The sequence below is a fragment of the Embiotoca jacksoni genome, unplaced genomic scaffold (assembly GCF_022577435.1).
Source record: "Embiotoca jacksoni isolate LCO1_2020_lvr unplaced genomic scaffold, fEmbJac1.0.p SCAF_54, whole genome shotgun sequence".
Classification (NCBI taxonomy): domain Eukaryota; kingdom Metazoa; phylum Chordata; class Actinopteri; family Embiotocidae; genus Embiotoca; species Embiotoca jacksoni.
The window spans coordinates 1,373,342-1,505,694 of record NW_027185408.1 but is presented as its reverse complement, the minus strand read 5'-3'; the positions used below and the strand labels follow the sequence as shown (position 1 = coordinate 1,505,694).

General features: G+C 46.5%; 13 protein-coding genes, 1 long non-coding RNA gene and 2 pseudogenes across 26 annotated transcripts in view; 8 read left to right on the top strand and 8 right to left on the bottom strand.

Moving 5' to 3' along the window:
* Nucleotides 1-3,612: 3,612 nt before the first annotated feature.
* On the bottom strand, nucleotides 3,613-9,294 carry LOC138212309 (protein NLRC3-like). The gene is made up of 5 exons (XM_069172621.1): nucleotides 7,573-9,294; nucleotides 7,311-7,484; nucleotides 7,017-7,190; nucleotides 5,884-5,930; nucleotides 3,613-4,151 (listed from the first exon to the last, which is right to left on the bottom strand). The coding sequence occupies exons 1-5, from the start codon at nucleotides 9,237-9,239 to the stop codon at nucleotides 3,613-3,615; spliced, it is 2,601 nt and encodes an 866-aa protein (XP_069028722.1). The 5' UTR covers nucleotides 9,240-9,294.
* Nucleotides 9,295-18,838: 9,544 nt separating this feature from the next.
* On the bottom strand, nucleotides 18,839-29,695 carry LOC138212329 (NLR family CARD domain-containing protein 3-like). The gene is made up of 9 exons (XM_069172654.1): nucleotides 29,607-29,695; nucleotides 28,360-28,473; nucleotides 27,425-27,479; nucleotides 27,055-27,280; nucleotides 25,026-26,799; nucleotides 24,764-24,937; nucleotides 24,467-24,640; nucleotides 23,507-23,553; nucleotides 18,839-20,364 (listed from the first exon to the last, which is right to left on the bottom strand). Exons 1-9 carry the CDS (start codon nucleotides 29,693-29,695, stop codon nucleotides 19,820-19,822), a joined length of 3,198 nt encoding a protein of 1,065 aa, XP_069028755.1. The 3' UTR covers nucleotides 18,839-19,819.
* Nucleotides 29,696-34,028: 4,333 nt separating this feature from the next.
* Nucleotides 34,029-35,464, bottom strand: LOC138212316 (serum amyloid P-component-like). Of its 2 annotated transcripts, none has more exons than XM_069172638.1 (3): nucleotides 35,349-35,464; nucleotides 35,095-35,188; nucleotides 34,029-34,839 (listed from the first exon to the last, which is right to left on the bottom strand). In XM_069172638.1, exons 2-3 carry the CDS (start codon nucleotides 35,156-35,158, stop codon nucleotides 34,205-34,207), a joined length of 699 nt encoding a protein of 232 aa, XP_069028739.1. In that variant the 5' UTR covers nucleotides 35,159-35,188; nucleotides 35,349-35,464; the 3' UTR covers nucleotides 34,029-34,204. The 2 variants fall into 2 exon arrangements, with proteins under 2 accessions (XP_069028739.1, XP_069028740.1); XM_069172639.1 differs by having other exon boundaries at nucleotides 35,427-35,462.
* Nucleotides 35,465-42,438: 6,974 nt separating this feature from the next.
* Nucleotides 42,439-55,763, bottom strand: LOC138212303 (NLR family CARD domain-containing protein 3-like). The gene is made up of 10 exons (XM_069172611.1): nucleotides 55,611-55,763; nucleotides 54,067-54,480; nucleotides 53,819-53,956; nucleotides 50,996-51,050; nucleotides 50,626-50,851; nucleotides 48,569-50,366; nucleotides 48,308-48,481; nucleotides 48,012-48,185; nucleotides 46,867-46,913; nucleotides 42,439-42,986 (listed from the first exon to the last, which is right to left on the bottom strand). Exons 2-10 carry the CDS (start codon nucleotides 54,210-54,212, stop codon nucleotides 42,439-42,441), a joined length of 3,306 nt encoding a protein of 1,101 aa, XP_069028712.1. The 5' UTR covers nucleotides 54,213-54,480; nucleotides 55,611-55,763.
* LOC138212215 (uncharacterized) lies at nucleotides 43,248-44,454 on the top strand (annotated as a pseudogene).
* Nucleotides 55,764-56,739: 976 nt separating the features above from the next.
* On the top strand, nucleotides 56,740-61,860 carry LOC138212315 (C-1-tetrahydrofolate synthase, cytoplasmic-like). 3 transcript variants are annotated; one of them, XM_069172636.1, is made up of 12 exons: nucleotides 56,740-56,975; nucleotides 58,112-58,216; nucleotides 58,331-58,415; nucleotides 58,532-58,591; nucleotides 58,695-58,715; nucleotides 58,839-58,975; nucleotides 59,570-59,670; nucleotides 60,380-60,516; nucleotides 60,600-60,711; nucleotides 61,236-61,363; nucleotides 61,637-61,702; nucleotides 61,776-61,860. In XM_069172636.1, exons 2-11 carry the CDS (start codon nucleotides 58,116-58,118, stop codon nucleotides 61,688-61,690), a joined length of 936 nt encoding a protein of 311 aa, XP_069028737.1. In that variant the 5' UTR covers nucleotides 56,740-56,975; nucleotides 58,112-58,115; the 3' UTR covers nucleotides 61,691-61,702; nucleotides 61,776-61,860. The 3 variants fall into 3 exon arrangements, with proteins under 3 accessions (XP_069028737.1, XP_069028736.1, XP_069028738.1); XM_069172635.1 differs by having other exon boundaries at nucleotides 58,695-58,748; XM_069172637.1 differs by lacking the exon at nucleotides 56,740-56,975 and having other exon boundaries at nucleotides 58,125-58,233; nucleotides 58,695-58,748.
* On the bottom strand, nucleotides 60,799-73,146 carry LOC138212314 (uncharacterized). 2 transcript variants are annotated; one of them, XM_069172633.1, is made up of 2 exons: nucleotides 73,078-73,146; nucleotides 60,799-64,835 (listed from the first exon to the last, which is right to left on the bottom strand). In XM_069172633.1, the coding sequence occupies exon 2, from the start codon at nucleotides 64,775-64,777 to the stop codon at nucleotides 63,512-63,514; it is 1,266 nt and encodes a 421-aa protein (XP_069028734.1). In that variant the 5' UTR covers nucleotides 64,778-64,835; nucleotides 73,078-73,146; the 3' UTR covers nucleotides 60,799-63,511. The 2 variants fall into 2 exon arrangements, with proteins under 2 accessions (XP_069028734.1, XP_069028735.1); XM_069172634.1 differs by lacking the exon at nucleotides 73,078-73,146 and adding an exon at nucleotides 65,688-66,295.
* zbtb25 (zinc finger and BTB domain containing 25) lies at nucleotides 68,291-72,921 on the bottom strand. The gene is made up of 2 exons (XM_069172632.1): nucleotides 71,395-72,921; nucleotides 68,291-71,266 (listed from the first exon to the last, which is right to left on the bottom strand). Exons 1-2 carry the CDS (start codon nucleotides 71,565-71,567, stop codon nucleotides 70,087-70,089), a joined length of 1,353 nt encoding a protein of 450 aa, XP_069028733.1. The 5' UTR covers nucleotides 71,568-72,921; the 3' UTR covers nucleotides 68,291-70,086.
* Nucleotides 73,147-74,338: 1,192 nt separating the features above from the next.
* On the top strand, nucleotides 74,339-81,310 carry zbtb1 (zinc finger and BTB domain containing 1). Of its 4 annotated transcripts, XR_011179426.1 has the most exons (3): nucleotides 74,579-75,360; nucleotides 75,722-80,619; nucleotides 80,789-81,310. XR_011179426.1 is itself a non-coding variant. In XM_069172625.1 (2 exons), the coding sequence occupies exon 2, from the start codon at nucleotides 75,726-75,728 to the stop codon at nucleotides 77,817-77,819; it is 2,094 nt and encodes a 697-aa protein (XP_069028726.1). In that variant the 5' UTR covers nucleotides 74,339-74,429; nucleotides 75,722-75,725; the 3' UTR covers nucleotides 77,820-80,690. The 4 variants fall into 4 exon arrangements, 3 of the variants coding, with proteins under 3 accessions (XP_069028726.1, XP_069028727.1, XP_069028723.1); XM_069172625.1 differs by lacking the exons at nucleotides 74,579-75,360; nucleotides 80,789-81,310 and adding an exon at nucleotides 74,339-74,429 and having other exon boundaries at nucleotides 75,722-80,690; XM_069172626.1 differs by lacking the exon at nucleotides 80,789-81,310 and having other exon boundaries at nucleotides 74,579-75,339; nucleotides 75,722-80,690.
* Nucleotides 81,311-81,954: 644 nt separating this feature from the next.
* LOC138212323 (complement C1q tumor necrosis factor-related protein 3-like) lies at nucleotides 81,955-83,463 on the top strand. Its single transcript, XM_069172649.1, has 3 exons — nucleotides 81,955-82,202; nucleotides 82,295-82,432; nucleotides 82,715-83,463. The coding sequence occupies exons 1-3, from the start codon at nucleotides 82,010-82,012 to the stop codon at nucleotides 82,984-82,986; spliced, it is 603 nt and encodes a 200-aa protein (XP_069028750.1). The 5' UTR covers nucleotides 81,955-82,009; the 3' UTR covers nucleotides 82,987-83,463.
* Nucleotides 83,464-85,622: 2,159 nt separating this feature from the next.
* LOC138212300 (myosin-6 pseudogene) lies at nucleotides 85,623-91,912 on the bottom strand (annotated as a pseudogene).
* A 1,569-nt stretch (nucleotides 91,913-93,481) lies between these two features.
* On the bottom strand, nucleotides 93,482-100,350 carry LOC138212311 (serine/threonine-protein kinase PAK 6-like). Of its 2 annotated transcripts, none has more exons than XM_069172627.1 (9): nucleotides 100,310-100,350; nucleotides 97,822-98,076; nucleotides 96,570-97,235; nucleotides 96,038-96,412; nucleotides 95,586-95,719; nucleotides 95,368-95,494; nucleotides 95,052-95,177; nucleotides 94,833-94,964; nucleotides 93,482-94,512 (listed from the first exon to the last, which is right to left on the bottom strand). In XM_069172627.1, the coding sequence occupies exons 2-9, from the start codon at nucleotides 98,032-98,034 to the stop codon at nucleotides 94,345-94,347; spliced, it is 1,941 nt and encodes a 646-aa protein (XP_069028728.1). In that variant the 5' UTR covers nucleotides 98,035-98,076; nucleotides 100,310-100,350; the 3' UTR covers nucleotides 93,482-94,344. The 2 variants fall into 2 exon arrangements, with proteins under 2 accessions (XP_069028728.1, XP_069028729.1); XM_069172628.1 differs by lacking the exon at nucleotides 100,310-100,350 and adding an exon at nucleotides 98,238-98,688.
* A 1,760-nt stretch (nucleotides 100,351-102,110) lies between these two features.
* On the top strand, nucleotides 102,111-107,496 carry LOC138212312 (kunitz-type protease inhibitor 1-like). Of its 2 annotated transcripts, none has more exons than XM_069172630.1 (10): nucleotides 102,111-102,594; nucleotides 103,204-103,364; nucleotides 103,768-103,909; nucleotides 104,722-104,892; nucleotides 104,985-105,020; nucleotides 105,129-105,257; nucleotides 105,413-105,463; nucleotides 105,560-105,730; nucleotides 106,566-106,631; nucleotides 106,721-107,496. In XM_069172630.1, exons 1-10 carry the CDS (start codon nucleotides 102,186-102,188, stop codon nucleotides 106,906-106,908), a joined length of 1,524 nt encoding a protein of 507 aa, XP_069028731.1. In that variant the 5' UTR covers nucleotides 102,111-102,185; the 3' UTR covers nucleotides 106,909-107,496. The 2 variants fall into 2 exon arrangements, with proteins under 2 accessions (XP_069028731.1, XP_069028730.1); XM_069172629.1 differs by having other exon boundaries at nucleotides 105,557-105,730.
* A 590-nt stretch (nucleotides 107,497-108,086) lies between these two features.
* On the top strand, nucleotides 108,087-126,151 carry plekhg3 (pleckstrin homology and RhoGEF domain containing G3). 4 transcript variants are annotated; one of them, XM_069172607.1, is made up of 19 exons: nucleotides 108,087-108,364; nucleotides 109,955-110,007; nucleotides 115,568-116,037; nucleotides 116,362-116,462; nucleotides 116,538-116,607; nucleotides 116,690-116,736; nucleotides 116,899-117,049; nucleotides 117,175-117,306; nucleotides 117,520-117,702; nucleotides 117,802-117,894; nucleotides 118,048-118,134; nucleotides 118,805-118,838; nucleotides 119,236-119,337; nucleotides 119,428-119,460; nucleotides 119,621-119,631; nucleotides 119,825-120,094; nucleotides 121,002-121,103; nucleotides 121,404-122,874; nucleotides 123,680-126,151. In XM_069172607.1, exons 1-19 carry the CDS (start codon nucleotides 108,354-108,356, stop codon nucleotides 124,555-124,557), a joined length of 4,299 nt encoding a protein of 1,432 aa, XP_069028708.1. In that variant the 5' UTR covers nucleotides 108,087-108,353; the 3' UTR covers nucleotides 124,558-126,151. The 4 variants fall into 4 exon arrangements, with proteins under 4 accessions (XP_069028708.1, XP_069028709.1, XP_069028707.1 ...); XM_069172608.1 differs by lacking the exon at nucleotides 108,087-108,364 and having other exon boundaries at nucleotides 108,379-110,007; XM_069172606.1 differs by lacking the exons at nucleotides 108,087-108,364; nucleotides 109,955-110,007 and adding an exon at nucleotides 113,696-114,207.
* A 1,195-nt stretch (nucleotides 126,152-127,346) lies between these two features.
* On the top strand, nucleotides 127,347-129,019 carry LOC138212337 (uncharacterized). The gene is made up of 3 exons (XR_011179432.1): nucleotides 127,347-127,500; nucleotides 128,606-128,647; nucleotides 128,917-129,019. It is a non-coding gene; the product is annotated as an uncharacterized lncRNA (long non-coding RNA).
* Nucleotides 129,020-130,443: 1,424 nt separating this feature from the next.
* The window catches only part of LOC138212308 (protein NLRC3-like), an 11,552-nt gene continuing 9,642 nt past the window's right edge, over nucleotides 130,444-132,353 (top strand). Inside the window, exons 1-3 of the mRNA XM_069172620.1 lie at nucleotides 130,444-130,532; nucleotides 130,677-130,896; nucleotides 131,165-132,353. The exon at nucleotides 131,165-132,353 is cut by the window's right edge and continues 615 nt beyond it. Of these exons, the coding sequence (XP_069028721.1) occupies nucleotides 130,692-130,896; nucleotides 131,165-132,353 (1,394 nt within the window). The 5' untranslated portion in view covers nucleotides 130,444-130,532; nucleotides 130,677-130,691. The remainder of the gene's footprint in view (nucleotides 130,533-130,676; nucleotides 130,897-131,164) is intronic.

Below are 132,353 nucleotides of genomic sequence, written 5' to 3'. Positions count from 1 at the left end.
TGGCCAAAGAACCCAGGCATAAAGTTGAAAAGTTCTCTCTCTCCAGATGATCTTGAAGTGAAAAGGGATGTGATTGTGAACACAGTGAAGGTGGAGGAAAAAAGTCCCACTAGTAAACTGATTGAGTACTACTCATATTGGAACAGCCTGAAAAAAGCTGTAGCATGGATACTGAAGTTGAAAAGCTTGCTCTTGGAGATCACGCAAAGAAAAACGGTGACAAATTCTGGATTGCTGCCCAGTGATGATAAATCACTGAAGGAACGCGCTATGAACCTAAAAGTGACATTCAGTACAGATCTGACGGTGGAAGATATGGAAAATGCAGAAAGGGCTATACTTGCATTTGAACAACAGCAACACTTTACACAGGACATTACCCTCCTTGAAAGAGGAGAACATTGCCGAAAAGACAGCCCTATATTAAAGATGGATCCAATCCTTAATCAAAATATCCTGAGAGTGGGGGGAAGGATCAACAGATCAGCGATGCCAGTAAGTGTTAAAAATCCCATAATCTTACCCAAAAGATCCCACGTATCAGAAGTCATTCAAAGACACATACACACCCAAATTGGACATTCTGGAAGAAATCACATGCTCTCAAAACGAGGAAAAAAACATTGGATGTCCTCTGCAAACTCTTCAGCATGAAAGATCATCAGAAACTGTGTTTTCTGTAGACGAATGCAGTCTAAAGTAGGAGAGCAAAAGATGCCAGATCTCCCACAGGATCGTGTGATGTCAGATTTGCCGCCTTTCACTTCAGTTGGCATGGATTATTTTCGACCTTTCGAAATAAGGCGAGGTCGGACCGATGTGAAATGGTGGGGTGTAATCTTCACTTGCCTTACTAGCCGTGCAATCCATCTTGAGGTGGCTAGTAGCCTGGACACTAACTCCTGCATTAATGCAATATGCAGATTTCTATGTCGTAGAGGTACTGTAAAAACCATCAGATCTGATCAAGGTACAAATTTTATTGGTGCACAAAAGGAGCTTGAACGATCATTAAAGGAACTAAATCATGATAAAATCCAAAGGAATCTACTCCAAGAAGGAATAAAGTGGATATTTAACCCGGCATCAGGTGCTCACCATGGAGGTGCATGGGAAAGACTCATTAAGTCACTCCAAAAAATTCTGTGCTCTGTGGTAAGAGAACAAGTTCTGGATGATGAGGCCTTGCAAACAGCCTTATGTGAGGTGTAAGCAATAATGAATGTTAGACCCATCACAACAATAACAAATGACTTGAATGATGTGGAACCACTGACACCGAATCATCTGCTTCTACTCAAAACTAACCCTGTCATGCCTTCTGGACTATTGAAGAAGGAGGACCTGTACTCTAGAAGAAGATGGAGGCAGGTACAATATCTGGCTGATCTTTTCTGGAGAAGATAGGTCCGAGAATACCTTCCAATCATGCAACAGCGAAACAAGTGGAACAGAGTTGAAAGGAACTTTCTACCCGGAGACCTTGTTGTTATTGCAGATGATTCAGCTCCCAGGAACTCCTGGGTTCTAGGACGGATTCTAAAGACCCTGCCTGGAAGTAAAGGACTAGTCCGCAGTGTCCTAGTTAAAACTAAAACAAGTGTTGTACAGAGACTTGTCAACAAACTCTGTCTGCTCCTGGAAACAGAAGAGTAGCTGGACAGATACTTGTAACAGTAGCCTGATACGTGAACTATAAGATGAACTTCATCTGTGGACACTTTATGTTGAAAAGGAATGAAATACACGATTGCGTTTTGTTTGCTGGTGTTTCTCTTTGGCTCCAGACCTCTATGCAGGTGAGCGTCATGACGTCACGTGTTGCGGACGGAGCGCGCTCATTTTCAGTCGGTCCCAAAGAATTCTCTGATTCATGTTCGTCGAGCAGAGAACAAGAAGTTAAATCGACGAATTGAAAAACAGAAGATGGAGATTCAACCACCTCTGAGGTAAAGTGAATTCTGTGTCACGTCAAATGCAGCTATTAAAAATAATTATTATCTTAAAGCTACTTTAGTTTAACCATGAATTGACTAACGCCAGTTTAAGCTATCTATCATTTGTCCTGAGCTCATGTTAGCCGCCCTGATGTCAGACAGTCACTGCTCTGCTGCTGATGGCTTGTTATCCAGTAAGCTGCTTACTTTACTAGACTAGTTTTAATACACTTATTTACTAAAAGTAGCTTTCTAGATAACATTAGCACACTCAAAACTGTTTGAATGACAGAAAACGTATTTCTACGACAGTTTATTATTCACGTAAAATGACATTATTATTATCTTAGAGATGAATTTCCTCTTTCTGGAACTCAAAGCATTCTTGGAGTGAAAGAGTCATTTATTTAACGTGTATTTCTCTGTCATAGATTGAATTTAGCATCATGTGTCTTTGATAATAAAGTTGAAGGTGTTTTGAAGTTTCTATTATCAGAGTATCATATTATGAGCTGCATAGTTTGGTGTTTCTTCTGAAAGCATTTCCTTTCCTTTCCCAGTCAGCCAGCAGGGATGTGAGGCTTCAGAGAGACTCAACAGTACCGTGGATGTTCCAGGCAGGTATGTTGAGGATCGGTGGTGTCCACCGTGTCTCCATCTGTCCTCACATCTCATCACTGTCCTGCACAGACACACGGCGTCTTTTACAAGTCAGTTGGAAAACATGAGTACGTGTAAAACAATAGTGTAAAGATGGTAATACTGGGGATCAGTCATGTTTTTTAAATAGTGGTTAAAATATCAAAAAATCAACTACTAAAAAGTAGACTTTTTACTTTTATTGATAACAAACCAACAGAAGCTCTTATAAACTTCTAATTTCACATATTTGGAGCTGATAAATTGTCAATAATTCTAAAAGCTGCATTTGTTTGATACAGACTTTAGTTTTCATTCATGAACAACTTCTTTCAGCTGGAAACAAACTGTAGATTCAGCAGAAACAGGTTAAGTTCAACAATTATTGTCAGCTGATAGAAATGTGAATTATTTACAGTGATATTACAGAGGGTTGGACATAGTTTGTTCAAACAACATCTTAAACAACCTCTGCAGCAAACAGACATTAAATGAGCCTTTCTTCAAATATCTAAGTATGGTCACGTTTCATTTCATCAACTGAAAGACAGAAAACATTTCAACAGGATTTATGAGGTGTAAAAGTTTTTCCCCCTCGAGTTCGGAGACATTTTCAGGCCATCTTGCAGCAGGTTTCAGATCTCCCCACAGATGTTCAGTGATGTTCAGGTCAGGGGCCCCTGAGGGCCACTCCAACAGCCTGAGCTGGTGTTTCTTCAAGCAGTTCATGGTGGATTGTGAGGTTTTGCTCTGATCGTTGTCCTGTTGTAGAATCCAGCCTCTTTTCACTGTCCTGACTGACTGCAGGACGTCTGCATCCAGAATCTGCTGATGCTTAGCAGCCAAAGAGCTCAGTTTGACCTTCATCTGTCCAGACGGAAGTGAAGGTCAAAGTTCAGAGGTGAGGACATCATTTCACTACTTCTGACACAAAACATATTCTGACATCACAATCAGTGATTCAACGGTGAACCAAAGAGAAACTTCATCCACCATCAACATTTAAAGCTGCTGCCACTTCCACAGACTCTTCCTCCTACAGAGAACACAGAGACGCTGAGGAACCATCTGACCAGAACCTAAATCCAGGATACAGAGGTTCAGTGAATGTGGTGTTGAAGGTGTGGAGGTGGATCAGAGTGTCAGAGGAGATTCTGTAGAAGGACAGAGTGCCAGCAGGACAGTCCACATACACTGCTACTCTGTTGTTGGAGGAGGACGAGGAGGAGGAGGAGGATGTTACTCTGTTATTGTGACAGACAGAGTAACGACCACCATCAGAGCAGAATAGACTCCAGGACTGATCGTTCCCTCCAAACCTGCAGTCATCACTGATTCCTCTCCTTCTGATTCTTCTGTAACTCACTGCTATATCAACCATTCCTCTCCACTCGACCTCCCAGTAACAGCGACCAGTCAGACCAATTCTACACAGCAGCTGAGGACACCTGTTAAATCTGTCTCGATGATCAGGATATGACTGATCTTCTTTCACCTTCGTCACCTTCCTGTTGTTGTCAGACAGTTTGAGGTTTCTGTTTACTGAGTTTGTGTCCAGTTCAAGTTCACAGAAATCTGATGGAAAGAAAAAGACACGACACAGCTGCAGTTTATCATCTGACACATCTGATGGCTTTTTTCTTTCTTTACTTCCTGACTTGTTGTTCGTTCTGAGAAAGTTTAATGATGATACTTTTTGTCAGGCTTTGACTTTTGGGGGACGACATACAGCTGGATCACTTGAACTAAGGCAAAGTAGAATCTTTAAATACGCTTCTCTGATCAAGTTTATTATTGCATCTGCTGTTTTAGGATATTTTGACTGCTAAAGCTTGGATGGTTTTTGGTAGCTGGAATTGTTTTTCTCTTTACCCACTTCCACTTCCTACCTCACTGTCTTTTGAGTTTCATGCTGTGACAGTTTCTCATCCGGTCCAATTAAACATTGTTGTCCTCTACTGTCCTCCAGGTTCTTTGGAAGATTTCTTGGATGAATTAGACGTCCTCCTGTCAAACTTCCCAGAAAATGGTCCTCCACTTGTCCTTCTGGGTGACTTTAACATCCAGACAGAGATGTCATCTGACCTTTTACTATTCCTGTCTTCTTTTGCTGTCTCACTCAGTCCTTCCCCTCCTCCTCACAAAGGTTGGAACCACCTGGACTATATTTCACCAGAAACTGCTCCACATCTAACCTCACTGTAACTCCACTTCATGTCTCCGACCACTTCTTTATCTCTGACTCTCTCAAACTGACAACCTGACCACATCAACAGACTCTGGACCTGTCAGTCACAACATTCACTCCCTCCTCTCTCCCCCCTCTCTCTATCCTCTCTCCCTCCTCTCTATCTCCCCCTCCTCTCTCCCTCCTCTCTACCTCCTCTTTCCCTGCTCCTCCTTTCCTCCTCCTCTCCCCCTCCTCTCTCCCTCTCTCCCTCCTCTCCCCCTCCTCTCTCCCTCCTCTCTCCCTCCTCTGTTTTATCTGCCCTCCCTTCAAATGACTCTTTCTCCCTCATGCATCCTAACTCAGCCACAGACACTCTCCTTTCTACTCTGTCTTCCTCTCTTGATTGTCTCTGTCCTCCTCCATGTCCTCCAGTCCTTCCCAGCTCCGTGGTTGTCTGAGAGCCGCTATGAGAGCAGCAGAAAGGAAATGTAGAAAATCTAACCACCCTGATGACCTGCTCACTTATCAATCTCTCCTCTGCTCTTCCTCTGCCTCTATTTCTGCAGCCAAAAGCTCTTTCTACCAAACCAGGATTCAATCCTCATTTTCCAATCCCAAAAAGCTCTTCTCCATGCTGATGACACCCAACTAATCCTCTCTTTTCCCCGATCTGAAACATCTGACTGACATCTCTCAGTGGATGTCCACACACCGCCTGAAAATCAACCTCGACAAGACTGAACTGCTCTTCCTACCAGGGAAAGACTCTCCCACCCTCGACCTGACTACTACCTTCAACAACTCTGTGTTGGTCCCAATCCTGACTGCTAAGAACCTCAGTGACACTCGACAGTCAACTCTCCCTTACAGCCAACATCACTGCAACAGCTGTCCTGGCTCCTAAATGGTGGAATGAGCTCCCCAACGACATCAGGACAGCAGAAACTCTTCAGACTTTACCTTGAATAGGAGAACTTTAGTAGCGCTTAAATTTACATTTACTTTTCGCACTTTGTAGGTCGATTTTCTTGAAGAAATTGTAGTTTCTTGATTCTTGTTGTTCTGGGTTTTGTACCCTCATGGTTGAAAAGTGTAAGCTAAATGAAATGTAATGCAATGTGTATCAATCAAACTTACACTTCCTCAGACCAGGTTTTAACCACTGCTCTCCACCATGGTCCACCCTGGAGGAAGAAACAGTCACAATGATTTTCTATCCAACAGGAGTCCTAACTGCTGTTTAACATGAAGCAGAGTTCCTCAGTTTGTCAGTGAGACACAGAAACAGGCTGAAACTCATCAGTGTCAACTGTCTCTGATGGTTTCACTGCTGTCTGTGAGGAAAACACCTGAAGAAGAAGAAGATATTTAGAAATAATCAGAGAGCTCATTCTCCACTGATCTGCTCCGTTTTTATTGATGTCCTCCCACATGTGAAATATTGGTCTCTGCATGTCGTCCCATAAAATGAACAGTTTGACTACCATTCACATGAACAGCTCAACTGTTTTCAGACTGTTCACAGATCAGTCCAACCACCACGTTCAGTTGGTTTGTGGAATTTACATGTTCAGAATCGAGGGTGTAATGATGGAGGGAGTCAGCTGTAGAGACTGAAGCTCTGGGAGGAAAAGTTGTAACTCTGGACTGAAAAATTAAACTGACTTGATTTTAGAACTTCATATAAAAACGACTGTATTTCAGAGTGAAGAATGAGGCCGAACTTTGAGTCCTGAACTTCTAAAATTTTAGCTGATGATGGAGAAAAATAAAAAGTCAGAGGATCAGTGAGTTCATTAAGTTTTATTCTCTCTGCACTGTGGATATCTGTTGCATGTTTTTATCGTAATCCATCAATCAATAGTTGATGGCAAAAATTAAAAGTGTAAAACTACTGGGTTCATCATCTGGGGATCATAAATGTCTGAACTGAAGTTCATCTCATGTTTATTAGTTGTTGAGATGAATCAGTTTGTACCAAAGTGGTGATTGACTGATGAACACTGTCGTCCCTACAGCCAGGCTGATAACATTGTTCAAGATGAGAAGGATTTGACACCAACTTCACAATGTTTCTAATGAACAGCTGTTTCCATTTGATAAAAGACTTCTGAGGATCCACATGTTTCCTAACTCAGACCTCCTCACTCCTCTGAACAGAAACAAGAGAAACAAGTCATCCTTCATGATGATGGACCTGAGCAACAACACATGAAGTCAAATCAATGAGACAAGCCTGCACTGTGTGAGCTCTGGTTGTCTGTCCATACCTGAGAGTGTCCAGTCTCCAGTGAAGAGCCTCCAGACCAGCAGACAGCAGCTTCATTCCTGAGTCTCCTGGATGATTGTAGCTCAGGTCCAGCTCTCTCAGATGGGAGGGGTTGGAGCTCAGAGCTGAGGCCAGAGAAGCACAGCCTTCCTCTGAGATCAGACAACCTGACAAACTGGAGTCGGAAAAATATCATCAAGTCCAGAAACAAGAAGGAAAATCCTACAGATGTTGACCATTTGCATCAACATGAACTTAAATAATTTAACTGATCAACAACCAGATGTTTCCCTACCTGAGAGTCTCCAGTTTAGAGTGAGGACTCTCCAGACCAGCAGACAGCAGCTTTACTCCTGAATCCTGCAGCTCGTTGTTACTCAGGTCCAGCTCTCTCAGACTGGAGAACTGGGAGCTGAGAACTGAGGACAGAGCTTCACAGCTTCTCTCTGACAGGTTACATCCAGTCAGCCTAGAGAAGAATTAACAATGAACAAAAACTGTTTTATTTGTCATTTACCAAATGAAACATGTTTGAAATGGTTCATAAATCCTCGTACAAAGCTTTGTTGGAGGCTTTGACCACTGGCAGCAGCCTCAGAAGACCCTCCTCTGAAGCAGAGTATTTCTTCAGGTCAAACACGTCCAGATGTTCTTCTGATGACAGTAAGATGAAGACCAGAGCTGACCACTGAGCAGGAGACAGTTTATCTGTGGAGAGACGTCCTGATCTCAGGGACTGTTGGATCTCCTCCACTAGAGAACCATCATTCAGTTCATTCAGACAGTGGAACAGATTGATGCTTCTCTCTGCAGAAAGATTGTCACTGATCTTCTTCTTGATGTACTGGACTGTTTCATGATTGGTCTGTGAGCTACTTCCTGTCTGTGTCAGCAGGCCTCGTAGGAGAGTCTGATTGGTCTGCAGTGAAAGACCCAGAAGGAAGCGGAGGAACAAGTCCAGGTGTCCATTTGGACTCTTTAAGGCCTCGTCCACAGCAGTCTGGTGGAAAAGTGTTGGATCAGGTTTCTCTTCTCTTTGTTCCATCAGCAGGTTGACAGCAGAGTTGATAAAGGTCAGATGGACGTGAAGAGCAGCCAGAAACTCCTGAACGCTCAGATGGATGAAGCAGAACACCTTGTCCTGGTACAGCCCGCTCTCCTCTTTAAAGATCTGGGTGAACACTCCTGAGTACACTGAGGCTGCTCTGATATCGATGCCACACTCTGTCAGGTCGGATTCATAGAAGATCAGGTTTCCTTTCTGCAGCTGATCAAAAGCCAGTTTTCCCAGAGACTCCATCATCTTCCTGCTCTTTTCATTCCAGTGTGGATCTGTCTCAGCTCCTCCATCATACTTGACCTGCTTCAGTTTGGCCTGAACCACCAGGAAGTAGATGAACATCTCCGTCAGGGTCTTGGGCAGCTCTCCTCTGTCTCTGCTTTTCAACACGTCCTCCAGAACTGTAGCAGTGATCCAGCAGAAGACCGGGATGTGGCACATGATGTGGAGGCTTCTGGATGTCTTGATGTGGGAGATGATGCTTCTGGCCTGCTCCTCATCTCTGAACCTCCTCCTGAAGTACTCGTCCTTCTGCGGGTCAGTGAACCCTCTGACCTCTGTCACCATGCCGACACACTCGGCAGGGATCTGATTGGCCGCTGCAGGTCGTGTGGTTATCCAGAGGCGAGCGGAGGGAAGCAGTTTCCCCCTGATGAGGTTGGTCAGCAGCACATCCACTGAGGTGGACTCTGTAACATCAGTCAGGATCTCATTGTTGTGGAAGTCCAGAGGAAGTCGACACTCATCCAGACCGTCAAAGATGAACATAACCTGGAAGTGTTCAAAGCTGCAGATTCCTGCTGCTTTGGTTTCAGTGAAGAAGAGATGAACCAGTTCCACCAAACTGAACTTTCTCTCTTTCAGCACATTCAGCTCTCTGAAAGTGAACGGAAACATGAACTGGATGTTCTGGTTGGTTTTGTCTTCAGCCCAGTCCAGAGTGAACTTCTGTGTTAACACTGTCTTCCCGATGCCAGCCACTCCCTTTGTCAGCACTGTTCTGATTGGTTGATGTCTTCCAGGTGAGCCTTTAAAGATGTCTTCTTGTCTGATGGTTGTTTCTGGTCTGTCTGGTTTCCTGGATGTTGTTTCAATCTGTCTGACCTCATGTTGATCATTGACCTCTGCAGTCCCTCCCTCTGTGATGTACAGCTCTGTGTACATCTCATTCAGAAGGGTTCGGTTTCCTGCTTTAGAAATCCCCTCAAACACACTCTGGAACTTCTTCCTCAGGTTTGATTGAAGATGTTGTTGACAATCTGAAACAACAGTTCCTAAATAAACAAACAAACAAAAACAAAAAACAAGTGAATGTCTCAGTAAACCTGAAGATAAACTTTTTAACAATTTAAATATTGTGTCTCCATGAAACAATTCTTCACTTCAGTTGTGGACAAACAGTTTCTGACTGTTTTCAGTCAAGAAGAATTCACAGATGTGATGAAGATATTTGCATCATATTAACAGCAGAGTTTGGAAATCTAAGTTTCTCCCATGTTTCCTCTTTCCATCATGTTCCAGCTGTTAAAATCCTCTTACTGCTCTGCAGACGGTCAGCCAGCTCCTCCTGCTTCAGTCTCCTCAGGAAGTGCAGTGTGATCTTCAGAAATGACTCTCTGCTCTTCCTCTGCTCTTCATCCTCACCCTCCAACACCTCCTCATCCTCACTCTGACTCTCTAAGCATTCTGGGTAATCTGGACTCAGAATTTTCTGCATCTTCTTCAGTTCGTTCTTTACAAAACTGATCATATTCTCCTTCAGCAGCTGAAACAGACAAATATATCAACTTTAAAACACAGAACGTATCAGATCATTTTAAATATGGACTGAAATCCTGCTGGTCTACAGAGTGCAGCAGGGAGAATGTGAGTTTTGGTAATTCACTTTTTAGTTTGTTTGTTTACACACCAGAAATATGGAGTCCAGGTTTGTTTCAGGAACGTCTGAGTCCTGCTGATCAACCCTGTAAAGTCAACATCAAAACAGATGATGTTTGGTCAGAATTAATCCAGAAACATAAAGTAAAGAGACTTCATGTTTTTAGTTACCAAGACAACCAACACCTGACAGAAGCTGAACAGGAAGACCAAACATCAATTTTAAATCACTAATCCAGTCAGACGCCAGTATTTCTCATTCTTACCTTTGATCTTCAGACTTTTATCAACCTTTGGATTCAGTGGGTTTAAACCCTGCAGGTGATGTGCAGGAGATTCTCTGTTGCTGCTTTATGATTAAAAAAAACTCACTCAAAGCTCGGTCTGTCAATAATGGTGATGTCTGGAGTTCAGTTATTGGAACGTCATCAACTCGGATAAGTCCTGAGATGCAAAAAGCTTTGAACATTCGTGGCTGTCTTGGCTGACACCGCTCTTCAATGTCGCATGGAGGTTGGGTTCAGCACCACTGGACCAGCAGACTGAGTTCAGACATTATGACATCAGGAGTGTTTGATACTAAATGACAAACATTTCACGTTATTACCTTTGTTCAACAGACTGGTGTCCATCTGTGAAGTGAATAAGTCCTCCCATAGACCGGTCACTCTTCATGGACACACAGCTGGGTTCAGGAGAATCTGGTTCCTGCTGAAGGATCCTGATGGAAACAGAGATGTGTAGCTTTCAGTTTTAACCCTGCAGATTGTGTGTTTTGTTGGACGCTAACAGAAACATGAATACATCGAGTGTGTTTCCATGAATCTGCAGTTCCAACAAACTGGCATTGCTGAACTAAAGAGACTAAATAATCTGAGTCTGACGTCCTTTGATACTTTGAGCTGATGTGATGGTGATGAGATCAGGAGGGTTTTGAACCAAATAACAAATATTTCACGTTATTACCTTTGTTCAACAGACTGGTGTCCATCTTTGAAGTGAATAAGTCCTCCCATAGACCGGTCACTCTTCATGGACACACAGCTGGGAACAGGTCCAGGTCCAGGTCCATGTCCAGGTCCAGGTCCAAGTCCATGTCCAGGTCCAGGTCCAGCAGGTCTGAGCTGCTGCTTTTTTCTTCAACAGAACACACAGAGCTCTGAATGAGAATAATGATGGTGCAGTGATGTGAGTGCTGAGCTGTGACGTGGAGAAGAGTCGTGGACAGTTAGAGACGGTCGTCTCACCTCTGAGCTTCGGTCCGGCTCTCATGTCCCCCACTCAGAGTGGTCTTCGAGGGACGCACTCCGTCCTCTCTGTCCTCCCACTGATCCATAGCAGAGCCCACAACTTCACACAAACACAACAACCTGCTCAGTACGTACGACAACATTCACACAACAACAGTGTCACTCTGGATTCCACCACCAGAGGGCGCCAAAGTAAATACAGTTCAGATCCTGTTCAGATTTCCACTGAGGATGGATGTTAGGAAACAACATGAACTCTCTTCATTTCTGTCCAGGTGTGTTTTTCTGATCTACCTGGTAAAAGTTATATTTCACTTGTTTAAAGGAGGTGATGTGATGAATTCAGGCAGAAGTGAATGAAATCCTCACCAGATGAATTCAGATCCCGTCACAGAGTCGTTCTACCTTCACCTGCAGAGGAAACACGGAGAGAAGCTGCTGATTCTGCTTCATCATCAGTCTGATGTCTTTGTCATCCTCTCAGAACCTCACTGTCAAAGTCTGGAACTTCAAATCCGATCACAGGAAAATAAAATACGTCAGTGTAAAATCTGTTTCAGTGTTTATCAGTCCAAAGATAAACGCCAATATTTCTTTCTGCTACATGAAAGAAGGAAAGAACAGAGAGTCTGTAAAAGTATTAAACCTAAACAGGCTGTAACTTTTCTATAAAAGTTCATATTTTCTTTGACTTGTAAAATCTGCTCCATTTGGAGGAGCTGAGGCTGTTTTTCAGCGACGCCTCCATCTGTGTTGAAGCTCAACAAAGAGCTGAGAGAGTCTGAACAGATCCATGAAAACATTCAACACAGCTGTAATTTCTAAGAGTCGCTGATGTTGAAATATGACGTCAGTGAAAAACATCTTTTTAAACTGTTTCTGTAGTCGTGTCGTATTTGATGTCTTTGCTGTTTAATCATTGATGGATGATAACGATGTTATCACAGAAGGTTTTATCATTTTATAGCTGCAATAAAAGAACTTTGAACGTTTCTGTTTTTTTATGAATACCACATCATCTACAGCAAAACATTCATCAGTGAGACAGTGAGAATGTGAAAAATGTTTCTGAACACATGATGCAGACATGATGTGAAAAACATGCTCCGTTATTCCAGAAAGAGAATTGAACGTGTTTCTGTTTCCTCCTCACTGTGAACATTTTCAAAGATCTCTGACTGACTGGCACATATTTGATGACTTTATTACCTGTTAATAACCAACTACTTCACCTGTGAACAAAATCAATCTGCTGGAGGAACCGGACAGTGAACGCTCCTCTCAACAAAGAAACAACTGCAAAGCAGCGCGACCTGCTGCAAGTGTATCAAATCCAGATTCATCGGCCACATTCAAAGTCTCTGCTTGTCTGCTTCAGTGACGTCTGTAAAGACTTGTGATCGCTTAGTTTGTTGTTTTGTTTCTTTGGTTACTGTGTACATTGTGTACTTTGAAAAGGAGTGTGTGTATTTTTTATCACAGCCGTATGGGCGGTTTTGATTGACAGTTTTAATGATCATAATCCAACCAAAGATCCCCAAAACTCTCCCTGACATCTGAAACATTGATCAACCATTTATCAATAACTGATCGGGTCTTTATGAATGTAGAATGTAAATTAGATTTGTAGTTTGAAATCTGGTCCGGGGACTGATGATGAGGGGACACTTGGACCCGGTCCAAGATGACCCGGTCCAACATGATCCGGTCCATGCATCGAAGGATCCGACTGTAAACAGTATTTAAGGCTTAACTGAACCAGATTTCTACTTGTTTATGATAAACAGATTAACTGACCTGTCAATCATCTGGTACAATATTTTTTTTTTACTTTTAACGTTCAACACTTGAAAGAACTAATCAGCATATTTTGATTATTTATTTATCTTGGTGTCGTTGTACCGAAACACTTTAACACCCGGTCGCTCTACGGGATCGACAGCAGAAACCTGAATCTGTGACCTGTGATCACTTTCAGAGTGTTGATGTACTGAACTGAATTTTATTGTACATTTATTATTTCAGTTCATTTAAATACATATCAAAGTAGAGACACGTCAGAGGCAAAGATAAAGTAAAGTCTTCAAATGAAACGTAGACTTTAGTTGACAGTCAAGCACTTAATATTTACATTAACACAGCACAGGTGTTCCTGTTTTTCTGGTCACTCAGTGTTACTGACCAACAGGCTGAATTTTATTTTTTATTTTTTATTTACAGCTGTGTGCTGCTCTCAGATCAGTTTAACAGACACAAAGAAGATTGAAGCAGTTTGTTACCTTCTGATGGAGGAAATAATCCGCAAGAAGCCAACGAGTGAAGAAGTTAATCAGCAGCTTCGAGCTGGAAACCGAGCAGAGAAAGAAGAAACGTGGCAGAACACAGCAGGACGAGTTCAGACGTCTCTCAGCTCTTCTTCCAGGAAATCTGATCATTCCGACCTTTGCAAGAAAGATTAAACATTAACAGAGATCATAACTCCTTATCAGCTGCATCATAAAGATCTGGTGGTTCAATATGACATTCATGTCACAACAAGGATATACAAAGTTTAGTTGAAAACTCAAGCACTAAAGCACTAAAGAAGATGATTAATTCGTATTTTGTTTTTGACCTTCCTTCATTAGTTCCAGACAAGTGCTAAACAAAATTAAAGACACAAAGAATATTGGATCTGCATCCTTTTTAGTGACCATGAATGTAGAATCACTATATACTAACATTGATCATGAGGAGGAACTCGAGGCTTTATCCGATTTCTTGAAAAAGAGACAACCAGAACAAACGCCCCCTGCTGCCTTCATCTTTCAACTTGCAGAATGGAATTTAAATAATAATGTGAAAATAATCAGCAATGGCAGCATGTTTTGCACCTAATTATTTCAATCTGTTTATGGGTCTTTGGGAAGAACGATTTGTGTATTTGGGCCTAAATACTTACCGAGATCAGATTATATGGTGGGGCAGATACAGATGAAATGTTTCTACTGTGGTCTGGGTCAGAGGCAGAACCTCTTCAGTTCCACTCATATTTAAACAAAACTAATAGCAACCTAAAGCTGAGTCTAGAGTTTTCTTTAACTGAAATTAATTTTCTTGAATTAAAGATTTCTAAAGATGACAATGGTCCAATGAAGAAGTGTCACTGAGCCACGTTTCTGCCACAGCAATACAGTTAAGCTGCAAATGCTGTGTACACGACACCAAATCAGATAAATGCAGTCAAATCTTCCACATTCATCAAAAATACATTAAAAGTATGTGTATTCAGTTGGTTCTTTAATCTATTTTCTAGCAAGAATTTAGGCATACTTGAAATTGCATTGTTAATGTCCTCTTTACAATATATGTATTTTTCATCAAACTCTTGAACAACTAAACCCGACAAACTTCTAACGCGACTTAAAGCAACATATGCCTGTCCAGGTGCAAAAACTTTTTCCAGACACACCACTGCACTATCTACAGTAAGCCCTTGTACCTTATGGACCGTACATGCCCACGCAAGTTTCAGTGGAAACTGTCGACGCAAACCTCCTTTACTACTCACCCTTTCTTCCTCTGCTTCAATAAAGGTAAAATCCACCAAGTCTACTGGACTACCTCACAGTTTTTCCTTCTCTGTGCACCGACACAAGCATCATCAAATGTGACATAAACTCTCAGAGGAAACTTATTTTTCTGGGCACTAACTATCCGCGTCACAGTACCACACACACCATTAACTCATCCATCCATCACATCTATGTTCTTACACAGCATAACACGGGCATTCTCCCCAACAACAACTGTTCAGCAAAACACGTTTTAGATATGTGAGCATGATGTCCTTTTATCCGCTCCAGTTTCCCTGTCTTCTTGCTGATTCTAAAATCCTGTGCCTCTATGGTAGCATATTCAACACAAGTGTTCAACAGCTGTTTAACGTTGTGCTCATTTACTTGTTTATTAGTCAGAAATATATGCAAGGTTGAGCTGACCTCACCAGTTTCACACCGCTTCAATACTCCCACATCGCTTTTCAACATGGGCGTGCCTCTACAACGAGTTCTAACTCTATTTAAAAGCTCTGCGAACACACCATCTTTTTGTCTAACTATGTCCTTTAATTCAACAACCCTAAAAAGACTCCACCACAAGTTAACTCCTACATCCTCCACATACAAAGCTTTCCCTTTCACTGGAGGCAACTGATAAAAATCCCCGACAGCTGTCACGCTAACGTTTCCAAATGGAGATAAGTCACCAGTCTGCTTGATTTGTCTTAATCTACCATGAATATATGCCAATAAATTGTGATCCACCATGGATGTTTCATCAATTATCACAATTGTATGCAGCGATCCCCGTAGGAGCAGTTAACAATACACAAATGTTGTCCGGATGACGACAAACTGGTGAAAATAACCTCATTGACTCGTACTGAATAGCTTTTATTAAATGAGTCTTTCTTGTCCCTGCACCACCTGTAATAAACACACAAAGGGGATCTGGATTACTCCCGTTCACCTTATCTAAACACCACTGCCGAATCTGATAAAAAACACCACTCTGTGTCTCATTCAAAGATCGAATTAAAGCTAAACCCTCACTTCTACCCAAAATGTTATTTTTCTTTTCTACATTTCTAATTTCCCTGCTACTTACAGCGAAATCTGGAATATGGTCCTCAGCTTCTTCCACTATCTGTTCCTTTCCTTGCACTTCCTCTCTACACTTCAACTGCTCCAACTCTTGCTGTGGACAGAGCTCGCACCAGGAATCCTCTCTAACACCCTCACAATTCCTCATTTGGATGACATGCTATAGTATGACTTTTGATAATATTTTTGACGACATGCTATAGTGTGACCTTTTTTCCATATTTAGGGCCAGAGCACCGAGCATCTACTTTGTCGAACTAGTCCGAGGGATTTTGTCGGACCGACTTGAATTTAGGTTCAATCGATAGAAAACATTTTTGGGATTAAAAGTTATCAAAATAATTTGTTTTCATCGATGCGTGTGCCCGTGAGAGGCGGCCATTTTGAGCGTCTCGCCATGAAACTAGGAGTTGCTTTAAATCTTATGTACATGGACCGACCTTCTCCAAAAAGCACAGGTATGATAACAGCCCCGCCCTGAAGACCCCTGTGTGGTAATATTCGCTCATAGTCATAGCGCCCCCTGTTGGCCACTGGAAATGACACTTTTCATACTTTCACATTCTACGTCAAGCTGGTTGATCTCATGAACCTAAAGTCGGGTCACAATAACCCAAACATGTAGTTGATGATATATTGAGACATTCGTTCGACTTTGTCAATGGGCGTCGCCGTGACAATGCGGCAAAGTTGGATGTCTCGCCGTGACACAGGAAGTTGATGTTTAAGGTCAAAGAATGCTTGAAACCTCACGAAACGTGTGACATACATCTGGCATGGTGAGACGATACATCTGATGTGTTTTGCGAGTGGGCGTGGCCAAACGGCTCGCCAGCGTACCCTGCTGGAGACAGGAAACAAAATAGAAACTTTAAGTGGGTACAATGGGTACGGAAAGTATTCAGACCCCTTTAAATTTTTCACTCTTTGTTTCATTGCAGCCATTTGCTAAAATCAAAAAAGTTCATTTTATTTCTCATTAATGTACACTCAGCACCCCATCTTGACAGAAAAAAACAGAAATGTAGAAATTTGTGCAAATTTCTTAAAAAAGAAAAACTGAAGTATCACATGGTCATAAGTATTCAGACCCTTTGCTGTGACACTCATATTTAACTCACATGCTGTCCATTTCTTCTGATCCTCCTTGAGATGGTTCTACTCCTTCATTGGAGTCCAGCTGTGTTTAATTAAACTGATTGGACTTGATTAGGAAAGGCACACACCTATCTATATAAGACCTTACAGCTCACAGTGCATGTCAGAGCAAATGAGAATCATGAGGTCGGAGGAACTGTCCAAGGAGCTCAGAGACAGAATTGTGGCAAGGCACAGATCTGGCCAAGGTTACAAAATAATTTCTGCAGCACTCAAGGTTCCTAAGAGCACAGTGGCCTCCATAATCCTTAAATGGAAGAAGTTTGGGACGACCAGAACTCTTCCTAGACCTGGCTGTCCAGCCAAACTGAGCAATCGTGGGAGAAGAGCCTTGGTGAGAGAGGTAAAGAAGAACCCAAAGATCACTGTGGCTGAGCTCCAGAGATGCAGTAGGGAGATGGGAGAAAGTTCCACAAAGTCAACTATCACTGCAGCCCTCCACCAGTTGGGGCTTTATGGCAGAGTGGCCCGACGGAAGCCTCTCCTCAGTGCAAGACATATGAAAGCCCGCATAGAGTTTGCCAAAAAACACATGAAGGACTCCCAGACTATGAGAAATAAGATTCTCTGGTCTGATGAGACCAAGATTGAACTTTTTGGCGTTAATTCTAAGCGGTATGTGTGGAGAAAACCAGGCACTGCTCATCACCTGCCCAATACAATCCCAACAGTGAAACATGGTGGTGGCAGCATCATGCTATGGGGGTGTTTTTCAGCTGCAGGGACAGGACGACTGTTTGCAATTGAAGGAAAGATGAATGCGGCCAAGTACAGAGATATCCTGGAAGAAAACCTCTTCCAGAGTGCTCTGGACCTCAGACTGGGCCGAAGTTTCACCTTCCAACAAGACAATGACCCTAAGCACACAGCTAAAATAACAAAGGAGTGGCTTCGGAACAACTCTGTGACCATTCTTGACTGGCCCAGCCAGAGCCCTGACCTAAACCCAGTTGAGCATCTCTGGAGAGACCTGAAAATGGCTGTCCATCAATGTTCACCATCCAACCTGACGGAACTGGAAAGGATCTGCAAGGAAGAATGGCAGAGGATCCCCAAATCCAGGTGTGAAAAGCTTGTTGCATCATTCCCAAGAAGACTCATGGCTGTACTAGCTCAAAAGGGTGCTTCTACTCAATACTGAGCAAAGGGTCTGAATACTTATGACCATGTGATATTTCAGTTTTTCTTTTTTAATAAATTTGCACAAATTTCTACATTTCTGTTTTTTTCTGTCAAGATGGGGTGCTGAGTGTACATTAATGAGAAATAAAATGAACTTTTTTGATTTTAGCAAATGGCTGCAATGAAACAAAGAGTGAAAAATTTAAAGGGGTCTGAATACTTTCCGTACCCACCATATATGCAGTCTGTTGCGCGCTGCACGTCGGGGAGATGGCTTCGGAGAGACGGCTTCGGGGAGGCGGTGCGCTGGAGTGCGAGGGCCCGTACATCACTGCTTGAAGTTTTAATCTTAGAGATGAATTTCCTCTTTCTGGAACTCAAAGCATTCTTGGAGTGAAAGAGTAATTTATTTAACGTGTATTTCTCTGTCATAGATTGAATTTAGCATCATGTGTGTTTGATAAGAAACTTTAACGTGTTTTGAAGTTTCTATTATCAGAGTATCATATTATGAGCTACATAGTTTGGTGTTTCTTCTGAAAGCATTTCCTTTCCATTCCCAGTCAGCCAGCAGGGATGTGAGACTTCAGAGAGACTCAACAGTACTGTGGATGTTCCAGGCAGGTATGTTGAGGAACGGTGGTGTCCACCGTGTCTCCATCTGTCCTCACATCTCATCACTGTCCTGCACAGACACACGGCGTCTTTTACAAGTCAGTTGGAAAACATGAGTACGTGTAAAACAATAGTGTAAAGATGGTAATACTGGGGATCAGTCATGTTTTTTAAATAGTGGTTAAAATATCAAAAAATCAACTACTAAAAAGTAGACTTTTTACTTTTATTGATAACAAACCAACAGAAGCTCTTATAAACTTCTAATTTCACATATTTGGAGCTGATAAATTGTCTATAATTCTAAAAACTGCATTAGTTTGATACAGACTTTAGTTTTCATTCATGAACAACTTCTTTCAGCTGGAAACAAACTGTAGATTCAGCAGAAACAGGTTAAGTTCAACAATTATTGTCAGCTGATAGAAATGTGAATTATTTACAATAATTTAACCTTTCAGTTATATTACAGAGGGTTGGACATAGTTGGTTCAAACATCTTAAACACAACCTCTATAGCAAACACACATTAAATGAGCCTTTCTTCAAATATCTAAGTATGGTCACGTTTCATTTCATCAACTGAAAGACAGAAAACATTTCAACAGGATTTATGAGGTGTAAAAGTTTGTCCCCCTCGAGTTCGGAGACATTTTCAGGCCATCTTGCAGCAGGTTTCAGATCTCCCCACAGATGTTCAGTGATGTTCAGGTCAGGGGCCCCTGAGGGCCACTCCAACAGCCTGAGCTGGTGTTTCTTCAAGCAGTTCATGGTGGATTGTGAGGTTTTGCGCTGATCGTTGTCCTGTTGTAGAATCCAGCCTCTTTTCACTGTCCTGACTGGCTGCAGGACGTCTGCATCCAGAACCTGCTGATGTTTAGCAGCCAAAGAGCTCAGTTTGACCTTCATATGTCCAGATGGAAGTGAAGGTCAAAGTTCAGAGGTGAGGACATCATTTCACTACTTCTGACACAAAACATATTCTGACATCACAATCAGTGATTCAACGGTGAACCAAAGAGAAACTTTATCCACCATCAACATTTAAAGCTGCTGTCACTTCCACAGACTCTTCCTCCTACAGAGAACAGAAAGACGCTGAGGAACCATCTGACCAGAACCAAAATCCAAATCCAGGATACAGAGGTTCAGTGAATGTGGTGTTGAAGGTGTGGAGGTGGATCAGAGTGTCAGAGGAGATTCTGTAGAAGGACAGAGTGCCAGCAGGACAGTCCACATACACTGCTACTCTGTTGGAGGAGGAGGAGGAGGAGGAGGAGAAGGATGTTACTCTTTTATTGTGACAGACAGAGTAATGACCATCATCATAGCAGAACAGACTCCAGGACTGATCGTTCCCTCCAAACCAGCAGTCATCAGTGTTTCCTCTCCTTCTGATTCCTCTGTAACTCACTGCTATATAAACATCTCCTCTCCTCTCGACCTCCCAGTAACAGCGACCAGTCAGACCAGTTCTACACAGCAGCTGAGGACACCTGTTAAATCTGTCTGGATGATCAGGATATGACTGATATTCATCCACCTTCGTCACCTTCCTGTTGTTGTCAGACAGTTTGAGTTTTCCGTTTACTGAGTTTGTGTCCAGTTCAAGTTCACAGAAATCTGATGGAGAGAAAAAGACACGACACAGCTGCAGTTTATCATCTGACACATCTGATGGCTTTTTTCTTTCTTTACTTCCTGACTTGTTGTTCGTTCATAGAAAGTTTAATGATGATACTTTTTGTCAGGCTTTGACTTTTGGGGGACGACATCCAGCTGGATCACTTGAACTAAGACAAAGTAGAATCTTTAAATACGCTTCTCTGATCAAGTTTATTATTGCATCTGCTGTTTTAGGATATCTTGACTGCTAAAGCTTGGATGGTTTTTGGTAGCTGGAATTGTTTTTCTCTTTACCAACTTCCACTTCCTACCTCACTGTCTTTTGAGTTTCATGCTGTGACAGTTTCTCATCCGGTCCAATTAAACATTGTTGTCCTCTACCGTCCTCCAGGTTCTTTGGGAGATTTCTTGGATGAACTGGACGTCCTCCTGTCAAACTTTCCAGAAAATGGTCCGCCACTTGTCCTTCTGGGTGACTTTAACATCCAGACAGAGAAGTCATCTGACCTTTTCCTTTTCCTGTCTTCCTTTGCTGTCTTACTCAGTCCTTCCCCTCCTCCTCACAAAGGTTGGAACCACCTGGACTATATTTCACCAGAAACTGCTCCACATCTAACCTCACTGTAACTCCACTTCATGTCTCCGACCACTTCTTTATCTCTGACTCTCTCAAACTGACAACCTGACCACATCAACAGACTCTGGACCTGTCAGTCACAACATTCACTCCCTCTCTCCCTCCTCTCCCCCTCCTCTCTCCCTCCTCTCTCCCTCCACCTCTCCCTCCTCTCTCCCTCCTCCCTTCCTCCTCTCCTGCTTCTCTCTCACTCCACTCCTCTTCTCCTCCTTGCTCCCTCTCTCCCCCCTCTCTCCTTCCTCTCCCCTTCCTCTCTCCCTCCCCCTCCTCTCCGCCTCCGCTCTTCCTCCTCTCTCACTCCTGTCTCCTTCCTCTCGCCCTCCTCTCTACTTCCTCTCCCTCTCCTCTCTTCCTCCTCTCTTCCTTCCTCTCCCCCTCCTCTCTATTTCCTCTTCCTCCTCTATCCCTCCTCTCCCCCTCCTCTCTTCCTCCTCTCTTCCTCCTCTGTTTTATCTGCCCTCCCTTCAACTGACTCTTTCTCCCTCCTGCATCCTAACTCAGCCACAGACACTCTCCTTTCTACTCTGTCTTCCTCTCTTGATTGTCTCTGTCCTCCTCCATGTCCTCCAGTCCTCCCCAGCTCCGTGGTTGTCTGAGAGACACTATGAGAGCAGCAGAAAGGAAATGTAGAAAATCTAACCACCCTGACGACCTGCTCACTTATCAATCTCTCCTCTCCTCTTTCTCTGCCTCTATTTCTGCAGCCAAAAGCTCTTTCTACCAAACCAGGATTCAAACCTCATTTTCCAATCCCAAAAAGCTCTTCTCCATCTTTTCCAATCTCCTTGAACCCCCCTCTCCTCCCTCCTCCCTTCTACCAAGCCACTTTGTCAACTACTTTGCCAAAAAGATAGATGATATATGCTCCTCATTTTCAAACCCATCTTCTGTAACTACATTTCCATCATCTTCATCCTCTTCACTTTCCTCTTTCACCCCCCCGTCTCCCAATCAAGTTCTCACCTTGGTAATCCCGACCCCCCCCCCCCCAAACACCTGCCCCCTTGACCCCATCCCATCTCACATTCTCCAGTCTATTGCTTCAGACCTTCTTCCTTTTCTCTCCCATCTCATCAACACTTCTCTGTCAACGGTCTGTTTCCTGAACTCTCTGAAGGAGAGAGTGAACCCTCTCCTGAAGAAACCCCCCCTCAACCCGTCTGAAGGAAACAACTACAGACCCGTCTCTCTTCTTCCCTTTCTTTCCAAAACAGTGGAGCGAGCTATCTTCAATCAACTCTCCTCCTATCTCCACCATAATAAACTTCTTGACCACCAGTCTGGTTTCAACAGACCACTCAACAGAGACGGTCCTCCTTCTGTCTCTGAGCAGCTTCACACTGCTAGAGCAGCCTCTCTGTCCTCTGTCCTGATCATTCTGGACCTTCTGCTGCATTTGACACAGTGAACCACCAGATCCTTCTTTCCTCCTTCAGGACCTCGGTGTCTCAGGCTCTGCTCTCTCCCTGTTCTCATCCTACCTCAACGACCTCACTTACCGGGTAACTTGGAGAGGATCTGTGTCTGAACCTTGTCCTCTCACTGCTGGTGTCCCTCAAGGCTCCGTCCTGGGTCCCCTCCTCTTCTCTCTGTACACCAACTCTCTCGGCTCTGTCATTCATTCGCATGGCTTTTCCTACCACAGCTATGCTGATGACACCCAACTAATTCTCGCTTTTCCCCGATCTGAAACACAGGTAGCAGCACAAATCTTTGCCTGTCTGACTGACATCTCTGAGTGGATGTCCTCACAACACCTGAAAATCAACCTCGACAAGACTGAACTGCTCTTCCTTCCAGGGAAAGACTCTCCCACCCTCGACCTGACTACTACCTTCAACAACTCTGTTAGTCCCAATCCTAACTGCTGGTCCAGGCTCTGGAGTTACGTCTGGACAACTGTAACTCCCTCCTGGCAGGTCTACCTGTTTGTGCCATTCGTCCTCTGCAGCTCATCCAGAATGCAGCAGCTCGACTCGTCTTTAATCTCCCGAAAATCACTCCTCCTCCGTTCCCTTCACTAGTTACCATTAGCTGCCGGCATCCATTTCCAAACATTGGTACTTTGTACCATGCTGTGAACAGATCAGTTCCAGTCAACATCCAGGACATGGTCCAACCTTACATCCCAGCCCGTTCACTCCGCTCTGCATCGGCCAATCAGCTTGTTGCTCCTCACTGAGCTAAACAATCAACAAAATCATGACTGTTTGCTGTCCTGGCTCCTAAATGGTGGAATGAGCTCCCCACCAACATCAGGACAGCAGAAAGTCTGTACATCTTCCGCCACAAACTAAAACCACACCTCTTCAGACTTTACCATGAATAGGAGAACTTTAGTAGCGCTAAAAATGACACTTACTTTTAGCACTTTGTAGTTCGGCTTTCTTGAAGAAATTGTATTTTCTTGATTCTTGTTGTTCTGGGTTTTGTACACTCATGGTTGAAAAGCGTCAGCTAAATGTAACGTAATGTAATGTAATGTGTATCAGTCAAACTTACACTTCCTCAAACCAGGTTTTAACCTCTGCTCTCCACCATAGTCCATCCTGGAGGAAGAAACAGTCACAATGATTTTCTATCCAACAGGAGTCCTAACTGTTGTTCAACATGTAGCAGAGTTCCTCAGTTTGTCAGTGAGACACAGAAAAAGGCTGAAACTCATCAGTGTCAACTGTCTCTGATGGTTCCAATGCTGGATGTGAGCAAAACACCTGAAGAAGGAGAAGTGATGTAGAAATAATCAGAGAGCTCAGTCTCCACTGATCTGCTCTGATTTTATTTTTGTCCTCCCACATGTGAAATATTGGTCTCTGCATGTTGTCCCTTAAAATGAACAGTTTGACCAACATTCACGTGAACAGCTGAACTGTTTTCAGACTGTTCACGGATCAGTCCAACCACCACATTCAGTTGGTTTGTGTAATTTACATGTTCAGAATTGAGGGTGTAATGATGGAGGGAGTCAGCTGTAGAGAATGAAGCTCTGGGAGGAAAAGTTGTAACTCTGGGCTGAAAAATAAAACTGACTTGATTTTAGAACTTCATATAAAAATGACTGTATTTCAGAGTGAAGACTGAGGCCGAACTTTGAGTCCCGAACATCTCAAATTTGTGTGAACAGAAGTTCATCTCATTATGTTTATTTGTTGTTGAGATGAATCAGTTTGGACCAAAGTGGTGATCAACTGATGAACACTGTTGACCCTACCGCCAGGCTGATAACATGGTTCAACATGAGAAGGATTTGACACCAACTTCACAATGTTTCTAACGAACAGCTGTTTCCATTTTCTAAAAGACTTCTGAGGATCCACATGTTTCCTAACTCAGACCTCACTCCTCTGAACAGAAACAAGAGAAACAAGTCACCCTTCATGATGATGGACCTGAGCAACAACACATGATGTCAAATCAATTAGACAAACCTGTACTGCGTAAGCTCTGGTTGTCTGTCCATACCTGAGAGTGTCCAGTCTCCAGTGAGGATCCTCCAGACCAGCAGACAGCAGCTTCACTCCTGAGTCTCCTGGATGATTGTAGCTCAGGTCCAGCTCTCTCAGATGGGAAGGGTTGGAGCTCAGAGCTGAGGCCAGAGAAGCACAGCCTTCCTCTGAGATCAGACAACCTGACAAACTGGAGTCAGAAAAATAGCATCAACTCCAGAAACAGGAAGGAAAGTCCTACAGATGTTGAACATCTGCACCAACATGAACTTAAAGAATGATTTGACTGATCAAACACCAGCTGTTTCCTGACCTGAGAGTCTCCAGTTTACAGTGAGGACTCCTCAGACCAGCAGACAGCAGCTTCACTCCTGAATCCTGCAGGTCGTTGTTACTCAGGTCCAGGTCTCTCAAACTGGAGGACTGGGAGCTGAGAACTGAGGACAGAGCTTCACAGCTTCTCTTTGATAGGTTACATCCAGTCAGCCTAGAAAAGAATTAACAATGAACACAAACTGTTTTATTTGTAATTTACAAAATTAAACATGTTTAAAATGGTTGATAAATCCTCATACAGAGCTTTGTTGGAGGCTTTGACCACTGGCAGCAGCCTCAGAAGAGCCTGCTCTGAAGCAGAGTATTTCTTCAGGTCAAACACATCCAGCTGTTTTTCTGATGACAGTAAGATGAAGACCAGAGCTGACCACTGAGCAGGAGACAGTTTATCTGTAGAGAGACATCCTGATCTCAGGGACTGTTGGATCTCCTTCACTAGAGAATGATCATTCAGTTCATTCAGACAGTGGAACAGATTGATGCTTCTCTCTGCAGACAGATTCTCACTGATCTTCTTCCTGATGTACTGGACTGTTTCCTGATTGGTCTGTGAGCCACTTCTTGTTTGTGTAATCAGGCCTCGTAGGAGAGTCTGATTGGTCGGCAGTGAAAGACCCAGAAGGAAACGGAGGAACAAGTCCAGGTGTCCATTTGGACTTCTTAAAGCTTCGTCCACAGCAGTCTGGTAGAAAAGTGTTGGATCAGGTTTCTCTTCTCTTTGTTCCTTCAGCAGGTTGACAGCAGAGTTGATGAAGGTCAGATGGACGTGAAGAGAAGCCAGAAACTCTTGAACACTCAGATGGACGAAGCAGAACACCTTGTCCTGGTACAGCCCGCTCTCCTCTTTAGAGATCTGGGTGAACACTCCTGAGTACACTGAGGCTGCTCTGATATCGATGCCACACTCTGTCAGGTCGGATTCATAGAAGATCAGGTTTCCTTTCTGCAGCTGATCAAAAGCCAGTTTTCCCAGAGACTCCATCATCTTCCTGCTCTTTTCATTCCAGTGTGGATCTGTCTCAGCTCCTCCATCATACTTGACCTGCTTCACTTTGGCGTGAACCACCAGGAAGTGGATGAACATCTCCGTCAGGGTCTTGGGCAGCTCTCCTCCATCTCTGCTTTTCAACACGTCCTCCAGAACTGTAGCAGTGATCCAGCAGAAGACCGGGATGTGGCACATGATGTGGAGGCTTCTGGATGTCTTGATGTGGGAGATGATGCTGCTGGCCTGCTCCTCATCTCTGAACCTCCTCCTGAAGTACTCCTCCTTCTGCGGGTCAGTGAACCCTCTGACCTCTGTCACCATGCCGATACACTCAGCAGGGATCTGATTGGCCGCTGCAGGTCGTGTGGTTATCCAGAGGCGAGCGGAGGGAAGCAGTTTCCCTCTGATGAGGTTGGTCAGCAGCACATCCACTGAGGTGGACTCTGTAATATCAGTCAGGATCTCATTGTTGTGGAAGTCCAGAGGAAGTCGACACTCATCCAGACCGTCAAAGATGAACACAACCTGGAAGTATTCAAAGATGCAGATTCCTGCTGCTTTGGTTTCAGTGAAGAAGAGATGAACCAGTTCCACCAAACTGAACTTTTTCTCTTTCAGCACATTCAGCTCTCTGAAAGTGAACGGAAACATGAACTGGATGTTCTGGTTGGTTTTGTCTTCAGCCCAGTCCAGAGTGAACTTCTGTGTTAACACTGTCTTCCCGATGCCAGCCACTCCCTTTGTCAGCACTGTTCTGATTGGTTGATGTCTTCCAGGTGAGCCTTTAAAGATGTCTTCTTGTCTGATGGTTGTTTCTGGTCTGTCTGGTTTCCTGGATGTTGTTTCAATCTGTCTGACCTCATGTTGATCATTGACCTCTGCAGTCCCTCCCTCTGTGATGTACAGCTCTGTGTACATCTCATTCAGAAGGGTTCGGTTTCCTGCTTTAGAAATCCCCTCAAACACACTCTGGAACTTCTTCCTCAGGTTTGACTTGAGTTGTCGACGCACTGCAGCAACAGTTCCTAAACAAACAAACAACAAGTGAATGTCTCAGTAATCCTGAAGATAAACATTTTAACATTTTAAAATATTTCGCGTCTCCATGAAATCAATTCTTCACATCAGTTGTGGACAAACAGTTTCTGATTGTTTTCAGTCCAGAAGAATTCACAGATGTGATGAAGATGTTTGCATCATATTAACAGCAGAGTTTGGAAATCTAAGTTTCTCCCATGTTTCCTCTTTCCATCATGTTCCAGCTGTTAAAATCCTCTTACTGCTCTGCAGACGTTCAGCCAGCTCCTCCTGCTTCAGTCTCCTCAGGAAGTGCAGTGTGATCTTCAGAAATGACTCTCTGCTCCTCCTCTGCTCTTCATCCTCACCCTCCAACACCTCCTCATCCTCACTCTGACTCTCTAAGCATTCTGGGTAATCTGGACTCAGAATTTTCTGCATCTTCTTCAGCTCATTCTTTACAAAACTGATCATGTTCTCCTCCAGCAGCTGAAACAGAGAAATATATCAACTTTAATACACAGAACGTATCAGATCATTTTAAATATGGACTGAAATCCTGCTGGTCTACAGAGTGCAGCAGGGAGAATGTGAGTTTTGGTAATTCACTATTTAGTTTGTGTGTTTACACACCAGAAATATGGAGTCCAGGTTTGTTTCAGGAACGTCTGAGTCCTGCTGATCAACTCTGTAAAGTCAACATCAAAACAGAAGATGTTTGGTCAGAATTAATCCAGAAACATAAAGTAAATAGACTTCATGTTTTTAGTTACCAAGACAACCAACACCTGACAGAAGCTGAACAGGAAGACAAAACATCCATTTTAAATCACTAATCCAGTCAGACGCCAGTATTTCTCATTCTTACCTTTGATCATCAGACTTTTATCAACCTTTGGATTCAGTGGGTTTAAACCCTGCAGGTGATGTGCAGGAGATTCTCTGTTGCTGCTTTATAATTCAAGAAAACTCACTCAAAGCTCGGCCTGTCAATAATGGTGATGTCTGGAGTTTAGTTATTGGAACGTCATCGACTCGGATCAGTCCTGAGATGCAAAAGGCTTTGAACATTCGTGGCTGTTTTGGCTGACATCTCTCTTCAATGTTGCATGGAGGTTGGGTTCATCGCCACTGGACCAGCAGACTGAGTTCAGACATTATGACATCAGGAGGGTTTGATACTAAATGACAAACATTTCACATTATTACCTTTGTTCAACAGACTGGTGTCCATCTTTGAAGGTAATACGTTCAGCCATAGACCGGTCACTCTTCATGGACACACAGCTGGGTTCAGGAGAATCTGGTTCCTGCTGAAGGATCCTGATGGAAACAGAGATGTGTAGCTTTCAGTTTTAACCCTGGAGATTGTGTGTTTTGTTGGACGCTAACAGAAACATGAATACATCGAGTGTGTTTCCATGAACCTGCAGTTCCAACAAACTGGCATTGCTGAACTAAAGAGACTAAAGAATCTGAGTCTGACGTCCTTTGATCCTCTGAGCTGATGTGATGGTGATGACATCAGGAGGGTTTGGAACCAAATACAAAATATTTCACGTTATTACCTTTGTTTAACAGACTGGCGTCCATCTTTGAAGTTAATAAGTCCTCCCATGGACCGATCACTCTTCATGGACACACAGGTGGGTTCAGGAGAATCTGGTTCCTGCTGAAGGATCCTGATGGAAACGGAGATGTGTAGCTTTCAGTTTTAACCATTCAGATTGTGTTTTGTTGGGCGCTGATGGGGAAAAATAATTTGTCCCTTCCTCTTGTTTGCATTGTGGCTCCAGAAAGTCTCTTGTCAAGCAGACACCGAAAAGTTTCCTTTGTTTTCTGTCTTATTTTCAAGTGATTCTTTCCACATCTTATTGACGACTCCCCGGTGTCCTTATCTTGTGACCTACAACCAACTCTGTATTACCATACGAAAGCAGATACAAAGGGAATGGGGTGACTGTCAACTGTTTGTCAACTGTATAAAAGCTGCCATCGGAAGAAGGAGAAAAGAGAAGAGGAGGACTGCGTAGCAGGACTGGGAGAGCCCGCCTGGGGCGAGCCCTGAGGAGAAACGAGGACTGCGGAGGAGAGGACTGCCCGGGGAAACCAAGCTGGGTCGAGCCTGGCTAAGGAGAGGACTGTTGGAGAGGACTGCTGGAAAGCCATGCTGGAGCCCTACTGGGGGGAGCACTGCTGGACACCTCTCTTTGAGGGTGCATGTAGTTTCTCCTTCTTGCAAGAATAAATTGTCCGATGTGTTTGATTTTGAACCAAGCCTCTTGAGTAATTTTTCTAACAGACGCTAAAAAAAACATGAATACATCGAGTGTGTTTCCAGGAACCTGCAGTTCCAACAAACTGGCATTGCTGAACTAAAGAGACTAAAGCAATTAATTCTGACGTCCTTTGATCCTCTGAGCTGAGGTGATGGTGATGACATCAGGAGGGTTTGGAACCAAATACAAAATATTTCACGTTATTACCTTTGTTTAACAGACTGGTGTCCATCTTTGAAGTGACTAAGTCCTCCCATGGACCGGTCACTCTTCATGGACACAAAGCTGAGACCAGGTCCAGGTCCACATTCAGATTCAGATTCAAGTGCAGGTCCAGGTTCAGGTCCAGATTCAGGTCCAGGTCCAGGTTCAGGTTCAGGTCCAGGTCCAGGTCCAGGTCCAGGAGGTCTGAGCTGCTGCTTTGTTCTTCAACAGAACACACAGAGCTCTGAGTGAGAATAATGATGGTGCAGTGATGTGAGTGCTGAGCTGTGACATGGAGAAGAGTCGTGGACAGTTACAGACGATTGTCTCACCTCTGAGCTTCTGTCCGGCTCTCATGTTCCCCACACAGAGTGGTTTTAGAGGGACGGACTCCGTCCTCTCTATCCTCCCACTGATCCATTGCAGAGCCCACAGCTTCACACAAACACAACAACCTGCTCAGTACGTACAACAACATTCACAGCACAGGACACATTAGTTCTCATCACTTTCTGTAACATGGCTCTAAAACTCAGGACTGACAGACACCTTTGAGCCCTGAACAGGACGAGTTTAAAACTGCTTAAAGAGCCCCAGATTCCTCCACAAATACAGAATGTTGAACACCAAATAAATTTGATATGTTTTCAAATTTGACCCAGAAAAGATATCAATAATTCTAGAATTTGTGCATCCACAAAATATTTATTAATATCCCCTAAATCTGCTGCGACGACGTCATAAAAATGTTAAAATAACTTTTCCTCACTAAAATGTTAGTGATGCAGGTGTTGAGTAAAACCAAGTGTCTCAGTGCTGTAAGACAGCTGGTTGAACACTGCAGGTATTAAAAGGTTAAAATAAATACTCTTCTGTTTCCAGTTGATCAAAGCTGTCCAATCAGTTCTGACATTCCCTGAATGTTTTCATTGAAGACTCCAGATCAGATTACAGTCAGACTGGTGTTCACTTTACCAGGTAATCACCAACAACAATCCATGGAAATCAGTCTGAAGTCATGTTTTTTAAGTCATAGAAATCCTGAATCAATATTTAAACCTACAAGCATCCAGGAGACGTTTTGAAACAGCCGATCAACATCAGGAAACATTTCTAGGGTCCAGTCAGTGATCCAACACGGTGAGGTCAGAGTTCATCAGACATGTACTGATTTCTCTGGGAGGATTCTCACCTGCTCGACTTCAGGTCCACTTCCAGACACTTTCCACCTTCGTGTGTGGAGGAAAGATTCAGAGAGAAGACGCTGCTCGTTGTCCCTCGTCAGTCCTGGTGTCTGAGAGCGTTTGATCTGAGGACGCTGTCACTTCCTCATAACTTCAGAGTCCGAGTCTAAAAGCATCAGAGTGACGTCAGAACCAGTCTCACCTGTGGCAGAGAAATCCAACATCACATGATTCAGCTCTGCTGTCTGTCCACTAGATGGAGCTGACAAACCAACCAAAGATCAGCACAGAGACATGAGATGAAGCAGCAGCAGTTTGGACCACATACAGGACTGTATGTTGGACATGTTGGTTTGTTATGAGGCAGAAAGCAGCCTGAGCTTCCTGCCAGGGACCTGAAATCTGGTCCTCAGTCCTGGTTGCAGGTGTCTCTGCTTTAAATTGACTTTTAATCCCAAACACTTTTCTTTAACAGCATTTTTATTCATTTGACCCCTGAAATAGTTTTTTGTTTAAGCAGCTGTTAAACAGTTGAACGTTGTTTCCAGCATCACTTCCAACAGTCAAACTACCAGCAACACCTGTTCAGTTAATTCAAGTAAAATTAGTGCTCAAACTGAAACTCTCCAGGAAAAAGGAAAAATTCAGTGGTTTTAGAGGGACGGACTCCGTCCTCTCTATCCTCCCACTGATCCATTGCAGAGCCCACAGCTTCAATCAAACAACAACCTGCTCAGTACGTACAACAACATTCACAGCACAGGACACATTAGTTCTCATCACTGTCTGTAACATGACTCTAAAACTCAGGACTGACAGACATCTTTGAGCCCTGAACAGGACGAGTCTAAAACTGCTTAAAGAGCCCCAGATTCCTCCACAAATACAGAATGTTGAACACCAAATGAATTTGATATGTTTTCAAATTTGACCATGAAAATATATCAATAATTCTAGAATTTGTGCATCCACAAAATATTTATTAATATCCCCAAAGTCTGCTGCGACAACGTCATATAAATGTTGAAATAACTTTTCCTCCCCAAAATGTTGGTGATGCAGGTGTCGAGTGAAACCGAGTGTCTCAGTGCTGTAAGACGGCTGTTTGAACACTGCAGGTATTAAAAGGTTAAAATAAATGTTCTTCTGTTTACAGTTGATCAAAGCTGTCCAACCAGTTCTGACATTCTCTGAATGTTTTCACTGAAGACTCCAGATCAGATTACAGTCAGACTGATGTTCACTTTACCAGGTAATCACCAACAACAATCCTGGAAATCAGTCTGAAGTCATGTTCTTTAAGTCAGAGAAATTCTGAAACAATATTTAAACCTACAAGCATCCAGGAGACGTTTTGAAACGGCCGATCGACATCAGGAAACATTTCTAGGGTCCAGTCAGTGACCCAACAAGGTGAGGTCAGAGTTCATCAGACATGTACAGATTTCTCTGGGAGGATTCTCACCTGCTCGACTTCAGGTCCACTTCCAGACACTTTCCACCTTCGTGTGTGGAGGAAAGATTCAGAGAGAAGAAGCTGCTCGTTGTCCCCCGTCAGTTCTGGTGTCTGAGAGCGTTTGATCTGAGGACGCTGTCACTTCCTCGTAACTTCAGAGTCCGAGTCTAAAAGCATCAGAGTGACGTCAGAACCAGTCTCACCTGTGGCAGAGAAATCCAACATCACATGATTCAGCTCTGCTGTCTGTCCACTAGATGGAGCTGACAAACCAACCAAACATCAGCACAGAGACATGAGATGAAGCAGCAGCAGTTTGGACCACATACAGGACTGTATGTTGGACATGTTGATTTGTTATGAGGCAGAAAGCAGCCTGAGCTTCCTGCCAGGGACCTGAAATCTGGTCCTCAGTCCTGGTTCCAGGTGTCTACGCTTTAAATGGCCTTTTAATCCCAAACACTTTTCTTCAACAACCTTTTTATTCACTTGAGCACACACGTGACATCAGTTCAGACCGTCAGGAATTTGGTTTTTAGGTCTTTAGGTGGAGATTGGGCTGAGTTGTGTCCGAATGGGAGTAGATCTGCCAAGAAAGAGTGCCACACTTCCTCTGTTTGAAGTTACCAAACAATCGTTTTGAAAAGTGCTATAAATAACCAGAGCAGCAAGCAGCCAGCTTCTGTCCAGACTTTTTCTCGACATCATCCATGCTTGGTTCGTTTACATATTGTGTGGGTCGGGACAAACAGACAACCACGTTTTACACTTCAGAATTTCACTGCAAACGATGGGAGAGTCCTTCAGGAGAGTCTGCAGATATGTAGACTCACATGAAGTCATCATTAGAGCCCTCACGTACTTGATGATTTGACAGCGGGACAGCCCTAAACCCTCACAGCCTCACCGGAAAGTCGTCTCAAAGTCATGGAATGTGCAGACTGGACTGGGCCGGTCCACTTGGTGGGCTGACTGCAGAGTGGCTGCAGGTTGGAGAGCTGTCAGCAGGTGAGGTGGGCATGGCAGGAAGGAGGCCGGGCATAGAGAGAGAGAGACTGAGGACCCCTGGTGGGTGGAGGGAGTGATGAGTCCGACGATGGTGGTGTCTAACTTATCACGGTTTAGTTCAAGGGAGCTGGTTTGCACTGATGACATCATGTCAGAGAGGCAGTTGGTCAGGGTGGAGGGAGGTGCAGCGGTGAAGGATGTAGAGGAGATGTAGAGGTGGATGTCACCAGTGGAGCAGTGGAAGTGGAGGCCCTGACGATGTAGGATGTTACAAAGGGACAGCGTGTAGAGGATGAATAGAAGAGGACCGAGCACCAAGCCCTGGGGGACACCCAAACAGCAACCAGCAGTGACGTCACCCGTTGGTTTGTGAGCGGACATTATGAAGCCTTCAGTTCGGAATTTAGCCGGCGCCATCTTTGTTAGTTCGGAGCGGTTTGGAGCAGGAAGTGACCATTTTTGAGTGAGCTGGGGGAGGAGCCAGAGGTGGATCTGACTGATCTGATTGGACACCCGACGATACTACATCCCACCCACCGATAGCTGTAACCTGACTGCACCAAAGGCCTGTCAATGAAACAGAAAAACGCCCCAAATCACAGCTTTTTGAAGCTTATTTTGTAATTAATGACGGATTATTTTCAGATGGACCTCCAGAACAATAATCTGGAAGAGTGAATTTATCAAATTTCAGACAGACAACTTGTAGACAAATTTTATTGACTGAGAAGTTCATGAGAAGTTGAACAGAAACTGTGCTTTTTGGAGCCAACCTCTAGTGGCACTCTGTGGTATTGCAGTTTAAGGCACTTCTACATCAGCCTCATTTTTCGCAGCCAGAAAGTCACGTCCACTTTTATATAAAGTCTTCTGGGACACCTGGGACGGAGGAAGGGTGGAAGAGGGGCAGGTGTTGTTGAACTGTGTAGTTCACCTCGATGTTTTTTCTTTAAGATGCTTGAGACTTGCCCTCAGCTGTGTCAGTATTTCTTACGATGTAAATGTTTGAAGTTGAAACCACAGTTCAAAGAGTTGTCTGACTGTTGTTCAGGTCTCTGATTTTTCAGTTGAGGTTTGGCAGAGAAAAAAAACACAAGACACAGAAGACAGAAATAAATCATTATATTTCAGAGTATTACAGTCTGTTGCTCTGCGACGTAGGTTAGCACATTAGTTTTTATTGTCTGTTACAGCTGAGAGCAGAAACAGTTCAAAATCACGTATTCATGACATTCATATTCTAAATGTGACGCCATCAGTGTCGTTCCACATGAAGTCCACTTCACTGACAGATTGGTTCCTCGAAGTCGGCGTCCTTGATGAAGACGTTCCCGACGACTTCATAGTTCAGCTGGCTCCAGCTGAGGAGGTTCCCGGGTGTGAAGGAGCCTTGGTTCATGTAGGACCGGATGTCACACGAGGACACGACGTGGTCCCACATGTGCAGGTCGGTGATGTCTCCTTCAAACGAGTCGCTGGTTTTGAAGCCTCCACCAAACTCGTCCTGCTCCTGACCGACGACGATGTTCAGGTCTCTTCTCACCACGTAGTTCAGTCCCACCAGCTTCTGAGAGGTACGAAGTCCATTCAACCAGAGCTGGGTCAGCCCGGTGCCAGAGTCCCAGGTCCAGCAGACCGAGTTCCAGTCGAACTTCTTGGTCGGCAGTTTTTCGTAGACGTAGGACTCGCTGGCCACGTGGACCTTGTACGATCCGTCGCCGTCCTTGTTGAGCATCAGAGCGTTCTCGTGGTTCCGGGTCGCCAGAGAGAAGAGTCCCTGCATCCGGTTCAGCTGGGAGAAGAAGCGGAGGCAGACGGTCATGGTGGAGATGGAGGCCACTTTGGTGTGAAGGACAACGTGGGGCTGGTTCACGCCCCGGGGGTCACTGGGAAAACTGAACTGCTTCCCTGACAGATCTGAAAACACAAGAAGAAAAGCTGTGGAGATTTACCGCCGATCTATACTTCAATGTAGAGCTCGGAAAAGTATGTTTGAAGTTGGAATGAACAGAAACGGAGGTGCTTTTCTTTTTCTAGGTCGCTGCAGAAGTTTCTACTCTACCCCCCAGAGAAGCCAATCAAAATGCGGGAAACTGTATCATTACGTGGGACGCAGGACAGAGACGTTTAAAATCTGCCTCATGACACGCTGAACATGAAGCAGCGACTCACCTCCAACTTCGCAGCCTCCAACGGTCCACAGAACGACAAAGAACAACATCGACTTCATCCCCATGGTGACGATGAAGATGTAGATGAACTCTCGCTGCGGTCAATTAAAAAGCAGAGAAGTCAAACACAGATTAAATGAAGACATTTCTGTGCAACAGCCACTGAAACAGTCGGATTTAAGATGTTAGTTTCCTGCATTAAGCGTCATCAGACCTCGAGTCAGCTCACAACATTCAGAGATCAGAGTCCTTCACCTGTGTGTGATGTCACTGACTGTCCACCTTCCTCCTCTCGTCCGTCCAGCGTCCTGCAGAACAACTGAAGAGTCTCACATTTATGCCTCCGCGTCTCTCCTTCTTCCAGCTGACACCCGACTGAATCATCGCTGCAGTGAGCCGAGAGAGTTTCACCATCAGTTTTTCTGGAGAAACAGGAAGTCGGGAACTTCCCTGTTTTTGCGGTTTCTAACGTTTTCAATGCCGTTAATTCTGCATCGTTTTCATATTTTGTTCCAGTCAGACAGTTTTCAGTTGATGTGTCCAGGAGACGTCTTCCTGCATCTCACTGATCCAGGCTCACGGGTTTTATTCTTTAGAGACATTCATACAACAGACGTTTGAAGGTCATTTGCTGTATTTGATTAAATGAAGATTATAAGCAGTTCCGATGTTTTGTCGTTTAAATTCGGACCGGTGGTGACCACAGTCAGCCATGCCTTCTGATTGGTCGAAACATTTACCGTGCTGCATGTGCTTGTTGTCCAAAGTTTGATTTTGATTTTGATTTTATACACTTTATTAATCCCCGAGGGGAAATTTCTTCACAAGTTCATGTTTCATTGGTTCAACGTGGCCGTTTGCATCTCATATAAAAACAAAAAGTGCTTTACGTTAAGGAACCAGAAACCAAGCGGTCAAAAAAACATCCTGGTTTTGGTCGCTTCAAAGAAACCCTGTCGCTGTTGGTTTTCTCACATTAAGAAGCAGAACAGAAGCAGGGAGATCACACAGGGGTGGACTCAGTTTGTTCAAACAACATATTAAACACAACCCAGCAGCAAACACACATTAAATGAAACTTTCTTCAAATATTCACGTTTTATTTCATCAACTCAAACACAGAAAACATTTCAACAGGATTCATGACGAGTGTAAAAGTTATTTTCAGGCCGTCTTGCAGCAGGTTTCCAGAATCTGCTGATGTTTAGTGGTACGCCTCTGAAAACGGGGAGAAATAATCTCAAGAGTGATGTGGTGATGTTTCCTCAGTGAAAGCATTTACTGGAAGTAATTACATACATGTACAATATTCAATTCAACAAAACAATCAACACTCGGCTACAGCAGAGCACAAAGTTCACATTACATACCTTCACTGGCATTTAACATGCAACTGTGGTTGAATTAGCTCATAAAACATCTTAAAGTTGCTACGTACACAATCCAAACTGTATTAAACACTTTTACATACATACATTATATCTGCAGGTGAATTCACTAAATGGTTGCATCACTCAGTGAAGTTACGGGTTGAACCGGTTTCACGTGCGAATACACTTTACACTGCTCGACAAAACTCTGCATGAACTCACTCAAAATATTACAAATACGTTCTCTTGGCACTTCGGACTCATTACCAAATTATTACAGTCACTTTATTACCCGAGAACAACAACAACAGACCTGAAAACGGGGAGAAATAATCAGTGAACAGTTTCTCAGTATTTGAACCTCCAAGTTCTCGCTGTTTTAAACCCCTTTTGAACACATTTTATACATTCTTCATCATGACGTGATCTTTTTAAACATTTTACAAGATTTTAACCTTATTGATGAGTATGAATTGACTCTTTTATTAAACAGATCATTGTCCCATCTGGGGAAACATCTGGAACAGAAGCACATGTGATCTGAAGTCACTCTTAAAGTCACTGATGCTCATTTCATGTTTTGTGGGAGATTTCACAGAAATCTCTTTTGAATCTGAACAAAAACAAAATGGAGCAAATATTATTGATTATTCATGTTGACTTCTGGACTGATTGATTGATTGATTGATTGATGTGAGGGGAGCAGATCTGAACTGTTCTGTTAAATAGTATTCAATGTATGCCTGGAAGCATTGGAAAGTGTGGTTTATCTCCACCACAGGACTGACACCGAGCCCAGTTCAACCACACCAGACTCCCTTTAAAACTCAGCGAATTTAAAGTCTCTTTGCATTTCAGCAAAATCACGTAGAAAACTGGAGATCTTTAAATACTGTTAAAATATACCGAGTGTTCTGGTGAACTCGGCGCAGTAAAGATTCATCAGAACAACTTTAATTTCCATCAAACTTTAGTTTTATATCAGCTGTTCCACGGACACTGAGGTCCGCGGCAGGTGGATTCAGGTCATTAAAAGCAGCCAGAAAAACCTATTTCCTGCTTTAAATCAGAACATGTGACGGACTGAACACACGCCGAGTGACAGTTGAGGTCAGGACAGATTCAGATGGTGTTTCGGTCAAATTAAATTAAACTGTGTTTTACCGACGAAGGAAGAAGTTAGAAAATCCCCGTTTTTCAGACGAAGTTCGGCAGCGAGAGGAACACATCGGGACTGATGTTTCACCATCACTTCAAACTTCACTAGAAACTTTCACCAGTTTACTAACGTGATGTTTTAACGGTTTTCACCGTAACGGCGGCACAGAGTCACCAGAAGCAGAGAAATCACCGCCGCGGTCCTCTAACGTCCGCCTGATGCGGGCGGGGTCAGAGGTCACCGCGGGACCAACCGACAACTCTGTGCGCGTGCGTGTGCGCGCGCTCCAGTTCCTGTTCCGTTGTGTGAGTGGAAGAAAGAGGACGTCCCGGGATTTACCGTTTTCTACAACAAACGGAGGACAGAACCATGAAATAACTCAATATGGAGGAAAAGATGTTTTAATGTCGCGTCTTTTAGCTTCAACAACCGTTTAACCAACGTTTCTGAGAACTGGAGAAACTGTTGAGATCATCACTGGAACAATAAATAGATGGATAGATAGATGGATGGATGGATGGATGGATGGATGGATGGATGGATGGATGGATGGATGGATGGATGGATGGATGGATGGATGGATGGATAGATAGATAGATAGATAGATAGATAGATAGATAGATAGATAGATAGATAGATAGATAGATAGATAGATAGATAGATAGATAGATAGATAGATAGATAGATAGATAGATAGATAGATAGATAGATAGATAAACATCAGTAAACCGCATTTCAATTGAACAACTGGAAAACCTTCTTATAAACCAGTACCACCACGATTTCCCAGAGAGAGTATGAGGGACAACCTCAAATGTCAGTAGAAGACTGCAAATTCATGCAGCTGGTATCAAGTGCAGCTACACTGAAAGATAATCACTATTTCTTACCTTTACCACTTCGTAATAGAGACGTCATCAGGCCCAACAACTATCATATAGCGGAACAGCGAGCACATTATCTCGTCAGGAAATTCAAGAGAGATGCTCCTTATGCAGAAGGGTACAAGGCTTTCATGAAAGATGTAATGGCCAAAGGCAACACAGAGAAGGTGCCATCAAAGGACCTTCATCCAAAGGATGGCAGGGTGTGGTCCATACCCAACCATGGGGTGTATCACAAGCGTAAGAAGTCTAAGAGATGGCTACGAGGACCAGAATTTCTGCAAAAGGAGGAATCACAGTGGCCAAAGAACCCAGGCATAAAGTTGAAAAGTTCTCTCTCTCCAGATGATCCTGAAGTGAAAAGGGATGTGATTGTGAACACAGTGAAGGTGGAGGAAAAAAGTCCCACTAGTAAACTGATTGAGTAGTACTCAGATTGGAACAGCCTGAAAAAAGCTGTAGCATGGATACTGAAGTTGAAAAGCTTGCTCTTGGAGATCACGCAAAGAAAAACGGTGACAAATTCTGGATTGCTGCCCAGTGATGATAAATCACTGAAGGAACGCGCTATGAACCTAAAAGTGACATTCAGTACAGATCTGACGGTGGAAGATATTGAAAATGCAGAAGGGGCTATACTTGCATTTGAACAACAGCAACACTTTACACAGGACATTACCCTCCTTGAAAGAGGAGAACATTGCCGAAAAGACAGCCCTATATTAAAGATGGATCCAATCCTTGATCAAGATATCCTGAGAGTGGGGGGAAGGATCAACAGATCAGCTATGCCAGTAAGTGTTAAAAATCCCATAATCTTACCCAAAAGATCCCTCGTATCAGAAGTCATTCTAAGACACATTCACACCCAAATTGGTCATTCTGGAAGAAATCATATGCTCTCAAAACTAGGAAAAAAGTACTGGATGTCCTCTGCAAACTCTTCAGCACGAAAGATCATCAGAAACTGTGTTTTCTGTAGACGAATGCAGTCTAAAGTAGGAGAGCAAAAGATGGCAGATCTCCCACAGGACCGTGTGATGTCAGATTTGCCGCCTTTCACTTCAGTTGGCATGGATTATTTTGGACCTTTTGAAATAAGGCGAGGTCGGACCGATGTGAAACGGTGGGGTGTAATCTTCACTTGCCTTACTAGCTGTGCAATCCATCTTGAGGTGGCTAGTAGCCTGGACACTAACTCCTGCATTAATGCAACACGCATATTTCTATGTCGTAGAGGTACTGTAAAAACCATCAGATCTGATCAAGGTACACATTTTATTGGTGCACAAAAGGAGCTTGAATGATCATTAAAGGAACTAAATCTTGATAAAATCCAAAGGAATCTACTCCAAGAAGGAATAAAGTGGATATTTAACCCGGCATCAGGTGCTCACCATGGAGGTGCATGGGAAAGACTCATTAAGTCACTCCAAAAAAATTCTGTGCTCTGTGGTCAGAGAACAAGTTCTGGATGATGAGGCCTTGCAAACAGCCTTATGTGAGGTGGAAGCAATAATGAATGATAGACCCATCACAACAATAACAAATGACTTGAATGATGTGGAACCACTGACACCGAATCATCTGCTTCTACTCAAAACTAACCCTGTCATGCCTTCTGGACTATTGAAGAAGGAGGACCTGTACTCTAGAAGAAGATGGAGGCAGGTACAATATCTGGCTGATCTTTTCTGGAGAAGATAGGTCCGACAATACCTTCCAATCATGCAACAGCGAAACAAGTGGAACAGAGTTGAAAGGAACTTTCTACCCGGAGACCTTGTTGTTATTGCAGATGATTCAGCTCCCAGGAACTCCTGGGTTCTAGGACGGATTCTAAAGACCCTGCCTGGAAGTAAAGGACTAGTCCGCAGTGTCCTAGTTAAAACTAAAACAAGCGTTGTACAGAGACCTGTCAACAAACTCTGTCTGCTCCTGGAAACAGAAGAGTAGCTGGACAGATACTTGTAACAGTAGCCTGATACGTGAACTATAAGATGAACTTCATCTGTGGACACTTTATGTTGAAAAGGAATGAAATACACGATTGCGTTTTGTTTGCTGGTGTTTCTCTTTGGCTCCAGACCTCTATGCAGGTGAGCGTCATGACGTCACGTGTTGCGGACGGAGCGCGCTCATTTTCAGTCGGTCCCAAAGAATTCTCTGATTCATGTTCGTCGAGCAGAGAACAAGAAGTTAAATCGACGAATTGAAAAACAGAAGATGGAGATTCAACCACCTCTGATGTAAAGTGAATTCTGTGTCACGTCAAATGCAGCTATTAAAAATAATTATTATCTTAAAGCTACTTTAGTTTAACCATGAATTGACTAACGCCAGTTTAAGCTATCTATCATTTGTCCTGAGCTCATGTTAGCCGCCCTGATGTCAGACAGTCACTGCTCTGCTGCTGATGGCTTGTTCTCCAGTAAGCTGCTTATTTTACTAGACTAGTTTTAATACACTTATTTACTAAAAGTAGCTTTCTAGATAACATTAGCACACTCAAAACTGTTTGAATGACAGAAAACGTATTTCTACGACAGTTTATTATTCACGTAAAATGACATTATTATTATCTTAGAGATGAATTTCCTCTTTCTGGAACTCAAAGCATTCTTGGAGTGAAAGAGTCATTTATTTAACGTGTATTTCTCTGTCATAGATTGAATTTAGCATCATGTGTCTTTGATAATAAAGTTGAAGGTGTTTTGAAGTTTCTATTATCAGAGTATCATATTATGAGCTGCATAGTTTGGTGTTTCTTCTGAAAGCATTTCCTTTCCTTTCCCAGTCAGCCAGCAGGGATGTGAGGCTTCAGAGAGACTCAACAGTACCGTGGATGTTCCAGGCAGGTATGTTGAGGATCGGTGGTGTCCACCGTGTCTCCATCTGTCCTCACATCTCATCACTGTCCTGCACAGACACACGGCGCCTTTTACAAGTCAGTTGGAAAACATGAGTACGAGTTAAACAATATTTCAAAGATGGTAATACTGGGGATCGCTCATGTTTTTAAATAGTGGTTAAAATATAAAAAAAAATCAACTACTAAAAAGTAGACTTTTTACTTTTATTGATAACAAACCAACAGAAGCTCTTATAAACGTCTAATTTCACATATTTGGAGCTAATAAATTGTCAATAATTCTAAAAGCTGTATTTGTTTGATACAGACTTTAGTTTTCATTCATGAACAACTTCTTTCAGCTGGAAACAAACTGTAGATTCAGCAGAAACAGGTTAAGTTCAACAATTATTGTCAGCTGATAGAAATGTGAATTATTTACAATAATTGAACCTTTCAGTGATATTACAGAGGGTTGGACATAGTTTGTTCAAACAACATCTTAAACACAACCTCTACAGCAAACAGACATTAAATGAGCCTTTCTTCAAATATCTAAGTACGGTCACGTTTCATTTCATCAACTGAAAGACAGAAAACATTTCAACAGGATTTATGAGGTGTTAAAGTTTGTCCCCCTCGAGTTCGGAAAACATTTTCAGGCCATCTTGCAGCAGGTTTCAGATCTCCCCACAGATGTTCAGTGATGTTCAGGTCAGGGGCCCCTGAGGGCCACTCCAACAGCCTGAGCTGGTGTTTCTTCAAGCAGTTCATGGTGGATTGTGAGGTTTTGCTCTGATCGTTGTCCTGTTGTAGAATCCAGCCTCTTTTCACTGTCCTGACTGACTGCAGGACGTCTGCATCCAGAATCTGCTGATGTTTAGCAGCCAAAGAGCTCAGTTTGACCTTCATCTGTCCAGATGGAAGTGAAGGTCAAAGTTCAGAGGTGAGGACATCATTTCACTACTTCTGACACAAAAAATATTCTGACATCACAATCAGTGATTCAATGGTGAACCAAAGAGAAACTTCATCCACCATCAACATTTAAAGCTGCTGTCACTTCCACAGACTCTTCCTCCTACAGAGAACACAGAGATGCTGAGGAACCAAGTGACAAGAACCTAAATCCAGGATACAGAGGTTCAGTGAATGTGGTGTTGAAGGTGTGGAGGTGGATCAGAGTGTCAGAGGAGATTCTGTAGAAGGACAGAGTGCCAGCAGGACAGTCCACATACACTGCTACTCTGTTGGAGGAAGAGGAGGAGGAGGAGGAGGATGAGGAGATGAATGTTTCTCTGTTATTGTGACAGACAGAGTAACGACCACCATCAGAGCAGAACAGACACCAGGACTGATCGTTCCCTCCAAAACAGCAGTCATGACTTCCTCCTCTCTTTCTGTTTCCTCTGTAACTCACTGCTATATCAACATCTCCTCTCCACTCGACCTCCCAGTAACAGCGACCAGTCAGACCAGTTCTACACAGCAGCTGACACCAGTAGTCAAATCTGTCTGGATGATCAGGATATGACTGATCTTCTTCCACCTTCGTCACCTTCCTGTTGTTGTCAGACAGTTTGAGTCTTCTGTTTACTGAGTTTGTGTCCAGTTCAAGTTCACAGAAATCTGATGGAGAGAAAAAGACACGACACAGCTGCAGTTTATCATCTGACACATCTGATGGCTTTTTTCTTTCTTTACTTACTGACTTGTTGTGCATTCTGAGAAAGTTTAATGATGATACTTTTTGTCAGGCTTTGACTTTTGGGGGACGACATACAGCTGGATCACTTGAACTAAGGCAAAGTAGAATCTTTAAATACGCTTCTCTGATCAAGTTTATTATTGCATCTGCTGTTTTAGGATATTTTGACTGCTAAAGCTTGGATGGTTTTTGGTAGCTGGAATTGTTTGTGATTGAATTCTTGTTTTCACTCAAGTAACTGTGAGTCAAAGAGAACAAGTTTAGAGTTAAACTGATGGTCTTTTATTCCAATTCTATTAAGGACTAATTGTATTTTACTTTCTACCGTTTGAGGTAAAAAGACTCTCCGAGAACAGTTTGTGACAAAATTTAGAGACTGTGTGAAAGTTTTCTTTGTTTAGAAATCAGTGGTGAGTTTCTATTGCTGCCCATTTGTAACACCTGGTGACGGGAGGCCAAACGAGCAGGGGGTGTGGTCTGACCAGCTGTAGCCAACCCTATTGGAAAACCAGGAAGTGTTTGAAGGGTCAGCGTCTGTGAGGGCTAGTCGTATGAAGACTCGGAGGATCGAGACAAAGAAGTCTTTTGTTGGAGTCTCCGGCGGACGCTGAGTATAACTACTGCTATCTGAATACGTGTGTACTTTCCGTACCTGTGCGTATATCTACTCGTAGATACTATCAGCCTCCCACTCGTTCACACCAACACCGTAACCTTTCCTCTCTTATCTATCCCACCCGTTCCACACATACCCAACACCTCGTCACAGGAGGACTCTGGAACTGACAGTCAGCTGAAGACAGACTTCATCTCTGGCTTTGATATCCAGCAATCGCTGGACTTCCTTGGTCTCACTGAGACCTGGATCACACCGGACAACACATCCACCCTGCTGCTCTCTCCTCTGACTTCTCCTTCAGCCTCACCCCCAGACCTCCTGGTAGGGGGAGGAGGGGGAGGGGGTGGTACAGGTCTACTCATCTCCCCCAAATGGAGTTTTTCTCTTTACCCACTTCCACTTCCTACCTCACTGTCTTCTGAGTTTCATGCTGTGACAGTTTCTCATCCGGTCCAATTAAACATTGTTGTCCTCTACCGTCCTCCAGGTTCTTTGGGAGATTTCTTGGATGAATTAGACGTCCTCCTGTCAAACTTCCCAGAAAATGGTCCTCCACTTGTCCTTCTGGGTGACTTTAACATCCAGATAGAGAAGTCATCTGACCTTTTACTTTTCCTGTCTTCCTTTGCTGTCTCCCTCAGTCCTTCCCCTCCTCCTCACAAAGGTTGGAACCACCTGGACTATATTTCACCAGAAACTGCTTCACATCTAACCTCACTGTAACTCCACTTCATGTCTCCGACCACTTCTTTATCTCTTACTCTCTCAAACTGACAACCTGACCACATCAACAGACTCTGGACCTGTCAGTCACAACATTCTCTCCCACTCTCCCTCCTCTCTCCCTCCTAATCCTCTCCTCCTCCTCTCTTCCTCCTCTCCCCTCCTCTCTCCCTCCTCTCTCCCTCCTCCTCCTCCTCCTTTCTCCCTTCTCTCCCTCCTCTCTCCCTCCTCTCCCCCTTCTCTCCTCCTTCTCTCCCCCTCCTGTCCCCCTCCTGTCTCCCTCCTCTATCCCTCCTCCTCCCTCATGCATCCTAACTCAGCCACAGACACTCTCCTTTCTCCTCTGTCTTCCTCTCTTGATTGTCTCTGTCCTCCTCCATGTCCTCCAGTCCTCCCCAGCTCCGCGGTTGTCTGAGAGACACTATGAGAGCAGCAGAAAGGAAATGTAGAAAATCTAACCACCCTGACGACCTGCTCACTTATCAATCTCTCCTCTCCTCTTTCTCTGCCTCTATTTCTGCAGCCAAAAGCTGTTTCTACCAAACCAGGATTCAATCCTCATTTTCCAAACCCAAAAACCTCTTCTCCATCTTTTCCAACCTCCAGGCCCTTTACCCCACCCCTTCTCCTCCCTCCTCCCTTCTACCAAGCCACTTCGTCAACTACTTTACTAAAAAGATAGATGATATATGCTCCTCATTTTCAAACCCAGCTTCTGTAACGACATGTCCATTTCTTCATCGCCTTCACTTTCCTCTTTCACCCCCCCCCCCCGTCTCCCAACCAAGTTGTTACCTTGGTAACCCCCCCCCCCCCCAACCACTTGCCCCCTTGACCCCATCCCATCTCATATTCTCCAGTCTATTGCTCCTGACCTTCTTCCTTTTCTCTCCCTCTCATCAACACTTCTCTGTCAACGGTCTGTTTCCTGAACTCTCTGAAGGAGAGAGTGAACCCTCTCCTGAAGAAACCCCCCCTCAACCCGTCTGAAGTGAACAACTACAGACCGTCTCTCTTCTTCCCTTTCTTTCCAAAACTCTGGAGCGAGCTATCTTCAATCAACTCTCCTCCTATCTCCACCATAATAACCTTCTTGACCACCAGTCTGGATTCAAAAGACCACTCGACAGAGACGGTCCTCCTTCTGTCTCTGATCAGCTTCACACTGCTAGAGCAGCCTCTCTCTCCTCTGTCCTGATCCTTCTGGACCTTCTGCTGCATTTGACACAGTGAACCACCAGATCCTTCTTTCCTCCTTCAGGACCTCGGTGTCTCAGGCTCTGCTCTCTCCCTGTTCTCATCCTACCTCAACGACCTCACTTACCGGGTAACATGGAGAGGATCTGTGTCTGAACCTTGTCCTCTCACTACTGGTGTCCCTCAAGGCTCCGTCCTGGGTCCCCTCCTCTTCTCTCTGTACACCAACTCTCTCGGCTCTGTCCCAACACCCAACTGATCCTTTCTTTTCCCTGATCTGAAACACAGGTAGCAGCATGAATCTCTGCCTGTCTGACTGATATCTCTCAGTGGATGTCCTCACACCACCTGAAAATCAACCTTGACAAGACTGAACTGCTCTTCCTTCCAGGGAAAGACTCTCCCACCCTCGACCTGACTACTACCTTCAACAACTCTGTTATCCCGACCCTGACAGCTAAGAACCTCGGTGACACTCGACAGTCAACTCTCTCTTACTGCCAACATCACTGCAACAACACGTTCCTGTAGATACATGCTGCACAACATTAGGAGAATACGTCCTCTTCTCACTCAGAAGGAGGTGCAGATTCTGGTCCAGATTCTGGTCCAGGTTCTGGTCATCTCACGCCCAGACTATTTTAACTCCCTCCTGGCAGGTCTACCCGTTAGTCCCATTCGTCCTCTGCAGCTCATCCAGAATGCAGCAACTGGACTGGTCTTTAACCTCCCGAAATTCACTCCTCCTCCTTATCCTCCTCTTCCTCCTCCGCTCCCATCACTGGTTACTAGTAGCCGCCCGCATCCGTTTCCAAACATTGGTACTTTGTACCGTGCTGTGAACAGATCAGGTCCAGTCTACATCCAGGACATGGTCCAACCTTACGTCCCAGCCCGTTCACTCCGGTCTGCATAAGCCAATCAGCTTGTTGCTCCCTCACTGAGCTAAACACTCTACAAAATCACGACTGTTCGCTGTCCTGGCTCCTAAATGGTGGAATGAGCTCCCCAACGACATCAGGACAGCAGAAACTCTGTACACCTTCCGACGCAAACTAAAAACGCACCTCTTCCGACTTTACCTTGAATCAAAGAACTTTAGTATCTTAAAATGGAACTTTCTTTTAGCACTTTGTAGTTTGGCTTTCTTGAAGAAATTGTATTTTCTTGATTCTTGTTGTTCTGGGTTTTGTACCCTCATGGTTGAAAAGCGTCAGCTAAATGAAATGTAATATAATGTAATGTGTATCAGTCAAACTTACACTTCCTGAGACCAGGTTTTAACCACTGCTCTCCACCATGGTCCACCCTGGAGGAAGAAACAGTCACAATGATTTTGTATCCAACAGGAGTCCTAACTGCTGTTCAACATGAAGCAGAGTTCCTCAGTTTGTCAGTGAGACACAGAAACAGAATGAAACTCATCAGTGTCAACTGTCTCTCTGATGGTTTCACTGCTGTCTGTGAGGAAAACACCTGAAGAAGAAGTGATGCAGAAATAATCAGAGAGCTTAGTCTCCACTGATCTGCTCTGTTTTTATGGATGTCCTCCCACATGTGAAATATTGGTCTCTGCATGTTGTCCCTTAAAATGAACAGTTTGACAAACATTCACATGAACAGCTGAACTGTTTTCAGACTGTTCACAGATCAGTCCAACCACCACATTCAGTTGGTTTGTGTAATTTACATGTTCAGAATCGAGGGTGTAATGATGGAGGGAGTCAGCTGTAGAGACTGAAGCTCTGCAAGGAAAAGTTGTAACTCTGGACTGAAAAATAAAACTGACTTGATTTTAGAACTTCATATAAAAACGACTGTATTTCAGAGTGAGAACTGAGGCCGAACTTTGAGTCATGAACTTCTCAAATTTGAGATAATGATGGAGAAAAATCTAAATTCAGGTGATCTCTGAGGTCATGAAGGTTTATTCTTTCTGCACTGTGGATGTCTGCTGCATGTTTTTATGTTAATACATCAATCAATAATTGTTGAGATACTTTAGTACAAACTAAAAGTGTAAACCTCCTGGGTTCATCCTCTGGGGATCATAAATGTCTGAACAGATGTTCATCTCATTATGTTTACTAGTTGTTGAGATGAATCAGTTTGGACCAAAGTGGTGATCGACTGATGAACACTGTCGTCCCTACAGCCAGGCTGATAACATGGTTCAAGATTAGAAGGATTTGACACCAACTTCACAATGTTTCTAATGAACAGCTGTTTCCATTTGATAAAAGAATTCTGAGGATCCACATGTTTCCTAACTCAGACCTCCTCACTCCTCTGAACAGAAACAAGAGAAACAAGTCATCCTTCATGATGATGGACCTGAGCAACAACACATGAAGTCAAATCAGTCAGCCAAACCTGTACTGTGTGAGCTCTGGTTGTCTGTCCATACCTGAGAGTGTCCAGTCTCCAATGAGGATCCTCCAGACCAGCAGACAGCAGCTTCATTCCGGAGTCTCCTGGATGATTGTAGCTCAGGTCCAGCTCTCTCAGATGGGAGGGTTTGGAGCTCAGAGCTGAGGCCAGAGAAGCACAGCCTTCCTCTGAGATTAGACAACCTGACAGACTGGAGTCAGAAAAATATCATCAAGTCCAGACACAACAAGAAAAATCCTTCAGATGTTGAACATCTGCATCAACATGATCTTAAGGATAATTTAACTGATCAACAACCAGATGTTTCCTGACCTCAGAGTCTCCAGTTTACAGTGAGGACTCTCCAGACCAGCAGACAGCAGCTTCACTCCTGAATCCTGCAGGTCGTTGTGACTCAGGTCCAGCTCTCTCAGACTGGAGGACTGGGAGCTGAAAACTGAGGACAGAGCTTCACAGCTTCTCTCTGACAGGTTACAGCCAGTCAGCCTGAGAAGAATTAACAATGAACACAAACTGTTTTATTTGTTATTTACAAAATGAAACATGTTTGAAATGGTTGATACATCCTCGTACAGAGCTTTGTTGGAGGCTTTGACCACTGGCAGCAGCCTCAGAAGAGCCTCCTCTGAAGCAGAGTATTTCTTCAGGTCAAACACGTCCAGATGTTCTTCTGATGACAGTAAGATGAAGACCAGAGCTGACCACTGAGCAGGAGACAGTTTATCTGTGGAGAGACATCCTGATCTCAGGGACTGTTGGATCTCCTCCACCAGAGAACCATCATTCAGTTCATTCAGACAGTGGAACAGATTGATGCTTCTCTCTGCAGACAGATTCTCACTGATCTTCTTCTTGATGTACTGGACTGTTGTCTGATAGGTCTGTGAGCTACTTCCTGTCTGTGTCAGCAGGCCTCGTAGGAGAGTCTGATTGGTCTGCAATGAAAGACCTAGAAGGAAGCGGAGGAATAAGTCCAGGTGTCCATTTGGACTTCTTAAAGATTCGTCCACAGCAGTCTGGTGGAGGTGGATCAGTTTTGTTTTGTGTCTGAAGACTTTAGACAAAGATGTTGTTTGTTGTTCCTTCATCAGGTTGACAGCAAAGTTGACGAAGGTCAGATGGACGTGAAGAGCAGCCAGAAACTCCTGAACGCTCAGATGGACGAAGCAGAACACCTTGTCCTGGTACAGCCCGCTCTCCTCTTTAAAGATCTGGGTGAACACTCCTGAGTACACCGAGGCTGCTCTGATATCGATGCCACACTCTGTCAGGTCGGATTCATAGAAGATCAGGTTTCCTTTCTGCAGCTGATCAAAAGCCAGTTTTCCCAGAGACTCCATCATCTTCCTGCTGTTTTTATTCCAGTGTGGATCTGTCTCAGCTCCTCCATCATACTTGACCTGCTTCACTTTGGCCTGAACCACCAGGAAGTGGATGAACATCTCCGTCAGGGTCTTGGGCAGCTCTCCTCCGTCTCTGCTTTTCAACACGTCCTCCAGAACTGTAGCAGTGATCCAGCAGAAGACCGGGATGTGGCACATGATGTGGAGGCTTCGGGATGTCTTGATGTGGGATATGATGCTGCTGGCCTGCTCTTCATCTCTGAACCTCCTCCTGAAGTACTCCTCCTTCTGCGGGTCAGTGAACCCTCTGACCTCTGTCACCATGCCGACACACTCGGCAGGGATCTGATTGGCCGCTGCAGGTCGTGTGGTTATCCAGAGGCGAGCGGAGGGAAGCAGTTTCCCCCTGATGAGGTTGGTCAGCAGCACATCCACTGAGGTGGACTCTGTAACATCAGTCAGGATTTCATTGTTGTGGAAGTCCAGAGGAAGTCGACACTCATCCAGACCGTCAAAGATGAACACAACCTGGAAGTGTTCAAAACTGCAGATTCCTGCTGCTTTGGTTTCAGTGAAGAAGAGATGAACCAGTTCCACCAAACTGAACTTTCTCTCTTTCAGCACATTCAGCTCTCTGAAAGTGAACGGAAACATGAACTGGATGTTCTGGTTGGTTTTGTCTTCAGCCCAGTCCAGAGTGAACTTCTGTGTTAACACTGTCTTCCCGATGCCAGCCACTCCCTTTGTCAGCACTGTTCTGGTTGGTTCATGTCTTCCAGGTAAGCCTTTAAAGATGTCTTCTTGTCTGATGGTTGTTTCTGGTCTGTCTGATTTCCTGGATGTTGTTTCAATCTGTCTGACCTCATGTTCATCATTGACCTCTGCAGTCCCTCCCTCTGTGATGTACAGCTCTGTGTAGATCTCATTCAGAAGGGTTCGGTTTCCTGCTTTAGAAATCCCCTCAAACACACTCTGGAACTTCTTCCTCAGGTTTGACTTGAGTTGTCGACACTCTGCAGGATTACTTCCTAAAAAACATACAAACAAACAACAAGTGAATGTCTCAGTAAACCTGAAGATAAACTTTTTAACATTGTAAATATTTTGTCTCCATGAAATCAATTCTTCACATCAGTTGTGGACAAACAGTTTCTGACTGTTTTCAGTCCAGAAGAATTCACAGATGTGATGAAGATGTTTGCATCATATTAACAGCAGAGTTTGGAAATCTAAGTTTCTCCCATGTTTCCTCTTTCCATCATGTTCCAGCTGTTAAAATCCTCTTACTGCTCTGCAGACAGTCAGCCAGCTCCTCCTGTTTCAGTCTCCTCAGGAAGTGTAGTGTGATCTTCAGAAATGACTCTCTGCTCCTCCTCTGCTCTTCATCCTCACCCTCCAACACCTCCTCATCCTCACTTTGACTCTCTAAGCATTCTGGGTAATCTGGACTCAGAATTTTCTGCATCTTCTTCAGCTCGTTCTTTACAAAACTGATCATGTTCTCCTCCAGCAGCTGAAACAGACAAATATATCAACTTTAATACACAGAACGTATCAGATCATTTTAAACATGGACTGAAATCCTGCTGATCTACAGAGTGCAGCAGGGAGAATGTGAGTTTTGGTAATTCACTATTTAGTTTGTGTGTTTACACACCAGAAATATGGAGTCCAGCTTTGTTTCTGGAACGTCTGAGTCCTGCTGATCAACTCTGTAAAGTCAACATCAAAACACAAGATGTTTGGTCAGAATTAATCCAGAAACATAAAGTAAAGAGACTTCATGTTTTTAGTTACCAAGACAACCAACACCTGACAGAAGCTGAACAGGAAGACAAAACATCCATTTTAAATCACTAATCCAGTCAGACGCCAGTATTTCTCATTCTTACCTTTGATCTTCAGACTTTTATCAACCTTTAGATTCAGTGGGTTTAAACTTTAAACCCTGCAGGTGATGTGCAGGAGATTCTCTGTTGCTGCTTCATGATTAAAAAAAATCTCACTCAAAGCTCAGCCTGTCTCTCAGGAGTCCAGTTTTTTCCTCCGTTTTGCCCCCGATCACCTCTCCTCCTGTGTCCCCTGTCTTTGTCTGTGGCCACGCCCCTCACCTCCCGTGTCTACGCCCCTCACCGGTCCCAGCAGATGCAGCCACTCAGCCCTGATCACCACCTGCAGGTGTGCTGCATCTCCCTGATCACCTCCCCAGACTATATGTAACCTGCCCCTGCACAACTCTGGTTGTGGGTTCATTTTTGTTAGCCACCCGTCCGTCTTCCGTCTGCTCTCCGTCCGTCTTCCGTCTGCTCTCCGTCAGCTCTCCATCAGCTCTCCGTCAGTCCTGTTCCTGTTCCCGTTCCTCCGGCCTCTGTGCCTCCTGCGGATATTCCCCGTCAAAATCACCAGTCGGTGGAGTTGCCCTCCAGGCTTGGAAGATTGTTGATGCCGTCCCTTCCGCTGGTCTGCCGGCTGCCCTGTTACCCGTGTCCCCCTAGAGCTGTCGGTCGAGTTGCCCTCCCGACTGGACGTAAGTGGACACAATAGGTGCCACCTTTTGTTTGTTGTTTGTTTTTGTTACAATAAAGACTGTATTTTTGGAACTGGAAACCTCGAGTCTGTGAGCTTGCATTTGGGTCCTGGAAAAACACCCACCACATAACACTGTCAATAATAGTGATGTCTGGAGTTTAGTTATTGGAACGTCATCGACTCTTCAGACTCTCAAAGTGTGATTTGGATCAGTTGCTCAATAGTTACAACTCAGGATGAAATGTCAAGTGTTAATGTGCTTTAAAAATGAATAATAAAATCTTTAAATCATTTCTGAAATGTAGAGAGCTGGTTCAGTCATCTTAACAAGCAGCTGCCTGAATACAGGTCCAGGTAGAAAAATTATTTTTTTCTTTACACTTGTACATCAACGCACTAAACTCATTACTGATGAACTGACTTCATCCTTACTTACATTTTCTTAAATACATTTCTTTTACTTTCAGTATTCATGTGTGTTTGTGGAAACGTTACTACAGTTGACCTTTGTCCATCAGCTTTACAATCACTTCTTCAGACTGAGAGACATGTGGAGGCAGCCACCAGCCTGGTCTGTATGGGTCTCCTCTGTGTGGTCCGATGAAGCCCGGCTCTGCATGGAGTCTTTAAATGTATAAATATGATCACCCCTGCTGAACACTGGAAAACCCTCTTTCTGAATACCCGGACACAAGAACAGTTGGGTTTCAGTTTCACACTGAATGGAAAGAAAGTGATCAATGAGTTCAGACATTATGACATCAGGAGGGTTTGATACTAAATGACAAACATTTCACGTTATTACCTTTGTTCAACAGACTGGTGTCCTTCTTTGAAGTGAATAGGTTCCATCATAGACCCGTCATCCTTCATGGACACACAGCTGGGTTCAGGAGAATCTGGTTCCTGCTGAAGGATCCTGATGGAAACAGAGATGTGTAGCTTTCAGTTTTAACCCTGCAGATTGTGTGTTTTGTTGGACGCTAACAGAAACATGAATACATCGAGTGTGTTTCCATGAACCTGCAGTTCCAACAAACTGGCATTGCTGAACTAAAGAGACTAAAGAATCTGAGTCTGACGTCCTTTGATCCTCTGAGCTGAGGTGATCCCACCCCTGTGATCTTTGACCATTTTCTTCTTGTGGGCCTCTTTAATTTGATCTTCACTGTCAGCTCAAACATGATGGCCTGCTCTGAGGTTTCTGACTGTAGGACCACGTCATGCAGGGTTACTTGTTACAGACAACTCTTCCTCCTCTCCAGCTCCCTGAACAGATTTCCTTCTGAGTCTCTGTGTGAAGACAGTTTGGTTCCTTTCAACGAACATACAGATTCAACTGCCTGAGATCATCTGTCCAAGCTGCCAACTGTCTCTCCAGATGTCTCCAATCTTCTTTTGAGGTGAATAATAAGTTCAACACAAAGACGTTATGACATCAGGAGGGTTTGAAATCAAAAGACAAACTTTAAACATTATTACCTTTGTTTAACAGACTTGTGTCCATCTTTGAAGTCAATAGGTTCGTCCATACACCGGACTCTCTTCATGGACACACAGCTGGGAGCAGGACAGTCCTGTCTCTCCTGCTGGACTCTGATAGAAATAAAAGGATTGAAAAATATAGGGTACCAAATGACCATCAGTACAACAAAAAGATGATAAATGGAGAAGAGGAGTGAATCAGTGAATCTGTTTGATTCCTCCAAAGTGAAGCTGCTGAAAGGTGAACAGCAGCAGACGGTGGTTGTACTCGTCACATCCCAGCTGGGAGTCGGAGGACAAATGGAAAAGAAGCTCAACAAACGATCACTGAAAGATATTTTGGTAAAAGTCATGTTTTAATATTCTCATTTATGTCACTGTTAATAACTCCATCAATTCTAGAGTCTGAATCCATCTTTAAAATGTTCAGGTGATCTTCAAGTGGAGTTACATTCAGGTGACTCACTGTGTTTCAGAAGAAGGTCGCTCTTTAAAAGCGGGAGGAAGCTCCATAGATCGGTCACTCTTCATGGACACACAGCTGGGAACAGGTTCAGGTTCAGGTCCAGGTCCAGGTCCAGCAGGTCTGAGCTGCTGCTTTGTTCTTCAACAGAACACACAGAGCTCTGAGTGAGAATAATGATGGTGCAGTGATGTGAGTGCTGAGCTGTGACGTGGAGAAGAGTCGTGGACAGTTAGAGACGGTCGTCTCACCTCTGAGCTTCGGTCCGGCTCTCATGTTCCCCACACAGAGTGGTCTTCGAGGGACGCACTCCGTCCTCTCTGTCCTCCCACTGATCCATAGCAGAGCCCACAGCTTCACACAAACACAACAACCTGCTCAGTACGTACAACAACATTCACACTACAACAGTGTCACTCTGGATTCCACCACCAGAGGGCGCCAAAGTAAATACAGTTCAGATCCTGTTCAGATTTCCACTGAGGATGGATGTTAGGAAACAACATGAACTCTCTTCATTTCTGTCCAGGTGTGTTTTTCTGATCTACCTGCTAAAAGTTATATTTCACTTGTTTAAAGGAGGTGATGTGATGAATTCAGGCAGAAGTGAATGAAATCCTCACCAGGTGAATTCAGATCCCGTCACAGAGTCGTTCTACCTTCACCTGCAGAGGAAACACAGAGAGAAGCTGCTGCTGATTCTGCTTCATCATCAGTCTGACGTCTTCGTCATCCTCTCAGAACCTCACTGTCAAAGTCTGGAAACTTCAAGATGACAGAAAACCAGAGTTCAACTCAGATCACAAGAAAATAAAATATCTCAGAGTGTAAAATCTGTTTCAGTGTTTATCAGTCCAAAGATAAATGTCAATATTTCTATCTGCTACATGAAAGACGGAAAGAACAGAGAGTCTGTAAAAGTATTAAACCTAAACAGGCTGTAACTTTTCTCTAAAAGTTCATATTTTCTTTGACTTGTAAAATCTGCTCCATTTGGAGGAGCTGAGGCTGTTTTTCAGCGACGCCTCCATCTGTGTTGAAGCTCAACAAAGAGCTGAGAGAGTCTGAACAGATCCATGAAAACATTCAACACAGCTGTAGTTTCTAAGAGTCGCTGATGTTGAAATATGACCTCAGTGAAAAACATCTTTTTAAACTGTTTCTGTAGTCGTGTCGTATTTGATGTCTTTGCTGTTTAATCATTGATGGATGATAACGATGTCATCACAGAAGGTTTTATCATTTTATAGCTGCAATAAAAGAACTTTGAACCTTGTTGTTTTTTTATGAATCCCACATCATCTACAGCAAAACATTCATCAGTGAGACAGTGAGAATATAAAACATGTTTCTGAACACATGATGCAGACATGATGTGAAAAACATGCTCCGTTATTCCAGAAAGAGAATTGAACGTGTTTCTGTTTCCTCCTCACTGTGAACATTTTCAAAGATCTCTGACTGACTGTCACATATTTGATGACTTTATTACCTGTTAATAACCAACCAGTCCAGCTGTGAACAACGTCAGACCGGACAGTGAACGCTCCCCACTAACTGAATCACACGGGCCGTTAAAATGATCGACGGTTTCAAAGTTACTGAACATGTCGACTCTTCATGCGGTCGCAACAGAAAACACAGAACGAGTTCAGGAAAACTGAGCTGGGTTTAAAAGTTCAGGAGCTGCTTCAGAAGAGTCAGCGTTGATCTGACAGACAGCGACGTCATTTTTATTGATCGGACCGGTTCCATGTCAAAAACCTATCAGATGAAGATGGAAACTGTTTGTTACCTTCTGATGGAGGAAATAATCGTCGTGAAGCCGGCGAGTGAAGAAGTTCATCAGCAGCTTTAAGATGGAAACCGAGCAGAGAAAGAAGAAACATGGAGCGGACAGCAGGACGAGTTCAGACGTCTCTCAGCTCTCTGACTTCTTCAGACTGAAGTCTTCTTTCAGGAAATCTGATCCTTCAGACCTTTGGAATAAAGATTTAACATTAACAGACATCATAACTCCTTATCAGCTGCATCATAAAGATAAGGCGATTCAATATGACATTAATTTACCAACAAGGAAATAAAAGTTCAAAAAAGTTGATGCAGTCTAACAGGGTGAACAACAGCACTTTAATTCAGCAAGGAAGTAGGTGACGATAAACCGTCAGTTACATTAGAAGTGTCACTCAGATGAATTCAATGTTTTATACACATACTTCAATGAAACATGTTTATTGATTATCATTTTGAATATTTCAGCTGCTGCACGTTTCTCTTAGAGACAAATTATTATTATTCGTTTTATTTAATTATTATATTGTTGTCTGTGTATTGAATTATTTTAACATATCATTAACTGTGGTTAAAAAAAAATTTGATATGTTGACCCAAAAATTTGAATCTGAAGGTGAATTCTCTGCACAGGTAGAGCTGTCATGACTCCAACAGTTCCCAGAATGCACCTGGACTCATCAGAAACCAGGGAGGGTGGGAAAACACCCTGGCTCCTCCTGCCCTCCTCTGAGGCTGCACCCCCCCCCCCCCCCTGACAGTCTGGTCTCTGATTGGCTGAGAGAAGATTGGGACACCCCCCCTGCGGTTACCTCCAGTTTGACCTTTGACCTCTCTCCCAGTGTTCATTCAGTCCTCTGCTGGTTGGATTCAGTTCGAGGCAGAAACGACTGAAATGCAACACACACAACATGCTGATAACACGCACACACGTCAGCAGTATGTGTGGATCGCGACGGATATGAACGAGAGGGTCAGCAGTCTGTCTGAAATAAAAACGTCCATAACCTCCGTATCTGCAGCAGCTGCAGGGACTCTGACAGCTGGAGATAAAACTTCCTTTAAAAGAGCAGGAACGACACAGTTAAAGGCGCCTTAGGCTTCTTTTTTTTTCACAGGCATGTTAAATGTGGTGGATTGGAGGTGTAAAGTAACAGACACTGTAAATATAAGTACTCGTGCAGCTCTTTGAGTGCACCACCGGTCAGTGTGTGGATAGGTGCGGCTGCCAGGCTTCACTCGGCCTGTCGATATCACCACAGACAAGTTTTGTCCCAGCTGAGCTTCCATACAGAGACAGAAAGTCCCCGAGAGTGAGCCAAACATCTGCTGCAGCTGTTTCCCCACTGCTGCAGTGTTCGTCTCTCAGGTAAGAAGCCGCTGCCGCTCTCCGTCTCCTTTGGAGGCGTTCGGCCTCTTTATTCAGCTGCACTGTGGAATCATGGGAAACTGTCAGGCCGCTGCTTGTTAACGTGGAACGCAGCTGCAGCTGAAAGTTTGAGGAATTATTTTCTCTTGCAAACTGCGGCGACACAACGTGTGCTTTTAATCATTAACATGTGGAGGTGGGTCAGAGGTGCTTTCATTCATTCTGTGAATCCGATTTAAGAGTGATTTAAAGACACTTTGACACTTTGTTAATAAGTGAGAGCTTGTAGCTGAAAGAAAATGTTTTAAGCATATGGAGCAGAAACAGTTAAAAAAAGAAAAGAAGCAGCAGCACATTAGCTGTAATACTGCAGGTAAAGTGTCTAAAGTCTCTGCAGCTCATTCGGTGTCAGTTTCCTATTTCTATTTTTATTTAAAAGTTTGTTCTGCAGTAGTTTGATCAAAGAAGAATTCAAACCGAACAGCAGCAGTTTCAGCTGTAAGTAGATGGTAGTTTGTCACTTTGTCACACAACATCTGGAGGACAAACAGCAACCAGCTGTCAGAGCTGCACATTGAAGAACACAGTGTCATATCTGTCCACAAACTTTTGGCCATTTGGTTTTTGTTTTTCTAACAATCAAAACGATTTATTTGTAATCAGATCAATCAAAAGTGGGAGAAGGGGAACCAAAAAATGACGAGATCCGTAAAGATCCGTAAATGGACTGATTGATCAGTCCGGTTGTTTCCAGGTGTTCTCAAGTGTTTCTGGTTGTTTTCGGATGTTTCCGGTTGTTTTCAGGTGTTTTCAGGTGTTCTCAGGTGTTTCCAGTTGTTTCCAGGCGTTCTCAGGTGTTCTCAGGTGTTTCCGGCTGTTTCCAGATGTTCTCAGTTGTTCTCAGGTGTTTCCAGTTGTTTCCAGATGTTCTCAGTTGTTCTCAGGTGTTTCCAGTTGTTTCCAGGTGTTCTCAGGTGTTCTCAGGTGTTTCCGGTTGTTTCCAGATGTTCTCAGGTGTTACCGGTTGTTTCCAGATGTTCTCAGGTGTTACCGGGTCTTTTAAGGAGTCCATGTCTCTCTGGTTTCAGTCAGCTGATGTGTCTAACTGATGCTCTCTCCCTCTATCTCTCTCTCAGAGTCATGTTATCCTTGGCTGCCCTCTCGCTTCGTCTCAGGGCCTCTGGTTGCCAAGGAAGCAGGCGCTCCATAGCAACCGTCATCTCCGGCAACGAGACGTCTAAGTAAGTCCACATCTCAGGTTAGTCCACTTAGTCCCCGTCTCTCCAGTCAGACCGGACATGCTAGATGACACACGTTAGACCCCTGAAACTGATCCAGGGTCTGTGATCCTGCAGGCTGGTGAGGGACCGACTGAAGCAGGAGGTGGACCAGATGAGGAGTCAGTTCTCAGGCTTCAGACCCAGTCTGGTGGTCCTACAGGTGAGTCCGGTCCTACACGTGAATTTGGTTTTACAAGTGAATCCGGTCTCACAAGTGAGGAGTCCGCGACTGAAGAGAGTGTGTTTCACCTCCTGATGATACGAAGTGTGTTTCAGGTGGGAGACAGAGACGACTCCAACCTGTACATCAGCACCAAGCTGAAGGCCGCAGCCCAGGTGAGTCCGCTGCGTTCTGTTTGCACACAACAACAGAGGAGTTGATGTGGATTCCAGCATTTTGATCGGTGCGGCTACAACCTTTTCCGTTTCCTGTCTGCAGATTGGAATCGACGCGAAACACGTACGTCTGCCGAGCACAGCGACGCAGGACGAGGTCGGGCAAAAAGCTCTCTTCACCGTCTCTGATCGATGTCCGGCAGCGACGGAGGTCTGACCGCTTCTTTTTTTTCCTGTTGTCCCGCAGGTGCTGCGCAGCATCATGTCCGTCAACGAGAACCCGTCCGTCCACGGTCTGATCGTCCAGCTGCCTCTAGACTCCGTCAACCGCATCGACGCCGAGCTCGTCACCAACAGCGTCAATCCAGAGAAAGACGTGGACGGGTCAGAGTCCTCTTCATCTTTCTTCTTCTCTGGTCCTCACGTTTCAAGTTACCCACATCACAGAGCGTGTTCCTGAACGCAGCACAGCGATGCACACGGAGCAGCAGCATCAACGTCATCACTGAGTTCCTCACGTTAATGTGACCGCTGGCACGTGAGCATTTGTGATTTTTCACCGTGGACCTGAAACTGGAGCAGAGAAACATCCGATTTTTGAGGAACAAAACCTTCAACTCGCTTACAGCCAAGTTGTTCCTGAGCCCATGCAGAGATTTCCACAACAGGTTCACTGCTGTTTTTAAGCAGTGCCGCCAGAAGATCACATCCATCCAACATTGTTTTTTGACTTTGTCCCTTGTATCAAATCTCCAGTTTCAGATCCACGGTGAAAAATCTGAAATGTTCACGTACCAGCGGTCACGTTAACGTGTGGAACTCAGCGATGATGTTGATCAAGAGACAAAACTCTGAATACTTCATGATGAAGGTTGTTGCTTCCTGCTGCTCCGTGTGCATCACTGTGCCGCAAAACCTATTGATCGAACCTCGTGAATCATCATGAGGATAATAAAAATATTTTGTGTGTGTTTGCAGTCTGAGCTGTATTAATGCAGGGAAGTTGTCTCGAGGAGATCTGAACGACTGTTTCATCCCGTGCACCCCGAACGGCTGCATGGAGCTCATCAGACAGACGGGTCAGTCGGACACGCACTTCCTTTCAACACGTTTCACACAAGTTACATACAGATCATATCAATGGACTGAGGAAATGGGGAATAAATCCATTGATCCTGTGAGGCGTTCACTGACCACAGCCTCATCCAACGGTTTCAGGAGATGTCCACAGTTGATTCGTGAACTGAGGTTTCTAACTGTGTTTGTCCCGGGAACGTTTTGTGTGAAGACGCAGACCTGCAGGCAGTTTGTCGATGGTCAGTTGTCGTAGTAACGGTGTGTTCACTTGGCTCGAAATGTGTCAGTGTGTTTGAACTGCTCACTGGTCTTTGAGGAGCTGGAACTTACATGTAGTCATTTTGGTGGCTCAGATATCGGAGCGGCCGGTTGTCCAGAAACCGAAGGGTTGGTGGTTCAGTCCCCGCCTCCTTTGTAAAGATGGTAAAGGTGAGGCCCAGATGTGGACCTGGTCTCTGGAGTCCTCCGTCCAGACCGATGCAGCTTCCTTCATGTAAACCAGAACACAAACATGACACGAGTTTAATAAACACCCACAGTTCAGAAGCTGCCTGAGAATCTGTCTGATTTTAAAGTTTCCATTAGTATCACAGTGATCAGTGATGTTTGCGTGATCACCCATGATGCATCAGCAGCTGCTCTCACACAGTTCTGCCAAAATATTCAGACCCCCATGTGGGCGCTCACCTGTGACTTCCTGTTCCTGTGCAGGTGTGTCCGTGGCGGGGAAACACGCCGTCGTGATCGGGCGCAGTAAAATCGTCGGCGCTCCGATGCACGACCTGCTGCTGTGGAACCACGCCACTGTGACCACCTGTCACTCAAAGACACCTGACCTACCTGAGCAGGTGACACAACCACACACTGATTATTCAGCAGCAGCAGCATTGTTAGTATTTAATGTCTGTGATGATGCGTTTCCTGTGTGCAGGTGGGCCGGGCTGACATCCTGGTGGTGGGGGCGGGCAGAGCGGAGATGGTGAGAGGTGATTGGCTGAAGGAGGGAGCCGTGGTCATCGACTGTGGGATCAACCACGTCTCAGGTTCAGAGACCCGTCAGCTCCTGTATACTCTGCTGCCTCGTTATTCACACCTGAGTGACTGTTGGAAAAATTACTCAAGAGGCTTGGTTCAAAATCAAACACATCAGACATTTATTCTTGCAAGAAGGAACACATACATGCACCCTCCAAGAGAGGTGTCCAGGGAAGAAGAGAGCCTTCCCTCCTCTGTAGGTCAGCTTTTATACAGTGGGACAAACAGTAGACCATCACCCCCATTCCCTTTGTACCTGCTTTTGTATGGTAATACAGAGTTGGTTGTAGGTCACAAGATAGTCGTCAGTTAGATGCGGAAAGAATCACTTGCAAATAAGACAGAAAACAAAGGAAACTTTTCGGGGCCTGAGACTTTCCGGAGCCACAATGTAAACAAGAGGAAGAGACAAATCTTTCCTTTCCATCATATCCCTCCTGTTTATACAAAGTATGACATAACGTACATAAAAAGGAAAAAAGACAAAAAATAAAAGAATCTTTCCATCTGTGACCTTTGACCTCTGCGACAGATGAGACGAAGGCCAGCGGTAAGCGGGTGGTCGGAGACGTTCACTACTCCTCGGCCAATCAGAGAGCAGGATTCATTACACCTGTTCCAGGGGGGGTGGGGCCCATGACGGTGGCCATGCTCATGGAGGTCAGAATTCTAATTTTACTGTGTTTTCAATGACTTCATTTTTAGCTTGTTTACTTTATTTAATTGTGACCATCAGAATAAAATGTTGAAATTATTCTCTTTGACTGTTTTAAGTTTAATTAAAAATGAAACTCGTCTAATCTTGTGTTCAGTGTGATGCTCACAGCCAATTGGTCGACAGTCGTCCAATCACATCAAAGACATTCAGACGTTAGGGTTCTTCTGACGGAATGTAAAAGATGAACACCGACAGTTATTGATTTGTTGTTTCAGAACACGGTGACGAGCGCTCGCCGCTTCCTCCTGAAGAACCAATCACAGAGATGAAACACCTGACAGGTAAGACAAACCGGGATTCAGAGTCTCATCACCATCATCATCATCACCAATTTATTTGTTTGTTTACCTCCAGGCTGACAGGTGTAAAGGGGAGGAGTCAGACGTGGACAGGAAACGACCTTGTCTTGTTTCCGTCAGTTTAATTTATTTCCTGATCAAAGTGTTTGATTGTGCCGTCTTCGTTTAATTGTCCGAACACAATTTAGTGAACAAATGTTGTAAAATAAAAGTAGAAGAGTGAAACAAAAAGCTGACTTCCTGTTTTACTGTGAAATCCTGCTGCTGTTAATCAGCTCACGGCTCGTTACGAACTCCGACCTCCCTGAACCAAGAAAAAAACTAAAACCACCACGCTGACATCATAAATGGATTATTATTGATCAGTTCCTGCAGAGGAGACCTGGTCTAACTGGTCTGACTGGTTCTGGTCTAACTGGTTTTGGTCTGATTGGTTCTGGTTCTGGTCTGTCTGTAACAAAGAAAAGCAGAAAATAAACAAAATGTTCAGGCAGAAACTTTAATTCACAAAAACTGACAAATATTCCAATGAATCTTTCAGACATTTAGCGAGTTGTGTTTTATTCTCCTAAACTGAAGCAGAAGAACATCGCGTTCACTTTAAATTATTTTCACAGAAACATCAACACCAATAAATTCTTAAGCGTAAAAAAGTTCGGATCGCTGCTCACTTCAGAGAAGCTTTGCCCTGAGCTGTGACTGTCAGGCAGACGTCACTGACTCTGAAACCTTCTGCCTGTTTGTAAACTGATCAGACGAAGTGAAGTTTACAAACATTGTGGAAATCATGTGTCTAAAATCGTTTACATCCAGCTGTCGGAACGTGATCATCATCTGAACTGTTTGGGGAATATTTCCTCCCTTATAGCTCTGGTTTTGGTCTCCGCCAGTTCAGTCGTCTTCAGAGACGGAAACAGAACCAACAGCAGCAAAAAAAAAACATACGAACTTTGAAACACTTTACATACGAGGGTCATTTAATAAGTTCAGAGAGTGTTCCTGTTTAAGAGGAAGTATCAGGAAGTTGCATCTCTTGATCAACATCAGCACCTGAGTTCCACACGTTTTTGTGAACACTGGTACATGAACATTTGTGATTTCATCATGGACTTGAAACACAAGCAAACATCAAATTTTAGGCAACAAAACCTTCAACTCACTCGCATAGAGCTATGTGTTCCTGAGCCCATGCAGTGATTTCCACTACAGAAAAGTTGCTGTTTTTAAAGCAGTGCCGCCTGAAGATTACAGCCACACAATATTAGTTTCTGACCTTCTCCTTTCCATCACATTTTGGGTCCAATTTTTGGGGGGAATAGGAAATCCTTAATGCGCTGTGAGCGGGCATGCTGTCATGTTGAAGAACCCCGTTGCCATGGCGCCACAGTTCAGGTGGTTTGTGTTCTCTGGGTTTCAAAAGCTGCAGCAACAGACAGATAACTGAAGCAAAGTGAGACAACAAGAGCACACAGACTAAAATACAGCAGGGAGGTGCGTGAACAAACGTATGGAACTCAGGTGTTGATGTTGATCAAAAGACGACACTTCTGAAAACTTCCTCATGAAGGTTGTTGCTTCCTGCTGCTCCGTGTGCATCGCCGTGTGATGCGTTCAACAGAAACGGACTCTGAACTTATTGATCAAGACTCAAAGAGCCTTCACGACCCGGTTTAGTCCCGGAACGTCTTCCGGTCCAGGAACACCTGCTGATCCTCCTGGAAAATGTTGTGGCTTCGACGGACGTCCGGACTCCTTCTCCACCTGACTCTGGATCAGAAGGATGGAAACAATTCAGAGTCGTGTTCTTCCTCTGCAGCCCGTCGGCTCTCGGTGGACGCAGGCGGCGGCGCTCTGCTGTTCCGTCATCAGCTGATCCACGGCGGCGTTCACGGCGGCTCGGACCAGCGAGCGGGCCGTCTGGAGCAGCTGCTGCTCGCTGCGGTCGAAGCCGAGCAGGTGGAGGAGATGACCGTGGTTCTCTGAGGAGGAGCCGCCTGCCCAGCACTCCTCCTTCTCCTCCTCCTCCTCCTCCTGGGTGACGTCGTCCGGAGGGAAGAGTTCGATCCGGATGGAGGGTCCGTTAATGGAGGGCTGGAGGACCTCCGTCTTCTGCTCAGGAAGGATCTCAGAGGCTGAGCGCTGAACATCGAAGTCCAGGACGACGTCAGCCGGCTCACAGGAAACCTCGTCTTTCTCTGAAGACACGACCTGGACTGAAACTGGAGCCCCAGTTTGGTTCGTCTCCGTCAAATCCTCCTTGGCGGCTTCCGTTGCTGATTCGTCCGGACGCTCCGTCAGACAGACGCTCATCTCGGCCGTGACCGTCACCGCCTGCCGTTCCGGAGGTCCGTCCCTCGAACGCGAGGCGTCCTCGTCCTCCATCGCCTCCTCCGGGTCTTCCAGCGGGAAGTCAGCCAATCGTCTCGTTCCTCCTCCGTTGAAGAATGTTTGCAGCTTTTTCCGAAAGCTCGGCGGAGGTTTGTCGCTCTGCACCTCGTCTCTCACTTTGTGAGCTCGCAGAGTGTTGGACGACGTCCTGAACCTCGCGAAAGTCGTCCTCACGTCAAACCTCGTCTTCGCTTTACCGTTTTCCTCTGTGGTGTTGGGCGATGCAGCGCCGCGCTCCTGCAGCGCCCCCTCTGGTGGAACACGGCCGTCGTGTTGCTGCTTCTCCGAACTTTCCCCGACTTTCTTCTTTCTGCTTCTGACGCAAACAACTGCTGAGGAGAATCTGCTCCACCACCTGCGTCTCTTCGTGTTTCTGATGTCGTCACACTGACCCTCGAATTCAGGTGGAATCTCTCCCTCCGCGTTGACGGTTTCTGTCGGCTCAGCTTCGCTCTCCGCCGCGGCGGATGAACGTTTCACTGAGGTTTCGTTTTTTTCCGTCTTCTCTTTTTGGGCCCGACCCTCAGGTCGGTCCTCCCCGATGCTCCTGGTCCTGGTTTTTCCCAACAGCAGCCTCGGAGGACCCGTCAGCTTCCGCTTCAATACGACTTTCTCTGCCCGCCGGACGTCCTCTCCGTCCTCCCCGTCCTCCCCGTCCTCCGTTGCCATAGTTCTTCTCGGCGGCGAAGCAGTTTGGTTTCTCTGCTTACTCTGAAACACCTGGAGGCTGCACAGACACAGAAGCAGATGACACTCATGGTTGATTTACGACAGACGGAGCGGCAGATATTAAAACGGCTGATACGGGAGTCGGAAATCTGATTCACTGGAAATGACAACAAAAGCGATGAGACGTGTTGAAGCCAATACAAATTATTTCATTGAAAACATACAGCTTTGATCACTGAAGTCCTTTTAGAAAAAAGCAGCATATAAATAAATGACAGGAGAGTCTGCTTCGACTCATTCGATTATCCAGCAATGACACTAATACAGTTTCTCCTGGAAAACATTCAGTGTGTCAAATTGATCCAGTTTCACCTCCAGTGTGGAAATTCATGGAAGTGCATGTAAAACTCAAACTAATTCTCTTTTCATTTGTGCAGAAGACGTTTTTTTAACGAAAGCCTCAGAACGTCACAGTAGATGAGAAGTTTCAACCAAAGAACGAACGAATCCGTCTGAAAAATGTAAAACAATGTTTCAGAAATTGTGTGATGAATATTCTCATTGATTTGTTTCATCTCCACAGAACAGAGAATCCAACAGATTCACGAACCAGATTTGATCCTCGTGAGGAAGATCTCAGCCGATACAAACGAACAGCTGATCACCTCCATCAATAAGTCAGAAAAATCCCTGAAGAGATCAAAGAGCTCATCAGCGTTCAGTCATCTGATAAAGAGACAGAGGCACAAAGTTTCCTCTCTTCTTCCTCTGGCTGTAATCAATAAGATTATCTGCTGAGGAAGTGAAACCAACATGCAATGATGATGTCACCAATTATGCAGTGATGATGTCATCAGGTAGGTAGAGCGGCAGCTCATCGATCAGAGAGGAATAAGAGATCAAACCTCACCTGACTGGATCCCGGTGATCAGATGTGTTTCTCTGAGAGATGATGGGGAACGCCGAGCGGATCCCTCTGCTGCTGCTGCACCGCCCCAGTTTCCATGGCAACCGCACTGATTGGCATTTTGTTTTACACAAATTGGTTGTTCAATAAGATGGTGGGAGGGTGTGGGAGGGGTGTGGAGGGGGGGGGCAAGGGGGAGGCAGTTATGTCCCCCGGGGCAGAAGAACAGGAAGCTGGCTTTTATTTCCTCTAATGAGTTTTCTATCTTTAGACAGTTGGAGCGAACGTGTTGAAACACGCCAGGAACACACGTGATCCGTGTCGTCGTTCCAGAGAGGTTGGCTGCACACGGAGAAACACACGGACGTGTTCAGCACCGAGGGAACATCTAACACACAACAAACACGAAGAAACAAACAACTACAAATAAATCAAACAACAACAAAGAAAACAAACAACAAAAAACAAACAACAAAGAAATCAAACAACAATAAAGAGAAAACAACAACAAAGAAACCAAACAATAACAAAGAAATAAACAACAACATAAAAACCAAACAACAAGAAAGAAAATAAACAACAACAAAGTAACAAAACATCTGAAATGAAATAGCTATCTGAATAAAAGCTACAAAATTAGCTGAACTGTTCCTTTAAAATAACCAGTGACAGAAACACAAAGTTCATCTGCAGACATATTGATCAGCAATCAGTCATTGATCTGCAGCAGCAGGCTCTGTGCTCTCATGTCACATGTTGTCTATTTTTAAAGGTGTGAAGATGAACCTCGGCAGCTTTTGTTTCTATAGCGATAGAGGGTAAAAATACATCCATCTGTCCCTAAGCAACAACACGCCAACCAACCAGATCCTCCGACAGGTGAGAGCACCCGGAAACATCTCAGCGGCCGTCACAAACCCTCAGTCAGGGTCTTGTCCTTCGGTTTCATCTGGTTTGAAATGTTGTGAGTCTCAAAAATAAACTAAAAAAAAACCTTAAATCATGTTTCAAGAACCCAAACTGTCTCTGTTCTGCTTCACCTGCTCAGACAGGTGAGACGTTGTTCGCTACAACCGCTCACAGAGACACATTGATGGAAACACAGCAGCTGAAATACAGCGGAACGACTCTTTAAGTAACTTCTCTTCCTTCTGCTGCAGCTTCACAGAGATTCTTTAGGGTTTTCCTGCTTCACCTTTCAGACTAAAAGCGTCGTTCAGGTTATTTTGGCCGTCTGTCAGTAGAGCGAAGGTCATCAAACTCCATCACCTGAACCTGAACCAACCTCCAACCAAAGCCTGCCGTTCTTTTCATTCACAACTTATTGTTTAACTTTTTTTCTGTTAAACGTTCTGTCTTTATTCATCGGCTGAATGTTTTCACAGCAGTCTGAAATATTTTTGAGAAAAAACTGAAACAATACTGTTTTACCTTTTAGTTAGTTACTAAATTTGCATTAATAATAGTCAGTTGTAACATTGATTGCTAATCAGAATGTCAACGTTATTTGAATTAAGTTTCATTAATTAATTATTGTCAATGTTTTAATGACTAAAACATTAATTTATATGTGAATGAATATTTGTGTGAATGTTTTTCTGATATTGTTAGAAATAAAAGATTTACAGGAAGTACAGAATATTTTTTTGAAAGACCTGCAGCAATGTAACGTGTGTGTTGAACATTTATTTTAAAGGGATTAAATGCACATCCTGAAGGACGACAGTCGTCAAGTGGCTACTCGGTTTCCCAGAATGCCTCTGCTGACACCTGCAGATCAGGATTTGTTAGTGCACACAGACCAGACGAGTTCAAACTAAACTCTTCCATCATAAACCAACAGCAGAGAGGCAGAGCTGGATCACAAACCCAGGGTACCCCCAGACCTCCAGGGTTCCCCCCAGACCTCCAGGGTTCCTCAAGACCTCCAGGGTTCCCCCAGACCTCCATGGTACTTCTATTAGTCATTACCCAAATCATTTATATAGATTTGAAGTTATCAGTTCATTAATTAGAAGATGAAATTTAAAAAAACACACAAATGACTATCAAACTGCAGTGCTGCACTCTGATTGGTGGAAAAACCAGTAGAGCTGCAATCTGATTGGTGGAAAAAGACATTTATTTACAAAACTTTACTGCTCCATCGATGAAAAAACAGACGTGTACGTACAAAAACAGTTGACACTGAACTTCCTGTTGTGATTTTTTTCTTTACAGAGAAACACGGAAAAAAGACAACAGCACGACAACCAGACATTCACCAATCAATAATCAATAACTGGGAGATCGGCATCAATGAGTGCTGGCCATGTGTTGATGGGAAGTGACAGCACAGAGCTTTGCCCTCATTTTAAAGGACCATACCGCTGTTTTTTGAATTTTCTTGATTAATCGACTCGATCAATAACAGGAGTGCATGTTGGGACCCAAATGAGGGTCCCGAGCCCCAGATTGGGAACCACTGTTTTCAGCACAGTACAGAGCAGCATCAGGTTTGTCGGTTCATGTCCTCCATAAGGTCTGCTGCTCTTTATCCTCTTTTTGTTCTGCGATCAGTTTTTTTTGTAAGTTTTTTTTGGCACCACAGAAGGAAAAAGTAAGTCCTATGTTTGTGTGTGTGTGTGTGTGTGTGTGTGTGTGTGTGTGTGTGTGTGTGTGTGTGGGAGGGGAGGGGGGCGGTTTGATTGACAGGCCTGTGGTGCTGCCAGGTTTTAAAGTGTAGGTGGGCGGGGCATAATTTCCTCAGATTCCACCCCTCGCTGCTCCCCAGGTCGTCCAAATATTGGTCAGTTCTGGTTCTGAAGACGGCGACGGCTGAAATGGAATCGGAGGCTGGTTGACATCACGGTGACACCACGGTGACATCACGGTGACATCACGGTGGGTTGCTGGTTGATTGTGCGGACCACCGTCCTTCCTGGACCAGGAAAACAGTTTCAAGCAGGTGCAGGCGGCGCACCTGGACTCATTCTGTTGGGGGATCAACATATTTGCGAAACGTTTCCTCGCTGCGTTAACGGTGACGACTCGAGCTTGGTTTCACTGCTGCCGTCACACCAAGGCACTGCTTTCATGTTTCCCCTGTGATCAGCAGGTCTGAGGCTCAGAGCCAACCAACACGTCAACATCTGTACATTAAAGGAACAGTCCAACATCTTACCGCGTGCTCTGCACCGCCGGCCGGTGCAGACGATCCCATTTTAAAGTCTGCGCTGGTTTGTTTTCATTGAAATAAACATAAACCAGCGAAAAGGGAAAAAAAATAATAATAAAAACAATCAGCAGGAGGTGACGTTAATGTGAGTTTAGAGCCGCAGCCATCGATGATTCTGCTCGTTATTTTCTTGATTAATCAACTGATCATGATGGCCGGAAATAAGTCCAACAGTCCAAAACGCCGAACGACAGTGCGAGGGAGGATCAATAAGTTCAGATTATTTTCCTGTTAACGCACACGGAGCAGCAGGAAGCAACAACCTTCATCAGGAAGTATTCAGATTGTCGTCTCTTGATCAACATCAGCACGTTAACGTGACCGCCGAGAACATTTGTGATTTCAACACGGACCTGAAACTGGAGCAAAGAAACAAAAGAAAAGGTTCCTGAAACCCGTGCAGTGATTTCCGCAACAGAATCGTTGCTGTTTTTAAAGTTCACAGGCAGCCAATATTGGTTTTCGGCCTTTGGGGTCAAATTGGGTCAAACTGGAAAACTTTGACGCGCTGTGAGCGGGCGTGTTGTCATGTTGGACAACCCTGTTGCCATGGTGGCACAGTTCACGTGGTTTATGTTCCAAACTGACAAAGAGGAACTAAGAAGAGCACACAGACTAAAATACAGCAGGGAGGGAAGGACAACGAGGGACACGTGAAACCAATCAGGGGGCAGAGGAAGCACGAAACCCAGACTGACCTCAAGACTAAGAAGCAGAAAAGAAATCCGAACCAGAACAGAACCTCCGAAGGTCCCGGGACAACTCGGTGTTGACAGTCTGACTCTGTGGGGACGAATTCACAATTCCTGAATTTATTATTGCGTCCTCCTGCGTCACTGCGCACTGAACTTATCGATCGACCTTCATATCCACTAAAGTAAGAAACAAATCTTTTTTTTTTTTTTTTTGTAATCGTTGTCAATTAATTGACTAATTGTTTGAGGCTCTACTGAACTCGTCGGGCGGAAACAGTCGGAGCCGGGCAGCTGACCGCGGCGCCACAGTCTGGTCACATGATTGAAGCACACACACACACCTGCGCAGGTAGAGAACCATCGGACTGCAGCCGAGACACAAACGGAACGACGACACAGAGTCTCCTGCTTCGTCTCGTCGTTACCGGACACCAGCAGCACCTGCGCACTCACTCACGCTAACGTCCCTCCACGATGTCATCTGATGACGTCATTCGACGGGCACGCCGTCCACGCTCTCCTGGGAGATCTCGGAGTCCAGGGAGTAGCAGGAGCTGCCGTTGTCTTGAGTGTCCCTGTTGACCTCCTCGGAGAGCCCCGCACCGGCGGCGCCGGCCGAGGCTCCTCCCCCGGGCTCCGCGGCACCCTCGCAGAAGTGGGCGGAGGCCTGGAAGAGCTGGCTGCAGAGGCGGTTGTAGCGGTGGTAGCGGGACGGCTTCCCCGTGTGGGTGTACATGTGCTCCTGCAGCTGGTTCTTGTGGGAGAAGCGCAGGCTGCAGACGGCGCAGGCGATCTTGCGTTTGCGCGAGTGCAGGGCGGTGGGGGTGGGGCTGCTGCCGCCTCCCCCGCGGCTCCTCCTCAGCTCAGCGGCGAGCTGGTTGGCGAGAGCCTGGCTCTGCCTCAGCGCCTCCTCCAGACATCCCGCGTCCAGCTGCTCCTGGGCCCCCGGCGGTCCCTCCTCCGCACCGGCGTCCAGCTCGCCGCCCTGCGACAGCCCCTCCATCAGGCGGGCGGGGTCGAGGGCGTGGCTGAACAGGTGCTCCCGCAGGCCCTCCGGGGAGGAGCAGCGTTCTCCGCAGCGGGGACACAGCAGGACCAGGGGTCGGTCTTTGAACAGGAGGCCCTGGGTGGGACTGCTGCCCTGGCCTGGCGACGGAGACCCCGCCCCCAGGCCCTCCTCCCCCTCGCCGTCCTCCTCCTCCTCCACCCGCTCCTGCTTGATACGAGTCGAGATGTCCGAGTCGTCTCCGGACGCCACGGAGCAGACGTTGCGCAGCGCCGAGGCCTGGTGGTCCGAGGAGACCCCCTCCAGGCCGACGGCGAGGGACAGCTGGGAGCGGGACCGTCCTCCCCGGCCCGAGGACCGCCCGTCCTCAGTGGCCCCGCAAGACACCCCGCTGGTCTTGGGGACTCCGGCCCCCTCCTTGTTGGCCAGCTGGGAGGAGATCTGGATGCCGTACAGGTTGGACATGCGCACCACGTCGGTGGCGGCGTCGGCGGCGCCCTCGCCAGGTTTCCGGCACAGCTGGTAGGCGTGAAGGAACTTGATCCCGTCCTGCAGGCGGCTCTGGTCCACCGGCTGTTTTGGACACATGCCGGTGTACATGATGTGCAGCAGGTAGCTGAAGACGTCCGGCTGGATGTCCGTGGGCTGGATCTTTATACACTCGCTGAGGACAGAGACACGAGACATCATCGGTAATCAGCGCGTTGATCAAGAGGACGTTTGTGGCCTGAAACTGTCCAGGTGTTTATTTTGCCCCTCCTCCTCCTCCTCCTTCTCCTCCTCCCTCCTTACCTGGACTGGTGGATGAAGATCATCTTGAAGTAGTTGGAGAAGGCGGCCAGCACGGCTCGGTGAGCTTTGAAGTAGACGTTTCCGATGGCGACGGTGCAGTCACACAGGAAGCCGAACTCTCTCTGGACGTTGAGCTGCTGCAGCAGGAAGAGGCTGTGAGACGACACCTCCATGACCCGTCTGAAAGACACGGACGCCAACGGGAGAGCTGAAACTGTTCATACAGCGCTTCCTGCGGTGCAAACACAACTGAAGCTCCGCCTTTCCAGCAGGACGGTTTGGTCAGAGCACCAGCTGTAGCATGCTAGCACGGTTAGCCTTTAAAGCTGCACGACTTGTTAACTCCCACTACACGTTTTAATCTGCGACTTCTGACAGGTGGAACAAAATAAAGGTTCATTCAAACCAGATGTTACAAACCAGCCAGGTGTATTAACGACCAACCAGGTGTATTAACGACCAACCAGGTGTATTGACGACCAACCAGGTGTATTAACGACCAACCAGGTGTATTAACGACCAGCCAGGTGTATTAACGACAAGCCAGGTGTATTAACGACCAGCCAGGTGTATTAACGACAAGCCAAGTGTATTAACGACCAACCAGGTGTATTAACGACCAGCCAGGTGTATTAACGACCAACCAGGTGTATTAACGACAAGCCAGGTGTATTAACGACCAACCAGGTGTATTAACGACCAACCAGGTGTATTAACGACCAGCCAGGTGTATTAACGACCAACCAGGTGTATTAACGACAAGCCAGGTGTATTAACGACCAACCAGGTGTATTAACGACCAGCCAGGTGTATTAACGACCAACCAGGTGTATTAACGACCAGCCAGGTGTATTAACGACCAACCAGGTGTATTAACGACCAGCCAGGTGTATTAACGACCAACCAGGTGTATTAACGACAAGCCAGGTGTATTAACGACCAGCCAGGTGTATTAACGACCAACCAGGTGTATTAACGACAAGCCAGGTGTATTAACGACAAGCCAGGTGTATTAACGAGGAGCCAAGTAGATTTATTTATTGTTATTATTTATTGGTTTATTTTAAACATCTTTGTTCACACTTGCGTCAGAAACAGAACTCGTTCATGTTCTCTGACTTTAATGTTCACCGAGGTGAACGTCCACCGACGCCTGAAGAACTGTTGAAAACTGTCCTTTAATACTGGCCGGTGTCCAAGAGGCTCCGCCCACCTCCAACCTGAGCTCAGGTGTAATAAAACTTGACTGAGAACACCTGCACACGTGACCTCCGACCTCAGTGAAGGTCACCTGCACATCAGGCTGCACCTGACACTCACACTCTCACACACACACACTCTCTCACACACACACACACACACACACACACACACACGAGGGTGGGGGTGGCGAGGTGTTCCCGTGTCTTTAAATCACAACAATCATTCTCTGACCCAAACACACCGGAAACAAGGACACCGGCGCGAGCCAGAGACACCACAGCCAACGCGCGTGCACGTCGAGTCGCGCCCGTCGGGCTGCAGCCTCCTCCATCCTCGTCTCATTCGCATTCAGCCACAAACACGCACGTCCGCATCACCTACACGCACGCACACCAGGCGCGTGCGCACGCACTCCCTCCGCCCAGCACACAACCTGTGTCTGCGCGTGTCGTGCACGCGCGCCGTTAATCGGCCTCTTACCGCAGAAACGAGCAGATTGTCTTCAGGATCCGGAGCCGATTTGTTGCTGCAGCGATGATCTCGCGAAAACCCGCGTCACATCTCGCGAGAGGAAGGGTCAAAAGGGGCTGGTCACGTGCTCAGACTGTGTAACCCGGTAACATGTAATCAATAATCAATAATCAATAATCAGAAACGGACCTCCTAACCAGCTTTAACGTGTTTAAACAATGTAAATTAAGTAAGAGAGATTTGTTTTGTTTGTCACGGTGAATATTTTATACAACGAATGAACAGGAGGGAGGTGAAATAATAATATCAACAAAAGTCAGAACAAAAACAACAACAATAACAATAAAGAATCATGGCGGTATTTTGACATTGCAGCCGTTTAGTTGTAAAACATCAGGTTCTGACAGGTTTTAATGTTATAAAATGTAAAACTCCTGCATTATACATTATAAACCCAGAAGTAGATAAATGTAAAAAATAAAACATCATCAACAGATTTTTACAGAATCAGACGATGAAATCTCAACATGAAGTGAAGTCAAAAGTCCGGAGTCCTCCTGCGGGACCAGAACCACACGGAGGAGGACCGGTTCTGGTTCTTCAAAGAAATGAGGCGGAGTGAGACGTCGCTGCTGCGTCAAACCTCTGATCCGAGCCTCATCTTCGGTTCTCGGAAATCAGCTCCGAGTGAGACATCCCTCTTGTTTCCTCCTCTCTGACGGATCCGGTTGGCACGTAACCCCGATTCACCCCGTTAAAGTTGCGCAGGAAACAGCATGCTGCGTTTCCGGTTAGTATTTTCAAAATAATAGTCGTATTTTCGGGTCGTGGGTAGTGAGGGGTTGTTTGTGAATGTTCTCGGTCATCCAAGGTCGTGATCACTTTTATCCGAAGGCAGCTGGAGGACTCCTTCTCCTGTCGCTCTGTCCTCGTGGGCCCGGTGGTGGCCGGTTCTGGTGGGTTCTGGTGGGTTCTGGTCGGGGTTTGTGGGTGGTGAGAGTGAAAGAGCAAACACTGGGTCGGTGTGTGGGCTTTCTGTACGTCGGTGAGGCTTCTGTCATCTTCAAAACTAAATTCAATTAAATTAAAAAAATATATATAATAAATATTTTACTTTGAAGGTCAACCTTCTGGCCGGAAATGCTCCGCTTTGTTTGCCTCGTGGTGGGCACTTGACGGCGCGGCAGTCTGTGCGGAAGTTCTTTCATCCTGCAGGAGGAGAAGAAGAAGAAGAAGAAGAAGAAGAAGAAGAAGAGGCTCCTCCGTCTCAACTTTCCGGCCGAACACAACAGACCGTCCGGGGAGGAAACTCCGGAGCCCCGGTAACATCCGCAGCAGCAGCTCCTCCTCCGGTACCGACGGTGAGTCGGCTGCTCTCTGCCCGGAGTGCGGAGCCGCCTGCCTGGGGAAAGTTGAAGGGGTCCCCGCGGCCTGCTGCTCGGCTAGCTGAATGCGGGTGGCAGTGCGGGGGTGGCGCGGCTGTTTGCGGGAGAGATAGCGCGCGGAGCGTCATCAGCGGCGTTTACGTGAGCGACCACTTCCGGTAGGGATTTTCAAAATAGAAAGGCGTTTCAAGAAATGAACGATTCAGCGCTTCGCCGGAACTTCCTACGTCCCTGAAACGTTGGTGAACGAACCTAAACTAAATCTCGCCCCTCCACTCGTGCCACCCTCACGGATTTCGTTACTTGTCCAGATTTGTGCTTTTTATTTTGGCGGTTCAGCCGAGTAATTTCCGTTGTGGGCGATGCTAACAGCGGCTAGTTTACCGCAGCTAACCGCCGCCGAGCTGTAATCTCCATTTTAGCTCGTGAGTGCGACCGGCCTCTCCCCTGCTCGCCGCCCGGAATCGGCTGTCTCCTCCTCGGCCTTCGCTCCCACGGCCTCCCGCGGGCCTCACCGGAGCTCCAGCGGCGTGTTTTTTTTTTTATTTATTTTTTTTTTTTGTGTTCCCGTTTTTTTGATTAACAGCTGGTGACCGTGAGTGCGGGAGACTGGAGGATCTTATTTGACAGCTTTTTACCACAGAGTCTGGTTGGACGTTTTGACGTGACGCCCAGCAGATCCGTTTTACTGTCACCGGATTTATTCCGTTTATTTCGGTGTTTGTACAGCAGGGCCGGAGTCACCTTCCTGGGGGGCCCCGCCGGTGTTAGGTCTAGTTCGGCCCCTGCAGACCCCTCATACACATGCATACAGTTTAAATCATTGGCGTGCACCGTCAGGACTGCTGAAACAGATTCATGGTGAAGTCTCACAGATCAATATCTGGCAAGTTTCTATGACCACTAAGTACGCTTTCATTGTTTTATGACATATTACACATCAATCAATCGGCGATTATTAAAAAAGACCCATAATATTTATAATAAAGACGGTATTTTCCCAGGATCAAATAGTACGAAAGTTTCTGTCATAACTTAACTCTTAAGGTCCTGATTCCAAACTATGAATCTGATCGTCTTAAATTATTGATCTGGTGCGAATCACAGTTCACACGGTCAGTAAGAGAAGTTGTGTCTCTCTGACACATCTGATGAGTCAGCGGGACGAACGCTCGCTGAGCTCGGCCAGACAAAACGTTATGAAATCCCCTGCGATGCACTCGGTCGACCACAGACGAAACCTCACAGTGTTCCTCTGTCCCCTGCAGGGCGATGGCGAGGCCGAGCCACAGCGATCACGTCCTCCAGCAGCTCAACAACCAGCGCGAGTGGGGCTTCCTGTGCGACTGCCTCATCGCCATCGGGGACATCTACTTCCGGGCGCACAAGGCGGTGCTGGCGGCCTGCAGCTCCTACTTCAGGATGATGTTCATCCGGGACCAGCAGGGGGCGGGACGTCTGGACCTCAGCAACATGCAGATCAGCGCCGAGTGCTTCGACCTCATCCTGCAGCTCATGTATCTCGGACGCATCGTCGTGGGGAGCTACGAGTTCGAGGAGCTCAAGGCCTCCATGGCGTACCTGCAGATGTACTACATCCCCGACTCGCTGGACGACCTGCGGGACATCAGGAGCTCCAACCTCACGCCGTCCTCCTCGGCCTCCTCGTCCTCCTCGTCCACTTCCTCCACCGGAGCCGCTGGCGGGAAAATGATGTTCGGAGTCCGCATGTACGAGCAGCAGAGGCCGGCGGCTCCGGAAGAAGAACGCTTACCGACGGCCGTGAACAGCAGCGGCGCCGGTGGCGGACGTCCGGCCGCTCCCGCCACCGTCAGCAGGCCGGCGGCGACGGCGGCGGCGGTGGCTGCGGAGGAGTTGGTGGTGACCACGCCTCTGATCGCGGCGCCGCCAGCTGCGGACGGAGCCGTCGAGCAGCCGTGCGACCTGAGGAAGAGGTCCGGCGGCAGGAGTTCGGCTCTCAAAGACCGTCCCAGATTCGGCCGCACCTACACCTGCGACGACTGCGGCTTCGTCTTCAGCTGCGAGAAACTCTTAATCGAACACATCCTGACCTGCACCAACCGGAAGGCCTACCATCCGCCCAGAGGCAACGCCGACGGCGACAACGACAGTAAGGCGGAGAGCTCCGCCTCCGAGAGCACAGAGGAGCACAGGGTCGTCTGCAAAGGCGAGGACGACTGGCCCGAGGCCAAGGCCAACTCTGACCTCGGCATCAGGTCGGTGGCAGCCGGGACGGACGGCGAGCCCGGGTCCACCCGGAGCATCAAGACGGAGCCGGAAGAAGGCGTGTTCCCTGAGATCGAGGTGGTCCGGATCGGCGAGTACGGCGGCAGGGACTGTAGCGCACGCCTCGCTGACGCCAAACGCAAAGACTCGATGCGGGAGAAGATGGGGTCGGACCGCGAACCGGAGCCCGGCGTCTCGGGTCTGGAGAACAGCAGCGAGCCCTTCGAGGGCCACATGTCGAGCAGCGACGATTCGGGAATCCCCGCGAAGCTGCGCAAAGTCAAAGAGGAGAAGCAGGACGCCGACTGCTCCCCCTGCGAACTCTGCGGCGCTCTGTTGACGGAGGAGGACAAGTCGGCCCACTACCTGTCCAACCACATGGGGCACATATGTGCTTGCGGCAGGTGCGGCCAGGTGCTGATCAAAGGCCGGCAGCTCCAGGAGCACGCGGAGCGCTGCGGCGAGTCTCACGGCGGCGAGTCGGACTCCCACGGAGAGGACGAGGCCTCCCTGCTGGAGGAGCCGCAGGGGATGGAGGAGGGCCTGCTGGAGGCGGCCGACCTGGCCTGCCCTCACTGCGGCCTGCTCTTCCAGAACGAGAGCCTGGCGCTGGAGCACGCCCTGTCCTGCCACGACCCGGAGCTGTTCCGCCCCGTGATGCTGGAGGAGGGCGGCGGCGGCGGGGGCGAACCGGACCACCGGCGCAAGCACTTCTGCAGCATCTGCGGCAAAGGCTTCTACCAGCGCTGCCACCTGCGGGAGCACTACACCGTCCACACCAAGGAGAAGCAGTTCACCTGCCAGACCTGCGGAAAGCAGTTCCTGCGCGAGCGCCAGCTGCGGCTGCACACCGACATGCACAAGGGCATGGCGCGCTACGTGTGCCCGGTCTGCGACCAGGGGACCTTCCTCAAGCACGACCACGTCCGACACATGATCTCCCACCTGTCGGCCGGGGAAACCATCTGCCAGGTGTGCTTCCAGATTTTCCCCGGCGGAGAGCAGCTGGAGAAGCACATGGACGTCCACCTGTACATCTGCGGCGTCTGCGGCGAGAAGTTCCGCCTCCGTAAAGACATGCGGAGCCACTATAACTCCAAGCACACCAAGAGACTATAGGAGCGGTCCGCGCGGCCGCCGCATTTATTACCAGTTTGTTACTAAAAAAAAAAAAAAAAAAAAGCCATAAATGTGAGAACAAATTATGCACTTGAACACCAAAAAGACACCTTTTTAATCTGCACTTTTGACGTATATGCATAACCTAAAACGGGCGTTCACACTGCGAGCCGAGGGGGGAGAGGGGCGGCGGCGGTTGGTCGCACGGGTATGACTCGTGTGGGCGGAGCCTTTGATCGCAGTTTTTTATTTTGTGCCAAGTTTGACAAGGTTGAGGTGACGTTCGCCTGCTGCTGACTCAGGATCGGACGAGACATCTCGGGCGAGAAACAATCACGTTTGCAAAGTCGGCGGTTTTTTACCGCTCAGCTGACCATCATATTTAAGAGAAGCTTTTTATACACAAGTTGAGATCTTTACATTTCCGGTCGTTTGACCGTCTTTAAGTTCCCAGAGTCTGCGAAGACTCTTCAATCCGTCCGGAAGCAGAACTAAAGTAAGAAAATGAGCAGGAGCTGGAACCGGTTTAACGTTGTCAGCAACGTACCAAAGTCGGCGTGGATCCCGTCGATATCAAACTCCCAGCATGCCTCTCCACCTCGCAGTGTGAACTCACGACGAGACCGGCGGTGAACTCCAAAAGAAATGAAAACTGAGGTGTCCTCGGGGGGGAACGGCGCCCCCCGGTGGCTCCTGATTGTTCGACCGGGGTGGTGATGAAATAATAAACGGGTTGGTCGTCGTAGCCGTGAGAAGACGCCCAGTTGAGATTGTTTTTGGAGTGAACTTCCCGTCTGGAAAAGGTCCGCGGCGCCTCGAGCCCGCAGCCGACGTTTTCTAGCTTCGATGTCAGCTTATTCCCAGAAATACTAAAGCGTCCGCGGACGAAAAACTGGCCGAGGTATTCGTGTCGTCGTCGCCGAGCACGAGACTCGAGTTCCGCTTCCTGATTTATTTCCGTTTGGACTCGTCGGTTTCCGTGCGGCTTCACGTTCAGCGCTCGCTGTCCAACATGCTCTGTGATTGGTGCCTTTACTGTAACACTGTTTCCTTCCTGTCTTATTCACAGTGATGCATGATGGGGGATGGACAGGCACGGGTAACGACCCCTCCTTTCAAAGTAAACGCGTAAACGGCGGATTATTAAAAAAAAAAAAAATTCCCAACAACAAAACACTAGAAGCGTTCGGCTCGTTGGAACCAAACCCGCCGGACTTTATCTTCTGTTAGACTCTCCTTTGCCTTATGAGTCTTGTTCACTTCAGAACCGGTTCCAAACCCACAAAGAGCGGTTCAGAACCAAACCGGACTGGTTTCTAACAAACCCGAGTCCGGACGCACGGTTCTTTGTCTCAAACAAAATACAATACGGTGCCTGATGTCTGACCGAGGTTCTGCCGAGGTTCTGCCCGCCCGCCGAGCAAGAAGAACCTTCTTTATTTTATAAGTTCCGTAACACTCGGTGAGGTTTTATCAGCGCATGCTTGGTTGCAGTTAATTGGACTCGCTGGCTTTGTTTTACGGCCGGGTTCTGCTGCTCTGCATCACGCGGTGAAACGCAGAGCTGTCATTGGTTGAGGGAGAAAGTAGAAATGACGTCACATAGAAGCGTGAACCGAGATTAATATGATTCATCGTTGAGCTGTAAACCCGTTAGGTATTCAGTTCTAAACAAAACCCGGTTAGACCGACCCAAAGCAGGACGAACCAGTTCAAACCAGAACTAATTCAGATGTGGCCGGACCGATTCAGTCCAAATCTGAATCAGTTCAGAGCAATACCAGTTTGACATCATAGTAAGGAGTCCAATGCTGACCGGGTCAGAACCAGCCAAACCCAGCACTAACCGCCTCAGCCAAATTCAGTAGTCTGAACCAGGTTTCAACTCACCCAGATATGACGGAACCAGGACAGACCAGTTCAGAACCAGTGCAGTCCAGTTCTGGGCCACATGTTTGTGCTGGTCTTCTGTGTTTCAGTTCACTGGGATTCTTCTGCTGGTCTCAGACAGCAGCTAAACTTCAATCGGTCTCAGACGAGAACTCGGTCGATCTGGTTAAGAGGTTCTGTGGCCGTTCGGACTTCCGACCGACAGGTTCTCCCGGTTGATTCTGGCGCTGATGGGTTTTACTTCCTGTGCACTGCAGAGTCAAACTACTTTTAACACAAACTTCAGCACAAATGACCCAAACGGTTTTAACACGGATCAGAACCAACAGAAACCAGTTCAGAAATACATGAAGCAGTTATAGTTCTGCAGGTTTCTGCTGCACTTCAGTTGTTCTGCTAAATATTTTCAGTCACAGGATTTAAAAGCCATCCTGGTTCTCACAGAACCTGGATCCTGTTGATCTTGATGGATTTGAAGGACCGAAACGGTTCCAGGTACCCGACCCGATGTTGAGCTGTGTGATGTTTGATCTGAAGCTTCCTGGTTTTGTTGCTCGGAGGTTTTTCTCTGCTGTCTGAAGTCCGTCCGTCTGAAACTCTTAATAAACCGAGTGAATTTCTGTTTGTGGAGAAACGTCTCCGTGTTCGGTGTGTTTATTCACAGGAGGAAGACTCACTTCGTCATCACTTCAAATCGAGGTTTCAGTTGTAACTCTGCGCTGAGGTAAAGCTTCACACGTGGATATTTAAGAATTTCCAGATGCTTAGATTCAACATGTTTATTTTGTATATTTCTGTATTTTCTGACATTTTCTCTGCCGATATTTCAGAAACTGTCATGTATTGATGATGGAAATAACCTTTGAGTGCAGCCTCGGTTCTCTGTGATGGAATAATGTAACCTGAGGAGGTAATTACTTACAGAATTAATGTTAATCAGGAAACTAATTACTCTTATTAAAGTCTTTTTATTTTTCGAAAGCGTCATTCCCAATAAGATTCGAGCCTGCAGTTCGCTGTGTGTCCACACGGGGGAGCTGCAAGACAGGCTGTTAAACTGTGTTTGCTCACGTCCACAGAGAACGACGGACTGACTGTTACATCACAGGATCTGACCGCCTGGAACAAAAATCAAATCAACAAATAATTAGTGTGGGGAAGGTGATCATTTACTCCGGACAACACTTGGAAAATCTGCAGCGAAGCCCCACATCCAGACCGAAAGCTCTAAAACTGACTGAAGCCCCCCCCCCCCCCCCCCCAAAAAAAAGAAACAACCTTAAGTCTCCAAAAGAGACCGAAGACTCTAAAACTGGATATTTAAAACGGGCGGAAAGTTCTAAAACCGACTGAAGACTCCAAAAAAGACTGAAACCTCTAAAACAGGCCGAAAGCTCAAAAACGACTAAAAGCTCTTAAAAAAGACGGAAACCTCTAAAAAAACAAAGAGACCGAAGGCTCTAAAACAGACTGAAGACTCCTCTGCAGTGGCCGGGACAGTGAGGAGATTCAAACTGCAGATTCACTTCCTGTTTCTACACAAAGAGTCGATGGAGCCAAACAACTTTTAACGGCTTTAAAAAAAAAAAAAAAAAAAATACTCAATAAAGCAAAGAGTTTAATTCAGGAGATGGTGGGACGATCCGAACCCCGTCTGACGGGATTAAAACAAGCCTCATTCATCTGATGGACCGACCCGCCGACCAGGACGCGTCCTTGACAAACGCATCTCATCATATTTACAGATTAAATCAGATCTCGGATTATCAGATGGATTACTGGGGAATAAAAATGCAGGTGTTTTGTTTTTGTTTTTTTCGGGATTCGGTTACAGTTTTCAGATGTGAAGCAATTCTTGTTAGAAGTGGAGCCACGTTTTAAAAACAAGTTTTAAGCACGAGTACAGACGAAGGGAACCTCGGTGGTCCGTTAAGCTCCGCCCCTCCGACCTGTGCTCGTTTTGTCTTGCCTTGATGTTTCAGGCCTTCGTTCGGTGGTGAGTCAAATGAAATGAAGGTTTACATCCCGAAAACAGTCCGTCGACCTCCTGAGTCACATCAAGACCCCCGAAGAACCAGAACAGACCTGCAGGCCGAAGCTCGTTTCTACACTCTGGTTTTATTTTCACTCAGATTATGCTGACTCAGCTGTCGGTGAAGCATTAACAGAACTGATCATTCCAGATATTGATCGAATCAGTTTCATCATCTGAACCCTGGACAGCTGGTCCGGAGGTTCAGATGATAAAACCTGACAGCGTCTCCTGTCCTGCCGTCAGTCCGCTCGTCCTCCCGTAAAAGATGATGTCCCCCTCGGTTCCGATCGTGTTGCTGGTCTGCATTCTGGTTCGTGTCCGGGCTCAGATGACCTGGACGGGAGGCGATGGAGACGCGCTCGCACGTCCTGAGAAAACCCCGGAAGAAGAACTGCAAATCCTGGTGCAGCAGCTGGCAGCCAGAGTCCAGAGGCTGGAGACCGAGAGCGAGAACAGAAGTCGGTCGGCTTTTATTCCCCTTCAGGACGAGAAGTTTGTGTTTTTGTTTCTGAGTCCGTCTTCTTTAATGTGACCATGTGACCTCCAACAGATGTATATCAGGCGGCCTTCTCCGCCTCGCTCGTCACCGATGGGCAAAAGATCCATCAGGGGCCTTTGGACACCAGCACCACGCTGGTGTTCAAGAAGGTGACGACAAACATCGGGAACGCGTACGATCTGGACACGGGTACGACTCGGCCGCTCCTTGTTGTTTGTTTGTTTTTAAGTGTAGAAGAGACTAAAGGCTAAAACCAACACGTTGACACCCTCCGGCAGTGAAGAGTCGTTCACCGAACGTCTCCCGCCCTGACCTGACAGCAACGCGTGTAATTCACCCGCCTGTCCACCGGAGGGCAGCGTGACCTTGTGAAGTTAAATGCTAGAAACTTGGCACCGACTCGCTGCCCTCTAGTGGACGGGTGGAAGTATTACAGGCTGTGCTCCTTTTCACCCTGTTCTCGGACCGCAGGCGTCTTCACCGCCCCCGTGAAGGGACTCTACTACATCCGGTTCACCGGCTTCGTCGGAGAGTCGGGTACCTTGAACGCAGCGCTGTTTAAGAACGACCAGAACATGTTCGCGATCTACGACACTCGGGGCGTCCACGGCAGCAGCTCCAACGGCATGCCGCTGGTCCTGGAGACGGGCGACCGGATCTACATCACCCTCTGGGCCGGCACCAGCGTCTTCGACCAGAGTCGGCTCACCACCTTCAGCGGCTTCCTCATCTCTCCCCTGTAGAGACGGAGGAGGAGGGTGGAGAAAGCTGGAGGAGTCACTCAGTAATTCAACTTTGATCTCACAACAGCAGGAAGGCAGATTTTGGGAGAAATGTTTTTAGACCAAAAAACACGAGAAAATCGAAACACATTTTGGGACAAAACTTCAACAACACATCTTGAAATTTAAAGTTTTTTTTAAAAGCTGTTTTATTCTCCAACGTGAATCACGCACACAGAAATCCTCATCCTGGATAATGGATGAAAAAAAAAATCCTCATTCAAATCCACCTGTAAAACAGAGTACAACTACCTGAGCTCGTGTGTTGATAGATTTACAAACAGGACGTTTTTATCCACATCAGATGAACATGACCTTTACAGACGGTCTACGAGCACAAGATGTTCTGGAAAAAGTTGATTTATTGTTGAAATTTTCCCTAAAACATTTTGTCTCTTCTGCTGGATTTATTTTGAACAAATAAAACTGCATTTCGAATCCGTTCAGTCTCGATTAATACATACTAATCACTCACATCAACACTTCAACCATGATCGATAACTAATCAAAACGAACATACAGACAGATTTTATTTTGAAAGGAGTCACCAGTGTCCAGTAAACTTATACTCCTTCTTCCCGACCTCGGACCCCGAGGAGTCCGTCTCCGTCCACCCGCCTTCGGCCGCCCGGTGGGTCGGTAGGTTGGACGGATCGTCCGCGGTGACAGCAGGCGGCTCGGCGGTGCTTGGAGCCGGAGAAGTGACGTCCTGGCCGGCCTCCGCGGGGGGTCCGGCAGAGGGGACCGAGGTAACCGGAGTGTCCCCGGGAGGGACTTCCGTGGACCCGGTGCTGGGAGTACTAGGAGTACTGGGAGTAAAAGTACTTTTATCAGATGTATTAATTTGAGTTTCAGTCGTCACGTGACTCTCTTTCTCAATAGATCTATTACTGATAACGTCACGGTCCCTGTTTAAAGAGTTATTTTCATCGACATCACATTTTGTTTTATTTCTAAAGTTTTTTGCAGCTTCAGCTTCAGTAAGATTCACTTCAGTCCTAGAGGTCCCGGTCCCGCTCCTGGCGCGGGTCAGTCCCGGTCCAGCTGTGGGTCTCCAGATGAGGCTGTAGTAAACAGCCAGGAGGACGGCCGCCAGAGACACGGAGAGCACGTAGGCCGCCGCGGTGGTCAGTCTCACCCACTTCCTGTTGGCTTTGGCCACCAGCCTCGCCTTCTGCTCCCCGGTGTAGGTAGCAGGCTTTCCCCGCTCCGCAGCGCCCAATCCCGGGGTCCAGTTCATCGGGTCCCGCATGGTCTGACGGTGCTGCTGGTCAGGGTCCGGTGGAGGTAGACGAGTGTTTGGTCGGTCGCAGCCGAACAGAGTGCCTGCAGACCGGCGAAGAGCCGTTAGCGTCCCGGTTCCTCCACCATCCTGATGTGGACCAACAGCTGGATCCTCCGGAGGGTCATATTCAGACTGTCAAGTTAAACCGACTCAAGGCGGACCGGAAACTCCCAGGCCACGCCTTCAAAATAAAAGCCTGGCGTTCAGAAATGATTTTGGTGCCCTTTTAAAAACCTGTTCTTCTGTTTATTCACTGGCTGTTTATGTTGAGGGTTAAACAGGTTTTACACGATTTTTTTTTTTTTTTTTTTTAAACAGTAAAAAGCTATGGGGACGATTGCAGAAAAATAATAAGTTAAAAATAGTTAAAAGTAGACACCTCAGCATTTTTTTTTAAATTTTTTTTTTACATTTTACATGGTATCTTTAAAAAGCAGTTAAAAGCTGAATCTATTGTGCTCTTGTTATCTTGGTAGGACGCCAGTGCAATACTTAAAGACGTCACTAGATGGCGCACAGCTCTCAGGAGGAGCCTAACGGCCCTACAAGCTAAAGTTGTCTGCCTCTTTGTTTCTGCACTCAGGTGTGTTAATATTCCTCAGTATCAGCGACAAGAGTGCAGTAAATTGTTGGAGATAATGTGCAGTGCAGCTACATAATAAAGAGCAAACGCTTCTCTTCACAGTCAGTTAACACGTTTTCTGGTAGTTCGTGAGACTTGAGGCTCGTACAGAGGTTTGTTAACACAGCGGAGGTTTATTGTGAGCGTTGAATGTATTGAATGTTGAATGAATGTTAGTTAAATCTACCTGTGTAATCTGTTTTACTATTTGTGCTGCAGAAGCGATGAGTTGTACAGATACGGCAGCTAAATGAGAAAAAAAAAGTTTTCTTTTTTGTTGTTGTCAGTATGTGACTGAAGAACATTTATGTGGTTAAATGACTTAGTTTGAAGCAGATAACTCAGTCTGGTTCTATTTCAACTAGAGTTTTAATCTGTTTTTAATTAGAAATCTGTGTTTTATTAACATTTATGAACAAATGAACTCAGCAGTTTGATGGTCAGATAAAGAACAGACAGACGAGCTCTGCGGTCGGTAGGAATTTTATTTCTACAGATTAATGTAATAATCTCATGGTCACTTATTGATCACAGTATTCCAGTATTGATCCTACCTCCTGATGGGAAACTGATGGAAGAAAAATCAGAGGTTTGTTGCTCTGAAGTCAAACCTAAAGACCTCCACTAAAGTTACACTCAGTGATTCTAATCAATAACTGATCACTGTTAACGGTGATGGAATAATTGTTGCTTGGTTTTAGGTTCCACAGCGTCTCCGGTCCCAAACATGCAGGAACAGGAACACCTGTCAATCAAAACAGACACATTGACGAGCTGCGACAAAAACTTTTTCCAGAGATGAAAACTCGCCTTTCACGCTTCACCGTATAAACAAGTTAAAAACCCACTAAAACTCAAGGTTCACTTATTTAGCTTTAATCACAGCTTTCAGTCACATCTCATGGCTTTCATCACACATCACACGGTCTCCATGGAGACGGTCAATCTGCCATCCAATGACCAAAGTGTTGTTGCATCATAAGTATGTGGATCACTTAGCGTCCGCCGACGAAGACCATGAGGTGAGGTTGACAGATCTAGTAAGTGGACCTTTAATAAGCTTTAGTTGTTGTTTTCATTCATGTTTTTTGTTTATATTTTGCGTATTTTATGTTTTAGAGGTTTGACTGTGAGGTGAATATTTGGAGCCCACCTGTGATGTTCTGGGACCATCCTCACTCATCCATGCCCTTCTTGGAGGGTCCGTCCCGGGTCTTCGCCCTCAGCTTGTTTACTTGCGACTCGGCGATGTCGGCTCGCTCCTCGGCCTCGTCCAGCTCGTGCTGCAGCTTGCGGAGTTTGGCCATGTTGTTGTTGGCGGTCTCCTCCGCCTCCTCTGCGGCATGTTTGTAGGACTTGACCTTGAGCTGCAGCTTGTCCACCAGGTCCTGGAGGCGGGCCAAGTTCTTGCGGTCCTCCTCGGTCTGGTAGGTGAGTTCTTTGATCCGGCGCTCGTACTTGCGGACCCCCTTGATGGACTCTGTTCCCCTCTTCTGCTCCGCCTCCAGCTCGTTCTCCAGGTCTTTGATGCGCGCCTCCAGTTTCTGGAGCTGCTTCTTGCCGCCCTTCATGGCGATCTGCTCGGCCTCGTCCAGACGGTGCTGCAGGTCTTTGATGGTCTGCTCCATGTTCTTCTTCATGCGCTCCAGATGGGCACTGGTGTCCTGCTCCTTCTTCAGCTCCTCGGCCATCATGGCTGCATCGGTGATGGCCTTCTTTGCCTTCTCCTCAGCGTTGCGGTTCTCCTGTATGGCCTCCTCTATCTCGTTCTGCAGGTGGAGGAGGTCTGCTTCGTGCTTCTTCTTCTGGTTGATCAGGCTGGTGTTTTGGGAGTGCAGGAGCTGCATGCGCTCTGTTGCATCAATCAGCTCCTGTTCAGCCAGTTTCCGACTTCTCTCCGTCTGCTCGAGGGCGGCCCTCAATTCCTCCAGCTCAGCCTGGATCAGGTTGTTCCGGCGTTCAAGCAGAGCAATATTTTCTTTCAGGTCGTCGTTGCCATGCTGGGTGTCGTCCAGCTGCAGCTGAGTGTCCTTCAGATACGCCTGGAGGTTCTTGAGCTGCTTCTGGGTGTCGGCTGCCTGCCTGTTAGCTTGGCTCAGCTGGATCTCCATCTCGTTGAGGTCACCGTCCATCTTCTTCTTCACTCTCAAGGCCTCGTTCCGGCTCCTGGTCTCAGACTCCAGCGAGGACTGAAGGGACTCAAGCATCCGTTGGTAGTTTCTCTTGGCCTGCTCCATCTCCTCGTCTTTTTCCGCCACCTTGCGCTCCATCTCGGCCTTCACTTGGTGGAACTCCAGCTGGGCTCGGAGGATCTTGCTCTCTTCGTGCTCCAGGGAACCCTCTGCTTCCTCCAGCGCCGACTGCAGCTCGGCCTTTTCTTGTTCGAGCTGCTTCCGGATCTTCTCCAGTTCATGGCCGCTCCGGCCGCCCTCCCCGAGCTGGTCAGTGAGGTCACAGATCTCCTCTTGCAGGTTCTTGTTCTCTCGCTTCATAGTCTCAAGCTGATCCAGCGACTCCTCGTAGGCGTTCTTCAGTTTGAAGAGCTCAGTGCTCAGAGACCGAGCCTCCTTCTGGGAGGCCTCTAATTCACACTGCGACTCCTCAAACTTTTGCTTCCACTCTGCCAGAACTTTGTCAAAGGTTCTTTGTTTTTTGTCCAGTGTTGCAGATGCTGCATTGGATCTCTCGAGGTCCAGCATCAGGTCTTCAATCTCATTTTGGAGGCGGTGTTTGGTCTTCTCGAGGGAAGAAGACTTTGCGTTCACGGCCTCGATGGCCTCCTCGGCCTCTTGCAGTCTCACAACCAGCTTCTTCTTTGCCTCCTCCAACTCCTCTGCTCTCTGGATCCCGTCGGTTTCGTACTTCGTCCTCCACGCGGAGACCTCGGTGTTGGATTTGGACAGAGCTCTCTGCAGCTCGGCCTTGGCTTCCTGCTCTTCTTCGAACTGTTCTCGGAGCAGATCACAGTCGTGACGAGCTGATTGCACAGCGTGGGCGAGGGCGTTCTTCGCCTTCACTTCCTCTTCCAGCTGTCTGCGCAGGTCTTCCACCTGCTGGTTGTACGAGTTCTTCCCTCTGGTCAGCTGTGATATCAGACACTCCTTCTCCTCCAGCTGCCTTCCAAACTCGCCGTTCTCCGTGAGCAGCTTGGCCCTTTGGGTCGTCAGGTCATTGACGGTCCGTTGAGCCTCCTCGTGTTTACTCTTGTACTCGTTCATGTTGTCTTCCATCGTCCGGCACATCTTCTCTATGTTCGACTTGGCCTTCACCACGCTTTCCATGTTCGAAGACAAGTCGTCCAGCTCCAGCTTCAGCTCACTCTTTTCTTTCTCCAGTTTCTGCTTCACACGCTGCAGGTTGTCAATTTGTTCTCCCAGCTCGGCGACACTGTCTGCGTGTTTCTTCCTCAGGGTGGCACCGGTGGCCTCGTGTTGGAGGGTGGATTCCTCCAGCTCCCTGCGCAGCTTTTGAAATTCAGCATCTCTCTTCTTATTCAGCTCCACCTGAACTGATGTGGCTCCACCTGCTTCCTCCAGCCGTTCGCTGATGTCCTCCAGCTCGCGGGAAAGATCAGAGCGCTGCTTCTCCACCTTCGCCCGGGCTGCTCGCTCGGCATCCAGCTCCTCCTCGAGCTCCTCGATCCTCGCCTGATTTTCTTTCAGCTTCTTCTGGAGCTGAATTGAGGCAACCTGCTCATCTTCTAGCCTTGAATTTATATGGTTGACCTCAAAGTCTTTTTTCTTGAGCTTTTCCTCCAGCTGCTGCTTGTCATTCTCCAAATCCATCAGACTCTCCTGGGTCAGTTTCAGGTCCCCCTCGAACTTCCTCTTTGAGCGCTCCAGGTCCATCCTAACTTTCTTCTCTTGTTCCAGCGAGCCCTCCAGATCGTCCACCTGTTGCTCCAGCTTAGCTTTAGCTTTGGTCAAACTGTTGGCTTTGTCTTCTTCACTCTGCAGGTCATCCAGTGTCTGCTGGTGAGCCTCCTGAAGTGCCTTCTTCTCTTTTGTCAGCTTCATGATGTTGTCATCCTGGGATGCCATCTCCTCTGTCAGGTTTTTCACCTTATTCTCTGTGGCATGTTTCTCTTTTTCCACCTTGGCTAAAGTTAGCTCCAGGTCATCAATATCTTTTTTCAGCTCAGAGCATTCGTCTTCGAGCTTGCGTTTCTTGGCTGTAAGATCTGCGTTCAGCTCCTCTTCATCCTCCAGTCTCTCCGTCATCTCTTTCTGCTTGGCCTCCAGTTGAATCTTGCTCTTTATGAGCTGTTCGCAGCGCTCCTCAGCATCCGTCAGAGTGTCCTGTTCAGACTGAATTTGCAGAGTCATATCGTTCTTCTCTTGGAGAAGAGTCACTATTTTCTCCTCTACTTCCTTCCGTCTTGCCTCTGATTTCTCCAACGCTTCCTTCAACTTGTTGAATTCATCCTTCATGTTGGCCATCTCCTTCTCAGACTCGGCGCTCTTCAGCAGGGGTTTGATCTTGAAGAAGAGCTTCATCCAGGGCCAGTTCTTCACACCCAGGAAAGATCGAAGGTTCCACTGGATCACCATCAGGGCATCTCTTCGTTCCACGAGCTTAATAAACTCCGCCCTCATGAGGAGTGCGCGGGCGTTGGCCTGGATCCTGGTGATGATTCGAGAGAGTTGCTCGTCTCGCATCTCCTCCAGCGTCCCCAGCAGGCCGGCTTTAAAGAAGACTTTTGTGTGGCCAAACCTATACTGAGTGTGGTCGATGTCCAGCGATCCCAACAACTTTTCGGCACTCTTCTTACAGTCGATGAACTGACCGTCGGGGATGGCAGAGGCATTCAGGATCCTGTACCGCTGCTTAAAGTCGCCATAGAGCACCCTGTTTGGGAAACCCTTCCTGCAGATCCTGATACCTTCCAGGACACCGTTACAGCGCAGCTGGTGCATCACAAGGCAGTTGTCCATGACTCCAGGAATTTTCTTCTCGTTTGGAATCAGACAGCGGACAAAGTGGGGATGCGTGGTCTTCAGGTTGTTCATCAGCTTGTTCAGGTTTTCCCTGTGAAGAGCCGACACCGTCTGGAACGAGGAGCCTTTCTTCTTGGCTCCTTTGCCACCTGCTTTGTCTCCACCTTCATTTCCTGAATAGCTTGAAAACAGCACACTGAGGAGCTTCAGAGAGGATTTCTGGTAGAGGCCCACCACAGTTTCATTCAGGGGGTCTTTGTTTTTCACCAGCCAGTTACCAATGTTGTAGTCCACCATGCCGGCATAGTGAACCAGGGCAAAATGAGCCTCTGATTTGCCCTTTGCTGCCCTCGGCTTCTCAAACATCTTATTCTTGCCCAGATGATTATCATAGAGCTTGGACTTGAAGGTCTGGTCACTGGCTTTGGGAAACATGCACTCTTCTTCCAGAATCGACAGGATCCCAAGCGGCTTTTCAATCAGGTCAATACAGGCCTGCAAGTCCATCCCAAAGTCGATGAACTCCCAGTCGATTCCTTCTTTTTTGTACTCCTCTTGTTCCAGGACAAACATGTGATGGTTGAAAAACTGTTGCAGCTTTTCATTGGTGTAGTTGATGCACAGCTGCTCAAAGGTGTTGAAATCAAAGATCTCAAATCCAGCAATGTCCAGCACCCCTATGAAGTGCTGACGGTGCTGCTTTGTGTCCAGTGACTGGTTGATTCGCACCACCATCCAGTTGAACATCTTTTCATACACTGACTTAGCCAGAGCACCGATGGCATAGTAGACCTGTTCCACACTTTGGCCTTTGGTGACATATTCGTTTCCTACCTTGACTCTGGGATGGCACAGCCCTTTGATGAGGTCGGCAGAGTTCAGCCCCATCAGGTAAGCGGATTTATCGGCATCCTCGGTCCCGTCAGGCTCGGCCTGCTCCTCACGCTGCTTCTGTTTGAACTTCAGGTTGCCGTAGTGCATGATGGCACCGGTCAGTTTGTAGACGCCCATCTTCTCCTCTGGAGTGAATCCGAGCACATCGAAGGCGCTGTCGGTGGCCATCAGCTCCTCCGAGTCGTTGATGGAGGCGACTGTTATCTCTCCCTGGGAGATGTAGGAGTAGTCGTATGGGTTGTTGGTGATCAGCAGCATGTCCAGCAGCTCTGGCTTCTGATTGGACAGGATCTGGTAGAAGATGTGGTAGTTCCTCTCAGCCTTGAGCTGATAGGAGACCCGTGACTTCTCCAGCAGGTATGTCTCAATATCAGCGGACGACAGCTTGCCGCTCGTGCCGAAATGAATTCGGATGAATTTTCCAAATCGAGACGAGTTATCGTTTCTCAGCGTTTTGGCGTTGCCGAAGGCTTCCAGCGCCGGGTTCGCCTGGATGATTTGATCCTCCAGCGTCCCCTTGCTGCTGTCTTTTTTGCATGCACCTCCGACCGCAGCGATGCTGGCAAAGTACTGGATGACTCTCTTGGTGTTCACCGTCTTTCCTGCACCGGATTCTCCGGTGATGAGGACGGACTGGTTCTCCCGGTCGGTCAACATGTACTGGTAGGCGTTATCAGAGATGGAGAAGATATGAGGTGGGGCCTCAGTCCTTTTCTTCCCCCTGTAGGCCGCCACTACCTCGGAGTCGTAGACAGGGAGCCACTTGTACGGGTTGACGGTGACGCAGAAGAGCCCGGAGTAGGTGTAGATCATCCAGGCGGCGTAACGCTCTTTGAGGTTAAACAGCACGGCGGGCTCGTGGAGGAACGTGAACATCGCCATGTCTTCGATTTTATCGAATTTCGGCGGGTTCTGGGGGTGAACGTCGGATTCCTTCACGGTCACCGTCGTTGCATCCTCCTTCTTGACAGTAACCATCCCTCCGTCTTTGCCCTGGATTTGTCCTTTCATGTATTCCACCTTGTCGTCGATGACAAAACACTGGGTCTTGATGTCAAAAGCTCTGGTCTGAGCCTCCAGGCGCTCTTTGTCCGACTTCCGCAGGTACGGAGCCGCCTTCCCAAATTCGGCCATCAGAGCGTCACCCATGGTTGAGGGTGGAGATGAGAAAGCAGAATAACCTGAGAGGAGAGAGATGAAGAACTGCCGCCTTCCTCGCAGCGGGGGTGACGTTTATAAAGGTTTCCCGTGGACCAAATTAGGAGATAACTGCTGAAAACAAAAGACAGCACAACTAAATTTGTCCCGGGATGCGAGCTCTCCACGAGGGCAGATTCAGGACCTTTGGCTGTCAAAGTCCATTTTAGGAAGAGCAGAGTTTGTCTGCTTATCTGCCTGCTGATAGAGGCGCCTGACACCTCTTCATTTAGACTCTACTTCTCCTGTATCCTCACTGCAGCTAACCCTCTGCTCAATCACCAGTCATTGCACATGCATTTAATGCGGTTTGTTATGAATTCATCTTTTTATTGGCATCTTTTTTTTTTTTTCTGAAAAACGTATAAATCTTTTTAAAATGGTTCTTAATTTATATTTGAAGATGACTAAACAATGAAACAATTACTGCAAAGAATAACCTGCCCTCATCCTCATGTTAATGGATTCATAGGAATGGTAGAAATAAATCCACGAGAATAATTTAATTCAGTTCTTTTTATTACCAAAATGTATTTCTTAAATGTATTTCCAAGTAATTTTTTGTCATCTTATTGTTGTTTATTATTGATCCTGTCAAATTGCCTTCAGCTAGGGAGGTAAGTTAAATCGATAATAAATATAGGAAATACGTTTTTATTTTTCTTGTTTTAAGTCCTAACGGTCACAGATGAAACTAAAAGACGTGTCGGACCTGTTTCTTCTTTAAGTTTGTTTTTAAGGATCTTTTTTTAGATGCAGCTGATGTTCGAGTTGTTCAACCTTACAAACGTAAAGTCTGTCTTCTTTTGATCAAAGTGAGTCCTGATGTTGTTTGTTGTTGAAGTTTGAATCTAAATCTTCACATCCCCACTATGTTTATCTATGCTATTAGATAAATTATACATTTTCTCTTCAAAATCCAGTTTTCTTATTTTAAGTTATATTTACATGTTTCCCAGCATGCATTGCATTGCAGTCAAAGTCCTTTTTTCTCTACTGTAAATGTAAAACTCAGACTCTGATTTAAACGAAGCAGCAGACGTGTTGAACACGTGTGACATGAATGAAGATGGTTTAATGTTCGTCACGCAGAACTTTAATAAAACGCGTCTTCGTGAAGCGGCTGCAGGTTTGTGATGAGACTCGCTCTGATATGAAGAGCGTGCTGTGACGAGCTCGAGTGTTTCCGTCTCTTTATCTGTGACAGTCGGAGTCTTCGACCTCCAAATAGAAACCCGGAGGCGCTTCATCAGTTTTTATCTGAGATGTGCGGAGGATCCTTCGGACTCAGAGTCTGAACAAAGACTGCAGACGTCAGCTGAGTTTTCTGTGATTGTTCTGGCATCGAAAATGTTTGATTTTGCGTTGGCAAAAACGTTACAACGTTAAACGTTACAATGACATTTTTTGGAGTTTTAAGTGAGTTTTTTGTGGTAAAATTGCGGAAATTAGAAAAGGTTTACAGCAGATGCAACGTCGTCATCATCACAGGAGAAAATAATCAACACGTCTGTTTCGGAACAGAAATGTTTTATTGATAATAATAATAATTACCAATCAGCAGACTGATCATTAATCATGTTTCATTTAAACTGTTATTATTTTCCATGTTGATTTTATGCGACAGATTCATTATTACGTGTTTTGACGTTTATTGTAGTAAAGCTCTGATACAGAGAAAGTGCTGCTTATTCTGAGCAGCTGACATAAACACAGATTATCTTTATTATTTTCACATCTAGACGTCTCTGTAAAGTGAAATGTGTCTGTCGCAAATATCTGACTTTAAAATATAATAAATCTGGATTCATTTATTCTTGATGTTTTGTTAAAGGCTTGAACTTTCGACCCCGAAATGTTTTTCATTTGTTAATTTTCACGGCTTAAAGAAATGATGATCTGTGAAAACATGAAGGAACCTGAAATGTTAAAAAAAGTTTAAAAATAAATCCTCCATTTAACTACAGAATAGGAGGTCAAAGGTCAAACAGGGAGCAGCCCACAGGTGGTCCAGGTCACAGGTAGATACAGGTTGTCACTGTTCACTGACAGGAAACTGTGGACAGACTGTCAAAATAAAATGGCAACTCACTTCCTCCTCTTGCTTAACAGGAGTGTTCACAGGTGACATCACAGCTGGAGGTCAAAGTTCACAACCCTGTGACCCTCAGTGTTCAAGGTGCCAGCCTTCTGCCGCCCTCACACCGAGTTCACTCACTTGATTGGCTGATGGAGCTCTGACAGGTGGTGAGAAACACCGGTGCGTGATTCGGAGACACCTGAGTCTCAGGTGTGAGGTCAGGTGACTCTCAGGTGAGTCTCAGGTGAGTCTTCGATAAGTCTCTGGTGTGATCTCAGGTGATTCTCAGGTGATTCCCAGGTGTTCAACAGAGCGACATGCGTTTGCGGTGCTGCTCCACCAGCGGCACCAGGCAGCGCGGCGCACCGGCCTGCAGCAGGAACGGGTGCTCCAGCAGGTCGGCGGCGCTGCTGCGCTGCAGTGTGTCACGAGTCAACATGCAGCCCAGGAAGTCCTTCAACACCGGAGACACCTGAACACAAAGAAGCGACATCGTCAGCTAATGCCGAAACTAGCGGATTAGCCAGTTAGCATTTTCATTACTTTCTCAAATTGATCAATAATCTACATTAACCCGAAACACAGAATAAGTGTCGACTGCTCCTAGAAAACCTCGAAAGGTAAGTTTACAGACGTCTGCAGATTTCATCTGGAAATGCTAGAAAAACACGGTCCTCACAATCCATGTTCAGGTCTGGGGTCCCCACCATGTGACAAAGACAAGTTTAAGTGTGTGTGTGTGTGTGTGTGTGTGTGTGTGTGTGTGTGTGTGTGTGTGTGTTTGTCTCTGACCCTCATGTTCTTGACGCTCGGTGCTGCTTCATCTCTCAGCTTCTTCATGGCGCTGATGGGCGTCTCGCTGAAATACGGCGGCTCTCCGTCCACCATCTCCACCACCATGATGCCGAGAGACCAGATGTCCACCTGTGGAGGAGGGGTCATGAGGTTACAGAGAACTGATTTACCTTGATAACGTTACAGGTGAGGTTATTTCTGTACGTCTGCTCTCACCTCGGTGCCGTACGGTGTTTTGGAGATCACCTCAGGAGCCATCCAGTACGGAGTCCCAACCAGGGATTTCCTCTTCGGGACATCTTTATTGATCTGAGCGCAGAAACCAAAGTCCGACAGTTTGACCTGCAGCAGGAAGAAGAAGAGGAGGAAGAGGAGGGAAACAGCTGTCAGTTTTTATTCAACTATATTACCTGCACAAAAGACCCTCCAGCAAGCTTCCTGTTTCTGAACCAGGAGCGTCCGACACTTTTAGATTTAGCCTTCGAATGATGTCACAGTGACCTCACAACTACAGAAGAACAGAACGCGTTACCCTCCCGTCCAGCGTGAGCAGGATGGAGTCGCTCTTGATGTCCCGGTGGATGACGCCCTGAGAGTGGAGGTAGGACAGCGCCCGCAGGACGCCCTCGCACACCGTCGCTATCTGCTCCTCGTTCAACCTGCGGCACAGAGACGCTGTAAAAAAACCAACAACAACAACAACAACAACAAAAAAGAGAAAGTTCCAGTCGAGACCGACTTCCTGCTCACCTGGTCTCACTGACGATGTGGGTTAGAGCGCCGCCCTGCAGGTACTCCATGACGACCCACAGCTCCTCCTCCACCAGAGCGCTGCGGTACATCTCCACCACGTTCTGGTGCTGGTAGTCCCTCATGATCTTCACCTGAGAGAAACAAAGGGAGGGACGGAGCTGCTGATGATGTCGCACAGAGAACCATTGCCATGGAGGGGGGGGGGGGGTTGCTTCCCCTGAGGATGTCTTCTCAGGCAGAAGCAGCTCCACTAATCACATCGCAGCAAATGTTTTCTGACCAATCAACACTGATTACGCAGGAGATGAAGACTACATATGTTCCTTAAAAAAAAAAAAAAAAAAAAACTTTACCCGGTGTTTACTGTAAATTTCAAATAAAGTTTATGGAACTTGTTTCCAGCTAAAAGCAGGGAAGCTAAAGCTCCGCCCCCATCACCCCACCTTTACCTCGTTAAAGAGAAGCTCCCGGCGCTGCTGCTTCCTCAGGTCCATCATCTTCACGGCCACCTGCCGCCCGCTGTGCCGCTCTCGGGCGATGCACACCACCCCCGTGGACCCCTCGCCGATCTTCACAAAGTTCTCAAGAGTCGTCCGGGGATCGCCCGGATCCACCACCATCTGCAGCGCCGCCCTGAACTGCTCGTGGGTCACTTTCGGGGGACCTCCGTCAGGTGCCATCTGCGGCGTGGAGGAGGGCGGGTGACCTGAAGAGGTGGCGGGGGAGGGGCGCAGCGAACGCTGAGGAAACCCTCTACCTGTGATGATGGGACTGCTGGTGCTGTTCGGGGGGGGCAGCAGGAGGCGGGAGGAGGGGGAGGTCAGCTGGAGTAGGAGGACAAAAGAAGAAGAATTACAGAGGAGTTGCAGTCTTTATGCTAAGCTACACTAGCGCTCCCCCCTGTTCCCTCTCTTTATGCTAAGCTAAGCTAACCACAAATAGCTCCTTAAAGGCAATGTTCCTTTGACCGAGGGGTCTCACCTGGAGGTCGTAGGAGGAGTGCGGCCTTCTGGGAGTTTCCCTGGAGGAGGACAGCAGGTCGGGTAGTTGATTGACAGCTGGTCTCCGGTCGGGCTGGTGATTGACAGCTGGTCTCTGGTCGGGCAAGTGATTGACAGCTAGTTTCCGGTCGGGCAGGTGATTGACAGCTGGTCTCAGCCGCGTCTTGCTGCTTTCCACAGTCTGAAGGTTGTAGTGACAGGAAGCTGGCCTCTGTCTTAGCCCCGCCCCCTCACTGCGGGCGTACGGTCCACGTGCCTCATCTACCTCACCTGTGCTTTGAGGTGTCCCAGGTGAGGGGGGCGTGGCCTCAGACAGCGTGCCCACCTGGCAGCTGGACTTGGTCCTCTTCAGGGCTCCGTTGAGTTTCGGGCTGCCGCCCTCGCCGCGCACCTGTCGGATCCTGTCCTGCCAGTAGGTGGAGCTGCCGCTGCCCTTCACGCTGTTGCCGCGGCGACTAAGCTCCTCGTACTGGTAGGACTCGTTCTCGGCCAGTTCCCCGAGGCGACCTAGCGACCGGGCCCGTTTCCGCGCCGACGGGCTGCTGCGACGCAAAGAGTTGGAGCTGGTGACGGACAGACGACTCATCTCGGAGATCACGTGAGTGATGTAGTCGCCGTGACCGATGAAGCTGCCGCGAACGATCGCCTGCAGAGACACGAAACAAACACTCACGCTAACTACCGCTTTTGTTGATGCTATGCAGCTCACCTGAAGACTGATCAGATAATAAGTGAGAGATGAATAAGTCGTAGATAAAGATTTAGAAACAGAGAGCAGACGGGCTGATTTTTCCTCTGTGAATCGTCTCAGACAAACAGATGTGTCAGCGTCTTTAAAACTCTTTGAAACTGATTCAGAGTTTCTGAGTCACCAGCAAATATTATGACTCACGATAAAACGGATCAGCAGCAGCTTATTATCTTAAGTCACTACAGCAGCGATGAAGCCGACATTGTCTCGTTCTGCTGACAAAAAACAACATCGACTCGGTAATAGAGTTAAAAAAAAAGGTTTAAAAGTTGTACCCGGAGTTCCACAGGGTTCTGTGCCGGGTCTCCTGTGGAACCAGAGTTCTGGTTCAGACATCAGTTAGAGTAACAAATGTGACCTGTTCGGTTTGCTGGTCGTGATTCGGGTTGTTGAAATGGGCGGCGGTGTGTCACGTCAACATGTGTTTGCCTGAATGTAAACAGATATTAAATAAATGATTTTTTTTTATATGACCTCTGACCTTCTTGGGTCCGAGTTCGACCTCTGTGATCCTGGAGGGGTCCACCAGGGGGCGTGGCCTCCTCAACGTATCGATGACGCTCTGCCATTGCGGCGGCAGACCCACGTAGCGTCCCGTGGCGACGTCGAACGACGTGTGGACGCGGTGCTGGAAGTCCTGCGGCGCGGAGATCTCCAGCCCGCGCTTCTTCTTCCTGCGGCGGAACATCGCCATGGCAACGCAGCGGCGGCGGCGGCGGCGGCCAGGTGATGAGACCTGAGGGAAACAACAGGGCTGCTGATCAGACTGAAACATGATGGAAGTTACCCTGAACACACTGGACAGACCGACGGCTTCTCTTCCTGCTCAGGTGAGTCACATGACCTCCTCCTCCCTCTCAGCTACAAACCGACCAAACAGCCCAGGTGACATCTCACCTGTCTGCATCTTTACCACCGATAATCCTGCAGATTAGAGCTGCTGTTGAAACTCCGGACTTTATTTTTTTTATCTCCCGAGCGGCTCACCGAGATCACACGAGGGTGGAAACCGGATTTACAGAACCGAGAACACATGTTCTGCATCACAACCTGCTCGGCTCCTTTTACGGCTCGTCCTCATCCAGGTTTATCAGGCGACCTTTGACCTGCGGCAGCTCCCTAACGAGTCTGAGAAATCATTTCATCATTTTAAATAAACGAACAGATTTACATGCAGCAGTGTTTTTTTAAAATGACGTCGTTAAACTGGTCGGGTGTCTTCAGGTCAACCCGGTCCGGTCCGGTCCGGATCAGCCTGGATGGAAAACCGAGGCGATGAAGCACCAAGCCCTCCTCCTCTTCATCATCCAGTATCATCACATGTCCCCCTCCTCTTCATCATCCAGTATCATCACATGTCCCCCTCCTCTTCATCATCCAGTATCATCACATGTCCCCCTCCTCTTCATCATCCAGTATCATCACATGTCCTCCTCCTCCTACTCTTCCCTTCTCTGACTGACCGGATCAGATCGGTGCACATCCTCCTCCACCCGCCTAAACAAACAGGAGGAGTCCCCTGGTGAACTGTCCCTTTAAGTGCATGTGCGTGTGTGTGTGTGTGTGTGTGTGTGTGTGTGTGTGTGTGTGTGTGTGTGTGTGTGTGTGTGTGTGTGTCTGTGTGTGTGTGACACAAAGCTGCTGACACTGAATACACTCTGTGAATGGACCGCCTGCCTGCAGGCTGGGTGGATTTAAATCAACCGGCTTCAGTTTCCAGTCTGATCCCCAGTTTGATAATCTGGGACGTCCACTAAATTACCCACAATTCACTGGGAGACGTGAACATTTGGCGGGCCAGGTGTCGGTTTACTCCCCCCCTCCTCCCCCGCGTGTTGAGGTGGTGTTCGTCTCCCTCACAGTCCTGATGGTCCTGCTCAGATCAAAAGCCCGCAGAACCAAACACGTGAAGGTGTCCACATACTTTTGGTCTGACAACGAACACAGGTGAGATTTCATGGTGAAAATTTGAACGTAAGAAATATCCGATTATCAACCGTGAAACCTGAATTATTTGACCTCACATCCGCTGTTAAGTTTGTTTTTCAAACTTCTTTCATTTAATCGCACATGTTTGTAATAAAGAGGCGAGCTGCCGCTGGAACACGTTGATCTGCTGGTTGTAGATGAGGTTGGTTTTTTTAGGAGCGTTTCAGGTGTGACTCACTGACATACCTGAGGATTCAAACCCTACATGACCAGACAGCTCCGCCGTGACTCCTCCGTCTGTCAGCTGGAACCAGACTCTCCACCGTGACCCGGCAGCTTTCCCCCGTAACAGCGACCACACACACACACACACACACACACAGGCTGCAGAGGTGACGCCAGGAGCAAATCATGACATGGAGGAGGACATCATTGTAACCATGACAACCAGGTAACCATGATGAAGCACCTGAACGCGGCACGGTTAGTTCTGCAGGGGCTCGAACCTCCGGCCTGATCCGGCAGAGTGGATCTGAGGAAGCTCCACAGCTCACAACAAGTCTTCAAACAGAAAACGTTCTTTAAGGAACCCTCAGCACGGTTCTTCAGGTCCGGTTCTACACCGTTAAAGAACCAGAGTGAGGGTTCCGCATATTTCTGCACACATGGGAAAAAAAAACCCCACAAGCATCCACCAAACTCCGTTCAAAAATCTGCCCATTTAAGACCCACAGCAGATTACTTGTGTGTGTTCCTCTGCTTCTTCTGTAAATCGGGACCGTGGAGAACGTTCTGCAGGGTTCTCAAACCCATTCACAGTGCGATCTACGGGTTCATAAAGGTTCCAGAGCCTGGTTCTGTAGAGAACCTTTAGAGCAGGGTTCCTTACAGATACAGGACCTTTGTTTATTCCTTACAAGCAGTCTCCTGAGACTCTAGAAAGTTCTTCAGAGCTCAATTAAGAGCCACATGGAACCGCTAGAACCCGTTCTGTGGAGAACCCGTTGGTTCCCCTGCAGCGACACAAAACAAGCACTGACCTGGGCGCAGAATCAAGGTGAGCCGCTTCCCGCTGTCGTCCTCCTCACAGTCTGCACGTCTTCCTCCTCCCCCACAGCGCTCACCTGGTTTCAGGTGGAGGGGGCGGGGTTTGGTGTGACTGACTATTTCAAAGTCAAACAAGCTTTATTGACACGACTGCAGCAGCATGGTCAGAATTCAGGGATTTTTGAACAGAGTCTGGTGTGAGTCACGCAGAACTCTCCCTGCAGTTCAGTGTTTCGGAAGGTTTCTGAAAACAACCTGAATACAGACTCAAAGTTTTATTTTGTAGGTCAGAGGTCAGCTCGTGACCTCGGCTGAATGTAACCGATCAGAAGCATTGATGAGTGAAGGTGAAGGAATGAAACGTCCCTGAGAGCGGTGGAGAGGAGAAGAAAGAGGAGACGAGGTTTGTGTCTCTGCAGGCTGCAGCTTGTCTCTGCCCTCAGGCACTGCAGGACGTGACTCAACACACAACCAGACTCCGTTCAGCTTTCTCTCAATTTTAGCTCACGGGATGGATTGTCTAAAACGACCAGTTGTATATCAAAGGAATCAGCTTCAGTGTGAACGTGTGATCAATCAGTGATCAATCAGTGATCAATCAGCCAACACACAACCAGACTCCATTCGCTTTTCTCTGGATTGAACCTGCTCAATCAGTGACAGTAAAATCAGCTCGGTCACATGACACAAACATCAACGTCCTCTCCAGCATTTCCTGCCCGCTTGTTCCCACCTGAACATGGTTGTTGTGGTAGTTTGTTTTGTTCTTTGTGTTTGTTTATTTACTTGTTTACTTTTTACTTATAGTCCAACATGTTTATATTTTGTATTGATTACTTTACACGTTAACTCTTTTTGTTATTAATAAAAACAAAAAGGAATCTGATTTACGAATTATTTTTCAGATTATGTTTGTTTGTTCTGATGCAGTAAACAAACGGAAATGTATTTATATTCCACAGTGTTTACATACAACATGAAAGTCTCTGCTGCTCTTCGTCTCACTGCATCCTTTTTAAAATGTTGATGTTTTGTCTAAATCAAGAACAAATACAGAAAAAAACTAAACAAAGCCACATACATTGAACAAAATACAGATAAATAAACGTTGATCCTGTGTGACACACGAATAAAAATAACAATAATAATTCAGATTGAACACTGTGATGGTTTCCATCAGAGGACGGTTTGTTTCAGTTGTTTGAGAGCGCTGCTTTTGAACTGTCGTGCTGTTGTAGTACAGGTGTGTGACCAGGAGGTGGCGCAGTGAGACTGCGTGTGTCTTAGTGTGATACCGGCACCTCGATTCTAGATACATTTAAAACTCATTAAATTCTGTTTTATTTTCACGTGGAAGATACAGAATATGTTCTTTTATTTTGAAATTCATCGGATGTTTGTGGAAGGATCGTCTTCTTCCATCCTGAGAAACTTTACTCCAGATTCTTCTTCAAATAGTTGACGTGTTCACAAAGATGAATGTTTTTGACTCCTAAATAATTCAAAACTGATGGAGACAAAAGTTTAAGAGTCAGAATCAGTGATGAAGATGAAACTCTTCAAAGAGTCGACGAAATTAACAAAAAAACAAACAAACAGAGGATTTGTTTTCAGGGTTTGTTTTTCTATCTGTTTGTTTATTTGTTTGTTTGTGTTCCAGATGAACAGTCAGGCCTTGATGAGCTCTGTTTCCACCTGCAGGTGAGGCCGCACCTGCGTGACGTCAGAGGCGCCTCAGTCTCATTGGGCTGTCAGCCGCTTCCTGTCGGTGAGCAGGTGAGACACACCTGAGAAGGCAGACAGACTTCAGACTTGTTTAGAACCTGCACGGAGCGGCGGCAGCACCGTTCAGTCTGACAGCAGCTCAACATGCCTTCATCCTCCTCTTCCTCCCGCCGGCTGACCCAACTCCTCCTCCTCCTCTTCTTCCACCTGACCGGCGGCGCGGCGGAGAACTGCAGCGAGACTTTCCGCTCCGGTCAGGACAACTTCGTGTTGGACGCGGAGGACGCGGTGAAGGAGGGAGCGGCTCTGCTGGCCACCGCGCATGTGCACTCCCCGGTGGAGTGTAAACGCGCGTGCTGCGTGGACCCGCGCTGCGACCTTGCGTTGCTGGAGCCGCGCCGCACCGCCGCGGAGGAGCAGAACCGCACGTGCTCCCTGTTCAGCTGCATTCACAGGAACCGGTTCGTGTGCAGGTTCGTGAACCAGGCTGGGTACCAGACCTACATCCAGGAGTCCGTGTTCCAGAAACACCTGCAGTGGCTGCAGGGAGCAGGTGAGTGCACACCTGATGAATCAGTCAGGTTGAAAACATCAATATGATCAGACTGATTCGGTCATTTCAGACCAGTACAAAACCTCTATAGAGAAACTGCTGATTTAAGAAATTCTGCTGACATTGGACAAGAAATGTGTAATTATAGGCTAAAATAAGCTGAAAAACCAAACAGAACTTGTCGACAATTGTGTCAAAAATCTGAACCCAGACATTTGAAACACTTGTGTTCAAACTTCCACTTCCTGTTTATATCATCTTCCCTGATGTCCTTTCAAAATAAAGCTCCAGAGAACCAGTCAGTTCAGAAGCAGCCTGAGAATCTGTCCAATTTTAAGTTTGCTTCAGTCTCGCAGTGGTCAGTGTTGTTTGTCTAATTACCCATGATGCACTGCAGACAGGAGCTGCTCACACACAGTTCTGCCGTCGTTAAAGGGACGGTTCCACGAAACACAAACAAATAAAGTCTGCAGCTGTCGCCCACGGCAACCACAGCAGGACTCGTTTTGATCAGGACTTTGGACTTTTGTTCGACGACAATGAAAACAGTTTATCAAAAAAAAAACGTTCCTCGCCCTGAAACTGTGTGACATCACCGCGTGTCTCCAGTTGCCCAGAGTCCACCCATCGCCAATGCCGGCCGTGATGTCATCGTTCAGCCCGGAGAGACGGTGATGCTCAACGGCATCGAGAGTCTGGCGCTGAACGACGCCGAGATCACCGACTACCACTGGAGTCTGAAGAGCGGCGACAACGGCGTCAAGATGGCGGTAAGACGTGCTGCGTCACAGAGGGCGGGGCTTAACACAGGTCGAGGTGACCAATGGGATGTCAGCTAGACATGAACAGGTGGTGTGACACAAACAAATCCACTGAGCATGTGTCACTGTTAAAGTCGTCCACGATACCAGACTCCATTCACAATTCTTGTGTTTTTTTTAGTCGGCTTTGGGTTTTCAGCAGTAGCTTTTCTTTGAATCTAAAATTTTGCACTGTGTTTCTGTACAGGTGCATGTGCAGGTAAATCCAGCATCTATGTTGCAGAATTTTTTTTTTTTTTTTTTTTTTTTTAAATGTGTGTCTCCACCTGTGCAGCCGTCTGAACTCGTTACTTTTGAGTCCAGGTGATTTCCAGGCTTTTAAATGCTGTTATTTCTGAATGGACTTCTGCAGAAGACAGATCTGCCTGACCAGTTGCAGCTCTCCAACCTGCAGCCAGGCTCATACGTCTTCCAGCTGACTGTCACCGACTCCAACGGCCAATCGCGAGACGCCAAGGTCACCGTCCTTGTCCTCAACCCGGAGCAAACCAGCAGTGAGTGCTCATGGGAGATGTAGTTCTTTCGAAAGTCCCCAAAAGTATGTGGATGGCCCTGTACCAGAGTCCATAAGGAATTTACTGAATTTTCAGTTCATTAGAAACATTAAGTGAGTTTGTTGTTTTAGTCCCTAAATCAGAGATTATTGATCAGTTTTAATTATCAATTAAATCAGGTTCTTGATCATTTTAACAGACTGATAAACGGTCTCGGCTGATCTGCTGTGTTGATGTTCAGTGAGGTGTGTCAGTGGTTTCACACTGATGATCCACACCCGCACTCAAACTGGTCAGACTGGAATACCTGACACACACACACACACACATACATACATACATACATACACACATACATACACACACACACATTCAGCAGAAACCAAACTCGCTCTGTGAGCTTTTAATTTTGTCGCCTCCAGTTTTGTGTTGACATTTTTGAGCAGATTTCAGTTGAGACGAGTCATGTGACTCGATCGACCGTGTATCGGTCACAGCTGTGCGTCCAGTGTGTGTGTGTGTGTGTGAGAGAGAGAGAGAGTTGGAGCGGATCCAAGTAAAGCTGTAAAACTGTTGAGCAACATGTCTTTGAACATCTGACACTGTAAATACTACGTTAGTTGCCATGGTTACCAGTGTCGCAACAGCGGCACTCCCTTTAACGACACACACACACACACACACACACACACACACACACACACACACACACACACACACACACACACACACACACCCTGCTGTGGGTCAATGTTTATGTTCCACCGCAGGTGTTTTGCTAACAGGAAGTGATGTCATGTCCTCCCTCTCAGCGTACTGTCTGGCGCCGAAGAAGGTCGGCCCGTGTCGCGCTGCGTTCTCACGCTGGCGTTACGACGCTGTGACGGGCAGCTGTGAGCAGTTTGTGTTCGGAGGCTGTAAAGGAAACAAGAACAACTTCCTGTCCAAGGAGCAGTGTGAGTCCGCCTGCAGGGGAGTCCCAGGTAACACACCATGTGACACACACACACACACACACACACACACACAGTAACACACTGTATCACACAGCTGATGATTCATGTTTCTCCGACAGCGTCATCAGAGAGGAGCGGCAGTCTGCCGGCTGCAGGTCAGTCCCATGATGCACCTCTTCACATCAGCTCTGCAGCGTAGTCAGAGTGTGCAGGATAAATAAATATATGTGTGTGTGTGTGTGTGTGTGTGTGTGTGTGTTCAGAGGTATGTGGCTCACCGTGTGGTCCCAACCAGCTGACCTGCCACGGCAACTGCTGTCTGGACAGAAGTCTGGAGTGTGACGGTGTGAAACACTGCAGCAACGGATCAGACGAGGATCACTGCAACAAACGTAACACACACACACACACACACACACCTGAGTTAAGACCCAACAGAACGTCCTCACTTCTTCTAAACCTGAAGTTGGTCCTCGCATGGACAGACAAACAAGAACCAACGCGCACACTGAGTGTAACCAATCTTCCTCCTCCTCCTCCTCCTCAGTGAACCAGACCTTCAACCGCCTGCTGAGCATCGATGTGAACCAGAAGAAAGGTCGGTGTTTCTTCTCGACTGAATAATTTAACAGAGCAACTCGCATTCGAAGCTAACGGGGCTACATGCTAACACCCCCCCCCCCTCCAAAAGCAGCTCGGTGCACGGAGCCCCCCCGCACCGGCCCGTGTCGGGCGAAATTCAGCCGCTGGTACTACGACCCTCTGAACAGGAAGTGCTACAAATTCACGTACGGCGGCTGCGACGGAACAGAAAACAACTTCGAGGAGCGTCAGACGTGCAGCGAGACCTGCGACGGAGTGACGGGTACGAAGGACTCCAGGTTTAATACAACCTCGTCTCAGAACAGCTGGTCCCACTGTTGTTGCGTCGCCTCTTCTTTTTACAATACCAGTTTGCTGGAGTTTTGAAAGCGAAATGTTGTCCCATTCTCGCCTGATATCGGATTTCAGCCGCTCGGGTTCTTGTGCGCTGATTGCAAGCTGGGTGGTCCCCCTCCTCTTTAGCACCTGGAGGATGCTGCGTCCGTGATTTACCCAAAAATGTATTAAAATTTTGATTCATCAAAGTCCATCTTAAATGATCTCTGTGTTTCTGGATCATGTTTATATCCGTTTTCTTCTTTGTAGAGTTTTAACCTGCATTTGTGGATGCAGCGATGAATCCTATTCAAAGAAAACTATTTTCAGAAGTGTTCCTGAGCCCGTGCAGTGATTTCCACTACAAATTCGTGTAGGTTTTTAAAGCAGTGCCACTTGCCTACACAGATTTCTCCGGATCTTTTAATGACATTATGAACCGTAGATGATAAAATCCACAAATTCATTACAATCGTACGTCGAGGAACATTCTTCTTAAATTGTTGCACTATTTGCCCGCGCAGTCTTTCGCAGACCGGCGAACTTCTCACCACCTCCACTGCTGAGACCTGTTGCCATGGTAACCTAATTAGTTGTCAGATGTTCCACCGGGTGTTTTTATTTTTTTTTTTATTGACACAACTATTCCCATCTTTTGTTGCCCCTGTCTTGACTTTTTTTAAAACAGAGTTGTACGATGTTGGACTGCAGAATTTAATCGTGTGTGTGTGTGTGTGTGTGTGTGTGTGTGTGTGTGTGTGTGTGTGTGTGTGTGTGTTCAGAGCGTCACGTTTTCTCCAGAGGGCTGTTCGAACGTTTTGAGAAGGAAGAAGACGAAGACAACTCAGGTCAGGAAACTTACTTCACTCCAGTCAGCAACCTCAGTGATGAGGTAGGTGACAGGAAGTGACCTCACTGTCCCCCCTCCCACCCACAGGCTCCGTAGCGCTGGCCGTGTTTCTGTCGGTGGCCATCTTGGCTCTGCTGGCCGTCCTGACCTACTGCTTCCTGAGGGCCCGCAGCAAGCGCACCCACAGGCCCGTCGCCACAGGCCCCGCCCACGTGCCGCTGTCAGAGCAGGACACGCTGGTTTACAACAGCACCACCAAACCTGTGACGACGTGACGTCGCCGCGCCGCTACCATGGCGACGTGCCACCACCAGCTGCTGCGTGACGTGTTGTTTATTGTCCCCGTTTGTTTGTTTGTTGTTGTTTGTTCTGTGCTGCTGGCTTTGTGTCAGAGGATTTGATTGATTGTTGACAGTCTGAACTCTTAGATTTGATTGAACTCTTAGATTTGATTGATTATTGACATCTGTTGGATTTTATCGACGTTATGAAAAGTGACTCACGTTAGCGCTGTTGTCCGTTTAAAGTTCTCTCGAGTTCTTGCCGTTCTCTTCGCAGTCCGTCTCGCTTTCTCTTCGGTTTTTATTTTGCAGCAGCTTCATCATCAGTCGCTGTTGGTTAAAAGTCAGCTGACGTCAGACGGGATCTTGTCGGGCCTTCGTGTCCGTGAGAGACGATGTTTCCTGGTGTCTCCGCAGGTCTTTGCTGTCCGTGTTTGATGAAGTGTGTTCAGGTCTCAGGTTGAATTACTTGTGATGCAGATTTAAACTGTAAATATGAATTTCAGTGTTTGTGATGATCTCAGGTCTCATCAGGTTTTTAATGTTGCATTTGTTAAATAAAGAGACTCGGAAACAACAGAAGTCTGTTTTGGGATTTATTTTGAAACTTAATTTGTGTGTAAAAAAATGAATCTTGAAGTTTTTATTTCTGCGCCCCCTGCTGTGCAGTTATGTTAATGTGAAACAAGCTGCTCATTAAAGTGAAGTCTGCATCAAACCGCTGCAGCTTTCAGAATTTATTTTGTATTTACTTGTCAAATTTACTTTTTTTTTTCCTTCTGCTTTATTTTGAAATGTCGTTGAGTTTGTTCGTGTCCAGCAGGGATGATATAAAACAAGAGCTGTCGACTCCACACTTATAATCATAATCATAAATAGTCAATCTGATGTGTTTGACACATTTAACAATGACAAAATAGTCTCGTCAAAGAAAAACATGACGATAAAAAAAATAATTTCAAAACAATTTCAAAATAAAATAAAAATAAAACGTCTGGTGAATAATGAACAGAAATGAAGTTAGAAAGTAATGCGACTTTACTGTGGAGCTTTGCTGCCCCCTGCTGGCCCAGCTATCTGTAACAAAACTTTAATTTGCATCCATCCTCTGCCTCTGATCCGGTCTGATGAAGTCAACAGATCCACATCATCTACAAACAGCAGAACTCCTGAGAACCGGACCTCGTGGACCGGTTCTGATGAGCCTCCTTAATTTAAACTAATCTGCTGTTAGTGTTCTCAGAGGAACCTCAGGCTGCAGCAGGAGGAGAAAAAATAAATCACTTATCTGGTATTACTTTTTTTTAATAGTATTTAAACTAGGCGCATGCGCAGAGGGCTGCAGCGCGCCTGCAGACGGACTTTGAGGAAACGCCGAAGTTTTTTTTTTTTTAGTCCGAGCAGCTGCGCACCGTCGGAGGAGTTCTTCCCGCCTGTAAATGATCCGGAGGTGAGTCCAGACTTTTCTCCGCAGGTTCGGAGAGTCACAGAAAGTTGGAGGACAAATCAGGAAGCCGGTCTGAGCGCGTGAAGTTTCTGAACTCTGGTTTGTTTCATGCACACGGAAGTGTCTCTGACCTGCTTCACATTTCACCTCAAAGTCTTCAGAACACATCGGAAGAAGAAACCGAGCCTCCAGTTCGGCCTTTCTCACTGAAACTGGGTCCAGTTCTTAACCGAATCTCGGTGTCACAAAGTCCCGACACGTCCCAGCTCGCCGGCTGCTGGTGTAGGTGGGGCTGCTGCTGCCGGACTTTGGCAGGAAATCTTCATAATTAAAGATTACGCGCTTGTAAGTTAAAGTTTAGTTAAAAACGAACTTCTTCCGAACCAACCCGGAGAGTTTCGGACCCGGACTTTAATCCGGCGGCTGTCTGACAGCCAGCAGGACTTCTCCTTTCAGTTAATTTCCATTTGAACCGGTTTCTGTCGGAGCCGTCGCAGTTAAAACGCCCCTGAACTCCGCGGAGCTTCGACCAGATGAAGAAACAAGTGGAGCCGAAACCTGCAGCGGCTTCAAGTGTTTCAGGAAAACCGCACAAACGTTTTTGTGCTTCCAAAGAAGAAGTTTAAAACTTCACGTTAAACGTCATCACGCGTTGAACGGATCGATAAAAGTGTTTCATGACCGTAAACAATCTGTGCGCGTTCACGCGTTCATTTGTTGCCACGGTAACCGGTTCAGGGTTCCAACCCGATCCGGGGGGGGTGTGGCCTGAGCAAGCTCAGACCCGCTGCCTCCCTCCTGCCAGAGATCAGTCTGTTTAATCGATCGGTCGATCAGCAGCTCATCGACCGATCGCTTCACGTCAGCTTCTGATCAGTCAGAACTTTTAATTGAAACAATTAATCGATCAGTTGTCGGACAATCGATGTTTATTGATCATTCATTGTAAAATCACAGAATCATCCCTGAGGGAAAACCAGACTTTTGGTCTGACCCTGAACGCATCGCAGGGGAAACTTCATTCTTCCTCACGCTGTTTTGCCCTCATCATCAGACTGCAGGTGGATTGGATCACATGACCCGACTCACCTGGTGACCTCTGACCTGAAGCCCCCAGCAGACTCTTTCACTGGCTGTCCTCCAATGGAGATTCATGAGCCAAAATAAAGTTGTGTTCAAGGTCACAGTAAACACAGTGTTTACAGGAAGTTACAGGTTTATCAGATTCCCATGATTCCTTCACAATAAAAGTTTCTCAGTGGAAGGTTGAACTGCACACAGTGAAACTTCCAAAATAAAACCTCCTCTACCAACAACAGTCTGTAGCTCTTCATCTTCTCCTCATCGTGAAATGACCGGGAGTGACAGGGTTTCTGGGAAATGTGGTTTAATCATGAGAATCGGATTTAACAGTCTGTGTTCAATTATTGTGATTTAAAATCCTTTAAAGCTCTTATTTTGACAGCAGGAAATAAAAGAACTACGGAGCATGTGATGACGTCACTATTCATCAGATAAAAAAAAAATATATATATATGCCGTGTGTGTGTGTGTGTGTGTGTGTGTGTGTGTGTGTGTGTGTGTGTGAGAGAGACAGGTGATGCCTGAAGGATCTCTCCGCTCCTCCAACGTCTCCATGGGTGAAGGTAAGAACTCCTCTTCCTCGTGCTGCTCTCAGGTTGTTTCAAGAAATTTGTGTTTTACGACTTTCTTGAGCGCCTCTGCAGTTCATTCATGATTAAAGGCGCGCGCACACACACACACACACACACACACACACACACACACACACACACACTCTGATTTAAATCAGAATAGAACACAATACAAAACAATTAGAACACAATAGAAAATAGTTAGAACGCAATGAATAATAATAGAACACAATAGAACACAATAGAACACCCCCAGAGCTGTTTTCTGTGTTTTAAAAGTTGAAACTGAAAGTTTTTCTGAAAACTGTCTGCTGGGTTCTTCCCTGTGAGGTTCCTCCGTGTGAGGTTCCTCCCTGTGAGGTTCCTCCGGTGTCTGAGGATCAGGACTGTGTGTGGGAGTGGGCCGCAGTGGTCTGCTGGTCTGGTCCTCGGTCCTTGGTCCTCGGTCCGTCTGCCTGCCTGCAGGCCGAGCTGACCACAGATCAGTCTTTGTTGTGGTCTGCGTCGATGTGAGCTGCCTTTCTTCTGTTGGTGGAGGGAACCGGCAGCGCTCAACTCTGAACTGTCTCACAGGACAAAGACCGTCTGTCCTCAGGGTCTCTGACGTCACGCCGGTTCCTGTTTCCCTGTGAGGACGATGCAGTCTGAGTGTTTGTCAACAAAGCTGGTTCATATGAGGGGAACATGAAGGGAACATGAGGAGAACATATGGAGAACATGTGGAGAACATGTGGAGAACATGAGGAGAACATGTGGAGAACATGAGGGGAACGTGAAGGAAACATGTTCTGTGTCAGACATCAGTTTGAGAGCAGTAAAGTCAAAATAAAATCAGGAGGTGATGTCACAGTCAGCTGTGCATCCTGCAGTCTGATTGGCCAACAGATAAAACACACCTCAGAGACAACCTGTGAGGTCGGGGGCGGAGCCACGTCCCTCCGTGAGAGGAGGCAGCTCTCTCTGCTCCTCACACTAATTGGATTAAGCCCCGCCCCCTCCCGTCGGGGCTGCAGGTGGATTCTGTCAGACCTGAACAGTCCTGGTTTCAGTTCGACCGCCGTCTCCGTCTCCTCTGCTGCTCCCTTTGAGGTAGGCTGGGGTTTTACAGCGTCAGCTTTTACAAGCAGAAATCTAGTGTGTAGTGTTTGTTCCGAGGTGTGTAGTGTTTGTTCAGAAGTGTGTAGTGTTTGTTCCAAGGTGTGTAGTGTTTGTTCAGAAGTGTGTAGTGTTTGTTCCAAGGTGTGTAGTGTAGTTTTCCGTCTCGTTCTCGGTGAATCTGCTGGCCGTGTCTGCGTAAAGAAATCAGAGTTTTAAAAGAAAAGGAGTGAATTTTACTTTGGATATTTACGCAGAACAACAAACCAAAGCGAAGGTGATTCAGTAACAGGAGGAGACCTGTTGCTTAAATGAGACGTTTTTTGAACTGAGTCTGGTTGGTGGACTCCCTGCGGGGCAGCTTCGGGTCCAGAGTCAGTTTTAAAGGTTTGAACCTGCTGAATGTCACAGCTCTGAGGGCAGCCGTCGGCATAGCAACAGGAGGGGAGGGGTTGGCGGGGGAGGAGGAGAGGGGGTCATTGGTAGTGAAGATTTTTTTAAGTTCACTCAACAGCTTTGACAGGAAACTGTCCTGGTGACTGGATATTGGTCGCTGCAGGCGTGTGTGCGTGTCACTGCACTACAAGATAATCTCAGGTCACATGATCAGACCCTTAATCGCCATGGGAACCGGATGACTTTAACTGTGTTACAGGTGCTGTGATGTCACCGCCGCAGGTTTGACTCCTCGCAGCACGTCTTACTCGTTGCCATGGCGACACACACTGGCTATGCTGGTCTGTACTGGACTTGTGTGTTCTGGTTAATACTGTGGTGGTTAGCAGTGTGTGTGTGTGTGTGTGTGTGTGTGTGTGTGTGTTTAAAAAAAATAAAAGGGATCACTAAGAGCCTGAAGTGATGTCATCATAATTGATATCAATCAATAATCAGAAACCAAAATAAGTCGACATCTTTATCGGATCAGCTGATTGTTTTTCTGTCTGTTCATGAGAAATCTGATTTTTAGCCGCGACCACAAAATTTAAATAAAACAGTTTGTAGAGAAAAGAACGACAGAGAGACGAGGAACTATTGGAGGGTGCCGGGAGAGGAGCAATGCATCATGGGAGGTCTCCCAGCAGCAGACCGGCAGGATGTTTCAGGGTCACCTGATCAGCTCCAACTATAAACTTCATCAAACAGGAAGTCTGAAGGCTGTTTGTTAGCTTCAGTTTAGCTGTTTTTCAACTAAATTAGCTGTTTGTTAGCTTTGTTAGCAGCCATTGTTGTTGTTTCCCCAAAAGTTTAACCCATATCCGCCTGCCGTTCTTACTGTTGGGAACTTTTTACTGGCGTCAAAGTCTGCAGCCGACGTCACTCCGCTGTTGTTCGACCTGGTTGATGCAGTCCCAGGTGCGGGTCAGCTGATGGAGACGGGAGCAGCTGATTGGTCCGATGTGTTTTGCTGTTCGTTGTAATGTGTTCCTTCTCTGTGCCGGATTAACTCCCAGTTTATCCTCATTATTCCAGATTAGACACACACACACACACACACACACACACACACACACACACACACACACACACACACAGAGAGAGAGAGGCTAAAGATATCTCTGACAGCAGATTATAAAGTGACACTCTCTCCAGTTTCAGATGATTCAAATTAATTGACTAGAAGGTTTTTGTGCTCGTTAAATAAGAAAAATGGTTTAAAAAAAACCTTTAAATTAATAAGTACATTTTTTTTTTCTCGTAAAATGTTTTGCATCACCAGATTCTTGTCATAGTCTCTGAAACATATTGATAAGCAGAAAGTGGAGCTGCTGATTGATCACAGACTCCGCCCACTCCTATAAATGCTGACAGTCTCCGCCTCCACATCAGCACCAGGAGTGAGGAGGGCAAAATCTGCTTCTGTTTTTCTGATGTGCTCACATGTTGTCCATATGTTGTGGTGTTTAAAAAAAACAAAAAAACAAAACCATTCAGACCTCCCTTCAGAAATCTGCTGTTTTAAGCCAGTTAAAAACACGCTTCATGATCCAGACAGGTGTTTCCGTTATTTTGTCCACCCTCGCTGGGTTAAAATAGAGCAGACAAAAGTCCCAACGCGAATGTGACGAGACGTCGTGGTTACAGAGCTCCGTTGTGTTTCCACAACAGTCGCCCGTTATGCGGCAGCGTGACTCCGCCCCTCTGTGACACAAACAAACAAACAAACAAACAAACCCAGAACAAAGACGGATGTCAGACTCCTTTACAAATCCTCTCAATTCAACAAACTGACATTGACTGATCATCAAATCGGACCTCGTCAGAAGTGTGAAGGAACGTATAAAATTGTTGATCTCCTGAACAGGTCGACTGGATGCAGCGTGTAATGTCATCGTTCAGAACCTTTAGAACCTTTAGAGCCTTCAGAACCTTTGGAACCTTCAGAACCTTTAGAACATTCAGAACCTTCAGAACCACATCACAGGGTTCATTTCACCCAACGATGCTGCTCTGATCACTTAGTCATGCTGCTTCTGACGGTTACCTTTAAATCTGTGATTTTTTTTAAATGGAGTCTGGTGTGGGGCAGAACCAGAGGACAGAGGTCCTCCTCCTCTCTTCCCTCCTCTTTCTCCTCCTCCTCTGTCCTCCTCTGTCTCCTGCGGGGTTCAAAGGTTGCTAAATGTCAAACAGGAAGTGAGTGAAGTTGAAGGTCGACAGCAGCAGGAAGAGGAGGACGTTGATGTTTTTGTTCTGATGGTCGTTGCTGTGGTAACGGTTTGAAGTGATAACTGATGATGTCCTCTGACGTCGCTCCTCCTCCTCCTCTTCCTCCTCCTCCTCTTCCTGCTCCTCCTCCTCTCTGTGTTGAACCTTCAGCAGTAACAGCTGGATGGACATGAGGTGTTCAGGTGTTTTTAAAGCTGCTGGAACTTCTTGTTTGGAGCCTTTTTTGAAGAAGAAGAGTTTGTTGGATCATTTTGGAGTCGATGGGGTATCGGAGGAGCCTGTGGTGGGGAGGAGGAAGAGGAGGAGGAGGAGGAGGAGGAGATGCAGCTGTGGTGAGGTGTTTATGTTCAGAGGAGAAGGTGAAGATCTCCTGGAGCAGCGTCGGGGACGATCGTGGGCTCAGACGTGTGTTCGCGCTGCGCCGGTTCGGTGAGACGTCGATGAACTGACTTTAAAAACATCACATTTTTACACCCGATAAAACATTGAAACAGTTTCAACTCTTCTTCTGAGAATTTGTAGTTTTTATGAAACGGCAAATTTGGTTTATTTTTCTTCCCAGTTTATCTCCTGTTTCAGGTTCACATTCACTGCTCCTCCCGCTGCTGTAACGGCTGCAGGGGTCAAAGGTCGGCTGTGTGTGTGTGTGTGTGTGTGTGTGTGTGTGTGTGTGTGTGTGTGTGTGTGTGTGTGTGAAGGTGTGTTTGAATGTAAACTCGGAGCTCTGACTGGCTCACAGACTCTTATCACTTCCTGCTGGGTCCCTGAACGCCTCGCTGAATTCACACTGGCAGGATGCCAAAGAGCTAACGGACAGCTGGGCGTGTGTGTGTGTGTGTGTGTGTGAAGCTGTTTTCATTCAAACACACCTCCTCTTTCTCCTCCTCCTCTTCCTCCTCTTCCTGTCGCTGTTCTCCTGCTGTTGGACACATGCAGAGTGATCCAGCTGTTCAGACATTTACTTTCTCCGATTTTGGAGGTCCTGTTTAAATGGTACGACACCCATGATCCTCTGCTCCTGTTGCCATGGAGAAGCAGCTGGTCAGAGGTGCGAGTTTAAACCTGCTGCAGCCAAAAAACGCTGCACGGCTGCCGACCTCAGACCGAAGTCCTCTTTAGCCTGCTCACTTGAAATTCCTCAAGTGTTTTAACAGATAAAAGAAACTTCCAGATCTAAAGTTAAGAACTTTCATACAGGTTTAAAAAAAAAAAAAAAAAAAATCTCAGGGAGACTCTGCTCTCAGATAAAATATAATAAGAATTATATGAACATTCTCACTGTCACATGACATCAAACTGTCAGCTGTTAACAACCCCCTGCTGGAAGTAAATTATAGAGAGCAGTGTTGTAGTTTACAGTCTGACCTCATGGTGGCGGTGTGGTAGTTCACAGTCTGACCTGATGGTGGCGGTGTTGTTTTTCACATTGTGACCTGAAGGTGGCGATGTTGTAGTTCACATTGTGGCCTGAAGATGACGGTTGTAGTTCACATTGTGGTCTGAAGGTGGCGGTGTTGTAATTCACATTGTGGCCTGAAGATGACGGTTGTAGTTCACATTGTGGCCTGAAGATGGCGGTTGTAGTTCACATTGTGGCCTGAAGGTGGCGGTGTTGTAGTTCACAGTCTGACCTGATGGTGGTTGTGTTGTAGTTCACATTGTGGCCTGAAGGTGGCGGTGTTGTTTCACTTGAGATAAAGAGATCATAATTGAGATATAATGACACACTGTTACATAAAGTCTCCGTGTGTTTTCAGTGACATCATTTCTTTGCACCTCCCCCCTTCAGAGTCCCCCCGCCTGTCCACCGCCTCCATCAGCAGTGATGAGCGCGCTCCGTCGGCCACGCCCTCCGACTGCTCCGACCTGCCGCCGTCCGACCGGCGCCCGGTAAGCCTGATCTCCACGCTGTCCTCGGGCTCCGGGTCCTCCAGAGACGACAACCTCGCCCCCCCTCCGCTGTCCGGCAGGTCCTCCGACCCTGACATCAACCTGAACCTGAGCCCCTCGGGGGGCGCCGCAGGCAGCGAGGGGTCGAGCCCACAGTCTGACAGGAAGGGGCGGAGCCTCGTTCACAGCAACAATAACAACAACAAAGACTGGGCGGCGAGTCGAGCCTCGAGCCGCCGGCAGCCGGCGTCGCCGTTCATCAGCGGCAGCATGGCGCCCAATCCCCAGCTGACCTACCTGGACCGGGTCCTCATGGAGATCATAGAGACGGAGAGGATGTACGTCCGAGACCTGCGAATGATCGTAGAGGTGAGTCTGTCCTCGATGAGACTTCAGATCGGGTTCGAGAGGAGGAGGGTCAGAGGTCAGGAGTCAGAGGACGAGGGTCGGAGGTCAGAGGACGAGGGTCAGAGGTCAGAGGACAGCCGGTAGAGTCCGTGAGTCTGGCAGCGACTGGTCGTCTATAATTATCAGGTTAAGACGTTCCGCAGCGACGAGATTAACTGATGATGTAACGGTCAGGAACACAGACCAGAACCCAGAGAATAAAGACCTTTTTTAAATAACTGTCAGCAGTTTAAAAACTAATCTCTCTCTTCTTCCTCTTCCTCCTCCTCCTCCTCCTCCTCCCAGGATTATCTGGCTCACATCATTGATCAGTCAGACCTATCGATCCGTCCTGAGCAGGTCTGCTCCCTCTTTGGAAACATCGAGGACATCTACGAGTTCAACAGGTGAGAAATAAAACGTTTTGTCTCAGATTGTTCTTTCGATCGGTCGACCGTATTCAGACTGTTTCCTGTTCGCAGCGAGCTGCTTCAGGCCCTCGACCTGTGTGACAACGACCCCGTCGCCGTCGCCAGGTGCTTCGTCATGAAGGTGAGGACTGATCAGAGGTTCATGATGTCATCGACTCCTGATCAAAATGTTTCCTCTGAATGTTTGATTTCTGTCGTTTCAGAGCGAGTACTTCGACATCTACACGCAGTACTGCACCAACTACCCAAAGTAGGTCCTCCAGGTGTCCCTGATGCAGCAATGTTACATACCTGTTCTTAACCTGTTCTTAACATGTTCTTAACATGTTACATACCTGTTCTTAACATGTTCTTAACATGTTACATACCTGTTCTTAACATGTTCTTAACATGTTCTTACCACCTGTTGCAGTTCGGTCGCAGCGCTGACGGAGTGCATGAGGAATAAATCTCTGGCCAAGTTTTTCCGGGAGCGTCAGGCGTCGCTGAAGCGTTCGCTGCCTCTCGGTTCCTACCTGCTCAAACCCGTTCAGAGGATCCTCAAGTACCACCTGCTGCTCCAGGTACCGGACGTCCGAAACACGCCTGCGTTTCCTTCACGATACTCTTCAGGTGTCGGGTGTTTTTCCGCAGGCAGGATTGTATCATCTGCATAGAAAACAGCCTTTCCATTGACTTGCCGTTGCAGGAGATAGCGAAGCACTTTGACCCGGAGGAGAAGGGGTACGAGGTGGTGGAGGAGGCCATCTACACCATGACAGGAGTGGCCTGGTACATCAACGACATGAAGAGGAAACACGAGCACGCCGTCAGACTGCAGGTCACTAATAACACGCCGCTGCACACGGGCCCTTAAATCAGCAGATTTCCAATGGAACTTCTGTACTGAATTGTTTTGCTAAATAAAACGGTGTCCGTCCTGTAAGTCAGGCAGACTTGGTGAAAGGCACACTTTTCTCTTTTCATTATGCTAAGCTAATGGGCTAGCCATAATGCTAACATGTATGGTGGTTGTTATGGTTTCCATCGTCAGGAGGTCCAGTCGCTGCTGCTGAACTGGAAAGGTCCCGACCTCACCACGTACGGAGAGCTGGTCCTGGAGGGAACCTTCAAGGTCCATCGGGCCAAAAACGAGAGGACGCTGTTCCTGTTCGACCGCATGCTGCTCATCACCAAACGCCGCGGAGAGCACTACGCCTACAAGACGCACATCTCTGTGAGCAGCCACATACAAACAAACAAACAGACAAACAAACCAAGAGAGCGCCTCATTGGTCGACCTCATGCCGGTTTGTTTTTTCATCTCTGTGTTCAGTGCTCGACTCTGATGCTGATCGAAAGCGCCAAAGACTCTCTGAGCTTCAGCGTCACACACTACAAACACCCCAAACAGCCTCACACCGTCCAGGTGAGTCGACCTCCACCTGCCGGCGCACAGTTTTATTCCCCAGGATGAGCTGAGCTGAGGTTGTACTTCCTGTTGGTGTGTTGTTTTTTTTGGGCCTCCGGGTTTCCGGGTGAAAGTGCAGATGGCTCATTTCTGTTTCTCTTTGCGTTTCAGGCGAAGACGGTGGAGGAGAAGAAGCTGTGGGCTCATCACATCAAACGCATCATTCTGGAAAACCACCACGCCATTATCCCACAAAAGGTCAGGGACCAGGATACACACCAGGATACATACCAGTAACACCAGGATACACACCAGGATACACACCAGGAACACTAGGATACACACCAGGATACACACCAGTAACAGCAGGATACACACCAGGAACACTAGGATACACACCAGCATACACACCAGTAACACCAGGATACACACCAGGAACACTAGGATACACACCAGGATACACACCAGGATACACACCAGCATACACACCAGTAACACCAGGATACACACCAGGATACACACCAGTAACACCAGGATACACACCAGGAACACTAGGATACACACCAGGATACACACCAGGATACACACCAGCATACACACCAGGATACACACCAGGATACACACCAGGAACACTAGGATACACACCAGGATACACACCAGTAACAGCAGGATACACACCAGGAACACTAGGATACACACCAGGATACACACCAGTAACACCAGGATACACACCAGGATACACACCAGTAACACTAGGATACACACCAGGAACACTAGGATACACACCAGGATACACACCAGTAACACCAGGATACACACCAGGATACACACCAGGAACACCAGTAACATTAGGATACACACCAGGATACACACCAGTAACACCAGCATGACCAGTAAGACCGGTATAAACAGGTGTTTGTGGTTTCAGGCTAAAGAGGCGATCCTGGAGATGGATTCAATCTGTGAGTAAAAAAACAGAGAAAAAGTGACTTGTTGTTTTTTATGATGTCGTTGTATGTTATTGTTGCTGTTCTTTGTATTGCTGTAATTGCGTACATGTTTGTTGTTGTTGTTATTAATGACGTTGTTGTTTATGTTATTGTTTTTATGTTGTTGTTCATCTTCTTGTTGTTTAGGTTCAGGTTGTTGTCCATGTTGTTTTTGTTTATGTTGGTGCTGTTATTGTTGTTTTTATCTTGTTGTGGCTGTTTATGTATATTTTCTTGCTGTTATGTATGTTTATGTTTTTGTTGATTTAATGTTTATGTTGTTTTTTTATGTTCATTTTCATGTTTTTTTACATTTATGTGGTTGTTTATGTTGATGTTATTGTTGATGTCATTGTTGTTGTTTGTGCAGACCCTCCCAGGTACCGCTACAGCCCGGAGCGGCTGAAGAAAGCTCTGTCCTGTCCGTCGGACGAGCTTCCTCGAGACGCCCGTCAGAGCCGCCGACAGTCTGGTAATCAATCACATCAGCGTATCAGAGTATTGATCAGCGAGTCTGATTATTGTTTATTTGTAACCGTTTGTTTTGTTTGGTTGTCCTCAGAGCCGATCAAACACACAGCGAAGAGCAGCAGAGGTAAAAACATTTCACTGATCATTTGAAGCATCACAGTGATTATGTGGATCAATACAAAACGAGCAGATCAATCGATTTAACACTTTTCACTTGATAAACGTGAGTCTAACCAATCACGTCGTCTGCTCTTCTTCTTCTGATTCTCCTGATGAACTCGCAGCGGTCCTCGAGGTAAGACAAAAACTGGAGCACGTCTGTTTACTGCTCCTCCTCTTCCTCTTCCTCCTCCTCTTCCTCTTTCATCTCTCCTCCTCCTCTGTGCTGTGATGTGTTCTGCTGTGTATTTATCACTGATGATGATGAAGATGGTGATGTGACTGTGAATGAGCGGACGTACTGAGGTGACGAAGGCTCTGTGGGGCAGCTCTCAGGCGGTGGGGGGGCGTTACCGGGTGACAGCAGCCGGGGCGGGTCTGAGGCCGACCGGACCGCCGAGGAGGAGGAAGATGAGGAGGAGGAGGAGGAGGAGCTGGGCAGCAGGAAGGACTCGCTGGAGCGGCTAATGTGCAGCGAGGAAGAGGAGGACGACGAGTTTCTGGAGGAGGAGCAGGTAGAGGACTTCGCCAGCTCGGTGCTGGCGGCCATCTCCTGCTGGCACGACACCGTCCAGGCCTTCCTCTCCTCCACGGGGACGGTGAGGTCTTCATCGCCCGCAGCAGCTCTGTAACCCACTAAACGGATAACAGCTGTAACTCCCGCTGCCTCCGGAGCTCTCAGCCGCTGCTGCATGAGCTTCACGTGTGGGACTAACACCGGCCCGAGCTGCATGTCTGGGCTCAACACGCTAAACGACAGGCGATGAATGAATCCTCTGGTTCTTCAGAGTCCGACGGTTTCTCTCGTGGATCAGTTCCTCCGGGAGGGTTTGGCCTAGCTTAGCATAAAGACAGGACATCGAGGGGACCGCTAGAAACACCGAGTCTTGTCTGATTCACTCGTTGCGTTATTGAACAGGTGTTGAAGCACGTTGAGGTTTCATTCAGCGGTTTATGGATCACGTAACTGATTAAAACGGCTTCACGACTCTTTGTTTGCCACCAGTTTATGGTCTTTTTGCTTTTGTTGGAGCTTCTTCAGACTTCAGAACTGAATGTCTGCAGGGTTGCGTTTGATTGTTTTGCTGCCTCTCAGTTTTGTTGCGTTCATTTGCACGTTTTGATTTCAGACTGATCCACATGCGGCAGTTTGTCTTCTTGCGAAGCTCATTTTGAAACCTGCAGTCACCACCGGACCACTGTTGATGGTCTGAGATCGTTCTTCTGTTATAAAGGGTCAATTCACTCAATAGAAAAAACATGTTTTCCTGCTTCCTCGTGAACAGTCTGTTATATTTGTCGAGGGGTGAAGATTTCACTCCAACGAAAACAGATTTAATCGGGTTTTCAGTTTAAGTATCGAAAACTAAAGTCTGTGAAACTCGACAGGGATTTGAGTTCAGTCAGAGTTCTGTGGATTTTTCCGGTGAAACAGGAAACATGTGGTTTGGGTGAAGTGACCCTTTAAAAATTAGTTTGACGTCGTCTTCGTTCTGTTTCTTGAAGGAGGCAAAAGGAGGCGGGGCCTCTTCAAACAGCTCCAACAAAGAAAACGGACGATTACCCGAAGAAGACGAGACGGGTGGCACTGACCCGACACCTGAGCAGGTAAATATCAGCTCGGTGGACGAGTCGCAGGTTTGATCTGACAGTTTCCTGCGATTTGCAGTCTTCATCCTGCGATGCTCAAACGATTTTCTGCTGGTCACGACATCATTCAGCATTTCTTTACGTCTCTTCATTAAAAATTTAAGTTTGTACCTACAATAAGACTCTGAGAATACAATCCTCTTCCACTCATTAAATCTAAGGTCATCGGACAAGGAGCGTTTTAAGGGGGAGTCATAATGTTTTGACTCAACTCTTAATTGTTTGTCCTTTTATTTATTTTTATTTTTATTTTCCTAGGCCTCGGACGATAAGCTGCCCCAGATGCTTACACCGACAGAAAACCGCGAACCAGAACAGCCGTCTGATCTGAATCCTCCCGGGATCTCAGCGTTCCCTCAAAAGTCAGAAGAACTGAAACCTGAAGGCGATCCAGAGCCCAGAGGGGAACCTTCCTCCGCCACTCCTGATTCAGATTCGAAGACTTTGAGCAGCGGTGAATCGTCCGAGGACGAGGAGGACGAGAAGGAAGCGGCGGGGAAGGAGCTGGAGTCGCCCAGCATCCTCCCGTCGTCTGTCTTGGACAAAGCCAGCGCCATCGCTCAGCACTTCACCAACAGCATCAAGCGCGGCAGCGTGGCCCAGGACGACGCCCGCTCCCTCGGCTGCGCTTCGCCTCGGTTGCCCAGCAGGACCGGCAGCACCCTCAGCCTCGCCGCCGAAACAGCTGACCGATCTGCGCGGCTCAACAGCATCTCCGCCGATGCCGCTGAGACCTTCGGCGCCACAGATCTGAACCTGCTGTCTCCCGGGAACGACAGCCTCTTTGACGATGACCGGGGCATTCGGTGGAGGCGGGACTCAACCCTGTCCAAGCAGGACCAGCTGCTCATCGGGAAAATCAAGACCTACTACGAGAATGCCGGAAACGAGGACGCCACCTTCAGCTTCCAGCGTCGGGAGAGCCTGACGTACATCCCGACCGGGCTGGTCAGGAGCTCCGTCAGCCGCTTCAACAGCATCCCAAAGGATGAAACCGTCCAGACCAATCCGTCCACCACATCCTCCAGTCTGGACACTAACTACCCCGATCACATGCTCTCGAGTGAGTCTTTGGACTCCTTGAAGTCTGACCAGAGAAGCAGCGATCCAGAATATTCAGGAGAACTCCACAGGTCCAGATCTCAAAGCATGCAGAGTAATCCATCTGAGGATGAGGAGTTCAGACCTTCCTCTGAAATGATCAAGATCTGGCAGGCGATGGAGCGAAAAGTTACCAAATCCCAGACAGAAGACGGAGGGCGAGATCGAACCAGAGAGGCTCAGAGAGCCTCCAGAGCCGCCGGTGCCGGCGCCGCTAACCCGACCAGGACCTCGACAAAGAGCTGTGACCGAGAGAGTGGAGCGTCCGACCTCAGCACCATCACAGAGGAGTCCACGAGTCCTTCGCCGCCCAAGTCCAAAATCCCTGAGGTGAACCGGACAGGAAGTCTGAAAGACGCCCTGAAGGTGTTCGGGGACGAGGCCGTCGCCCTCAGAGCTCCGGTTCCTCGAGTCGCCCAGCTGAGGGCGGAGGCGGAGGGCGAAAGACCCGGCGAGGATCCAAACCAGCCGGATGACGCGGACAAGGCAAAGAGCAAAGTCCTCCATCTGGCTCGTCAGTACAGCCAGCGGATCAAAACCACCAAACCGGTGGTTCGACAGCGAAGTCAGGGCGGCCTGATCAGGGAGAGGACCTTAAGCTGCGTGGAGGAGGAGAAGGAGGGTTCAGGTACCGTGACCTCCTGTTTACCTTCAGATCTGCATCACAGATCAGCTGCTGCTCTTCCAAATACCAAAGTCTGTTGTTCACAAGTCGATTTACTGACTGACAGCAGCATTTTCAGTTCGTTCTTCCAAACTTCAAGGAAATCCACTTTATTTTGAGTCTTTTCCATCTTTCCAATGATTTCATAAACATGCTGTAAACTGAAATATTCTCTTAAAATGAAATCCAGAAACCCAATTTTTTTTATACTTCATGACACCAATTTCACAATTTAAAACCCTGCTTTCAATCCTAGATACAAACTGCTGGTAGTTTGATTCTCAAGTTTAATGTATATAGAACATATTAACAGTTTTGTGGTTAAACCACAAACTCAAAATGGTTATTTTAGTGTTTTTTATAGATTTTGTAGATTTGGAGGATTATTAAGAATTGAATGTGTACTTTAACCATCAACATTTTTTGATTTGCCAAAAATATATTATACAAAATCAGTCAAATTTAGCCAGTTGTTTTTGTTGTTGTTTCTTTTTTCTGGTTTTGTTGCTGTTTGTTCTGAATATTTGCTCTGCATGTTTGCAAAACTTGAGCAGGTCCAACAGGCCTGCACATGTTCACCAGTCCAGTTCTTCTATCTCACTTTCCCAACAACAATGCTTCCCTGTCTGGAGGACATGTCGCTGCTCGCTTCACTTCCAAAGCAGAATTTATACAGGAACCGACTCTGAACTTCAAAACACTCCAAAGAAAATGAGACTAAAACAATAGAATGATTCTTAACGTTAATACTCGGTTTCATGTTTTACAGGTAAACCCAACCTGACTTTGCCGCTGGTGTCTCCTCATCAAGCAACCTCTCTGCCGCTGAGCCCCGTGGACCAGACGCGACCTCTGACCCCCGGCCGGGCTCGCTCCCGCAGCCCCCTCAGTCCTCCTCATCCCGTCGAAGGCTTCAACTGGCCCGACGTCAGCGAGCTCCGCTCCAAGTACGCCGACCGTGGCCGCTCCCAGAAGAGTGCAGTCAGCCGCAGTCGCTCCACCCCGGAGCAGATGTTCGACGTCAGTCTGAGGAGGCACTCCAGCTGCTCCTCCGGCCTCCTCCTCCTCACCGACGAGGATCCCTCGTACAGGCCTCGCGGCGGCCGGGAGGAGAGCAGCAAACGGCTTCACAGAGCCAATTCTCTGGACCCTCGGCTGGGCGCTACGCAGATGACCGAGCTGCAGAAGCTCCAGGACCAGGTCGCTAACGGCAACTGCGACGGTTACTACATCGCGGCCGAGGCACCGCTACCGAACAACCCCGGACAGAAGGTCATCGTCGTGGAGAAGCTTCCAGAGACACAAAACTCTGCCAAAGAACCCAAAGAAGAAGACGACGTCGACGATGATGATGATGAAGATGATGGCTACGTCCAGATCCGTTCCCCGACCAGCAGAGAGAAGATCTCCATCATGGCCGTCATCGACCGCTGCCGGGCCTACCAGGAGTCCGATGAATACAAACAAAGGCAAGAGTCGAAGGTCAGAACCGAGCCGGCGAGGCCGCAAGAGCTCAACAAGACGGTGGCGGCCTCGGGCGATCGGGACGAGTCCCAGAGGACGAGATCGAATGGTGGACAGAAGACGGAAACCGGTCAGCAGAGCATAGTGAGAAACCTGAGAGAAAAGTTCCAGAGCCAGAGCTGAGAAACGTTTTCCAACTGTGACCAAACTCAACCAAAGAAGCACAGCTGTTCACAGCTGGACACATCCGGACTTATTTATTCTCACTGAGAGATTATTCTTGATTATACAAGTTGTTTTGAATCGTATATATATATATTTAAATACTTCCAGATCATGCCGTTTAAGATTTAATATTAAAAACAAGCCAAATTCTTACAGTTTCATAACTATACGTGAACTGAATATCAAATCAGTTTTGAGTTTTCAAGGAAAAAAAAAAGACAAATTGTGAGCTGCTTGTGTAAAAATCCCAAAACAGCTGTGTGTCGGCCTGTTTTTGACCGTTTGTAGATAGAAATCTGTAAATATTTGTTCCGTGTCGAAGCTCCTGTTTTTTTACAGGATGTTTCACAGTGTCGTCGGAGGAAACGGACGAGATCGGTCTCGTCGTTGCAGTCGTCTCTCGCTCTGCAGCTTCGTACGTCTCGAGTGCCGCCGGCGACTTTAACGCATGGAAGCTCATCCGTTGGGACTCCTAACCACTAAAACGTTCAGTCACACTGAAGGAACCTTCAAACACGTGTTTTAGCCGAGCTTAGCACAAAGACTGGCCGCGGAGGTCTGTGGATCTACGTGTCGTTGATCGAAGAGTTTCAGAAACTGATTCAAGAACCGCCGACTGAATTTTCTGTCGTCGTGTTTTGTGGATTTTTCTGACGTGTCGGTGGAGTCGTCTGCAGACTGCGTGTCTCACTAACCTGATGGTTTCAGGGTGAAAACAAAACGGTTGTGGTTTCATCTGTTTGTAGACCAGCAGCCTCCGGGCGCATATTCACAGTTTATAATGCAGCTGAGGGTCCGGGAGGGTTTGACTTCTTTCTTCCAGAGGTGTCGTTCCCCTGAAAACCTCCAGCTTTCAGAAGTAGAGTCCTGCAGCTTCGCCTCACGGCAGAATTCCCTTTTTTCTCTTCAGCGATTAAGATCCGTGCCGAGATCACGAGAGGGACGCTGAACGTTCAGCGTACGGAGGACAGAATCTGCCTCACGACCAGAAACACAAATGAACGGGTGATATTTAAAGATGAAATTCATAAATGAGTTGTTGTTTTTTGAAAATAAGGGAACTAATAAGTCCAACGGATGTGGAGTTTTTTTCACCTCAAGCAGACTTCATTTTCTCAAAATGAACTCGTTCATGAGCCTCTTTTATTTCTTTCCGTTAACGTGCACACGACGAGGTGACCTGAAAGATTTTTTTACTTCCGCTGTACAAACGGATTCATGTATTTACGCATCGATCGACGTGTTTCTCATTTGTGTGCCTTTTTGTAAAGTATCATTTTATTTCTCCTGTTCGTTGAATATGTTCCCGATGATGTCACGTTTTGTCCTCCGTACGCAGCAGCGGCGCTTTGCTCCAGAGGCACTGCGGCAGATTCGAACCTGTGACTGTCCTGTCAGCTCGACCACTGTTAACGTCCTATTTATTCCAGCCGATGTCAATAGAAACACGTGTGATGTGTCTCTTGTAACTGTGTGCGTGTGCGTGTCGTCTGTACAAACATGTCCGTATGACGTCTGTTCTGTTCCACATTAAACCACGAACAGGAACAACTGAGCGTGTGCAGTGATCTTTGTCAACTGACGGTTCACATCTGACATAATAATAAGAGGGATGAAACAAAGTACGTTGAGTTGAGCTTTATTCTGAAGTACGACTTCCCGGAACCGGAGCTTTTTTTTTGTTATTTCATAAAGATTTATTCTTCCACCTCACAGCAGCAGAGGAATTTATTTGTACTTTTCTACACATCTGTAGTCGCTGCGTCGGCGTCTCGTTCATGGACCTCAGCGGGGTTTTACGGGCCGCCATCACTCGAGTCGTCCGGTGAATTAAAAATGTGGCTGCTGCGTTGTATTTAACAATGAAGCAATGTGCAGCACGTCACGATTTTCTCTGGCCGATCGGAGGTTTGCAGTTTTTTGCGTCACCATTTAGTATCGGCTCAGATCTGTTAGAACCTCGACGGGTAAAGTACCAGGAAGTTTCGACGGACCGTGAAAAAGCCTGAGGTGGAAAGTGGAGGACGAAATAAAACAACAGACTGATTAGAAAACTGTTCTCTTGGTTTGAAAAGTGAAGCCATGAAGTGTAAAACCTCTACGGGCCACTAGAGGCTCTAAAAACCACCTGTCTCCAATAGACTTCCACTCAAAAAGCATTAAATTCTCTCCTGAAACACAAAGTCAGCAGATCTTAAGTCATTCTGGTGACATTAAATGAACTCCCTCCTTCTGATCAGTGTTTCCTTCTGAAAATAATTCCAGCATTCATCAGATATCAGGACTCAAACATGTTTGATGGACACCAGTCAGGTTTTCTGCTCTATGTGGGCGGGGCATAGTGCCCCCTAGCTCCTCCCCAGCTCATCCAAATATGGTCACCTCTGGCTCCAAAGATGGTGACAGCTGAAATGTCAGACTGGAGGTTTCACAAACCGACAGGTGACGTCACGGTTGGTTGCTGCATGAGTGAATGTCCTCACAAAGATAGAAAAACAGGACTGTGTCTGTTACATTTGATGCTGTCATCATATTTGACAGATTAATAGGATCGATAATTAATAATGGAGTGAAGCTGATCTGTTGGCTTTGCAGACTGCATCAACTTCTTCAACTTTGTTTCCTGGGAAATAAATGTCAGATTAAATACTCAGATCTTTATGATGCAGCTGATAAGGAGTTATGATGTCTGTTAATGTTTAATCTTTATTCCAAAGGTCTGAAGGATCAGATTTCCTGAAAGAAGACTTCAGTCTGAAGAAGTCAGAGAGCTGAGAGACGTCTGAACTCGTCCTGCTGTCCGCTCCATGTTTCTTCTTTCTCTGCTCGGTTTCCATCTTAAAGCTGCTGATGAACTTCTTCACTCGCCGGCTTCACGACGATTATTTCCTCCATCAGAAGGTAACAAACAGTTTCCATCTTCATCTGATAGGTTTTTGACATGGAACCGGTCCCATCAATAAAAATGACGTCGCTGTCTGTCAGATCAACGCTGACTCTTCTGAAGCAGCTCCTGAACTTTTAAACCCAGCTCAGTTTTCCTGAACTCGTTCTGTGTTTTCTGTTGCGACCGCATGAAGAGTCGACATGTTCAGTAACTTTGAAACCGTCGATCATTTTAACGGCCCGTGTGATTCAGTTAGTGGGGAGCGTTCACTGTCCGGTCTGACGTTGTTCACAGCTGGACTGGTTGGTTATTAACAGGTAATAAAGTCATCAAATATGTGACAGTCAGTCAGAGATCTTTGAAAATGTTCACAGTGAGGAGGAAACAGAAACACGTTCAATTCTCTTTCTGGAATAACGGAGCATGTTTTTCACATCAAGTCTGCATCATGTGTTCAGAAACATGTTTTATATTCTCACTGTCTCACTGATGAATGTTTTGCTGTAGATGATGTGGGATTCATAAAAAAACAACAAGGTTCAAAGTTCTTTTATTGCAGCTATAAAATGATAAAACCTTCTGTGATGACATCGTTATCATCCATCAATGATTAAACAGCAAAGACATCAAATACGACACGACTACAGAAACAGTTTAAAAAGATGTTTTTCACTGAGGTCATATTTCAACATCAGCGACTCTTAGAAACTACAGCTGTGTTGAATGTTTTCATGGATCTGTTCAGACTCTCTCAGCTCTTTGTTGAGCTTCAACACAGATGGAGGCGTCGCTGAAAAACAGCCTCAGCTCCTCCAAATGGAGCAGATTTTACAAGTCAAAGAAAATATGAACTTTTAGAGAAAAGTTACAGCCTGTTTAGGTTTAATACTTTTACAGACTCTCTGTTCTTTCCTTCTTTCATGTAGCAGATAGAAATATTCACATTTATCTTTGGACTCTGAGATGTTTTATTTTCTTGTGATCTGAGTTGAACTCTGGTTTTCTGTCATCTTGAAGTTTCCAGACTTTGACAGTGAGGTTCTGAGAGGATGACGAAGACGTCAGACTGATGATGAAGCAGAATCAGCAGCAGCTTCTCTCTCTGTGTTTCCTCTGCAGGTGAAGGTAGAACGACTCTGTGACGGGATCTGAATTCACCTGGTGAGGATTTCATTCACTTCTGCCTGAATTCATCACATCACCTCCTTTAAACAAGTGAAATATAACTTTTAGCAGGTAGATCAGAAAAACACACCTGGACAGAAATGAAGAGAGTTCATGTTGTTTCCTAACATCCATCCTCAGTGGAAATCTGAACAGGATCTGAACTGTATTTACTTTGGCGCCCTCTGGTGGTGGAATCCAGAGTGACACTGTTGTAGTGTGAATGTTGTTGTACGTACTGAGCAGGTTGTTGTGTTTGTGTGAAGCTGTGGGCTCTGCTATGGATCAGTGGGAGGACAGAGAGGACGGAGTCCGTCCCTCTAAAACCACTCTGTGTGGGGAACATGAGAGCCGGACCGAAGCTCAGAGGTGAGACGACCATCTCTAACTGTCCACGACTCTTCTCCACGTCACAGCTCAGCACTCACATCACTGCACCATCATTATTCTCACTCAGAGCTCTGTGTGTTCTGTTGAAGAACAAAGCAGCAGCTCAGACCTGCTGGACCTGGACCTGGACATGGACCTGGACATGGACATGCACCGGAATCTGGACCTGGACCTGGACATGGACCTGAATCTGGACCTGGACCTGGACATGGACCTGAACCTGTTAGCAGCTGTGTGTCCATGAAGAGTGATTGGTCTATGGACAAACCTATTTACTTCAGAGATGGACACCAGTCTGTTAAACAAAGGTAATAATGTTTAAAGTTTGTCTTTTGGTTTCAAACCCTCCTGATGTCATAACGTCTTTGTGTTGAACTTATTATTCACCTCGATAGAAGATTGGAGACATCTGGAGAGACAGTTGGCAGCTTGGACAGATGATCTCAGGCAGTTGAATCTGTATGTTCGTTGAAAGGAACCAAACTGTCTTCACACAGAGACTCAGAAGGAAATCTGTTCAGGGAGCTGGAGAGGAGGAAGAGTTGTCTGTAACAAGTAACCCTGCATGACGTGGTCCTCCAGTCAGAAACCTCAGAGCAGGCCATCATGTTTGAGCTGACAGTGAAGATCAAATTAAAGAGGCCCACAAGAAGAAAATGGTCAAAGATCACAGGGGTGTGATCACCTCAGCTCAGAGGATCAAAGGACGTCAGACTCAGATTCTTTAGTCTCTTTAGTTCAGCAATGCCAGTTTGTTGGAACTGCAGGTTCATGGAAACACACTGGATGTATTCATGTTTCTGTTAGCGTCCAACAAAACACACAATCTGCAGGGTTAAAACTGAAAGCTACACATCTCTGTTTCCATCAGGATCCTTCAGCAGGAACCAGATTCTCCTGAACCCAGCTGTTTGTCCATGAAGAGTGACCGGTCTATGATGGAACCTATGAACTTCAAAGATGGACACCAGTCTGTTGAACAAAGGTAATAATGTGAAATGTTTGTCATTTAGTATCAAACCCTCCTGATGTCATAATGTCTGAACTCATTGATCACTTTCTTTCCATTCAGTGTGAAACTGAAACCCAACTGTTCTTGTGTCCGGGTATTCAGAAAGAGGGTTTTCCAGTGTTCAGCAGGGGTGATCATATTTATACATTTAAAGACTCCATGCAGAGCCGGGCTTCATCGGACCACACAGAGGAGACCCATACAGACCAGGCTGGTGGCTGCCTCCACATGTCTCTCAGTCTGAAGAAGTTCTGTTTTGAAGTTTTGTTGATGAAGGGCAGTAATTTAAAATGGATGTTTTGTCTTCCTGTTCAGCTTCTGTCAGGTGTTGGTTGTCTTGGTAACTAAAAACATGAAGTCTCTTTACTTTATGTTTCTGGATTAATTCTGACCAAACATCTTCTGTTTTGATGTTGACTTTACAGAGTTGATCAGCAGGACTCAGACGTTCCTGAAACAAACCTGGACTCCATATTTCTGGTGTGTAAACACACAAACTAAATAGTGAATTACCAAAACTCACATTCTCCCTGCTGCACTCTGTAGACCAGCAGGATTTCAGTCCATATTTAAAATGATCTGATACGTTCTGTGTATTAAAGTTGATATATTTCTCTGTTTCAGCTGCTGGAGGAGAACATGATCAGTTTTGTAAAGAACGAGCTGAAGAAGATGCAGAAAATTCTGAGTCTAGATTACCCAGAATGCTTAGAGAGTGATGATGAGGAGGTGTTGGAGGGTGAGGATGAAGAGCAGAGGAGGAGCAGAGAGTCATTTCTGAAGATCACACTACACTTCCTGAGGAGACTGAAGCAGGAGGAGCTGGCTGACCGTCTGCAGAGCAGTAAGAGGATTTTAACAGCTGGAACATGATGGAAAGAGGAAACATGGGAGAAACTTATATTTACAAACTCTGCTGTTAATATGATGCAAACATCTTCATCACATCTGTGAATTCTTCTGGACTGAAAACAGTCAGAAACTGTTTGTCCACAACTGATGTGAAGAATTAATTTCATGTAGACAAAATATTTAAAACGTCAAAAAGTTTATCTTCAGGTTTAATGAGACATTCACTTGTTGTTTGTTTGTTTGTTTGTTTGTTTGTTTAGGAACTGTTGTTCCAGAGTGTCGACAACATCTTCAATCTAACCTGAGGAAGAAGTTCCAGAGTGTGTTTGAGGGGATTTCTAAAGCAGGAAACCGAACCCTTCTGAATGAGATGTACACAGAGCTGTACATCACAGAGGGAGGGACTGCAGAGGTCAATGATCAACATGAGGTCAGACAGATTGAAACAACATCCAGGAAACCAGACAGACCAGAAACAACCATCAGACAAGAAGACATCTTTAAAGGCTCACCTGGAAGACATGAACCAATCAGAACAGTGCTGACAAAGGGAGTGGCTGGCATCGGGAAGACAGTGTTAACACAGAAGTTCACTCTGGACTGGGCTGAAGACAAAACCAACCAGAACATCCAGTTCATGTTTCCGTTCACTTTCAGAGAGCTCAATGTGCTGAAAGAGAGAAAGTTCAGTTTGGTGGAACTGGTTCATCTCTTCTTTACTGAAACCAAAGCAGCAGGAATCTGCATCTTTGAACACTTCCAGGTTGTGTTCATCTTTGACGGTCTGGATGAGTGTCGACTTCCTCTGGACTTCCACAACAATGAGATCCTGACTGATGTTACAGAGTCCACCTCAGTGGATGTGCTGCTGACCAACCTCATCAGGGGGAAACTGCTTCCCTCCGCTCGCCTCTGGATAACCACACGACCTGCAGCGACCAATCACATCCCTGCCGAGTGTGTCGGCATGGTGACAGAGGTCAGAGGGTTCACTGACCCGCAGAAGGAGGAGTACTTCAGGAGGAGGTTCAGAGATGAGGAGCAGGCCAGCAGCATCATCTCCCACATCAAGACATCCAGAAGCCTCCACATCATGTGCCACATCCCGGTCTTCTGCTGGATCACTGCTACAGTTCTGGAGGACGTGTTGAAAAGAAGAGACGGAGGACAGCTGCCCAAGACCCTGACGGAGATGTTCATCCACTTCCTGGTGGTTCAGGCCAAAGTGAAGCAGGTTAAGTATGATGGAGGAACTGAGACAGATCCACACTGGAATGAAAAGAGCAGGAAGATGATGGAGTCTCTGGGAAAACTGGCTTTTGATCAGCTGCAGAAAGGAAACCTGATCTTCTATGAATCCGACCTGACAGAGTATGGCATCGATATCAGAGCAGCCTCAGTGTACTCAGGAGTGTTCACCCAGATCTTTAAAGAGCAGAGCGGGCTGTA

Coding starts and splice junctions, on each gene's coding strand:
- LOC138212303 (XM_069172611.1), bottom strand. CDS start 54,212: ATGTTGTTGTACGTACTGAGCAGGTTGTTGTGTTTGTGTGAAGCTGTG. Junction 50,367..50,625: donor GGCTGACTGTCTGCAGAGCA/GTAAGAGGATTT, acceptor TATGTTTTTTAG/GAAGTAATCCTGCAGAGTGT. Junction 42,987..46,866: donor AAAACCTGGTCTCAGGAAGT/GTAAGTTTGACT, acceptor TCTCTCCATCAG/ATTTCTGTGAACTTGAACTG.
- LOC138212309 (XM_069172621.1), bottom strand. CDS start 9,239: ATGTACACAGAGCTGTACATCACAGAGGGAGGGACTGCAGAGGTCAAT. Junction 5,931..7,016: donor TGGAGACTGGACACTCTCAG/GTATGGACAGAC, acceptor TTCTTCCTCCAG/GGTGGACCATGGTGGAGAGC. Junction 4,152..5,883: donor AAAACCTGGTCTGAGGAAGT/GTAAGTTTGATT, acceptor TCTTTCCATCAG/ATTTCTGTGAACTTGAACTG.
- zbtb25 (XM_069172632.1), bottom strand. CDS start 71,567: ATGGAGGTGTCGTCTCACAGCCTCTTCCTGCTGCAGCAGCTCAACGTC. Junction 71,267..71,394: donor ATCTTCATCCACCAGTCCAG/GTAAGGAGGGAG, acceptor CTCTGTCCTCAG/CGAGTGTATAAAGATCCAGC.
- LOC138212323 (XM_069172649.1), top strand. CDS start 82,010: ATGATGTCCCCCTCGGTTCCGATCGTGTTGCTGGTCTGCATTCTGGTT. Junction 82,203..82,294: donor GACCGAGAGCGAGAACAGAA/GTCGGTCGGCTT, acceptor GACCTCCAACAG/ATGTATATCAGGCGGCCTTC. Junction 82,433..82,714: donor CGCGTACGATCTGGACACGG/GTACGACTCGGC, acceptor CTCGGACCGCAG/GCGTCTTCACCGCCCCCGTG.
- LOC138212315 (XM_069172635.1), top strand. CDS start 58,116: ATGTTATCCTTGGCTGCCCTCTCGCTTCGTCTCAGGGCCTCTGGTTGC. Junction 58,749..58,838: donor GCACAGCGACGCAGGACGAG/GTCGGGCAAAAA, acceptor GTTGTCCCGCAG/GTGCTGCGCAGCATCATGTC. Junction 60,517..60,599: donor CACCTGACCTACCTGAGCAG/GTGACACAACCA, acceptor TCCTGTGTGCAG/GTGGGCCGGGCTGACATCCT.
- LOC138212312 (XM_069172629.1), top strand. CDS start 102,186: ATGCCTTCATCCTCCTCTTCCTCCCGCCGGCTGACCCAACTCCTCCTC. Junction 105,021..105,128: donor CGGCAGTCTGCCGGCTGCAG/GTCAGTCCCATG, acceptor GTGTGTGTTCAG/AGGTATGTGGCTCACCGTGT. Junction 105,464..105,556: donor CGATGTGAACCAGAAGAAAG/GTCGGTGTTTCT, acceptor CCCCTCCAAAAG/CAGCTCGGTGCACGGAGCCC.
- LOC138212314 (XM_069172633.1), bottom strand. CDS start 64,777: ATGGCAACGGAGGACGGGGAGGACGGGGAGGACGGAGAGGACGTCCGG.
- plekhg3 (XM_069172606.1), top strand. CDS start 114,039: ATGGGGTATCGGAGGAGCCTGTGGTGGGGAGGAGGAAGAGGAGGAGGA. Junction 117,050..117,174: donor AGTACCACCTGCTGCTCCAG/GTACCGGACGTC, acceptor TTGCCGTTGCAG/GAGATAGCGAAGCACTTTGA. Junction 118,839..119,235: donor CCTGGAGATGGATTCAATCT/GTGAGTAAAAAA, acceptor TTGTTTGTGCAG/ACCCTCCCAGGTACCGCTAC.
- LOC138212311 (XM_069172627.1), bottom strand. CDS start 98,034: ATGGCGATGTTCCGCCGCAGGAAGAAGAAGCGCGGGCTGGAGATCTCC. Junction 96,413..96,569: donor ACTCCTCCTACGACCTCCAG/GTGAGACCCCTC, acceptor CTCCTACTCCAG/CTGACCTCCCCCTCCTCCCG. Junction 95,495..95,585: donor CACATCGTCAGTGAGACCAG/GTGAGCAGGAAG, acceptor TCTGTGCCGCAG/GTTGAACGAGGAGCAGATAG.
- LOC138212329 (XM_069172654.1), bottom strand. CDS start 29,695: ATGGATCAGTGGGAGGATAGAGAGGACGGAGTCCGTCCCTCTAAAACC. Junction 27,281..27,424: donor ACCTGGACTCCATATTTCTG/GTGTGTAAACAC, acceptor TCTCTGTTTCAG/CTGCTGGAGGAGAACATGAT. Junction 24,641..24,763: donor TGTAAACTGGAGACTCTCAG/GTCAGGAAACAG, acceptor TTCTGACTCCAG/TTTGTCAGGTTGTCTGATCT.
- LOC138212316 (XM_069172638.1), bottom strand. CDS start 35,158: ATGGGGATGAAGTCGATGTTGTTCTTTGTCGTTCTGTGGACCGTTGGA. Junction 34,840..35,094: donor TGGAGGCTGCGAAGTTGGAG/GTGAGTCGCTGC, acceptor TTGTGTTTTCAG/ATCTGTCAGGGAAGCAGTTC.